The 122,389-nt window shown below is 41.4% G+C and overlaps 1 protein-coding gene, 1 long non-coding RNA gene and 1 pseudogene across 3 annotated transcripts; 1 reads left to right on the top strand and 2 right to left on the bottom strand.

Annotated features, from left to right (window-relative positions):
• The first annotated feature begins 11,932 nt into the window (after window positions 1-11,932).
• Window positions 11,933-79,261, top strand: USP48 (ubiquitin specific peptidase 48). Of its 2 annotated transcripts, none has more exons than XM_072609202.1 (27): window positions 11,933-14,113; window positions 28,037-28,157; window positions 32,532-32,688; window positions 33,795-33,922; window positions 35,195-35,319; window positions 36,567-36,675; window positions 37,799-37,932; window positions 38,910-38,992; window positions 40,001-40,180; window positions 43,545-43,670; window positions 44,686-44,835; window positions 48,979-49,176; window positions 52,262-52,376; window positions 54,512-54,642; window positions 56,973-57,044; window positions 61,140-61,264; window positions 61,381-61,503; window positions 61,855-61,916; window positions 62,454-62,564; window positions 65,050-65,180; window positions 65,692-65,798; window positions 66,782-66,886; window positions 69,809-69,964; window positions 73,374-73,499; window positions 75,559-75,607; window positions 76,119-76,145; window positions 77,047-79,261. In XM_072609202.1, exons 1-27 carry the CDS (start codon window positions 13,980-13,982, stop codon window positions 77,067-77,069), a joined length of 3,108 nt encoding a protein of 1,035 aa, XP_072465303.1. In that variant the 5' UTR covers window positions 11,933-13,979; the 3' UTR covers window positions 77,070-79,261. The 2 variants fall into 2 exon arrangements, with proteins under 2 accessions (XP_072465303.1, XP_072465301.1); XM_072609200.1 differs by having other exon boundaries at window positions 43,542-43,670.
• Window positions 72,641-73,035, bottom strand: LOC140504368 (small ribosomal subunit protein eS26 pseudogene; annotated as a pseudogene).
• A 29,094-nt stretch (window positions 79,262-108,355) lies between the features above and the next one.
• LOC140508587 (uncharacterized) lies at window positions 108,356-118,865 on the bottom strand. The gene is made up of 3 exons (XR_011968468.1): window positions 118,795-118,865; window positions 109,634-109,694; window positions 108,356-108,801 (listed from the first exon to the last, which is right to left on the bottom strand). It is a non-coding gene; the product is annotated as an uncharacterized lncRNA (long non-coding RNA).
• Between the last annotated feature and the right edge of the window lie 3,524 nt (window positions 118,866-122,389).

The following is a 122,389-nucleotide window of genomic DNA, read 5'->3' as shown; positions in this document are numbered from 1 at the left end:
CTGGAAATTAAGGAACAAGTTTTGAAACAAGTCTTAAGTAGCTTACATGCCTTTCTATACTTTTTTCTAGTTCCTGATTAAATAACAATCATAAAATCAAATTTACTATTATAACCATGAGTTATTGCTCTAATAGATTGACATCTGTTTCCCAAACTACTGTAATCCTTTCTAACCATGCTCAATCTAAAAGAATGAGTTACACATATGATAAGTTCAAACACTAACTTCAACTTATGTTCATGAAATGAATTCATATCAAAACAGAGACATTTAACTTTTCCATCAGTGTAAAACATTACCAGAGGTTACCTGCCTCTAAGAAACTTAGACTGATATTCTTTTCCTCAAACTAAAGATGCTTTGATTTAATCTCAGTAACTTGATTCAGTCAATTGTATTTACCCAATTGGCCTTTGTAACATGTAAAAACCTTATTCCAAGTTGGGACCTTGTCCATTACCCCAAAAGAATTTTAGTCCTATTTGTCTAAAAGGGCCCTGGAAAACTTCACCTTGTCCCACATGAACCGGCTCTTTAGAGGCCCATAAAATTTTCCCTATCACAACTGGCCACTCCCATCAAGACCATTCCTGGAACCCCCAAACCACCTGCATTCACAACAATTCCAAATAGTCCCAGAGAAGTTAGCAGTCAGAAGAGAGGAACCAGGCCTGTGAGTGTCTGGGCCACTGAAAAATCTATGGGTACGCTCCCATTCCCACAAGCAAGATTTCATCCTAACCTTTCTGATGCTAAAGATCCCAGATGAGCCCCTAAGAATTGTTAGGAGTGAGCCCATCTAACAAGCCCAATAGTGAGAAATATGTTCACCTTAAATAAAGAACAATACCTGTTGTGAATGGATGGGTAGCCTCCCCAGTAAGGTTACAGGATGACTACAACACTACAGAAAGGTGGGATTTCTTATACTGTTTTCCTAACTTTGGATCTCCTGAGATACCATTCCCTGGACATATGAATCTATGTTCTCTCTGATAGGCCCTTCTTCACAAAGCTCCTTGGGCCTGTGCATTAGTTTCTGACCTCTAACCTGTCCATGCTTGGTCACAACCCTCATCACCCAGGAATGCGGAAAACAGAACTTTGCCTCCTACAAAATCCAGAGAAAGAATTATGGAATTGGATTGCAGAATGAAGCAGACCATTTTCTTTTGTGTTACATTTTGTCCTGTTTGGTTTTGTTTTATGGTTTCTCCCATTCATTTTAATTCTATTCAGCATGACTACGGTGAAATTGTATTTAATAGGAATGGATGTGTAGAGCCTATATAAGATTGCAAGTCATCTTGGGGAGGGAGTGAGGAAAAAGGTGGAAGGAGGGAAAAAAATATAAGATATGGAAGTGATTATAGAACACTGAAAACAAATAAAATCATTATTTAAAAAAAGGAAAGAAAGAAATAATGAGCAGGCAAATTTCAGAAAAACCTGTAAAGATTTGCATGAACTGATGCTGAATGAAGTGAGCAGAACCAAGAGAACATTGTACATAGTAACAATACTGTGGTGTGATGACCAGCTGTAAGACAGATAAACACAGCACACCTGAGGGCTGCTTGTACAGGTTCACTCTTGATTTGGTCAAATAAGAAAGATACTAAGAAGGGGTTAATAATCTTACTTTGTTCTAGCCTAGTTTTCTCAAAAGAGTTTTGCTGATAATGTGAGCACAAACTCCTACAGCATTCCCTAATCACCCTTCTCCAACTACCCCTAAGTCTAGACGGGGTCAATCAAGACAGGCACAAATTGTGCTTGCCTTAAATCCCCTCAAGCCTCAATGGGAGCCAGTTGAGGTACACACAGATTGCCCCCAAGCCTCAATAGGGGCCAATAAAGGCACATACAGGATTTCAGGTTGTACACTCAACCCTAAGGTTCTCCTCCCACCAAGCCTCAATGGGGGCCAGCTGAGGCACACACAGGATTTGTCCATTCAACCCTAAAGGTTTCCCAATTACTGTCTAGTGATCACCTGTTTTATAGACCAACAGACAAAGAAGGCAGGTTACCAGCCTCACAAGTTGACGTCACTCCATCCCTGTATGTCACTGCCAGCCACAGTGAATGTCTATATTATTTGCCATTACATAACTCTGCACAAGTGTGGTGATGTTTTGAACCATAAATGTGGGAGCTTATATCTAGTACCTGGGAACTGGAGATTGTTATGACTATGGATCCTGGGAAACTGAACTCTGAGAAATAATAACAAAAATTCACTTTACACATGCTAAAATCCACCTTACTTATATGAAAATTCACCTTACATACACCAACTTTGATAGACTTAACCCTTCTCAGCAATACAAGGATCTAGTTGGTTGGTTGGTTGTTGTCCTTCATATTTGAAGAGGACCAAAATGACATCACCAGAATAAAGTGAAATTTCAGTGTGTCTCACTGTGCCTGACCAGACCAATACCAGCTCAGAATGCTCTACCATAGGTTGGGCACAGATAGTGCCTGTGAATATTTGGGGTGGATATCCCAAATTTGCACATCCTGGTTTACTCTGCTCTGTTTCAATTCTGCTTTGCTCAAAGAGCACAGGACCCTTTCTGATGTGGGCATGCCATACTGAGCGGTCCTGTACCAGTGTCTCCCATGTTGCATAGTCAAATCCAAAGTTCTTCAGATAGACCTTGAGAGTCCTTGTATCACTTTTTCTGGCCACCATGTGATCACCTGCCCCAAGCAAGTTCTCCATAAAATAAGTCTTTTTGGCAAATGTACATTTTGCATTCAAGCAATGTGGCCAGTCCATCAGAGTTGCACTCTCTGAAGCTTAGTTTGAATACTTGACAATTCAACTGGTGCAAGGACTTTAGTGTCTGGTACCTTATCCTGACAGGTGATCCTCAGAATCTTTCTAAGACAGTTCAAATGGAAGTGATTCAGTTTCCTGGCATGGTGCTGGTATACTTTCCATGTTTCACAAGCATATAACAATGAGGTCAGCACTGATGAGGTTGAGGGGTGATGGGGACCCCAAAACACCGACAGTCCGGGTCTGCTCGAATGAATTAGACTCAAGCCTTCTTAAAGCCAAAGAAAACAAAGTTTACTAAGGATTCACCTAATTGGGTTGCCTCTTAAGGAGCTTAGGCATTTGTAACGCTCACAAGCGGGCCAGATAGAATCTTACCTAGACAGAGTCTGAGCTGGATTGCATCTGAGCGCCTTCATGGAGGCAAGATGGAACTTAAATACAGAAAAGAGTATAGGAGGGGTGGGGGTGGGGGTGTGTCTGGTAGTCCAGGGTGATGGGAGGAGGGGTTTAGGAAGGGTCTTGAGAAGTCCAAGGAGGGTCTCCAAGGAGGGACAAAGGCTGGAAACAGCTAGAGGCTATCAGGAGATATCGGACAATGGAGGGTTTGGGTGGGAAGCAGGTGGGGCAATCGAGAGATAACAGACAATGGTCATAGATTTGAGTATGAAAAGCCAGGTTCTAAGGGGAGCTCAATTTGAGTATGAAAGGCCAGGTTAAGTGAGGAGATTTCAGGGGAGCTCAAGGAAGTTCCCAGAGTCTGAACCCCATCAAGCACAATGACTCTGTAGACCTTCAGTTTGGTAGTCAGTCTAATACCTCTTCTCTCCCAAACACTGAGCTAGCTCTGGCAATGTGTGCATCAACCTCATTGTCAATGTGTCCATCCCTGGAAAGAAGACTACCAAGGTTAGTGAACTTATCCATAGCCTTCAAAACTTCTCCATTTGTTGTATCTGATGGTTCCACATATGGATGGTGTGGTGGTGGCTGATGGAGCACCTGTGTTTTCTTGGTGTTAGTTATTAGACCAAAATTAGCACAGGCAGCAAAGAAGTGATCCATACTTTGTTGCATCTCAGTTTCAGAGGCCACACTGAGTGCACAATCATCTGCAAACAGAAAATCATGCACCAACACTCCCTTCACTTTGGTCCTGGCTTGTAACCTTTTCAAATTGAAGAACTTGCCATCATTGTGGTAGTTGACCTTGATGCCATGTTCATCCTCATTGAAAGTATTTGTCAACATGGCTGCTGAAAACATCATTCATGGGAGCAAGAACACACCCCTGTTTCACTCCATTGGTGACTGGGAAGGCACAAGAGCATTGTCCATTATCCAGAACCCGGGTAAACATGCTGTCATGAAATTGATGTACAATATTGATGAACTTCTCCAGGCAACCAAATTTTGACATAATTTCCCATAAGCCCTCACAACTAACAGTATCAAAGGCCTTGGTCAGATCTACAAACGTTCTGTTCTGCTTCTGGCATTTCTCCTGGAGTTGTTTGGCAGCAAACACCATACTGACTGTTCCTTGGCCCTTTCTGAAGTCACACTGGCTCTCAGGTATATGACCATCTTCCAGGTGAAGGATCAACTTATTAAGGAGGACTCTAGCAAGAATTTTGCAAGCAATTACTAAGAGAGAGATCCTCCTGTGATTGTTGCAGGACAATCTATTCCCTTTACCCTTATAGAGATGGACAGTGGAGGCATCCTTGAACTCTTGGGGGATAACCTTCTCTTGCCATATAACCTGGAAAATTTCAGTCAGCTTTTGTATAAGCAATGGTCCCTGCACCTTGTAAATCTCAGCTGGAATAGAATCAGAACTAGGTGTTTTGCTACATGAAAGGAGCCTAATGGCCCTCAAAACCTCTTCTTCAGTTGGAAGTTCAGCCAAGGAGGACCTGATTTCAACCTGAGGTAAACAGTCAATGGCCTCAGCATTGCTTGCTGATGGTCTGTTGAGAGCATTATGGAAGTATTCAGCCCATTTCTCTAAGATCGTGTCCTTATCACTAATCAATGTGGTTCCATCAGCACTGAGTGGTTGTGATGCACCATAGGTTTCTGGTCCATAAATAGCTTTCAGTGAATCATAAAAACGCTTTGGATTGTTACTATCAGCATAAAACTGAATTTCATCTGCCTTCTTACTGAGCCAGGAATCCTGCATCTCTCTAAGCTTTGCTTGTTCTTTGCTTTTGATGGAATTAAATGCTGCCTTCTTAGAGGTGGATGAACTATCCTGCTGGTAAATCCTGTGGAGTTCTCATTTTTCATTTAGCAGCTTCTGAATTTCTCCATCAGTTTCACCAAACCAGTCTTGGTGTTTGGGAGTGTTCTAACCCAGATGTGCAAATGCAGTGCTGTACATCTGAAAGCTGCCCACTCCTTTTCTGCTCCACTGTTGCCAACTGTGTGTTGGCTCAACTTTCCCTCCAAGTCAGCTGTTCGTGCTCAGAGAAGAGCTCTAATTTGTTGACATTAATTCTTTTGGTAGTCATTTTGCCTTGGAGGCGGCACTTTTGATGAATGTGAATATTTAACCTGGAAAGGATAAGTCTATGATCTCTCTGCACCACACATTGCCTTTGTCACTTTCACATCTTGTCTGTCTCTTCTCCTTACAATCACATAGTCTATTAGATGCCAACGTTTGCTGCGAGGGTGCATCCATGAAGTTTTATTGCATTTAGGTAAACAGAAGACAGCGTTGGGCATAAGAAGGTCTTGTGATGCACAAGTCTTCAGCAGCAAATGACCATTGCTGTTGCTGTTTCCAACTCCATTCCTCCCTAGGACTCCCTGCCAAGTCTGGTAGTCTGAGTCTACTCTAGCATTAAAGTCACCCAGAATTATAAGCTTGTCTTCTTTTGACACATTGACAATAAGGATCTCTAGGTCTTCATAAAATTTTTCTTTGACTTCATCAGGGTTTGTCATGTTGGGAGCATAGTCACTGATGATGGTGGCATGGTGTTTTCCTGTGAGTGGCAATTGCATTGTCATAAGCCTATCATTCACTCCTTTTGGCAGGCATACCAACTTGCTGATTAGATTAGTTTTGATTGCAAAACCCATGCCAGCTTCACAATGCTCCCCACGGTGCTCACCCACTCCAGAAAAAGGTATATCCAGCTCCAACTTCAGTAAGGTGGCTTTCACGCCAAGCTTATTTCTCAGGACTACTATTTGGATGTGATACCTGTTGAGTTCTCTTGCAACAAGAGCAGTTCTTCTTTCAGGTCTACTGGATTTTGTGTTGTCTATTAGTGTGCACACGTTCCATATGCTGATGGTGAGTGGAATCATCTTTGCAGATGTTTTTGTATATTTTATACATTTTTTTTGTGTTTTGACCGCATAGTGGGATTCCCCGCCTGCTGCAGTAATCAGGCCAGGGTTAGGTAATCAGACAATGTTTAGGGCACCTTTTCTAGCCCCCTTCCTGACACCAGGAGGTGAGCAGCGCAATCCTTAAAAGGCTGCTCAGACACCCAAGGGGCTGCGGAGTCCCACTGAGTTTCCAGTGAGAAACGACCCTATGGCCTGGGCCACCTGTGCACAGGGTTGTTACTACAGCTCCCAGTGTATCTGCACCTGCTGCTTCATCACTTGCTGGTGATAATATTTAATATAAATTTTGGACTTTAATAAGGGCCAAAGTTTGAATTAAGAAGAGCCTGGACCTAATAGTCTCCTTTGTTTAACTTAGACGATGCCTTTTGATGTCAAGTAAAGAAATGGGACTTCCTTACCAGACCCTTCTGGCATCTTAGTGATAAGGAAAAACACAGATATCTTGGGTTGCAACTTCAGCTTTGTCAACTCTGTTAGGATACCACAACTTCAAAGACCTGTTTAGAACAGGATATCTGTCATCAGAGTGGTGGGACTTTCTCCTTATCTTATATCACAGAGACATGCTACAGAAAAAAGATTCCCATAGCTTGGGATCATAAAACCCAACTGACACTACTTTGTTAATTGTCTTACCAAGTTTACAATGTGTTTATCTAAGAGAGCTCCTTTCTCATAGTAAAATGTACTTAAGACAGTCAATTTCTGTACTGAGTCAGTCAGATTTGATCCTGGCTCCATAGCACTATGTAACCGTTATCGTTATGGGGATTTGTTTAATTAATTAAATCATAAAATGTATGCATTTAGCCTGTGCCTTTTCTTTAACCAAATTTTCAGGTCAACACTTGTCACCACGGGACTTTGAGGCATAATAGTGAAATGGTATGGATGATCTCTTACGATTTGTGCGTAAGTTGGATTTAAGTGAGGCAGAGTTGCACGAAGTCATCAGCCTCACTCTCTCCTTCAGAGTCATCATAGTCCAGTGGCAGGACAGAGTCAAGACAGCTGGCGATGCTCAGGATGCAGTAGATGACCTTGGCATCTTCGGTGTCTAACCAAGTTCTAAGTGTTCCACATCACCTGTTTCATCTGCCTTCATGGCTGTTGGAACAAATTGTTCTCATCTGCCTATTCCACCAGATGAAGTCTTCACATGCTTGGGTTAGACACTGCCCTAACTCACCAATGGGTTTGAGAACCCTTGGTTACTCTCAACCTGATTTGGCCTGTCTCCCAAAAAGGTTTACCACAGTGTGGCTGCTGCCCATACTGCAGCTTCTTGAAGCCACAGGTGAGAGTTAGGTGGAACTGGTGGACACTAAAGGTGGAAAGAGCCCCAAAAATGGCTCAGCAGCCATCACATCAAAGGTACTGGTCCTCCCTGAATACACCCTACACCCCACAAGGATCTAAGACCATTCCAAAAGACTCATGATGGAAAATGCTATCTACACTCAGAGAAAGGACTATGGAGTCTCAATGTAAATCAAAGCATACTATTTTCTCTTTTTTTGTTTCTTCTTTCTCCTGGTTTTCCCCTTTGTTTCTAATTCTTCTTTACAACATGAGTAATGTGGAAATACATTTAAAATGACTGTACATGTGTAGCCTATATCATATTGCATACTGTCTTGGGGAGGGGAGAGTGGAGGGAATGGGAGAAAATTTAGAACTCAAAATCTTAGAGAAGTGAATGTTGAAAGCTAAAAACAAATCAAGAAATAAAATTTAAAAGAAAAGAATTCCATACAAACAGGCTTTGAGGCTTGAGTTACATATGCAAATTAACCCCTAGGGAAAAAGAGAAGAAAGACTGGAGTTCAAAAGCAAGGATCTTTGTAACTTTGTATACCAGGGCTTCATGAACTGTGGCCAATGAACTTGTTTTAAAAAATATTTTGATAACTGTATTTCAATATAATTGATTTCCTTTTTAATCCTATGTACTTTATATTATGCATTTAAAAATATCAATCTGAGAAGAGTTTTACTTGATTGCCAAAGGAGGCTGTGATAAAAAAAATTAGATTACAACTCCTGGCTGAAATGTTACATGTGGGTCCAACTGATAACTTTTAATCAGCACCTGACATCAAATACAATTGACACCTGGATCCTCTTTGGATTCTTCATCTGTAATTACCTTCCTATTAAACCTACCAATTTACTAGTAGCTACTATTACACCAGGAGATAGCCACCTCCTTTATTTCCCCTTTTATTCTTTACATGCAAATTCAGATAGAAATGCCCAGTTTTCTCAAAGGGTACCTATACATAACACCCAACTAAACCCTACATAGACAAAGAAGATGGGGGAATTTTGCAATGGGAAGGGCACCAACAGCTGGAAAACTGGGAAAGTCCTCTTCAAGTTGAAGGTGGTATGTGAGCTGAGCCTCGAAGGGAGCTAAGTATTCTGGGAGGGAGGGTTAAGAAGAGGAGAAATTCATACCTGGACAGCCTGTAAAATCGGAGGTGGGATGGAGTCTTTAGGTTACAGCAGTTAGACCACTTGAGCTGGAACCTGGAAATACAGAAGAATATTATCACTGCCTAGAACAGGAGGGAGCAGTCAGATAGTGAAAGACCTTAAAGGTCAAAAGAAGAGTTTGCATTTTATCCTAGAGGCAAGTGGGAACCCTGGGGGCCTAGGTCACACTGCCTTTTTAGGAATATCAATTTGAAAGGGGTGTGGAAGATGGAATGGAAAGGCAAGAAACTGGAGAATGGAAACCAGTTAAGAGACATTTATAGATTATAGTCCAAGTGAAATGTAAGGAGGGTTTCCATTCAGATAAAGGTAAGGGTGAGTACTGAGAAAGGTAGAAACAACTACAGTAATAGTAATGAGCATTTATATTGTAAAGGGCTTTAGTAATAAAGTCAAATTTAGTCAATAAAGATTTATCAGGCACCTACTTTGTGCCAGGCATTGTGCCAAAGTAATGGGGATACTCAGGAAGGGTAGCAGCAAGCAAAAAGGGATTTTTTTTGCTGTTTTCTTTTTGGAGTTCAGTTTCCCAGGCTCAGGCTAAATTGTGAGCATCTGAAGGCTCAATCTCCTTTGAACCCTTGATAGCTCACAGCTGTGCTAGGTTTCCTTTCCACTGACTGAGCCAATCAGGAGCCAAGTCTTTGTTACTGGGACACTGAGGTTTTGCTTTGAGGGGCTTCCTTATGAGACGGGACTCTGAGTTTATATGAGAACATATGAGAATATATGTTCAGAGCTCCTGGACTGCTCACATGTAAAGGCTCTCTTCATCCAGGGATGTATGTCAAGTGTAGAGCGATATTACTTTGATTCAGACAGTAGAGCCCTGCTTGTATTTTCTCTGTTGGTAAAAAATAATTTAAAAAGATCGTTGACCCCTTAAACAACTATCTTTCCTAGGAAAGCAGATCTATGAACCTGTACTAGCAGGGCATGCTGGGTATGCTAGGGTGCTTGCTCCTACAGAAAGGCAAAAGAAAATCCCTTCCATCAGGGAGCTCTCATTCTAACGGAGGAGACAACATGCAAAAGAAATCATTTACAAACTAAAGAGATAACAGGATAAATTGGAGAAAATTAAAATTAAAAATGAATGCACTTTCATTAAGGCATCATCAGGAAAGGCTTCTTGTAGAAGGTAGTATTTTAGATAAGATTTGATGGAAGCCAGGGAAACCAGGAAGCTGAGATGAAGAGAAGAGCACTCCAGGAAAGGAGGGCAGCCAGAGAGGATTTTGGAGTTGAGAGATGGAATACCTTGTTTCAGTAACAGCAAGAAGGGCATCACTTGATCAGGAGTAAAGTGTAAGTAGATTAGAAAGGAGTGGGGCATGGGGGGAGGGGCAAGGTTAAGAAGGACTTTGAACATCAAACAGAAGATTATATTTTTGATCCTGGAGGTGATGGAAACCACTGGAGTTTGAGGATTAGTGAAATGGTTAGACTTGCACTTTAGGAAGATGATTTTGACAAGTCAAATAAAAGATGAACTGGAATGGGGAAAACTTGTGGCCAGACCAGCCAATAGGCATGAGGTGATTTGGGATTGAAACAGGGTGGTAGCAGTATCAGAGGAGAGAAGGGGTCCTATGTGAGTATGACAAGTTGTGGTAACAGATATTAAGTAAGTATTCTTCTGATCCTCATGATGACATGACAACATAATGACAAACTGAGGCAGAAGTTGAGTGACTTGTTCAGGGTCACATAGCTAGTGTTTGAGATTGGATTTGTACTTGGGTCTTCCTGACTCCAAGTCTAACATTTAGGGTTCTGGGACTTGATACAGTCAGCACAATGCCATCTCCAAATACGAACACTTCAATAATCTCCCCCCATAGATAAGGAACCCCTTTTCCATTTACTCTTGACCAAGGACTTTGATCCATGATGATAGTAGTGAGCCATGTGTTCTATGTCTTACTTAGTACTGATGGTTGGAAATCAATGAGCAAAGTTCTTTTGTGATTATAGCAAACAATGATTTTGGGAGTGACCTGTGAGACATCTTGTTGGAGGAGTCTTAAACTTTAACAGCTTCAACCCAAATGCTGTAATGTAATTTAATTTCTACCAATAAATGGGAAACCCAGGAACCTGTTGTAGTCTCTATACATAGCGGTCAAATGTGTGCCTGTGAAAACGTAATCTGTGCGAAAGTCTCCTTATCTCTTTCACCCTGAGATCTGACTGTTGGGCCTAGAACTAAAGGGGATCAGATTCAGAAAAGTTCTATAGATGAAATATTTGGTGCAATACTTTCTGGGATAGCAAAAAACTGGTAACAAAATGAGATTTCCATTCCTTGGGGATGGACTGGCTGAATGCGGAATATGAATGTAATGGAATATTCTTGTGCTGTAAGTAACAACAAATAGGAGTATTTCAGAGAAGTATGAGATTTGTATGCACATATTCTGAGTTAAGAAAAACCTGAAAGACAATACACAATAACTGATGAATGAAGGAACATTTGGTGGGGATACAAAAACAAAAGGAAAGAAAGTCTGCCTTCTAGGAGATGACATTCCATTTAAAGGATAATAGAAGAATGGCAGACAGGGAAGGGTATTTTTGGTTTAGAAAATCACAGAGATGGTGAATGAAGACATAAGATTCACACACCCCTTCCCAGAAATAATAACAGTATTGATTTGACTAAATAGAACTGGAAAGGGAAGCTAGGGTGAGAAGATAACCATGAATTATAGTATATTTGGGCCCATCTGAAATAGGGGTCCCAATCAGACCAGTAAGGGGAAGGAGGGAAGGTAAGGGAGGCAGGTGCAGAGATTAAAGGGGTATATCCAAGGGGTATGTTTCCTGGTTCTGGCTGCTGGAAAGAAGATGAAGGTTTATGTTCAATGAGTACGATAATGTAAACAAACAAACCCCAAAATACCAAGATGAAATCCATTTTTGCCTCAGAACAAGAGATTTAAAAATGGCACTCTGAGAGTTGGGGAACTGGGGAACATGAGCACAGAATTTTGCATATACTGTTAGACATGGTTGCTGTACTATTTCTATCCTTAAGAGTTTTTCTATGACAAGATTCATTAGTGAGGTGTGTGTGGGGAACAGGATTAGATGAGGTGATATATACTGAGGTGACTGAAATATTTTTAAATTATCAATAAAACGTTTTTAAATAGCTTATTCCTATCTCATTTTCATCAAGTGTGCCAAGTGTGCAGGGATGGTGAGGAGAGAGACAGAGACAGAGAGATTATTCTCAAAAAGATTTTATACAAAGCCATTAATTAGCAAGCATGTGCCTGATTCTGTAGAAATACAAAGAGAAAAAGTAATGTTGGGTCTTCAAGCACCTTATATTCTATTCCAGGAGACAACACAAAAATAAAAACATCCAAGGTGACCTTAACGGTAGGCAGGCTACTAGGAATTGGAGGGGATGGACTGGGGCAGCAGGAACCGTTTCATATAGACGGGAGCTGAGTGCTGAAGGAAACCCAGGATTTCAGAGACTGAGACCTGAGAGGGAGTTCTGGAGTGAGGATGGCCAAGGACAAAGCCATGGAGATGAGAAATGAAAGGGTGAGCGCCAGGGTCAGCCTGCAGGTCCTGCAGTCCATGGACCCGACTGATTTATGTGTAATCCCTGGAAAGGGAGACCTGGGGTGAGGCGTGAACCCCTCAGGAGCTTGTACTCCATTCTAGTTATAACGGGGAGCCGCCGGACTTCATGGAGGAGGACAGCCCCTGTCATGTTGGGGAGATGACTTTGGCCAAGACGTACAAGATGGATTGGGGTGCGGGGGGAGTGGAGGCTGGAAGGAGACCACTCTGGGGGCTACGGCAAGTCAGGAAAGGACTCCTGTTTCCTCTAGCAGGGAGTGGGTGTGAGAAGGTTGTAAGTCTCTTACAAACGTGGGATTACAAAAGAGGAGAACCCGGTTAAATTCGAAAACCTTAGATACAAATCAATAAAGAAAAGGTGGGCGAATTAGCCCTAGAGTCCCGAGATAATCCATTTTTCTCACTAGATAGCCTCGGGTGAGAAGATCCTCCAGTCTGGGTGGACCCCTGGAGCCAGGGGTGGGGAGCCTGCGGCCGGAGGCTACCTGGGACCCTCTAGGTCCTCCACGGCGGTCAGGGGATAGAATCGGAACTTTATGGGTCGGCCCTCCAGCATCAGACCGGCTCTGCATTTCAATGTCCCAGTCCATCCCTTCCTGGGGCGGAGGAGCGCAGCCCGTGGGAGGGCCCGGCCCTGACGGTGGGGGAGTTCCGACCCTCTCTGAGCCTCAGTTTCCTCATCTGTAACCTAAGGGCGTGGCGATCAGATGCTCTCAGGCATCTCTCCAAACGGAGCATTAGATGGGATTGTAATGAATGGCCTTTCCCACTGACCTTTTTGGAAGGGCAGGGGGTAAAAGTCAGAATCGATTTAGAGCAAGGATAAGGGACTCAAGACTTCAAAGAGTAGTCTGGACGTGAGATGAGGGGCCACCCACATCGTCCCGGGGCAGATGCACTAGAAGGGAGATGGTCGATGGCATTCTGTCATTCTCTGTGACTCAGTCAGGAAGAGAAAGGACACGGGATGGGAAACGGGCCAGAAGAGACTACAGCTCCCAGAATGCACTAGGCCGTGGGGGAGACTGCTGGATCCTGCTGCAAAGAACCCTGGGAATTGTCCAGCCTGTAAGGCCGACAGACCATATTTGCCTCCAGGTGAGGTGGATCCTTTCAAAGGTGAGGTGAAGGAGGCCTTCTAATGCTAGACCGCTGAGTTGTGGCTCCAAGTTCATGACCCTCAGACCCTCCCTCCCCCAACCCCCTGCGGGTGTGCGCTGCGTGGACTTCTCCACGTTAAAGAAGTATGGGAGAGGGGGAAGGATTAAAACGAAACCACAGCCTCAAACAAACACCTGCTCCCGGAAGTAGAGAGAGAAAACCCTCTCCCCTCCAATCTCCTCTCCCCCAGGGAGGGGAAGAGACCCGATTTGGGCGGAGCAAGCCTCTGCCGTCCCGCCCTCAAGACTATTTAGTCCGTGGGGAGGCCGCTGGGCCCGGTGGTGTGTGTGCGCAGGCGCTCGAGGGACGCGGCGGACGCTCCGGGAGTGCGCACGCGCCGCGGCGGGGAGTAAACGTCCAACGTCCAGGCGCGGGGGGTGTCGGGTCGCGTCGCGTCGCGTCGCGGTGGGCGCAGGGCTGGGCCGGGCCCGGGCTGTGCAGGCGGCGGCGGCGGCAGTAGTGACTGAGGGGCCGGGCCGAGTGCGTGCAGGCTGAAGCAGCGGCCTATCCCTCCTCGCTAGCGGGCGGGCACGACCGCAGGGACACCATGGCCCCGCGGCTGCAGCTGGAGAAGGCCGCCTGGCGATGGGCGGAGACCGTGCGGCCCGAGGAGGTGTCGCAGGAGCACATCGAGGCGGCCTACCGCATCTGGCTGGAGCCCTGCATCCGGGGCGTGTGCAGGTGAGGCCCGCCCCCGGCCCCTGGGAGGGACAGCGCCCCTCCCACCCCCCAAACTGTGTCCCTGCCGCGGGCGCCGAGCCTGGCGCGCACCTTTCGAATTCCCCCAGGAGGAGCCCAGGCGGCCGGCTCTGGTTAAATGCCCGCCCCGAGGAGGCGGGAAGCGCGCCCCCAAAGCCCCCTCCCCTCCCAGGGAGTCAGGCGCTGTTTCCAGCAACACCCCTATTTCAGAGCTCGCCCGGGGCCCTCCTCTGAGCCCCCCTGAAGGCGCCCCATGGACCTTGTCTCGGCGGATTTAGTTAGGATCAGGTAGGGAAATGGAGGTCCGGGGACATTTAACTGGCTGGCTACTACGTATCCCAGGCTGGACTTGAATCCAGGTCCCTTGGCTCCCCAGCTGGTCTTCTCTGCGCTGTGCTCTTCAGTCGTGTCTGACTCCGTGACCCCACCTGGGGTTTTCCTGGCAGAGATTCCAGAGGGGCTTGCCATGCCCTCCTAGCTCATTTTATAGCCGAGGAAACTGAGGCACACAGCGGGGTTTAGCGACCCTGCCCCTGGAGGCACACAGCTACTAACTATGTACAGTCCCATCTAGCTGACCTCCCTGCCTTGTGCCCGGCCCTGTGTACAGTCCCTCTAGCTGACCTCCCTGCCTTGTGCCAGTCTGTTTATCTTGTATCTAGCTTGCTTGGTAGAGATTTGCTTGCGTGGTAAACTTCTTGAGGGCAGGGTCTGCCTTTTTTGGTTTTTGGGTTTTTTTATTTTGTCCCTATTGCTTAGCGCACTGCCAGAAGTTAACAAATGCTGATTGAATTGAATTAAAAACCGAGGCTGTGAGAGGATATGGGACTTGCCCAGGTATTTGAACCTGGAAGCTCTCAATTTCTGTAGTAGTTGAGGTTAAGGGATGGTGGACTTCTTGCTCTTCAGTAGTGGACCAGGACTCTTAAAAAAAAAAATTTAAGCTATTTTTGTCCTGGCATCCTTAGTTCCTCCCAAGGTGTTTTGCACTTGGTAGGAACTTAGTGAATGCTTGCTAGGTTGTATTAACCAGATTTAGAACTGGAAGATCCTTAGAGGTCCAAGTTTAACCTCCTTAGTTTTAACAGAGGAGGAAACTGAGGATCAGAATTGGAAAAGCGGAGGGAAGAAATGCTTGTTCAATGTAAGCACTTCACAAATATTATCTCTTTGAAATGACTTGACTGTGACTGGGATGAAAATTTAGGTCTACTGACATCTGGCTGTATTTGGAAAAGGAAGGAAAATAAAGCTTTCCCTTCCCTAAAATGTCAAGTCCTTGGGGGCAGAAATGTTTTGTTTCTCCAGGCCTAGCAAAATGCCTTGTACCTGATTAGTCTTCTTCTAAATGCTTGTTGGAGCTAGAATAGACAAGGGAAGAATGAGTTCTCAAGTTCTTGTGTGAGTTTTGGGAAGCTAGGATTGCAGGGAGTTAGGAGGGAGTTTAGAAGACAAGTTACTTCAACCCCATTTTACTTAGAGAAACCAGTTCAGAGGGAAAGTTGACTTGCCCAATGTCACACAGGTTTTTAACATTAAACTTGGTTTGTTTCTTTCTCATTGCTGTTCATCTGGATCAAGGTTTACCTTTTCCCAGGGATTTTATTTTATTTTTCCAATCAATTGTAAAGATAGTTTTCAACACTTATAAGATTGTGAGTTGCAGATTTTTCTCCCTCCCTTCTTCCTTCCCCCAAGATGGCACACAATTTGATAAAAGGTTTATATGTGTGCGATCATGGAAACGTTTCCACAGTAGTCATGTTATGAAAGAAGAAACGGAACAAAAGAGGAAAGCCACAAAAAAGGTGGAAGTGGTATTCAGTCTGCATTCAGACTCCTCCATAGTCTTTTTTCTGTATGTGGGTAGCGTTTTCTGTCAGGAGTCATTGTATTGCTGAGAAGCTCAATCATAGTTGGTCATAGCACTGTTGCTGACACTGTGTATGGTGTTTTCTTGGCTCTGTTCACTTCACTTCAGCATCAGTTCAAGTCATTCTTTTCCAGGCTTTTCTGAAATCCATCTGCTCATTCCTTATTTCCTTATATTCATGTACCATGACTTGTTCAGCCATTCCCCAGTTGATGGTTATTCCCTCAATTTCTAATTCTTGGCCATCACAAAAAGAGCTGCTATAATTCTTCCCCCTCCCCCGCCCCCAAACTTATTAGATTATTTCGTTTCAGTTTTCAACCTTCATTTCATAAGTTTTAAATTTTCTTCCCCTCCATTCTTCCTCCCCATGCATGCAATCTTATGGGCTCTACACATACATTCTATTAAACACATTTTTACATTAGTAATGTTGCATAGAATTAAAAAGTGGGAGAAACCATGAGAAACAAAAGGAAACATACCAGAAGAGAAAATAGTCTGCTTCATTCTGTGTTCTGACTCCATAGTCCTTTCTCTGGATGTGGATGGCATTTTGCATCATAAGTCCTTTGGAAATGTTTTAGGTCCTTACATTGCTGAGAATGGCTAAGTCTATCACACACAGTCGGATACTGTGTTACTGTGTATGATGTTCTCCTGGCTCTGCTCACTTCACTCAGCATCAGTTCATATAAGTCTTTCCAGGTTTTAAATTTGTTTTCTACCTTCTACAATCATAAGCTTAGATTTTTCTCCCTCTCCTTTCTTCCTCCCTCCCTCCCCAAGACGGCATGCAATCTTATATGGGTTCTACATGTACATTCATATTAAATACAGTTTCACATTAGTCATGTTGCATAGAAGAATGGGAGAAACTATGAGAAAAACCAAATCAAAACAAAACATAACCCAAGAGAAAAATAGTCTGCTTCATTCTGCTTTCCAGTTCCATAGTTTTTTCTGGATGTGGATGGCATTTTGCCTCAAGAGTCCTTTGGGAATGTTTTAGGTCCTTGCGTTGCTGTGAAGGGCTAAGTCTACCAGAAAAATGCGTTGCACAGTGTGGTTGTTACTGTACAATGATCTCCTGGTTCTGCTCCTTTCACTCAGCATCAGTTCATATAAGTCCTTCCAGGCCTCTCTGAAGTCTTCCTGTTCATCATTTCTTACAGCACAATATTTCATCACATTCATAATACCACAACTTGTTCAGCCATTCTCCAATTGATGGGCACCCTCGATCTCCAGTTCTTGGCTACCGCAAAAAACTGCTATATCCAATTTTTGGCTTCCACGAAAAAGCTTCTGTAAATAAATATTCTTGTATATGTGGGAACTTTTCCCATATTTTTGATCTTTTGGGGATACAGGCCTAGAAGTGGCATTGCTGGGTCAAAGAGTATGCACAATTTGATTGCCCTTTGGGCACAGTTCCTGGAATTTATTTTACAGATGCTATCAAATGTAAAATGAGAGCTTTGGCCGAGCTAGTTGAGCAATTTTTATAACCAAGATAGTCCTTCAAAGTACTCTTCAGAGTATTTATTATCTCCCTCGATGACTTGATGTACTTTTCTTGGTAAATTCAAACATAGATTATACACCTACATTGTACTGGGCTTTGCTAAAAACCATGAGATTATAAAGAGAAAAAGACAAAACATTCTCCTTAATCTGACCCAACTCTCAGGCTGATAATGTGTAAAAGTGTAGAGGCAGAGTGTTGGGTTTGGAGAGTATTGTAGCTGTGGGGAAGTTGGGGTGATTACTGTAATGGACACTGAAGTCAGTGGACTTGGATGGTGCATCTGTGTGACCTTGGCAAATCACTTTGCTTTTTTAGAACTCTTTTCTCTGTAAATTGAGGTTAGTTAATTCTTGAACTCTGCCTACCCTAGGCTACAAGATTTAGAGTTTAAAGGGACTTTAGAGATTTATCTGGTCCAACCTCAATTTCCAAATGAGGAAACTGGTAGGTTATTTGCCCTTGATCAGACAAGGGTGATTGTAGGGAACTCATTGCTCACCTGAAAGTTGTTTGTAATTGATGTAGGGGCAAATAATTCTCCAGGTGTAGGGAGTGAGTTAATCTCTTAGTCTGGAAAGAAGCATCATCACTCTAGGCAGTGTTTGGTTTTAGTGGAGCATCAGCAATGAACATTCTTAGTGATTCCCTCAGTACCTCTTTACATTTTGTAGGGGACAGTGCTTTTCAGATTAATCACTCTTGATCTCTATTCATATCTACCTATTTTCCCTTGGATGTAGTTACAGTAATTACATTCAGGTTGAGTTTGGTCAGTTCAGCATTGTTCACCAGGCATTTTGTTAAATGAATGCTGTAATGAGCATTGTATTCAGAATTTATTTTCAGCAAAGATATAGACCTTTTCCTTAGATTTTATATCCTGTAGTTGGGGTGACAACACAGCCCACACAACTAGAGGGAAAATGCAAAAGCAACACAGGATATCTGAGTAGGAGCCTCTTGTGGAGAACCCAGAGAGAAGTCGCTACTTTTTGAATCAACTCATTTTACTTTTGGTTAGGTCTGTCCAGGCATTAAGCACCTATTGTGTGCTAAGGTCCAGATGTACAAAGAAAAGCAAAATAGCCCCGGCCTGCCCTCAGGGAGCTGTCTTATAGGTGAAGATCATATGTGAACAACTGTGTACAAATAAGATACAGACTGGACAAATTGGAGGTTGTCTCAGGGAAGGTACTGCTGTTCAAGGGTCTGGGAAAGGGTTATTGCAAAAGGTGGGATTTTCACTGAGATGGATATTAGACTTGAAGGGCTGTATTTTATACATAAAAAAGGTAAAATTCAGAGGTCAGTTTCAGATTCCAAAACAGTTGTCTTTGCATCATACTGTGGAGGGCAGTGAGCAGAGGCACAGAGGGTCTTGAGTGATTCTGAATCTCCACTTCGGTAACTTGGACTTTATGAGAAGGAAGATTTTTTTTAAAGGACATGGAAGTGTGGGGGAAGAAGTGTAGGGTAATTCAAGAGATATGTTGTTTTGTCAGCATGGGTAAGCTATAGAAACGGCACAACCATTTCCCAAGTTGCTATGGCAAAAACCGTCCCTAGTGGCCACTCTTCTCTTAACAAACTCTTACAAATTGTTTTGTTCATAGTCCCTTGACAATACCCCCAAGTCCTTCACCAGGCCCATATTTAAAGCCTTTCTAATTTGGTAGGACATGACTGTTTTCTTAGCAGTCTTTAAAAGCCAAGGGTCACCTACCACCCCGACCTTGTGAGGTATTGGACAAGCATTCATTCACCTATAATGCTTGAGTTAGGTATGTTAACATCCTGAATTTGCCTTGCTTGAATAGTAATAGTTAACTATTGTACTTTGTTGACATTGTTTTGTATACAAGACCGACTACTTTGTATTCACATTTTTTCCCTCCAGTTTGATTTTTAAAAGCCTTAAGAACCTAACCCCAACCCACCTTTCCTTCCTTATTTACATTACTCTTTCCTTCACTTTAGAGCTTGGCCTAGCTGGTTTCCTTTATTTTAATTATTTTATTTAAAACAGCAATATAAGATTGTTTCCATATGCATAGTAAAACAAAAGGCTATATGAAACTGAATCTCCAGTTTGACACACTGCTTGAAAAAGTACATAATTCTAAACATTACTTTTTAAACTGTTTTCTAAACTAATGTCTTGTGAGTTTTAAAAATAAACTTATCCATTTATTATGGGTCTTCAATTAAGCTCTTACTTATTGCTCCAACTCTCAGTGAGCTTACAGTCTCATGGCAGACAAAAAACGTGTCACATATAAATAAAGAAACCTATTTAAATAGAATAAAAATGAAATAATCGACAGGGGAGGCACTAGAATTTGAGGGGTTGGGGAAGCCTTCCTGTAGAAGATGGGATTTTAGTTGGCAAATGGGAGAGCATTCCAAGCATGGGGAATAGCCATGAAAAATGGCTAGACCTGAGAAAGAACTGATGGAGTCTTGAATGTGTATCAAAACATACTATTTTTTAGGGGTTTTTTACCTTTTTTGGGGGGGGGAGACTTTTCTCTGATTACATGGCTAATATGTTTTACATGACTACATGTATAATCTATCAAATTGCTTGCCCCTTCAATGAAGGAGAGCATTTGGAACTCAAAATTTTTAAAATGTTAAAAATTGTTTTATATGTAATTGGAAAAAAACAAATTATCCAAGATTAAAAAAAAAAATACCTGGAGCTGGGATACTGAATATCTTGTTTGTGGAACAGCCAGGAGGCCATTGTCACTGGAATTTAAGATGTCTACTCTGGGATGTGTAAAAGGTAGTTGGAGATTCAGCTGAGAGTTTGAGGCAGATTAGGTAGATTCGAGAATCTCGATAGAGATGGTAATTAAATATTTGGGGGCTGATAAGATCACCAAATGATGCTGGTGAGATCTCTTAGTGAAGTAGGAAGAGGGCCCAGGACAAAGCCTTTGATAAGGATGTGATCTGGAGGAGCATCAGGTAGGAGAGCCATTGGGTGAAGGAGGAGATGGCGAGCAGAAGGCACTTGAGTAATTGGAGATGAGGAAGAGGAGAGAAAAGGAGCCCCTTTAGAATGACTTCAGTTTTTTTTCTATAAAATACTAAATAAGTACCTCAGCTGAGGGTGATAGGAGGAGGAGCTCTGGGAGACTTGAGGAGGGATTTTTTGGGAAGAGTCTCTACTTGTAGAGAGTAGAATAGTGATTTGATAACAGGACCAGTGAGGGTTAGTGGAGGTTTTTACCATATTCCAGGATCTCCTAGTTTTATCGTAGAAGTCTTGTAATCCCAACTAGGTCCTTTGATAACTTGAATTGCTTCTTTCTAGACACTTGCAGGTTTGGAGACATTGAAGCACTAAGGTTTGGCTGAAGTTCTGGGAATTTTTCCTTTCTTCCTTTTCCAGGAGGTCATTGGTTTTTGTTTGTTTGTTTGCTTTTGTGGTGTTGTTTTTTTTTCTATTTTCACTTAATTTCCTGGTACCTGAAGTTAGTTATTCATGATATCCTCAAATATAGTGTCCAGGCTTTTAATTAAATTTTTGGTTTTCAAGGAATCCAGTTTGTTAATCTCAACTTTTAAACCAGATGGCGTATGTTTTAAAAATCTTTGTTTTAATATTTCTTGTTATCTTGATCATTGATTTCTATCTGGTCTTTTCTTGTTTCCAGGGAATCTATTATTGGGTAAGGTTTAACAGTTTCTTTTCTATGATAATTTTTTCCTCAAGAACTTTATTCATTTTTAAACTTTTCATATTCTAGTTATTAACATAGCATTTGTGAAAAAGCACAAAGTGGAATTCATTATCTTTTCCGGAACCTGGGGCCTCCAGAGTTGGGGTTGTTTGTTGACAGTGGGTATGAAGGTATTGGAGGTAATGTTTTAAGGAGAATGGAACTGTAGATTACCCTGAACAGTTTTTACTGGTAGATCTCCTTTTCTACCGACCTCCAACTTCTGGCTGACCCTGTTGACCAGTTCTGAGGTGGAAGAAATCACGTAAGCATAGTTTCTTATTGAATTTCTTGATCATTATTTCTTCTGGTGAAAATATCAGGGCTTTCTGTCCTCTGTTCAAGTAGCTAGCCATCTTTCTGGAAGTCTTATTACATAGGAAGCTCAGGCCTCTATTTGATTTGGTTATTCCCCCATGCCTGGAGTATACTTCTTTACCTCTGCCTCCTAGAATCCTGTCCTTAAAAAAATAATCCAAGCCCCTTCAATTTTGTGTTCTTTCCCTTTGAAAAATTACCTTATATTTATAATGTATACACTCCTCTTTCCTTCAGTAGAATTTAGGTTCCTTGACAGCTGACTTAATTTTTATCTTTGTATCCCCTAGTGTCTGGTTTATAGGAGATGCCGAATTGACTAATGAAGTTTCGGTATAATTCTGTTACAACTGATCATTGTGTTCCAAATATTTTAATGTATACATAAATTTCTTGGGGGAGAATACTTAACTATGTAAAGTTAGGTAAAACATGTGTATCACCATAATGTTTCCAAAGCTCAGTTCTGGATAACTGGACTTTCATGAAATTTGATTGGGTCTGAGAAAATGCTTCCAATGTTAGTTGTTTCTTCTCTAAAATGTGAACTGTGATACCACGTTTTTCAGAAATTAATAGGCCAGTTTTCATCATAAAAGGCGTAATTTTTATTATCTCCTTGCAAAATTCTAATCCTCCTTTGTCCTGGGGATGCATCATTCTAAAGTCCCCTAATCCCACATTTAAGGGCTTCCTTCAATAGATTTCAAATCTGTTCAGAGGTAAGTGTGGAATAATGCTTTATTGTAAACACATACAATATTGTAATAACTCTGAGTTAGTCTTTAGTAAACCTTAGAATCGGTAAAAATGACCTCAGAAAAACAGCTCCTTGCTTTGCTGGAAGGGGCCTTGTAGTTCATTTAGTCCACTCAGCCTAGAAATGTGAGTGAACTACCTTGCAGAAATGGGAAGTGCCTTAACCGGGCATGGACCAGCACACCCGGCCCCTCACTGGTCTTGTAATTTACTTATTTGTACAACTTGAGACTTGGGAGCTTCTTGAAACTTAAAACAAAATGATCATCTGATTTCTCATGCTAAATTATAGGGTAACACCAGCTGAGTGCCAAGAAGGTAGATACAATACTATATGAACTCACTGAAAGCTTTATGGAGGAGATGGTTTTGGAATTGACTTTAAAGACAGAACGTTGCCTGCTGCAGTAATTGATAGGCATGATAATGCCCCTCGTCCCCAACGATAAATAGTAGCTTATGAATTTCAGCACTGTAAGATCCATGTCTTTGTTGGTAACAGTGTCTTAATAGCGTATCTTCATCTGTTCCTGAAAACATTCTTTACCATATAGCTAACTTTTGTTTGGGCCTTGAGTTTTATACTTAATGCTGCTCCTTGGATCTTATTCAAGACAATCAGGATTAAGTGATGTGCCCAAGGTCATACGGCTAATAGGTAACTGAGCAGATTTGAACCTGAGTACTCCTGACTCCAGGGCAATAGATCTTACCCATTTTCTTGGCACCTGTCAGAACTTGAGCTTTTGTGCTTTTCTGATATAGCCTACTAAGAATGCAGGTTTATTTCCATGCTACCACCACATTTATGCTAGGACTTTTATTCTTTAGTAATTAAAATATTAGAAAAAACCTCTATGGCCTAAGTAATTTCTCCACTCTTACCTCATTAGTGTAAATACATTTTTGCTCCTTGATTTGAGTCAGATCATTAATGACACAAATTTGAGGGATCTAGAGTTAGACACAACACACTTAATACCAAATATTAATGGGGGTTCTTATCTTGAGTACATAAAACTTTTAAAATATTTTGGTAACTCAATATAATTAGTTTTTGTAATTCTGTATATTTTATACTCTTAAGACAGTAGTTTGAAAAAGAGTCCTTTTGACCAGACTGCCAAAGTGAAGATGCTTCACACAAACCAAGTTTAAGAGACCTCTCTCTGATAAAACCTGTGAAGTAGCTTGTAGTTTATATAAACTGGAACACAGAAGGGGATAGATAACCTCTTGAATGTGATCATTGTTTTGCCTTGCTAGATAATGAACTAGTTGGAGTTCCTTGAAACAAACATAGTGGAAGTTGATCTTTTCTAGGATTTCTGATTAATAACTCAGTCATTGTGATAACTGAGAGTGGGATATCCATAAGTAGTTTTTGCATAGTGGATAAGAATGCTGGTTTTTGAGCTAGGAAGAACTGGTTTCCAGTCCTGTCTCTGGTACATACTCTGAACGATTCTAGACAAGTCAACTTGAATTGAATTCTCAGTGTCCTAGGCAAAATCATAAGTAGTGGGTTTACAGGGACAGAAGAGAAACATTCCTTGCCTTCACGGAGCTCGGTTCTCATGGAGTTGACAAAATGCATGGCTGTATTGCTGTGTACAGATCCAATACAAGGGATAACCTTATCACTTTGAGGCAGCAGGAAAAGGGCCTCATTGGGAAGGTGACCCTTGAACTTAAAGGAAACCAGTTATTGGGGGAACATTCCAGCTATGAAAAATATACAGGGGAGTGCCAAGACCCAGAAATGGGAGCTGGAGTATCCTGTGAGGTCTTTCAGTATAGCTGGACCAGAAAGAGTAAGGCGGGAAGACATCGATGGACTGGAAAGATGCCAAGTTATATCTTTCCTCTAGAAATAATTGGGAGCAGCTGGAGTTTATAAAATAGGATATTGCTATGCCTAGACTTTTGGTTTAGGAAAATCTCTTCAGCAGCTGCGTGAAAGATGTTTTGGAGTTGATGGGCACTGTGGTTTGTTTGTATGGGCAGGGGTGCTGCAGCATGTAGGAAAGTAAAGACATGAAAATGAGAAGTATTCTTAAGAGCTCAAACACACAGTCAGGGATCGCTACATGTAATACTTTATTGCTAAAAAATGCTAAGCTTTACCTCAGCCTTCAGTGAGTTGTATTGTTTTTGCTAGTGGAGGATCTCTTCTTGCTTCTGTCTTGATGGCTGTTGATTGATCAAGGTGGTGGTTGCTGAAAAGTTGGTGGCTGTGGCAGTTTCTTAATAAGGCAACAATGAAGTTTGCCGTGTGAATTAACTCTTCTTTCACTGGAGCACTTCCGAGATGTAGTAGGATTATAAACTGGCCTGATTTTTAGTACTGTATCTTCAGGGAATAGGGAAGCAAGCCCAGAGAGATGGAGAGACACAGGAAATTACTGGTCAGTGAGCCAGTCAGGACACAGAACAATTATCACTTAATTTCATCATCTACAAACTACAGTAAAAAGAGTTATGTTGGTTTGTCTTCCCGACTGTTGCAGTTCTTCATCCATTCTGCTGTCGTTTTCCAAAAATCCAAAAAAATTCTTCCAGTATTTATTATCTCTAAGATCAAATATAAAATCCTTCTTTTGGCTTCTAAAACTCTCCATAACCCCCTTTCTCGTCTTCCTAGACCTTACTCTTCTCCAAGTACACTGCAATCCAGTGATATTTAATTCCTTGCTATTCCTTGCACACCTTAGCAATTTATTTACCATTTTATCAAAATATCAGTTTATTTACCTTCAATAAAAAGTAGGCTTTCGTTTTGAGGTTGCCGTGAATAACCTGGATGAATGATACTAAGATTGTGTTTCTGATCATCTCAGGAGCCCTTTCTCTCTTAACTGGTTTCCAATCTAAGCAAAGGTACTAGAAGCAGCCATCTGTAGATTACACTTGCTTTGCCGAGTCAGCAGTCATTAAGGGGAAGTGTTGTAGCCAGCCATGTTAGGCAAAGCCTGTGTGTGATTGTAAGATCTTCATTGGAAGCATGTGTAAGAAAGCTGTCATTGCCTGTCGCAAAAAAAGATTCGCTGATAGGAAAGTAGAAAGGAATGGAGAGAAGTCAGTAATTCTGTTTTGAATGGACTTTGGGTAACTGGAGATTGCATTATTTTTTCAGTTTGTTTAATAGATTTCCAATTATATGACATGTATAAGGTACTATAACTTGATATAAATTTGCTGTTCGTAGGGCCAAGAGATGTAAATTGTAAATTGTACGACCCTTTGGGCAGTTACTAAAATAAGGAAGCTAAATATTACAATTACAATTTGAGGCCCTTTTTTGTGCTTCCTGAAAGAGAAGTGACCAGTATGGCTGGGCTTTGATCTTTTTTGTGTCTGCCTCTGAGATTCTCCTGCATATGTGTTTGTAAATGGTTGCTGAGCTCCTTGAGGTCAGGGGCGGTTTTTGCCTTTCTTTATCTCTCAAGTGTATATACCTCCTATAGTAGATACTTTTTGACTTCCCTTAACCTAATAAGACTTCATTTTCACTCATCCTGACATGTTAGCAATTGGAAAACACATCTTCTACCATGAATTCTTTTGTCTTCTAGCATGTTTTCATTTATTATTAAAGTCATTGTACATATTTGCAATTATTTGCATTGCTTGTATGCTAAATATGCTAAGTATCCTGAATAGGTGTTTTTTTTCTACATTCACAGAATAATATTGGAGCCCTGCAGAACCTTAGACATCTTGTCCAATTTTTTTTGTTTTATAAAAATGCTCTTCAGGTCCCGTGGCTAGTAAGTGGAATAGAGTAGGGATATTCACTATCCTAGGCCCCCTGAGTCCAAGCAAAATTTCCATACTATTAAGAGAAAAATTGTAGCACTATTTGAATCAGAATAAAATTGGGGAAAGCTGTAATAATCCCACTTAGGGAAAATTTCATGGTAGAGGTAGGATTTTAGGAGTTGGTGAAAGATGGAATAGAGGAGGCTTGATGGAGGTGTTCCAGGCATGGGGTTCAATTTGGGAAAGACATGGAAGTAGCAGCCTGACACTCACAAAGTGGGTACTTAGTAGCTTTCACTCCCACATCAACTGAAAGACAAAAAGAGGAAAATTCAGTTTCTCAAAAGATATGCATAGTCCAGCCAAACAAATATCTGAAATGACTTGCATCATCCTACTTTGAAAGCTTTGTCTCTTCTCTTTCTGAACGTTTTTCTGTTCTTGTGCAAAAACAAAACAAACTTCAGTGAGCTTATGAGAGGGGAAAGGTGAGGAAGCCCTGTGCACTCTCACCTCTGTCACTTAACAAATAAAAGTCTCTAAAAACTGTACCCTCTTGTCCATTGCCTCCGGGACAGAGAGTTTCACTATTGTTCCTTTCAGAGTTGTGGTTGGTCATTGGATTGGGGAGAATTTTTGAGGCTTTCAAAATCTTTTCAAAATTTTCTTTATAATGTTTTGCATATATTCATGCTCTTTTGCCTTCTAGCAATGTTGTCTTTTATAATTAAAGTCATTGTGTACATTTGTCTGTTTTTGCTTTATTCTCCGAATCACTTTGTATCCCATGGGCATCTGTCCAGCTCTAAGTCTATGATCCTTTGATTCTCACTATTCCTTATGGCATTATATTCTAATATTCATGTACTACAATTTGTTCAGTCATTCTCCCAATAGATTGGCACCTTATTTTGTTAGCATTTTTCCTAGGTAGTCAGATTTAACTGATGTTTTGAAGTAGACAAATGAAGAAATGAAAAGATGTAAGCACTAGGCTTTAAAAATACAAAAGCAAAGAATTCTGTCTGAGGAACTTTCATGGGACCCTGACATGGCGGGAGAGAGGAGTGCTTGGGGTCTTGAAGAATAGTTCAGAAGAAAAAAGTTCAGCAGGCAGTGGGAGGAGGGCCACAGCGTAGTTATTAGATTGGAGTAGTGGCATGGCTGGTCTTATGTTGGTTCATGGCCACAGTTGGAGCACATTAGGCAGGGAAGAAAGACAGGAAGTCTCCAACCAACATAGTGGGGAGGTAGATGGGCACTTTCTGGTGTAAATAGTGAGACAGAAGGAGAGGAGAGATTGGGCCTTGGCCACACATGGCTTTCTAGGTCCTTGGGTGGTTAGTGTGCTGGCTCTCTGCTTAACCTCCCTGAGTGGACCTCCTTTATCTTGTTTCTAAAAGGACTGATTTGTCAGGGTTCTCAAGAATTCTAATGGTATTTTCCTTTACTTAAGTCGCTGGGTAAACTGTTCTTTTGGTTGTGCTTATTTTGCTGTGAGTTCATACAAATGTTGAATTTCTCTGAATTTTTGATATTCATCATTTCCTATGGTACAGCATTATTCATTGAATTCAGGTGCATGTATTTCATATGAAAAATACCCACTTTGAGGCCATTTGTTTAGAACATAATCTGAAGATTTGGAATTGGTGGATAACACCTAGTCTCATTAAGATTTGGTTGGGTCTTTATCTTAAATTTTTCAAGGTTAGGGTTGGTCTTTTTCATTTTTTTTTGTTTGTTTGTTTTCCCAGTGAGCACAGTGCCATGTTTAATTGTTGAATTAGTTCATGGGGAAACCATTTGTCTTGTCATTCAACACTGGCAACAAAACACAAAAGTGATTCCATTCAGTGTGTTTTTCTCTGCAAAAACTGTGTAACTGTTGCTTTAAGTCTTAATGTTAATTTATTAACTTTGCTTTGTAGAAGAAACTGCAAAGGGAACCCGAATTGCTTGGTTGGAATTGGAGAACACGTCTGGCTAGGGGAAATCGATGAAAACAGCTTTCACAACATTGATGACCCCAACTCTGAAAGGAGGAAAAAGGTAAAGGCTGCACTTGTATGTTAACAGGGATGATGGTGCATCTCACATTCTGATTGTCTTTAGAATTGTCTGTAGTCTTAATTTGTGTGTTTTGTTCTGCTGTACCACAGAGAGGTTTCCAGGATGACAGGTGACCCTGCTGATAAAGTTTGTCCCCCCTGTACAGGACTGACATCTGTCTGTAACAATTTTATTTTTGTCACAACAGATTTGGTAGCTTTGCAGAAATACTTTGTGTTTCTTAAAAGGAATTCCAGTTCCAAAAATAGATAGGATTGTAGAGATCTTACGCTGGAGGACAAAAATGACCTTTTTTTGAAGAGACTAGCAGGTTTTTAGAGAAAAACAGGTCCCTAAACAGCCCAGGAGGGGCTGGAGTTGCCTAATGCTTTGGAACCTTGCTATCCTACATTGTGTTGCTGTTAGCAATCATCCCACTAGATGGCGCCATGATTGTACTTTTGATAGGAAACCTAGTGTACTAGGAAGAGCAGAATTGGACCACCTGACTTCAAGTTTTGATTACGATACTGTTTTTAGCTAGCTGTGTGACCCAGACAAATCACCTAACCTCCCTGAACTCATTAAAAAAAAAAATGAGAGTGTTCATCTGGAAGATAAAGTGGAGGTCCATCATGGACCCAGAATATACTGATTTCCATGCTGTGTACCATATGCTGTCTCCAGTCTTGAGTACCAGTGTGATGAATTTGCTACAAACGTCAGCCTCCCAAATATCTGGTGCCTTTGGGGCTTTCAGGGTTGCTATAATGATAGTTATTGCTGTGATCCAAAATCTCTTTACTATTTATTTATTTATTTTTTTTATTTTTAATGTTTAACAATCAATACAATTGAGATTTTATCCCCCCCACACCTACCCCCCACTACCCCCCTCCCTCCCCACGACTGCATACAATTCTGTATAGGTTCTACATATACTTTCCTATTGAGTACATTTTCACTATAGTCATGCTATGTAGTCAGACTAAAATAAATGAAAGAAATCATATAACAAATCAAAACATGATACACAAACACATACACATACACAAACATGATCTGCTACATTTTGCGAATGACTTCCATATTTCTTTCTCTGAGTGTGGAAGGCATTTTGCCTTGAGAACCACCATTGGGATTTTTTTTTTTTATAAGAAGTTCTTGCGTTATTACAAAATTCCAAGTCTACCAGAAAAAACTCTCACACACATCTCTTTACTATTTAAAGGAAACATTTAAAAATGCATAAGAAAGCATCTTGCCTCCCATCTTTTTTGGTTGTTGCCCTAAACCATTATGACTTTTCTTCCAAGTTTAGGTGGTTTTTCTTAAGACTTTTCCCTAAGGCATACATGGTATACTTGTGCATCAACTCCCAGCTTGGAATAGTAGGAAGAGCATAAGTGAATCCTGAAGACTGGAGTACAAGCTCACTTCTTTCTTACCTCTTGACCTCAGTTGCCTCACTTATTATAGGTGAATAATGAAGGGAATGGATTAGAGCAGTGGTTCTCAAACTTGAGTCCAGTCTAAAGAATTAATTGAGGATCCCCCAGAGAACTTTTGCTTATATGGATTATATTTATGGATATTTTATGTATTCAAAGTTAAAGTTTTAGAATATTGTGAAAATAATTTTGACTTTGAACTTGGTTGGGTCCTTGCCTTTGAGAGTCATTTGATTAATTATTTCTAAAGGATGTTTGAGTGGTTCTTTCCCCTTGTAAGATAATTACCCTTCTTTGGAAGGAGAAATTCTCTTGCTCCCTAGGGGCAAAGCATCTTAGACAGATAAACACCAATACTGTTACTTCTCAGCTGGCCTATGTCAAGTACTATGAACCAGGATGAAATCATGACTTTTTAGCTCTAGCATATACCACTGTTCTTATATACCTTTTAATAAGATGTCCATCTCCCTCTCACCTAAGGTTGCTCTGCCCAGAAGTGTGGCTGAAAGCTGTCTCGGGGTTTGCTGGCTAAATTTCTTTTCTCAAAAGACTAAGTCTTAAACCTAATTTACTCTGGAGCTCATAGATTGGACAGTAGGTCCCTGCCCTCATTAGTGTATATAAATAGTAACTGTTTCTCTTTTGGCCAGCAACCCTGAGGGTCTTCCCCTCCCAGTTTTTTTTTTTTTGGTTTTTTTTTTTCCGATTCAAGGGGCTATACCTTGACTGCTTAAAAAGGCATATTCACCCTTAACTCACAGTGAGAACCTAAAAAGTGCCAGGGTCTCCCATTGCCTCCTGGGCCATCTCCAGTCATCCTGATGAATATCTGGTTATTGGATCCAGATGTCTCAGGAGGAGAAAGTGAGGCTGGTGATTGCACAACCCTCCCCCACTCACATCAAAGTCAGCTTCAAGTCATGTCATCATTCCCTGATGTCATGGTGCTCTTTGAGAATGAAGGGATATTTCTAGTTTACATCATGAAGGTCATGACTATACAGAACATACCATACATTTCATTTGGGGCTGGAGTAGTCTTCCTCCCATCTGTATGGTCCATTCTATATTTGAAAGACATCCAAATTCATCTTGTAGAAGGCATCACACCTACACAAAGAATTCTATCTCTTGCTTTCCTCTGACTTGGTAATCTTTCCCTTCTAATCCCATATAACAAGACAAATGAAATTGGGAGGCATCAAAACTGAGTAATCTGTCTGGTATCCTGGTCAGAGAGCTCATCAGTGTTCCAGAATCTGTTCTGCCAGAACACACTCAAGCCATAGAAGCACATTTGTAGCAAACTCCTGAAAGAAGAAAAAGTTAGCTGGCCTAGTTGTGTAGTGCAATAAAAATGACAGAGTTGGGGATTACTAATATTGTCTGAAACAACATTTACGTCACAGTAGGATTTAGCCTGTGAGTAGTCTTTGAACGTTAGGAGACTTGTCTTTAAAACATTTTTAAATTATACTTTAAAAAATTAAATGTCCCGTTCATTTTAATTCTTCTATGCAACATGACTAAGGTGAAAATGTATTTAATAGGAATGTATGTGTAGAACCTATATAAAATTGTGTGACTTCTCAGAGGGAGTGGGGAAGGAGGGGGGAAAAGTCTAAGATATGGAAATGATTGTAGAACACTGAAAACAAAGTAATAATTAAAAAAAATTAAGTGTCGGTTATCTTATTTTCATATCATAGACAAGTTTTTTTTTAAAGGATAAGAGGAAAAATTCAGTAAAACCAATCAATGCATCAAAAAAATCTCACTATCTACCATGTTTCCTACCTGAGGCCCTATATGGCCAGTGTGATACCCATAATAGCTGCTATGAATATGCAGACTCATTTCAAGGGTTGAATGGCAAAATATAACAAACTCTTTCTCAAAGCTGAAACCAGGATGTTTATTCAGATACCAGAAAGCCATTTCCACCATGGTAACAAAGAAGTTTATACAGCTCAGGGAGCACCAACAAACTCCTGTAGGCAAAATTCCTCCCCCCTCCTCTCACTTTAAGCTAGGTGCTCTGCCTCAGTTCTGCCTCTGTCTCTCATACTTGTGATCTTCCGACCATGGGCTCCATCACAGCAGTTAGCTGGAATAAAGGTCAGAGCAGGTCACATAGGTCTATTAATGGGCAGGAAAGATCTACCCATTCCATTAACATTACAGGCAGACTTCTGTAAAGGAGTTCACAAGTGACTAAAAGTCCACTTGACCTAGAAATCCTTCAGGGCACACAACACACTCCTAGGCTGACAAAACAAAAGCTCCACCTGCCTTTAAATGTGCTGATAGCAGGCCTTTTTTTGTGTTAGCAAAAGCTGGGAACAAAACTAAATAAATAAGGTCATCTACATTGTTCCCTGTTCATTGCTACTACAGAAGAGGGCTGTTGTTGTTTTGCTTTGTATGGACCTTTCCTTATGGTACTGACCTCTTTGGGCTCTATATCTAATCAGCTGAATCTTGGTCTAAGTGTCTGGACAGTTAGTCTTCATGTTATCTCCTCATCTGAAATCACCACATTGACCACTACCAATAACAATATTTCACGATCTATATGCCGGGTGCATTCGTTAGGTGGTTAGTAGGTTTCATCATGGGTGAAATGGAATCTTGCTTTATAATTGGTATTCAGAGTTCTTAATAACTTTTCAAAGATATTTGTAAAACATTACTCATGATGAATTACGGAATATTATTTATGAGTAGACAAGAAATAGTACAAAGACTAATAGTTTTAAAAGATGTCTGCCATACATCTCAAAGTATCAGAGTGTTGAAAATAAGCCAATGGAATAATCTTTTTTTTGGAATAAATTTTTAAGATATAAGACTTAAGAATTCCTAGTTTTGAATCTGATCAAATCACCTTTGCAGTCATGTTTTTGTTTTTCAATTGTAGAACTCATTTGTGGGTCTGACAAACCTTGGAGCAACATGCTACGTGAATACTTTTCTTCAGGTTTGGTTTCTGAATCTGGAGCTTAGGCAGGCTCTATATTTATGTCCAAGTACCTGTGGTGACCACATGATGGGAGATGGCATACAGGAAGAGAAAGGTTGGTGAAAGGAGTACCTGTGATCGTATTTGTTTTCATATATGTCTATATCCAGGCCTACACACCCATACATGTTTCACCTGCAAGTGCAGTTTGAACAATTTCAATCTTTAAGAACATACAGAAAAAATTCTTAAGCTTTTCTTGCTTTTTCTAGGTTTTTTTTTCTGAAATACATTTTAATATTTGTAGGTTAAGGTGCAATCTGTTTTGAAAGGAATCTGGCTAGAAATGGGATAGTTTAGGTTTTATTATCTTTGAACTTGTGTTTGAACGGACATCATATAGCAAAGAAACCAACCTCCTGTTTTTTAATAGGTAACTTGTGCAAATCTTGATTTACAAGTGCTTGTTCTTCTATTTACAGACCATAAGATTTTATATCTCTCTACAATTGTTGCTTTAGATATGCACAGTTGTTAATAAAAGTCTTTAGGTCTCAGAATTGGAAGGGACTTCAGATTTTTTTATACAGGTTTATCTGTTTCTAAACAGAAATCTTCTGTAGCCATCCAAACATCTTGTAAAAATTCAGTGATGGCTACTTTTCTACCTCCCAACTCAGCCCATTTTGCTCATGTGCAACTTTGTTGGGAAATCTTTCCTCTTAAGGAGAAATTTGCCTCCTTTCTTTGCCTCATTCCCTGTAGCATCAATCTGGTCCCAGCAGGCTGATTCTAAAATAAAACTAATTCTCTTCACACTTAATAGAATGCTTAATAAGTATAAATGGTTTGTTTTGTGCCTGACATAGATGCTAGTTTTTCCATAATTCTTTTTGTAACAAATACATTAGTTTTAGTCAGATGTAAACAACATTAAATCTAGTATCCCGTTATTTTGAGATTAGAGATTTGAACACCCCAAACTGGAATACTGTAAACTCTGTAGTCACTGCAGCTTCTTCTCTGAAAGGGATGTTAAGACATGGCATAAGGAAGCAAAACAAGCTCATTTTAAATCATTTTTATAGCCTTTGAGTCCACAAATTTGTTCTCTTGAAAGCATTTCAGCACATTACAGGATATTATAAACAACTACAATCTTTAATATTTGGTTTAGAGTGGCAACGTAACGTTTTAATTTATAATGGAACTTTTCTATAGATTATGAACCTCAGACCATTTGTGAGCATCTCCAGTACCTGTTTGCTTTGCTGCAGAACAGTAATAGACGGTACATCGATCCATCAGGATTTGTTAAAGCCTTAGGCTTGGACACGGGACAACAGCAGGTAATGCTGGTCTTGGAAGAAAATTAGAAACGCTATTCATTGACATGAATTAAGACTTCATCAAATTACATAAAAATTCAATCATGCTAAACTTCTTTAAGCTGTAGAGGATATTTTAAAATTCTTAAATAGTTTCAAAGTAGACCAAGAAATCCTTGTAATTCTTGCAAGTAATTTATGATGAATTTCCTTCTTTACATCATTTAAATCTCCCAGTACCTCTCCCCCAGAAAGCCAACCTATATAACAACATTTTATTTTTTTCCAATTACAATATAAAAAGTTTTCAGCGTTCGTTTTTTGTAAGATTTTGAGTTTCAGAGTTTTCTCCTTCCTTCCCTTCCTCCTCAAGGCAGGCAACCTGATAGAGGTTGTGTGTGTGCACTCATGTTAAACATGTTTCTGTATTTGTTGTGACGAGTACTTTTAAAGGAGAAAAGAGGAAGAGAAGAAACAGCAAAGCCAATTAATGCATGAAAACGTCTGAAAACAAGCAGTGCTCCATACTTGTGTGCTCTCATTTCTTCATTGGGGCCACATTTTTCTTTGTACCATACGACATTCGCTTTGATTCTCTTGTGGTGATTCTGTACATGTAGATTGTTGACATTGTGTATGTTATACTTACCCTACTTTGCATCAGTTCATGCAATTCTTTTTTTTTTATTTTTAGTTTTCAACATTCATTTCTACAAAATTGAGTTCCAGATTTTCTCCTCATCTCTTCCCTTCCCCCACCCCAAGACACCATACATTCTGAGTACCTTTTCCCCCAATTCCTCCCTACTATCACAGCCCTTCCTCCCCTTATCCCCATCTTCTGTCTCCGCTTTACCTGTATTTCTTATTTCCCAGTTGCATGTAAAAACATTCTCAACATTCATTCCTAAAACTTTGAATTCCAACTTCTCTCTCTTCCTCCCTCCCCACCTATCCCACTGTGAAGGCAAGCAGTTCAATATAGGCTATACATGTATAGCTATGCAAAAATCTTAACGTAATGGTCATGTTGTGAAAGACTAACTTTAGTTCCCTGCATCCTATCCTATCCCCCATTTATTCTATTCTCTCTTGTTCTTGTCCCTCCCTAATTACTCCCTCGTCCCATTTGCCCTTCCTTCTGTCATCCCCCCGCAGAGCTATCTCATTCATGCACTAAATTTTTAATCTACAAGCCCTTACATTCAGTGGCTATGGAGTGATTTTATTTCTTGTAAATAAGTCAAGAGGGCAGGAATTGATTTTTATTTGTTTCTTTTAAATAATTTTTAGGATGCCCAAGAGTTTTCGAAGCTATTTATGTCTTTATTGGAGGATACTTTGTCTAAGCAGAAGAATCCAGATGTACGGAACATTGTCCAACAGCAATTTTGTGGGGAATATGCGTATGTCACCGTGTAAGTTTTGTGGGTCACTTTGAGCTTTTAGAAATGTGAAAGATTTTTCAGTAGATATGAATCTTTTGGGGAGTACTTTTGCTGTGGAGTAGAAAAATCCTTACCAGTTCTTTATTAGTGCCTCAAACTTTAGATTGTTAGCTGTCAATTTAAGAATTCTACATATAAGCTACAGTGATGGGCTACACATTAATAAAAAGTACTTTCAGAAACTAATCTGATTTGTGAAAGGCAGTCCCTGTATTTTCAACTCTTGGCTAATGAATGCTCCAGTTGTTATTTATGACTTAAAACAACCTGGTTTATCAGGAGATCCCAGTTAATACTAAGATAGCTGTGTGTCTCTGGCAATTCACTAAACCTTTCAGCCTTGGGCTAAGACAGGTTGATGGAGAGAGTTCTCTCACCTGTGAAATCATAGGATCTGTGCTATATTGAAATAGAATTTAATGTGCTAGATTATTCTGTTAACAGTTATCATGTATATGTGCTCAACAACTGATTTGCATAAAACCCAGAAGGACACCATCCTCTCAAATGGAAGATTGTCTTCATTGTTTTGGTTATTATAATGTATTACATGGCTATACTATACTAAAGAGGGTAAAGCTAGCTACTTGTGTATAGAATATTGAAGTTTTTACTGTTTGAGGACTGCTTTTTAAAAATTGATGTGTTTTGTTTTTGTATTACTATAATTTTTTTCATTTCCCAGTACATCTTTCCAAGGAATCAGTTTAGAAAGAGAAAAGAGAGTTTAGTAGAATTGAACCAACATAGTGACCAAGTATGACGTGTGTGTGTGTGTGTGTGTGTGTGTGTGTGTGTGTGTGTGTGTGTGTGTGTGTGTGTGTGTGTGTGTGTGTGTGTGTGTGTGTGTGTTCTAAACCTACGGGAGAAGATTGCATTTTCTCCTGTTTTCTCTGGCCCAGTTTTGTCAGAATTTCAACGTGCCATTTACTTAATCATGCAATGTATCGATGTGTGTATGCATATACACATATCTCTAGATACATAAAGTGCTAAGTCTCTCTTCCCTTGAACTTTTTCATTAATTTTAATTTTGAATTACAAATTATTCCAGCCCTTACCCCACTCATTGAGAGCAGTCTGATACTGTTGTCTGTATGAAGTAATGCAAAATGTATTTCCATTATTAGCCGTCATGTGATGTATTTTGACATTAAGAAATCTGTTCTGTGCTTTCGTGTAACTGATAAATATTATTTACGGTCTCTTTATTTTAGCTGTAACCAGTGTGGTCGTGAATCTAAGCTTTTATCAAAATTTTATGAACTGGAATTAAATATCCAAGGGCACAAGCAGTTAACAGATTGCATCACTGAATTTCTCAAGGTATTGAAAACCTGGCAAATCATGTAGTTCGCTGTTTTAAAAACCCAACCAATGCCATTTCTAGCATTTAAAAAATGACTTCTGAATAGATTTTATTTTTTTAGTTGAAAATAACTTTACTGAGTGATTAGGGATATAGGTTGATCTGGGAATATGAACTTTTACTTATCCACTTGAAGGTAATGAAGGAGATGCTTATGACAGTATGTTTGTATCTGCTGGTTAGTATTGTTGAGTGAAAAAAATAGTGGCAGAGAGACCATAGGATTAGTTTTGAGTCACATAGAGAACACTACCGAGAAAATCTTATAAAGGTGATTGAATTGCAAGCATGCTGTCTAATTTGCATCTTGATTGTCATTGAACAGTTTAGTTTTCTCTGTTTACTTATCTGCAAGACAAGAGAATTGGACTAGCTTTCCCTCAGTCCTCTTCCCCCTAGCTCTAATTTTGGTCCTATGTCACATTTGCAGTTTGGTGGGATCACACGGGAGATTTCATTGTGACAGACTGAGGACTGATGTGGTCACAAAAGGACACTGCCAGAGGAGACAGGATTATGCCTCTGGGGAAAATCTGCTTCGAAGTGGCTAAAAGAGGGCTAAAAATGTAAATGTAAGAGAAGCAGACTTGTTCTTGGAAAACATGAGGGCAGGGCCAGCCGTTGTTGTTCCGTTTTCTATTTTTGTACACCTCTTCTACCTGAGTGACAGGCTGCCCTTGCCTTCCTATTACTAGAAGATATGCTTGAAATCAAACAACTTGACAGAATGTATCTAGGATACATTTTTTGCATACTTGTTTAAAAGCATCATTAAACATTTTTCCACTCTTCCTGAGTTTTTACAAAGTACTACTACTACGAAGATGGAACAATTTTGAATCTCATTTCTTTCTTATAATTCAGAGCTTATTTTAGTCTTTAGTGCTTGTCTGTACATCCCAGTTTTTTCTCAGTTGCTCTGTCAGTTCAGTGTTTGGTAATAGTTTAAATGAAAGATGTTTAGAACAAATTCTATTAAGCATATCCAATACTGTGTTTGTGTTATTTGATGTTAACTTGGAATTATCCGGCATCCTCATTATTTTTGTTTGGTAATCTTCTCTTTTATTCTCTGGTCAGGAAGAAAAGTTAGAAGGAGACAATCGGTACTTTTGTGAAAACTGTCAGAGTAAACAGAATGCAACAAGGAAGATCCGACTACTCAGTCTTCCATGTACACTTAATTTGCAGCTAATGCGTTTTGTGTTTGACAGGTCAGTATCCACACATCTCTTGTATGAACTAAATTTTTAGGCAGACTTAAAATTGATGTCACTGGCATGTGAGGAAATGACTCATACAACTTAAATCCTTGAATGTGAAGTAAATTTTCAGACTGATACAACTTTTGGACAGTAGAACCTTGATAAATGATTTGACACCCCAGGATTATTCTGCTGAGTATGGAACATAATGTAGCCTTCTTTTCAAATAGTGAGATGATCCTTAAGCAAAGGAGAGAGGAGAGACATAATAGCAATGGGGAAAAGATACATTAATAAAGTAAAGTAATAGAAAGGAAAAATGGAAACTGAAAGCTAAAAAGCTAGCACCCCAATAGGTACTGGGTGCAGTGCCATTCATGCAATTGTAAGCCACTGTGCCCCCAATTCTAACCTAATTATACTCCACTTGTATGGCATGTGTTTTTTCTCTTTCCTCAAAATTTGGGGCAGAAGCATATGAAAGTTTGCACATCTTTCTTGGACTACATCTATTGTGTGATGCAGAGATGGTATATATTTTTGACCTTGTGACTAGAGCACATTTTGGAATATCTAAGTATCCTGAGGACAATATAGTACTTGGAGTAAGTGCTTTACTCCACACAATTTGACCTGAGCATTCATAATAGCCAGTTTTTATGAAATAGTATTTTGATGAAGTTGTTAGGAGCCACACCTGAAAATCTGAGCTGCCTAAAAGAGGGATAGAGAAGGAAAAGTTCCCCATCAATAGAAGTCTTCAGCTACGTAGTCTGGACTGCTACTCCTGCTGAGATTAGAGGGCAGATTACTCTTCAGACAGGGAATATGTTAGCTGACTCCAAGATCTGGCATGTTGAATGGTGCTTGTTCTTTAAGAGAGCTTTGACAAGGGAACCTGACTTAAGCCAGATAAATAATGAACGGCAGAGCACATTTTCCCACTTAGATTAAGTAAAAATATCATTGGTTTTGTTTTTGAGTAGGCAAACGGGACATAAGAAAAAGTTGAATACCTACATTGGCTTCTCAGAACTTTTGGATATGGAACCTTACATGGAGCATAAAGGTAATTTTTACAGTCTGTAGATTAGATGACCTTCGGACAGAGGTTCAGAATCAAAGCCGGGAGTTGGCTATTAGAGTCTGGATGACCTGGGTTTGAGTCCCTGCTTGAACACAGATTGGCTAATTAACAACCTCTCAATGGCCCTAGAAATTGTGGAACAAGAATCCGCATTTGTTGAGGGAAGTTCCTTCAGAAATCTGGATGAATCCCCTGGACTTTAATCACTTTTGTTATTTGAATACATATTTGTCACATTAAGTCTCCAAGGGTTTAGATCTCTTATTCCATCTATGTGATTCTGAATATCTCAAAGTCCCCAGGAAAGTCCTCCTTATTCAGACTTATTTCTCTTTGGGACAGGATACTGTACTAAACTCAGTATTCACCCAGTTGACCTCCCCTAGGCTATAAGGTGGAATATAGTAGATTGTTATTTATTTGTCCCCATCTATGCTAATATGTTACCCAGTCCCTTGAATTTGATTTGCTTACAGCTTTCTCTTTGCGTATAATATTCATGTTTATTATGTTTTTCTTGTTCTGCCATAAATTCACATCTGTTCGATTTATAGTTTACCTGGAAACGTTCCCTGAATGACCAGCTCCAATTATTTTCTTGTTTTTCTCAGTGTGTTCTAGCATCTTGTGTTCGATTTTACTATGTTACACCGAGTGTTTACTGAAGCCCACACACGTATCGCCACACTGAAGTACCGTTTGCTGTTATATATTCCGAAGTATTCTTTTTATAGGGCGTTTAATTTGTGAGCTTTTCTGAAGGTTTAATCTAAATAAAGCTTTAAACAGTTTTTAGAATTCTCTAATGTAAAAGTAAATACGTCTGTACAGATAACTGTAAGACACGCAGACACGCAGACACACACAGTAACAGACTCCTCCTCCCTCCTCCTCCCTCTGTATCTCTGTCTCTATCCTACTATCTCAAGGTTGAAGTTTGAAACGTAAGATACAAGTGAGACAACCCTAACTTCTTCTGTTTGTTTTTAGAAGGCATCTCTGTATATGAGCTCAGTGCCGTCCTCATACACCGCGGCGTGAGTGCCTATTCTGGCCACTACATTGCTCACGTGAAGGACCCTCAGACTGGAGAGTGGTATAAATTCAATGATGAAGACATAGAAAAGATGGAGGGGAAGAAGTTACAGCTAGGGATTGAGGAAGATCTAGGTAAAACCTTTAAGTTGTGAGTGCCCTTTTAAAATACACATTTTATTCCCCTGAAATGTTCATACTTAAACAACTGTAATTAATGAGCCCATTTGTATCCTTAGTAGAAGTTGGATGTGGTTCCTGTTATTCTTTTAGGTGGATAGTTTGCCTCCTTGATTTGCGTGTTTTCAGTACAAGTTCAGAAAAACTAATTTTTGAGTACTGTGGCTCATGGTAAGGCTGTGAATGTGGAGGAACGAAAATGAATGACAGTTCATGTTTAATTTGCTTGGGCCTGTGATTCTAGTGCCTTTTGGCTGAGATAGTTTCTCCAGAAACTGTGTTGCTCTATGTTTCAGTCCTCTCTCTGTATCTCTGTTACCAGACTCAGCATGGAAACCTTGGGGATTCAGTAGGGCTCCCTGTGCCGCTGCATTGGGCAGGGACCATTGCTTTGGCCATAGCATGGTGCACATTGGAAGCCAGGGGTGGGGTGGGAGGGGAAGCTGCTTCCCTGTCTTCATGCTGCTCCAGGGCAGGTTAGATAGCCCAAGCAAATGGATGACCCACTGGTACGTAGGAGGACCATGACAGTATTAGGCTTATCATTTAGAAAAGCTTAAGGAATTATTAACTTCTTCTCTTCAGGCTTCTGAGTACTTGTTGTTTTCCATTTTCCCACATTGTACAGTTATAGTTTACATCTCTTAAGTCAGTCAACAAGAATTACTATTTGCCAGACACTAAGTGCTGAGGATGAAAAGAAAGGCAAAACCATAGTCCCTACTACCCCTAATAGGTTGACAACATGCAAATAACAAATTTACGTATCACCTAAATTTCTCTCTGTACCTCTCCTCCCTCCTGCCAGAACACTGCCTTTTAAAAATATTATTTGTCATAAGACAAGAGAATAAAGAGGAAAAGCCAATGTGCAGTGTTCCACATCTGTGTCTTCCACCTCCGCAGTATTCACTTTGGTTTGTTTTGTGGTGAAAGTTCTTTGCATGAATGTTTTTGAAGTCACACAAAGACTGTTTGCCTGGCTCTGCTTACCTTACTTTGTATCAGCTCACGCCAGCCTTCTGTTGATATTCATTGTAGTTCAGTCATGTACTACAATTTATATAGATGTTCCCCACTTCATGGACATTTTAATTTCAGTTTTTGCTATCCCCAAAATTGCTTTTATAAATATTGATGTTTATAGGGTTCAGAGGGTTATTTCCAGCATAGTCTTGACCATGTTACTTTCCTTTTGAATTCATTCCTGTGGCTCCTTGCTTCAGTCTCTTGTTTGCTCTCTACTCCTCAGCTCTCCCTTGCTTGAGCCTCGTTGTAGTATTTCAGTGCTATGGATTCTGACCTTCAGTTCCTTCCCCAGTTGTCTGGTCTTGCCAAACTCCCAGTTCCAGGTTACTCCTGTCATCTATATGCTTTTCCTCCTACTCATGTCTCTAGGGTAAAAACATAAATGCTTTTTTGCCATTTTCACAACCTGGCTCACTTTACAGACTTGTACCTTTGTCCCAACATTTTAAAAAAATTACTGTCAGTCTATAGCAATTTATCTAAGTAATCACTCATGACATTTGGCTTCGGAATTCAACACTGGAAAAATAACCAGCGTAATCAACAAATAACTAGCAAAATCAAACCAGCATAATGTAAAATAATTTTTTGATAATGTTTGCATCTGTTCTAAAAACCCTATAAAGTATAAGTATAGATGCTTCTATTTAATAGCATAAAATATCTAGAAACAGAAGCAAGCGTCATGTGCAGTGAGGCTTTCCTAGTATATCTGCTGTTATTTTACATAGTTCTGGATGTGGTATCAGTATCAGTAAGAAAAGAAAACAAAGCCAAGAAGATTGATTCCCTTTGCCCGAGAGATTCCACATCATCCACTTTTGGCTTATGTGGGTGTTTTACATTGGTTAGATTTTCGTGTGTTTTCTTGGTTCTGCTTATTTTACTCTGTTATGTTCATGCTTATCTTTCTAGGTTTCTCTATTCACATTTGTTTTGTACAGCATAATTCATGTACTGCAGTTCTTAAAGACATTCTTGAATCCTTTGGCACCTACTTTATTTCCAGTTTTTTGCAGCCACAGAAATGTTGCCATAATTATTACAGTCTGCATACTTTCTTATGACCTCATTCAGGCATAAGTCTGTGTAGTTCTCTCTGAAGGGTATGAAAGTTCTAATCACTTGATTGACATGATTTCCAGTTGCTTTCTCAAATGGTTGTCCTGATCAGCAACTCTACCAGTAATTTACCAGTTTCTGACTTCCCAGCACTCCTTCAATATTGATAATTATTTTGTCATCTTTATCATTTTGCAGAATGTGAAATTTCTCTTTGTGATTTTGAGCATAGTTTCATATTGTTAATGTTTAAAGTTCCTTGGGAACTTTTTCATTTCTTTGAATATTTATCAGTTGAAGGGTTTTTGATTTTTGTAAAACTAGATTTTTATCTTTGCCTATTTTATATCTATACACATACATGAGTCTTAGCTGGCATACAAGATATAAATCTAAATTAGGCAGATTTTTAAAAAATATTCAGTCAACTCTCCTTATCTTATGTGCAGAAGATTTTTCTTTTTCATGTATTCAGTTACCTATTTTTTGTTGAGCATACGTCTGTCCATTAACTGTAAAAAAAAAAAAAATTTACTTTCTCCATGCATCTTTTTCTTTCATGCACTCTTGTTTCGTTGACTAGTCGTCTGCTAGTTCCTGAATTCTACATTTCATCTCCTCAGTATCTTTGCTAGGGCCGACGCCATGCTTTGAAAATGGAGTCTTTTTTCCACCGTCACCTCTTAGAATCTTTCATTTCAGGGCCCCCCACCTCTGGGCATCCTTTCCTGATCCATTGCTTCATACCCTCCAATTGTTAGTGCTCTCTCTCCTATTTCCATAGTTTTCTCCTGCAATAGAAAGGAAGCTTTTGAGAACAGGAATTTTTTTTTGGATCTTGGTATTCATAGTACCAAACACAGTACACATAGTAGATTCTAGTTGGTTAAATGAACTTATCCTTCCTGACTGAAAATTATAAAGTTCTAGAGTCTGAAAATTAAAAGAATTTGATGGGTATTTTGCATGTAAAGTTTTATTCAAGTTCTCTATTATCCTCCTTTTGGTTGATGGTTCAGTTTTACATCTGGAGAAAGGAAAACATTTTAAATTATATTTTAGAACAAGAAATCTATTGTCTACCTTGCATGCACTGTAATCATTCTGAATTCAAACCCACTGAGCCTGATGGTAGTGTTTACAAATTAGGTCCCCATTAGTACCCATCTTTCCCCAAGCATAGATGTTTCAGTTTAATCTTTTTGTTGTCGTTTATGTACCTTAGCAGAGCCTTCTAAATCACAGACTCGTAAACCTAAGTGTGGGAAAGGAACTCACTGTTCTAGAAATGCCTACATGTTGGTGTATAGATTACAGACCCAAGAGAAATCTTCTCTGACAGTTCAAGTACCAGGTAAGCAAATGATCAGACATTCAGAAGGGGAAACTTCAGGATATTCTCAGAGTCCTAGCAGCAGGCACAGGGTATTTGGGTGCATCATGTGGGGGAACTGCCTGGTCCCTCTGAGCTTCGCTTACCTTGTCCCAGCATGATTGTGGTCATTTTGACATGTATTTGATAAATCCTCCCACAGTGGGAATCAGGATTTTCATTTGAGTGCTCATTTAAAGCATACCCATCAGCTTGGAGATGAATTGAGTAGGAAAAGGTTTTGGACAAAGATCTCTTGTGAAAAGCTTATTCCCCTGAGTGGCAAAGATAAAAGAGATGAGCTGAACCAATGAAGGCAAATGTAGTGACTCTTATCCTCCTCAGTTATAAAAGGTACATGTTCGAGGGTGTGTTTTCCTTGGAACAAATTTAACATTTCATCAAAGTATAATTCCCTCTTAGATTGGCTTGTTGAACTTAATATGTATTTGTAGTGATGAAATTATTGACCGAGTATGAATTTATTTACCTTTAAGAAAAAAGAGAAAATAACTCTCATTCTAGATAATAGAAAGGTGTTTAATAAGGTGAGATGTTCTCACCTCTGAGTACATCAGCCATTTCAGGAGTCTTCGTGGCTTCTGGGTAAAGAGTTTGGTGGACAGTGGAGAATCCTATTCTTTTGCTTCTCTTACCCTTGGTTTGTGTGATTGGGGGTGAGAGGAGTTTTGTAAGAGGGGGCACATCAGGAGATAGTTGTAGATTCTGTTGTGTGCTGGTAATTCTAATGTTGACTTCATTTGCATGTGCATGTTCCATCTAGTATCTGTTCCTAGCTTCAGAGCTCTTGAGTAAAAGAAGACACATCACTGGAAAACTTGGCTAAGTGTAGCCCAGTTGGTACAAAGCAATAAAAGAGTGATCTGGGTGAACTCTTGTTGAAATGTTCGTAATGCTTTCTTAGTAAGCTTTTAGTTTTACAGGAAACAGTCGGTATGTGGTGGTAAATCATTATTTTGCCTTTTCTTTTGGCTAGCTTTTCTTCAAGAGCTGGTAGACCGTGATAACTCCAAGTTTGAGGAGTGGTGCGTGGAAATGGCCGAAATGCGTAAACAAAGTGTGGACAAAGGCAAGGCCAAACACGAAGAGGTGAAGGAGCTCTACCAAAGGTTACCTGCTGGAGCTGGTCTGTAAGATCTTCTGGTAGTGCCCTGTAGTCTTTCCTTGCTGAGTGTTAACTATGAGAACTACTCTCTGTAGATGTGCCCTTTATCTCACGGTCTGCTGTAGGACTAATGCTTGCCGTTTTGTTACAGTCGTTACCGGCCTGGAGTCAAATTTAGGCCAGCATGCTACTTAAACTTTAGTCCTGCAGATAAGTTGTTTTTCTTCTCCAACTAAATGCTATTAACCTTTCTCAAAAAGACACCCCCAGATCTCACTTGAGATCTGTAAAAATTTCCGATTTTAGATTCTGGGGGGAAAAGTTGTCTTCTGTACAGAGGCATCAGCATTTGGTTGGAATGTTTTTATACCATTAGAAAGAAACACTTTAAATGGTGTATACCGTTATTTGATTAGATTAAATCTACAGAGGTTTTTCAAAACACATAAATGCACATTTAAAATACTTAAGTGAAGCTTTCAGCTTCATTTCGGATCTTATTCCCAGGTGTATACAGTCATGATCCTAATGTCATGTAGCTTAGCTTCAGAGAAGTTTAGAAAAACAACTGATTTGTGTATAAAGTTGAACTGATAGTCTTTGTAATTTAACAGGCAACTTAGTGATTTGGGAATGACTGTCAAGACAGTGGGGCTCCCAGTTAATTGTCTTGGCATAAAATAGGTGATTTCTTTTACAGTAACCCCTTTCAAGAATGTGGTTTTTCTCCTTTCAGCAACTTCGATCCCAGCACTTAATATAATAGCTTATAGGAGTTTTTGAAGCTGAAGTTAGAAATTCCATAATATTCAGTCTTGCCAGTCTGGCCCCTTCCCATGCTCTGCTCCCATTCATATTGTTGGCAATATCTGCCAGAATTTGCTTAGTGTGCCTAGCATATTGCACACCTTCAGTTTTTATCTGTGTATCTTCTTACCATTCCTAGTGCTGTAATTCTTCATTTACAATGAATAGGGATTGTTGGCTGCCTCTGGAAGTGCAGTTGAAAAGACCACCCTGGGCCTGATATTCAGTTCTCATGATGCCTCTGTGTAGTATGGGAGCCAGGCCTCCTGGTAATCACATTAATTCCTATTTAGGGCTACATAGTGATTATCCTGAAAGCAACCCTGAGAGATAGAATCCATGTTTGTGTGATGTCCTAGATAGGGAAACTGAGGCTTAATGGTTATAGTACTTGCCTGTGATCTTCCCAGTATCAATTATGGGTTCACATCTAATCTTGTGACTGCCAAGTCCAAGGCTCTTTGGTACTGTGTTTTGTGCCCCCCCCCCCCCCCTTTTTTTTTGTATTTGGGGAATGCTAATGTTATTTGGAGTCAGGACGATTTGTGTTTGAATTCTGACTCTGCTTTTCTACTTCCTTGGAGACCCTGGGCAAAGTCATTTAATCCTTGTCTTTGTTTCCTCATTTGTAAAATGTACTCCAATGAAATGGAACTGATAAAAATATCTCTTAATCTCTGATCTGGTGATGGAACTGACCCCTTAATACCTGGAGTATGTGGAATGATTGGTTTCAGCCAATAAAAAGTGTTTTAACATGTACTTTATTAGGAAGAGTCAGAATGTCTCTCAAGCATTCCGTTGATGACTGATTTTAGATATAGGTGTTTAAGATCAAGAAATGAAATAACTATCAGTGAATCTATCAAAATTTTATAAAATGAACAATGTGCTTGTCTTGGTGAGTTTCATTTTCCTCAAGTTGCAGAAATGTGTCGCTATGGCATATCATTGATTCTTGGGTCCTCCTAGACTGGTTATTGAAAGATTAGTTTTGATTTTGAACTCTCGTGTGTTTTGTGTTAAATAGCATAAAGCAGAAATTACTTTGAACCAAAATTTGCCGGTTACTGTGTTTTGCAAAAAGTCTTTTGCCAAAAAAAAGTTTTGTTCATATAATATTGTAATATTAATATTGTTGCTGATTTATTTACTCTTACTACCTATTAATAATTGTTAATTAATAGATTATGCTCCTTTCTCTTCCCTGGTGGATTGGGGTGGGGAAGGAGAAGGTCACCAACTTGTAGAGATCCCTGAGAGCCACGAATAGAGTTTCTACAAATTGGATGGTTTCTACCCTTCTTTTGGCTATTGGCTAATCCTTAAGGATTCATACCTCCTAATACAAATAACACAAAGAATCTTTCTAATTTTGTTTAACCTAAACCAAAAAAGTGACCTATGCTATCAAATCGTCAGTACAAGGGAATAAGTTTGGGAGACATCTAAGTCAATGTACCTAATTGGACTTTTGCCTTTTTTTTTTTTTTCATTCTGGATCTTTGTTAACTGTAGGAACTTAAATTTTCCTAGTATTTTGCCCTAGTATTGGACGTAATTCACAGACTGTACTGTGCAGTTATCTATAGCCTTCTTTCAGATAGTCTATAACCTCAGGTTTCCTCATCAAATGTGTGAATGTTTTGATCTAAAGCAGTCTTTAGGCTTCTGTGTTTCTCCTTTATCCTTAGGAGAGTATGACCCTGTCTCAGCTTTCCTCCTGAAGCATGGGAATAGATGAGACCAACTTCTGTTGCCTTGACTAGACATCTTTTCTTTGAACCATAACACCTTTCAGCTGTCTAGTTCTGGACACTACCACTTTTAAAAATATTATTTTTTCACTTAATATTGATTTCTTGTCAATATTGATATCTTGTGGCCTCCTCACTCATTCACACCTTTTTCCACATACCCCTGTTTTAACTTTGCATGGCACGTTTCCTATAAGCTGGGTAATGAACAAAGTTTTTTGTACTTAAGTTCTTCAAACTGGCTGTTTTTTTTAAAAAGCCAACCACACTGATGATAACTGTTGCATCTTGGAGTCTCCTCTTTATATAATTTATGGAATGTATAAGTATTAACTTTTCTATATCTCTTTTCTTCCAAAAAGCTCAAAATGCTACCCATAGCTTATCTCTTATACTCAGCAGCATCCCTGTGAGGTAGGTAGTGGGCAGGTATTATAGCCTTCATTTTACACATAACCTGGAGCACCTTGAGTTTAGTGACTTGCTCATCGGGTCATGCCATGGCTTCGACCTCTTTGTAGAAACTCCCAGTGCAGTGCTCCTTCCTGCTGCCATAATGCCCACTACTCCCCAGGGACAGAACACTTTGTACTCATTCTATATTATTTGTATGTACCATTAGCAGTACATCTGGAAGTCCTAAATTTTGTTCTTTGGAAACAAAATTTGTGGATGTTACATATACTAAAATTTAAATGGGAAGGCCACTCAAATGAAGAGTAAATCAGGCAGAATGGCCCTGGGAGAACAAAGCTCAGCTCTCAGTTGTACCTTCTTATAATATTCAGTCTTAGTTTTCCTTTCACACATGTCATGCTAGAACTTACTGCAGTGCCCCTTATAAGTGTTTATAATTCACAGGATCAATCATTTAAATTTCATAAATTTTCATTTTATTTACATAGTTTAGTTACTTGAAATTTTTACGTGATTTTTAAAAATCTAGTGATAGAAACCCTTTGTCTTCATTCATGTCCTTGTTTGTGCTTTAAAATTTGACTTGCTTTAATGAAAAATAAATTAGCAAAGCCTCATTTGCTAGTTTGGGTGGCTACCTAAATTAAATGTAGGAAAAATGTACCCCTCAGTTTTGAATGGGGGGAAAACGTTATGTCAATGAAATAAAAGTGGGCAGAAGAGAGAACTGGCTGCCTAAATTCTCACTTAAATTGAAAAGCCACTTCCACTTCTTGGTTCCTGGCATCAGGTGTGGAGCAGGTATTGTATTCACATATCCTGACTGTGCAGTAGATGAGTTTTGGGCCTGGGCAAGTTAGCAGGGTTTTATGATGTGAGCACTCCACTGACAGAAAACTTGGCACTCTGAACCAAGTTCTGCTGTAGTGATAAGCAAGACACTTCTCTCTGACGGTGGGGTTAATAATACCAGCCTCTCTCCTCTGGTGCTGCGAGGATTTTGTTATAACATGCATTGAGCTTTCTTAATTAAAGCTTTGTAGATCAAATGTGGTTATGGAAGAACTGTTTTCTAGATTTGTCCCCTCTAATGGGGACTTGGGTCAGTTAAAAATTTTTCTGAAAGCAGTGTTTGTGGAAGCGGTAAAATACATAGGATGTTTCTTGTGTCCTTTTTCCTCAGAGCCATATGAGTTTGTTTCACTTGAATGGCTGCAGAAGTGGTTAGATGAATCCACCCCAACAAAGCCCATTGATAACCATGCCTGCCTGTGTGCCCATGACAAGCTGCATCCTGACAAAATATCAATCATGAAGAGAATCTCAGAGTATGCAGCTGACATTTTCTACAGTCGCTATGGAGGAGGACCCCGGCTTAATGGTAATCTGAAACTATGCAGTCTCCATCTGTGAGCCTTGCTAATTCAGCCTCTGCTCATTTTTTTCATTTATGATCCTTAGAATTGATGTGGGCCTGCCTGAAATTTTCCATTGCAGCATTTATGAGAAAAGAGCTTGCCAAGCAAATTACTGATAGAAGATTAGGGTGGAGAAGAGGAGAGAGGAGTTTTATCCATGCTTACGTGGATAAAACGGTTATTTTTAAGGGCTTGGAGCTCAGTAACTGTTGGTATTTATAAACTATTTTGTTCTTTTTTCATCTGCTTTCTACTCTCAGCCTGATTTTTGTTTCGTGGTACATTGTTGGTTACTGAAGATATAGCATTCTTTAAAGCAGAAAAGCTGAATTTCTTTGTCAGTATTCTGTAATTCAGATCAGGCCTTCATTCTCAATGATGATGGTGTTTCCTCTCAGTTTCTGAACTTTGGAGCTTTTATTATATTTCAGAGGGTTCTGGGTGTTCTCCTGGGTTTCATGTGCTTTGTACTGTGTTCTAATGATTTTACTTTGGGGTCTATTAAGAACTGCAGGTATCCTGGATAACTACTTGTTAGCATTATTCTCACTTGGCAGTTTAACTAATAGCTGATCTCAATTTTAACATTGCTATTTACATATGTATCTTACATAGCCAGTTACTGGGGTTACTTTCAGATCATTCTCTGTGTTTGTAATGAAAGAGATGTATGTCTCCTTTTGGGGAAATCCATGCGCTTTATTCATTTCAGGTTCTTGTGTTTTAAATTGTGTTCATTGATGCTGTTCTCAGTTCCTACCATGCTGTAGGATCCTACTAAAACCTAATCTCATTTTTCCTCCTAGCTGATTAATGATGAACTTATCCACCCGTAGGTAGGCCCAGCCCTCTATAAAAGTCTTGTTTGGTAGTTCTGCACTTGATGAACCTCCATGCGCACAGCACACAGAAAGTGATGACCTAGGGTTACCTCTGGCATGAAGCATCAGAAGTAGGTACACTTTCCAACACAAGATAAACCTTGTTCGATGTCACTTACGCATAAGATACACGACTCATGTATATTTCTTGCATATAATCTGGATCTTCATGCTTCTGAGTTTTCTTTATTCTTTTTTTTTTTTTTGAGGGATTAACAATCACTTTAATCAAACACATGTATCATCAATTAGTTCAGAGGAAAAAACTTCAGAGAAAGTACAGAGAAATCAAGTCAACAGACGTGCTTTCAAAATGTCTGACCATCAACACACATCTTTACCAGAGAGGGAACATCTGGGAAGTTCCTTATTGACTTTTCAGAGTCCTCTTCAGAGACAAACACTTCTAGTCAGTGAGCTCCAAAGTAAAACCTCACCCTCAAAGTATTTATAGACTTTTCAGAGCCAGAGGGCATAACCCTCTGACCCAGTGCCTCAGTAGAAAAAACAAAGTACTTGGGACCAGCCTACAAAACAACTCCCCTAATCAAACTTCTCTCTGAGGGCAGGCCCATCAATGGGTGGGAAAGATCCTCTTAATCTCATTCTTGGTATAAACAAAAACAGCAAAAGATAATAATTCCACCTTCCAGCCTCCATGGTTTGCAATGTAAATGACTGTGGGTCTTGGAAAAAATAGGTATTAACATTCTTAAGTAAATAGAACATTCACATTTGCAAAATACATAACCTAGCAACTTACCCGGGTGGTCAGATGGTTTTAAACAAACACAGAAGAATATGCATAACATCATTCTTTGAGGACAGAGCAACCAGCTCTGGCTACCTCAATCCCAAACAGAAATGTCCATGCAAAGTCCTCTTGGGAACATGTTCTCACCACCCTGCACTCTCAGGTGCATGCTCTAATGAGCCAAGTCCACCTTAAAAATTCTCCCGGGCACTGCTTCAAAGTCTTGAGGGGTGGCTGGGCAACAAAGTACCCTTGGGGTACTTGGGTTATTTCCCCACCACCACCACCACCACCACCACCGTAAGCAACTCCACCCACCCTCTGGGTCCCCAAACTCCCAGGACAATGTTGCCACAAACTATTGTGCCTTTCTGCAGTCCCAGTCTTGCCCTAGGGTGGAACTGAGTTCCTGGGTTCCTTCTTCCCCCCCAGGAGCCAGCTACTTCCAGCTCTTGCCTGGGTCAATGCAAAAAGCAGCTCAGCGCTGCCGTTCCTCTTACCTCACCAAGGTCAGCACATAGGCCATTCTTGGTGTCTACTGGGAGGTTTAGCATGCAGTTTTCTGCTTCTGTTGCAAGGCTCTGTACACACTACAATCTCAGGGGCATTCACTCGTCCAGCACAGTGGAGCTGGTAATCCACTCAAGCCTTGGCTCTGACCCCCTCAACCTCCTGGGGTGCTACAGAACCATAACCATCACAGCTGGGAAACAACTATCATCCCAGTCCCCAGTTCCCCCCCTCATCACCATAATGTGTCAGTAATCACCCCGACATACATGGGGAAGGGGGGTTGCTCACACAGGTTCTTTCATCTGCTTGGGTTTAACGATCACTTTAATCATGCACATGTATCATTCACTTCCCCCTGAACTCGGGGGGAAAGTTGGCACCCTGAACTGAAGAGAAAATACAGAGAAATCAAGTCAACAGACACGCTTCCAAAATATCTGACATGAACACGCATACATCTTTCCCAAAGAGGGAGCATCTGGGTTTTTCAAAGCTGGAGGGCTTCTCAGTAGCTTCCTAGAGTCCTCTTCTGGCCAAACAAATGCTTCTAGTCAGTAAGCCCCTGGTTTTGTTTATTCTTTACAGTCATAGCTTTGAAATGTTTCACAAGGTCATTCTTCTCTCCTCTTCCCTCTCCCCTACCCCCATTAAGCTGAAAAGCAGGGAGATGTTAAAAACTTTTTAAATGCATCAACTAAAATGTAGAATTTACAAAGGAAACCAATTACATTGAACTAAAATGCAATTTTTTCCCTAACAAGTTAACAAACTTCTTAACCTATCTTTAGCTTAGGAAGTGCTCCATTCTACCTTTTTAATGGTTATTTCACAGAATGTACAGATTAGCTATCAGGGAGCATTTGGTTTTGGCTTACTTTTTTTTTTTTTTTAAATTCATAGTTAAAGCCCTCTGCAAAGATTGTGTGGTAGAGCGCTGTCGGGTGTTGAGGTTGAAGAACCAATTAAATGAAGATTATAAGATTGTTACAAACTTGCTGAAAACTACAGTGAAGGGGTGCGTAATAGTTAATACTTCCCAAACCAATATGTTAAAAAGAGTTCTCTCTTCTAGCATGACTTAATTCATGGGTATCCCAAGGTATCTGTGCCAGGTTGTCTTAGGGAAAATGGGCTAAGATTTTTTATGCTAATTTTTTGTCGATTAATTATTTCTTTTACTATTGATAGTAAAGGAGGGGGTAGAAATAGTCCTATGTTAAAGTTCTGGACTTTGGAGGCAGCAAGCTCTTCTGGTCAAAAGTGCTTCCATTTCTAGCTGAGTGACCCTTGGCATCTCATCTCTTCACAGGCTTGGTAAAGGGCCTATCTATTACAGGGGTGTAAAGTTCAAATGAGGTCACTGTATATGTAAAAACACTTTGCGAAAATGTGATTTAATGTTATGAAGTGGTGACCTGTCTGGTCTCTGGTTTAAAGCTTTGTAAGTCCAAAAAGAAATCATAAAAACATTAGATAATATTTACCAAATGATTGGCCTATTATCCTTTTTGGAAGTTGTATTTATCCATTTGACCAATGGATACTAAGCACCTGTTGCATTTTGAATTACATGACAAAAATTATTCTAATTGGCAACTTGAATTATATGTAGGAGATACTGAATAGTAGTTGATGCAAAACCTCAGAATCTATGGTATAGAAGAGACCCCCAAGCCATCTAATTGCACTCTTCTGTGAACAGGAATCCTTTCTGTAATTTTTGGTAGGGCTCATTCAACTCCTCCTTCAGTATCTTACAGTGAAAGGAACTCGTAATGTTGAGAGAAAGCAAGCTAGTATTACCCTTCCTTTATATACATGAGCTAAGTGTACATTGTCAAACTATTGAGTACAAAGGAAAGATATTTTAGTATGTGACCAATATTTGAATCCTTTGTACTATTTTGGCATATTTTCCCCTTGTTCCTGGAGTTTGGAGGAAAATAGGGAAAAAGCTACTAATTGGAAAAGATAGTGTGACCCATTGGGTGGTCATGAGGTAGTAGGTGAAGCATCACCAGCCTAGTCTTTCCAAATGTTACAGCTTTAAAGGACTCACTGCTCTTTTGAGCAAGAGCCCTCTGAGAGGCTATCTCACAGGACCTGGCACTTGGGCTAGGCTTTGGATGAATAGTCTTGGCTGTGGAAATGGGGAAGAGGGCAGTGCCCTTTTTCCCCATCCCTACCGCCTACTCCCACCTCTCTCCCATGCCCATTTGTAGTCATGCAGCTTTGAGCTTAAGACAGTGGAGAAATAGTACATTCATTTTGGTTTATTCCTACCATTAGCTGCCTACCTTATGTAAGCTCTGTGATTGAGGATAGCTTGGTGGAACATGTGGTCCAGGGCAAAGAAAGCTTACTTCATCTTGGGGATTAGGGGGGATGCAACAGGAACAGAAGAAGCTAATTCACCTTGAAGCTGGGCAAGAGTGCAAAGGGTGGGTCCATGATGCTTGGAGAAAAAGTCAGGCTGATAAGATAAGAATAGTTGACCTTGGGAGGGGAAAGGGAAAGGAATATGCATTTATACATTACCTACTGTCTTCTAGGTACTTTGCTGAGCACTTAAGGAGATGGTGTTGTTAAAAACCATTTTACAGTTAATGAAACTGAGGCTAAGAAGTGACTTGCCCCAGGTCACACAGCTTAAGTGTACTGGCTCCAGGCTCAGTGCTCTAGCTTATACCACCAGCATTCTGGTGCTCCAAAACATCTCATTTGGACTTTAAAATTTGTGAGTCAGTCTCCATTTTGTGGTGGAGGAAAATGATTCGTAAACGTAAGAGATTTGCCTATAGCAGTACAGCTAGTAAGACTGCAACCTTGTCACTAGCCTCTTTCCTAGGACCAGTGGGGATCCCATTGTGGAAAGGGCATGTTATCATTCAGGAACAAGGAATAAAGGATGAACACAGGTGTCAGGAAGTAAAGGAAGTCATTGAGGGCCAGGTGGCCCACAAAAGGCAGTAGTGAGGATCCAGGTATAGCAGGTGCTAGTGAAAGAGGGAAACTGCACAGTGAGGAACCTTTGGCTGAGTGTGAACGGGCCGGGGAGGGGAGGGAGATGAGAAAAATGAGTAAGGCGGGAAGGAAGAAGAGGGCACGTGTTCTCTCATGACATTAACTTGTCACCCTTTTGTTTCACAGTAATGAAGCCTTCTGGGTAGGGAAATCTTCCTTACGAAGCTGGCGACAGCTAGCCCTAGAGCAGTTAGATGAGCAAGATATTGATACAGACCAAAGTAATGGGAAAATGAATGGTGACACCTTAAATAAAGGTAATGATATGCTCAGCCTGTACTTCTTATCCTTCAAATAATTTTGTGGTGTTACAAACAAAGATCAAATATTGTTTTTCAAACTTTTTATTAAAAACTGGAAACTGAACAGAAACGCCCTCCTAGGATTCGGAAATTTGTCACAGTGCCAATGTTGACTTACTTCCATATTGAACAGTTTTATTTATGTACGTTGTGGCCCCTTCTTTCAGCAGTTTCTGCAGTACTTTTTATGTTAAGAATAGGGCTATGAGATGAATTTCTCTGAAAGCTAGGAATAGATGACTTTGGATATCAGTATCCCTTCTCCCATGAGTGAACGGTTTGTAAGTGGCACTATAATGCTAAAGCAGCAGCTGCAGAATGTTCTTACAGGAATAAAGGTATGAAAGCTGGATCAGTCCTCCTGTCTTCCAAAGTTCTGTTATTGTTGAAGGTAACACATCCTCCTAGAAACCCAGACTTGCAGCCTGGGTGTCCTTCTTGATTCTTTACTCTTACTTTCCATGTCCAGTCTGTTGTCTCTGTCTTGTCATTTCTTCCTTTGCACCATCTCTTGAATATGCCCCCTCCTCTCATCACATGCTGCCATCGTTGGGCTGCTGGCTCTGTTCTCTTCCTATGCTAGTCCATTCTCCATCCGTTATCAAACTGATCTTCCTAATCATTTCATCCCCCTGTTCACCTCTATAAATACAGACAGTTCTTGCCAAGCTTGAAAGCCCTTCATAACCTGCCCTCTCTCTTTCCAGTCAGCTGACTTCCCCCATAAATAAATATAAAAAGAAACCTTTTCTAGCCTTTAAAGCCCTCAGTGACCTGGCCCCTTTCTTTCTCGACTTTATCTCAGTCTCCTCCAGATTTCTCCATTGAGTTGATGCTCCTTACCCCTATACTCCGTTAGCCAGACCCTGTGCATTATTGTTGGTGTCTCAGCTAAAGTCTCACCTTCTACTGGGAGCCTTTCCTGTTCCTCCTTAATGTTAGTGCCTTCCCGCAGTTTTTCAGTTTATTTTGTCATTGTCTTATTTGTTTGTACATATGATTGGTTGCACGTTATCACTCCCATTAGCCTGAGAGCCAATCCTTTTTGAGGTGTGTCCCCCCAGCCTTTAGCACAGTGCCTAGCATATAGTAGACATTTAATAAGGGCTTGTTGGCTTGCTTTTTTACTCAGTCTATGCACTTGAGAAACTGTAGAACAATTTTGTTGTTAATATTTCAACCATAATTCAAGGAAAATATAATTGTATTTTATTATGCAAGTTATTGAATTGTCTGAAGGTATGAACCAAAGATTTGCTAAGCTGAAATCATTAGACTGCATCAGATAATTGTCTTTAATTCAGTTGAGAACTCAGGGTCTTCAGCTTATTTGGATGAGCATTTGTTGCCTTTTTTAAAATGCTATTCTAAATCTTGTCTACTCAAATGGTTCTGGTTGTTTTGTGGAGATCAACAAACTCAACAGAATAGAATTCCTAATTTGCAGATGAAAAAAGTTTTACAATAGAGATCTGAAGGTCTCTCCATGTAGAGAGTATTCCTCATCACCTGCTGAATAATCCAAGTGTGAAAATCCAGTTTGGATTCTCCTGACATTAATGGTTAGGCTCGTTTTTTTTTGTTGGTTTTTTTTTTTTTTAAACAGTCTTTGTTACTTTCTCCTTCGTAATACCTACTCTGGGAACACTGACACATTCGAGTCACTGAAAGCTCTTAATTCAAAATGAAATTTTCCACCCCCTGATTCGTGCACTTGAGGGCCCTTTATCTTCCCTTACAAAACAATCTTGGCACATTTTTCTCCTGCCTGTCAACTAGATTGAGCTGTCTTCAGAACTGTTCTCTTACGTGTTCTCTTTTTAAGTCTGTGTCTTTAGCAATCAGTGTGAAACTTATGAACTACTTATTTGAATATTCACAGTTCAGTTCCTTTTGTGTAGTCATTTCCTTTATCAGTTGTCCTACATTCAATTTCAAGAATATTTTTTTGAATGTTGAATATCTGAGGTCCCTTGAACCAGAGTCATTACTGTTACCTGAGTCAAGCTTTGGACATTCTTCCACTCTGTGCCCCCTGCTTTGCTTTTATGCTTGTTTTGCCTTCAGCTCAGTTTTTCCTAGCTGTGTTGACAGGTTGACAGGAAAACCATTATTAGAGCCATTGCATTGGCTCTACTGGCCACTTTAGGAGGTGCTCATCATTTGGGAGAATTTTGTTTCAGGTTGTAGAGCTTGAATCGACTTTGATTCTCTCTCCTCCCCCCCCAAAAAAAGAAACCAGTAACTGTGATGTTTACTGTACTAACTGCTTGTCTTTTCATCAGATGATTCAAAGGATGACAAAAAAGATGAGGAAGAGGAGTTAAATTTTAATGAAGACATCCTGTGCCCCCATGGTGAGCTTGGCGTGTGCCATCTGTGTTAATTACTCTTCTCTTTCTTTGCTCAACCATTAATTTATTCCATTCTTGATTGTGGCAGTAGGGTGGGTAGTTTGTAAATCTTCCCTTATTCTGGAGATTAGATACAATCTTGGCCATATAGTAACCTGGCTGAGTAAAATGCCTCATGTTCCTGTCTATTTGACTTCCCCTTTATCCTGTTTTCTCTCTTGCCATCCCCTCTACACCTTCATTGCTTTTTGTTTTTGTTTTTTGTTTTTGTTTTCGTATTGAGTACGGAAAGGCGCCTTCAATTGTTTAGGTATTAAATTTTGTAGAAGTAAATTGCTTGGTTAATTCTTTTGGATTTTTTTGTTCTTGAGAACAGAATACCTTATTCTGCCTAAATATCTGTCAGCGTGAATTCTTCCAGAGTCAGAGCTAAATAGGTGTTTAGAAGTCCCCACCTTAAAATGAAACAACAATTGAGAAACCCTGACAGATTAAGTGATTTGGCTGTGATGGCCCAGTTACTAAGTAGCAGATTCAGTGCTCACCCCAGAGGCTTAGCAATGACACTCCCTGCACCACAGAGCCACTCTGGCAGGGACCAGAGTGACATCGCCACTGTCCTGCCTTCTCCATCACTCTAGTTTCTTATTTTTGTATCCTTTCTGCTTATCCCAATGGCTGAATTCTAATGTTAACAGCAATTACATTAGATGCCAGGGTTGGTGTTTGTAGGATGGTATGCTAAGTCCAAATGGTACATAGATCCTTCCACTGTTTGTGTACAGTTTTTCATCCATCGTAGCTAGTCCACTCAGAGCTAAGATGCAGCCATCATCTGCCAGTAGACAACCTCCAAGATCAACATCTCATCTCCCTCCCGCAGCATTCTGTGACATTTAGAGTTTTGGTTGGTCCAGGCATCAAAAGTGAGCTAACATTTCATTGACTTGCTGTGAAGTAACATTTGCTGCTTTCCCAGGGTTAAGGAAGAGAAATAACCAAATCAGGTTGTCTCTGAGAGAATATTTACAAGAAAATCAACATTAAAATAAAGGATTAAACTCAGCTTAAATACTAATTTGACTTAAATGAACCTGTCTGAAAAAAACATTGAGTTCAAATACATATGTTTTTTAAACACCTACCCTATTCTGTGGTGGCAGTGAATTAAAAAAAAAATCTGTCTTAAAGAGTAAAAAAAAAATTCCAAATTCTTCCCCTCCCTTATTTTCCTCTAGTGCCCTGGGTCCACATACTCTTTAATTTCTTCTCCCTTTTATCATTTTTCTTGTTACCCACTGTTGTCTGTAGCTAGTCGAATATACATAGGTTCCCTCAGGGAGAAATGAACAGTCTTGTGAGGTTTCATGTAGTGGTATTATAAGGCTTTATAAACTGCGTATGTGCCAGGCCCTGTAAGTACTGGTGAAGAAATCTATCAGGTGTCACAGGTGACTAGGAGAGAAGGTGTTAAATGGGACAAAAGAGGGTATTAGGAAGGTGGAAAAAAGTCACAGGGTAGAGAGGGTTGCAATTTACATTACTGATAGTTTTGTCTTAATAGTGACTCTTCTGTGTTTGTAGCTTTTATACTTAGGAGTGCTTTCATGCTTTTCCTGTTTGATTCTCCTACATCACTACATCATGTGCATTGATTTTGCTCTTAAAGTTTGCAAAGTAACATTCTGAAACTCAGTTGAGTCATGGGGAAGGATGCTGACTGCTGTCACGTCACAGTTTTCTAAGAGACAAAGACAAATCTCCCTGTAGCCTGACCCCACTCTCCAGTGAGCTTTCCATAGTGTCTTTTTTGGAATTTATTGTGCATAACTGTCCATATTTGTAATGGATGTGGTATCAGGGCTGGGGAACTTGCTGCAGCCTTTTATTAAGGGGATTTATTTTGTGAAGTTTAGATTCAGTGGGGGGGGGGGGGCAGGTGCACTTGACCTACCCACAGGTTCCCCACCCTGGATTTAGTTTTTCTTGAATTCACAGGGGATGGGAGAGGGGTAGAGTTGAGGGTTGAGAATTTGGAACTGAAAATAAAATTTTTAAAAAGTGAGGGGTAGAAGGCATGTGCCTTAGAACTTCTGTAGAAGTGGGGTGTGATGTTTTTCGCAGAGCCAGTCACTAGAAAGACATTGTTTGTGACCTACCTGGTGCCTGGACTTGAGGTTGTGCTGGTGCCATCTTCTTGTCAACACATTTCTGACAGTGTGTGTTGACCCTTGGGCTACCTTGTTTATTTGGGCATCTCTTGTCAGCATAATAGAGTAGAGAAATTCCATGGCAATTTTCAATTATGAAAATAGACCTTGCCTGTCAGACTTCATGCATGCCAGTGTCTTACTTTGAAAAATTGGACAGGTCATCCTTTGAATTGTTGATAATAAAGTTGGAGATAGAAAAAATTCTAGTTCTCTGGCTCTTAGTCTCTTTTTGGATCTTTTTGGTAGTCTGGTGAAATCTGTGAACCCTGTCCCAGAAGATTTGATTTTTTCTGTGCATAAAGTGCATAAAACAACGCATGAAAGTTTAAATGCATAGAATTGTGTTTTTAATGCATAATTGTTTTTTTAATGCATAGAAATTCAAAGGAAAACATTGACTTTAGACTGTGGGGTTAAGAAACCCTAGTACCCCTATGAAAATCTCTGGAATCTCTTGGAAGGAAGGGAAATCAAATATGTATCAAAATACTAGAATTACAGAAAGAAAATCCAAGTTCATATATTTCAACTTAAGAACCCCTCTTCTAAAGGCCTTATATTTTTTTGATTGCTCTTTGGCATTATTTACTCTTTCTCTCATTATTCATGAAAACTTGATTATTCCTCATTTCCAGAAAATGTATTAAAATAGTTTTTTGAATTGGATTATGGATTTTATGCTTTGCAGGAATAGTTTTGCTTTCTGAAGATGATGAATTTCAAAACATTAGTTTTAGGACCACATTAAAATATCATTGGTCATTGTGGCTTAAAGACCAGCAAAGCTGTAATTAGAAATATTCTAAGGAATAGAGCACAAAGGACTCAGGGGATTTGGTGTAATTTCTCATTTGATTTCTGTGTTTTGATGTTACTTAAAAGATACTTAAGACGATCATTACAGAGCAGTCCTAGCCGCAAAACATACAAACTATATAACTATATAACTTCAGATTCAAATATCTATATTGGGTTGAGATTGTACATCACTGTTCCTTGGTTAATTCCTATTCCAGTTAACCTTTTAAAGACAAGTAACAATATTAACTGAAGAGAATGATACCTGTTTTATTTGACACTAGGGAAATCTTAAGCAGTTAAGTTTTAGTAGAGAACCTGTTGCCTTTCATTGTCTTCTGTCTAATGTCAGGTAGAGAAGAGGTCCAAGAGTAGAAGTCTGTAATGATAGATAGGTAGAATGTATAAGCTGATGAACCTGGAGGGCAGCCAGTTAGGATTTTCCTGCTGCCTTCACCTGCTCTTCAGTTCCCACATATATTTATAACTATCCAAAAGATTCTGATTTCTAAAATTGGACTGGATCAAATGAGTAACCACTTCATTAAAGTTTAGGGTAACATGCACTCCTATGTAGAAATTTATCACTCCAGCAAAACTTGACCTGTTTGGCACTAATGTATAACTAACTACAACTAGGCTTTGAATGCAGAATATTTGCATTTATTTGCAAACCTGGCTCCTGACTAGGGAGCAAGGTCACTCATTAATTTAAAGGACCTTATTTATGTTTTCCATGTAGGGATAAGAAAACTGGAAAATTTTCACACTGAATAATCAGTAACCAGTGTTTTTCCTGCAGAAGTGCAAAGACTAGTGAACTAGGTATATGACAGCCTGTAAGGGAACCATGGATTTCAATGCAGCAGTTGGAAAGGCATGCTCAGAAAATCAGGTATAATAGGCACCCAGTTGGCAAAATCAAAAGTCAAATATCTTTAGGCAGTTAGGAAGTGAGAGTGAAGACTTTCAGCATACCACCAGGGAGCAAGGAGCGTTCATTTATGGTTATCTTCCCATTTGCATGAAGGGCTACTGTATTTTGTGCTTTTTCTTTTTCAAAACCAAGCAAGATGGTTTTTTACAGGTAATTTATGTATAACAGAAAATGAGAGACGGCTTGTTTCTAAAGAGGCTTGGGGGAAACTGCTGCAGTACTTTCCAAAAGCTCCAGAATTTCCAAGTTACAAAGAATGCTGTTCCCAGTGTAAGGTGTGTATGTCTTCTTTGAGACAGCTTGGACTAACTCAACCAGTATACTATCATATTACTTGTTTTAGAAGGAACATGTAAGGAAAGAATTGATGTGTTATTTTCTTCTCATGCAGATTCTGGAAAGAGAAGGAGAAGAAAATGAAGCCTTACATAAGATGATCGCAAATGAGCAAAAAACTTCTCTCCCGAACTTGTTCCAAGACAAAAGCAGACCCTGTCTTAGTAATTGGCCTCAGGTATGCAGAATTGAAGAGACCAACAGGATAACCTTTTTAAAAGGCTACTGCTATAGGGCTTAGATGAATTTTTCCTTTGACCTGTATTCCTTGGCATTGAGTTAAGGCATTGTTAATACTATTATGTAATTGTAAAATTTGCAATTTTAAGCAATATGAAATGAAAATCAATCTATAAAAATTGTTATAAAACACATGATGTGGTCATTTTGTTTGTGACTTAATGCTGTCTTAAGTGATTTTCCTAATTTCTTTTTAAATGTGAATTTAAAAATTTGTGGTGTACAATGCCTGTATCGTTTATGGGTATAAACTGGATTTTTCTTTTTCACATGAAATGCTTTTTTTCAGGAGACGGATGTGCTTTACATAGTATCCCAATTTTTTGTAGAAGAATGGAGGAAATTTGTGAGGTATTTCTAAAAAATTTACTTAATTTCATCCTTTGTCTCTGTTTCCCTCCACACCCTTAAACTTCCCCTTTCCTCTTCCAGTTCTTCCAGGGTGTATGTATGTATCTGACACCTTCCCTTCCCTTCTCTATCCTTTCTTTTAAATCAGAAAGTCAGAACATTTCTCTTTCCATTTGTTCTGATTTTTCTTAGTAGCACAGATTTTATAGTGCAAGGTTCACTGCCCTTGGCATGGTTGATAACTCTAAATTATTTTTTAGTTCACATAAACATAGATTTGTAAACAAAGATTTTATTGAAAGTACATTTTTGGTAGGAATATACACTGTTCCTTTTGCTTAATATGTGACTGAGCCCTCATGATAATGCTGCCAAATCTTTATGTATCACCTCCCTGTCCTGTTTAGCAAAATCCTTCCAAATAATGACAAGCTTATACCTGGCTTTATTTTAGAAGAATGTGCTTCATACATTGCCACTCAGTTTTGCAATCGTTCAAATCAGAATTGTGTTCATTTTTATTGTCCTTTGGAATAGGCGGCCTACCAGATGTAGTCCTGTATCATCAGTAGGAAACAGTGCTCTTCTCTGTCCTCATGGTGGACTTATGTTTACTTTTGCTTCCATGACCAAAGAAGATTCTAAACTGTGAGTTTTTTCTGTTCATGTGTTTTCTTTCTTGAAGTGATTTATAAAGTTTGTCGGATATTATCTTATCCTTTTTTAGAAATATCTTATAAGGCATCTTCCCTCTGATTAGAAATTAATTCTTTTTTCTTGGAGAATTAGCACTAGCACAGTAGGAAAAGCATTGGGTTTACTTGGAGAAAGTGCTTGTCTTCCTCTGGTTGCTGGTCTTTTCATTAGTCAAGATACCTGAGTAGATGTATGATAGCTTGTAGGGATCTATTAAGCAGTTGAATGATTATTCTTCCTACATATGTTGGTGCCCCCCCTGAAAAGTAGTAGTAGCAATTTTACTTTGAATAAGCTATACTCATCAATTCAAAGAAGGATATCTCACCCTGTGTATTTCCTCCTGTCTCTGGAAGTACTTAGCCCTGTACCCTTCTGGATTTGGACTTTTGTCAGATGGAAAGCTTGATGAGATTGTCCCAACAACCACAACAGTTGTATACTGTTTTTCCTTCCACATCACATGGCACTAACTCCTGTGCTCTTGAAAATTGGAGTAAGATTTTTTTGCCCTCCCTTTCTACCAGAGAAGAAATGTGCAATTTTTATGGGGTGTTTGCAGCACCTTATTGTAATATTTGGGTTAATATTATACATTTTTGAATTGCTAACCTTTTTCTTGTGTTGATTGCTGGCCTTGGTATGACTGTCTTCCACAAAACTCTCATTCCCATTTAAATTCTAATATCAACCCAGGATATATTGAAGCCACAATGGGGAAAGTCATGATGTGGAAGGGATAACTGTAAATCTATGTTCCATTAAGCCTTATGGATTATTTACCTTTTTAAGAAAATTTTCAGTATTTATTCATCACCCACTGTGTGTCAGGGACTGTGGTAATCATAAGGGATACAAAGACAAAAAGGGAGAGATAAAAAGTAGTTTAACAAAATTCTTACCAATCAGATCTGACAATGTATGTGCTGTTGTCAATCAACAAGCATTTCTTATGCATCAATGACCATGTAACTCACTGGGGATACCAAGAAATGCACAGAAGCCCCTGCTGTCCCAGAACTTGAAATCTAACGTGCAGACTATACAAGCACTAGACAAGCTACCCTGAACAGAGCAATGCACTAGCATTAAGCAGCACAAAAGAAGACTCATTACAGAATATGGACCTGAAGGGAGTCATGGGTCTGCAGAAGGCAGAGTTTTAGCTGGGACGTAGACCTTTCTGAAAAGGTGGAGTTTGCAAGGAAGCCCGTTCTTGACATGGGGAATGGCTGGCAATGTCAGTGATTCCCAGTGTATGTGAAGAAGAAAGGTATAAAAGCAGTGGAAGAATAGTGCAGGAAGGGGCCGGGTTAGAGGGGAGTCTTGAATGCCAGACGTTTGATATTTATGGTGGCCACTGGATTATACTGAATAGATTGGGTGACATGGGCAGACCTGTACTTTAGAAGGATGTATTTGTATAGAAAGCTGAGTGAATCAATTAGTGTGGAAGGAGACTTGAAGGGAGCAAGACAAACTACAAAGGTATGTATTTTCAGTTGTCCAGATGAAAGATAAAGAAGGCCTATACCAGGGTGGTAGTGGCATCAGAGGAGAAAGGAAATGTATTGGAGAGACATTAGAAAGCAACAGATAGAAATGGGGGAAAGAGGAGTAAAAAAATGACACCTGATTTAGAGTCTGGATCCCAGGGGAGAGGGTGATCCCCTCCATAGGGAAGTTTGAGAGCAGACAGTATGGGAGGGGGCTCCAGTTCTAACCAGTTGCATAGATACTTATAAAGAAATGTTTGATTCAGAAGTCTAGCAGTATGGCCAGGGAATAATTTTTGTGTCCTCTGAATCACTCAGTCCACTGTTCTCATAGTTGAGACTGGGAAGCCAGATCATCATGCTGGCTCCAGGCTGTCACATAGTGAGTTCAGTCCACCTGAGAAGGATCAAAACTTATTTATTTTATTTTGTTATTTATTTCTTTTTATTTTTCCATCTGTAATTTTGGTGGAAATAACAATAACATCAACATTAAACTACTTAAAATCACTGACAATATTTGGATATTCGTTTCAGGCATATTATTAGGAAGTATTACTAGGACTACAGATAACTTAAAAGAAAAACATTTAGGCTTGATGTTACCAACACTTGTAACAAACAAAACTACTCAAGCTGAATTAGGAGGTGTTGGATTTAAATGAATCGTGGTCACTCATCAGATCCAAAGGGAATGAACCCACTTGCAGTTCGAGTGTTGAATTCTAGCCTCTTAGAGCTGCCTCAACTTTGAAGTTCTCTCATGTTGAGTAGTTGATTAAATTAGGAGTGCTGTACTAGATACTGTACAACGTTTTCATTTTAAGCTTTTCTAGGTGTGATATTCTTCCTGTTTAATAAACACTGGAGCTTCTACTATTAGCGTTTGGCTTAGCTAAAACATTGGTGTATGACTTCATGAATGGTGTTTCTTTGCACAGTATAGCTCTCATATGGCCCAGTGAGTGGGAGATGATACAAAAGTTATTTGTCGTGGATCATGTAATTAAAATTATCAAAGCCGAAACAGACGATGCAAACCCTTCCCACATGCTGTACACGTCAGAGCCCAGTAAGTAGTTGTTTCCATATTTGTTTTAGGTGGGCATGGGGTCTGGAGAATCCATAGCAGACCTCAAATTGGGGTAATTAAATTTAATAATGTAGCCACACTCAACAGGAAGCAAGCATTTGTGAAATACTTATCTTATACTAGCATGCCATATGCTTTCCACATGGCTAATCAGTTGTGCTGACTTTTCCTAGATAGTGACCATGTATCTTAACCCCAAGTAATGACAACATGAGTAATACTTTTTATGTGTGTGCCTCAGACTCCACCTCTAACCTAAGCAGTTGGGCTTTTCTTCTACCTGAAACTCAGCATGGCTGGGCCCCCCCACTGTCCTTTCAGTCTTTCTAACAATCTGAGATCATTTTTAGTTGCAATTTTCCTTCAACAGTATTATGTAAGGAGAGCCCAATGTAACTTATAAATCACTGGGAACATGTGAGTTGCTCTGTTTCTCCTCTGTCACTATGGTGCCACTAAAGTGCCTTTGCTTTTTTAAAAACCATTTTAGGTCTCTGTCCAGAATGCAGGGAAGGATTATTGTGTCAACAGCAGCGGGATCTTCGGGAATACACTCAAGCTACTATATATGTCCATAAAGTTGTGGATAATAAAAAGGTACTGATTCTTTTTCTGGATATGACCAACTGTTACTCATTTTCTTTGTGGAGTTGTTAATCCTCCGATCATGTGAGGGAAAGTGTGAGGGCAAGAAGTAGAGGGGTTATTCATGTAAAAAAGTATAAAACCTATAAGATCTGTTATTTCCACCTACACCTTAATCTAAGATTCAATTGCAAATTCATTTAGTTTCCTTGAAGAACCTTTCCTCCCCAACTCCTTCTGAAGCAATTAGGGCTCTTTATTGTTAATGTACTTGTCTATCTATAACTTGCTGGGTAATTAATGTGTATGTGCACTATTTGGAATTTCCTCACCCTTAACCCTAGGATCCTTTTTATAACCAGTACATGCTGTGTATATATGTTCGTCTTGTATTTGAAGCCTTTCCAACTTGCTTTATCTTATTACATTCCCTATGAGTAGGAGGCAGCATCAAACAGTTCAATGGCTTTGGTGTCAAACCTAGATTCAAGCCTGCCTTTGTCAGTAAATGCTTGTGTGACCATGATTAAAGACATTTACTTACCTGAGTGTTAGTTTCGTTATCTATATATCTGTCCCTTCTTGCTCCTAGCTCTTTGATACTATGATACACTTCCCACCCCCCAGTTTGATTCCAAGTCATGATATAAGATGTTAGATTTGGACTTTAGTGAACAACCGAAATTTCATTAACATTGGTTATCTCCTCCCCCCCCCCCCCCCCCCCATTACAATTCCAAAATTGGTCCTACAGTACCAGCATTCTGTATAACATAGGTAAAATATCCAGTTCGATGCTTTCTATGATCATTTTTTATAGGATCAGATTCTTTTCTGTCTTTGGTTTTAATAAGGCTTCTCAGCTTTCCAAGCCACTTAGATTTCTCCAAACTCTTAATCGTTTGTCTTTTTAAAAAGATGTATTGATGCCTTGTTGCTCAGTGGTGCAAGCCTTTCCCAGCTGTTGATCCTGGTTTTCTTACTGTGCTCCTCAGGTAATGAAGGATGCAGCTCCAGAATTGAATGTTAGTAGCTCAGAAACTGAAGAGGACAGGGAGGAAACCAGGCCTGAAGGGGAAAAAGACCCGGATTTTAATCAGGTATCAGAAGGCATTTTTCATTCCTAATTGTATTTTGTCTATCTTGTATTTTAGAGAGTTCCCCAGCACACATCCTGATAAAAAATGAAATTATGTTTAACTGTAGCTTACAAATTGTGTGGTGGGGGAAATAACCCAAGTTTATAAGCACTTACAGGTTTGCACACCTTCTGTGAGAAGTTTCATTATGGGAGATGCATAAAGATAAGACAAGTAGGCTTTTTGTTCTGGAGCTTCTTGCACCCTGCCATTGAATACATAAACCCAAACACTGCACTCCCCCCCACCCCCTCCCCTAGCCATACCACTGAAGAAAATCTCTGAGCTTGGACCCTGAGAAAGGAACCTTGTCAACTCTGGCTGTGATCCTGAGTTAACTAATTAATCCCTTTACCTCCTGCATTGCCTCTTGTGGAAAAGGATTATAAGATGACTTGTTTTGAGGAAAGCACTTGGCGAAACTTAAATTTGAACAAGAAAAGGATGTGAGAGTATAAGAAAACTAGAAAGGGCTGTGCAAGGTCTATGATGTTCATCCAGGGCACTTGGAGGATGCTTTATCTAACTGGTGACAGCTGAGCTGTTTTGAGTTTTCCCTCAAGAGACCAGACAGGTGATGTTAAATTGGAAGGGCCTTGTTTGCCAGACTAATGAATTTGAACGTTATTGGGAATAGGAAATATGTCAAGGGTTTTGAGGAGAGGAATAACATGTTTCTGCTATGTTAAACACAATTTATATATTCACAGCTTCAGGTATAACAAACATAAAATGGAAAAAAGGTGTCAAATGCTGAAATAAACTGTCAGTAAAAATACTAAGATGGGAAAAATCCTTAAGTCTTGATTGCTGACTTTGTTGAGTATCAAGGTCTGGAAGCTCAGAAATGTTGATTGTCTTAGAAGTGTTCACCCTGTTAAAACAGGATGAATAGTTTCAGTTACAATAGTATCAGAGCACCTTAAGGCTCTGAGTAGGATAGTAATGAAACACTAGAATTTATTGGACATTTTAATCTTGATCAATTCTCATTTTTTAGTTGACTTTAAAATGTTTTCTGTTTTCATTACTTGATGTTTAAGTTCAGATCCTTTCCATGTTTTTAATGAATAAGAGATGCTTTCTTACAGGATTGAAGCTTTACATTTTTGCTTTATATGGGCATTACTACACCAATAGTGAAAAGTCATATAACATTAGGAAATATTGTGACCCTCCAGGCATGAGGGATAGTGATGGGCAGGCTTGATGGCCAACAGTTTTACACGGATTGTCACAGGTCCCAAAGAAGCTGCAGTACTCTGGGTGGTTCTTTGATGGTTTTACAGAGCACTGCAGCCAGGAAACCCAGAATTAGAGGACCCATTGAAAAAGGAATATTTATGGATAGTTAATTTAACTTTAGCATTAACTAATAGATGAATAGCCGTTCCCTTTTAATAGTATGGTTCCCTTTTAATAGTATGGTTTACAGTTCGGTTATAATTAAGCCACTCCTAAAGGGGGCAAAAAATCATTAATGTGAATAGCTGTTGCATTTGTTGGTGTATAAGGATATAATGTGTATTTTTACCTGCCAGTCCACTAGACTTTGCCATGCTGTAGTTTTAATTGCAAAAGATATCTGAAGATCTTCCTTAATTTCACTGTTCTTGTTCCCCAGCTCATGTGGCAGGATGTTCTGAAAGTCTTGTCGTGATCTCATACATTTGTTATAATCACCACAGCTCAATATCTTCCTTCTCCCCCTCCCATGTCTCTGTTTTCTCTCACCCTCCACACCCCTCACTGTCTGGCTAACATCTAAGAAGTGTTTTTTGAGAGATTACATGCAGTGTCTGTAACATTCCAACAATAACTTCCTTCTGTACTGACAGTTTTGCTTTAGCTGCAGTGCTAAGATCCCTCTGTATATTAAGTTTTTGCAAAGGTAAATTCAAGTAGTCATTTTCTGGATTGGGACTTTGTTCTGGGACCAGCTTCTACCTTTGCAATCCTTTGGGGGTGAGCTGACCCTTTGTTCTTTTCTCTCTGTACTGGTGTAGTTCTAAATAGTGTGTCTGGAACTCTGAACCTTACCTTGCCCTTCCCCTCCTGTGTTTTCCATGCAGAATTCCCAAGTGGAGACTGGTTCTGTCCTTTCCTGCCTTATAGCAGGAGAAGTCCACCTGGACTACAGCATTTTCATTGTCCCTGCAGTTGTTCATGTACCTATGATTAGAATGCTTCCCCAGCATCCTCACGCTTACCTCACAACAGTTTGTGTTTCTGTATTGCTCCATGTGCTTAGATGTCCCGTAACCCCTGATTTAAACAGCAGGCTTCACAATATCCCTGTGTTTTACACTGAAATACGTATTGAACTGAACACCCTTCGAGGGATGTGGTTTTAGAAGGTGCTTTGTCCAAGGTCCCTAGCTTGTAATTGGCAGAATTGGGTAGTGGGCTCCTCCAGGGTCAAATTATGGTGCAGTTTTCCTTTTTTCCACATTAAAACCCTCCAAAACAGCTAGAATTCAGCTTTCCAGGTAAAATTGAGGGCAGGGTGAGTGGCAAGAAAAATGTTTTGAAGGTTCCCTGCTTGTTAGTAGGGGGGGTTTGAGGTTTTGTTTTGTTTTGTTTTTTTTTTTTGAAGGGTGATGTGGCAAACTCCTCCAGGACCAACTTTTCCCTTTTATCTCACTTCTGCATTGTCTTGTGTTCCTACTAAGCTGGCCTTCTACCCATTCCTACCAATTCTGCTGTTCTTTCCTTTTACCCTCTATGTTACTTCAGTACTCCAAATGGTTCATAAATAAAGCTGCTATAGGAGTTGGACTCTTGCTGACTGCCAGTCTGCCTTTAGAATACTTGTCCTAATGACTTAAAGTTAAAAATGTGTTGATCTCTGTAATTTAGCTTCTTTTGGATGCTTTTTCCTAGACTAATGGTGGAGCAAAGAGGCAAAAAATATCCCATCAGAATTATATTGTTTATCAGAAGCAGGTCATTCGACGGAGCATGCGTCACCGGAAGGTTCGTGGAGAAAAGGCCCTTCTTGTTTCAGCTAATCAGACATTAAAAGAACTAAAAATCCAGGTGAGAAAAAGTAGTGGACAAAAATCTTCCCTAGATTTTAACTTACAAGTTATGCAAGGAAGGAGGCATTCAGGTTTATGTTTTCTAATGAGTCCATATGAACACGCTGTGTTGACTTCTAAAATGGGCAGCACTTCCTTCTTAGAACCCCCTTGCCATACCAGCCTGTGAAGTACCACATTTGTGACCAATTAGTTTCCTTAGTCACAAAGAAATGCCAAAATTTTTCTCAAGTTTCATTGAGAATTAGTGTCAGTTTGGGGAGCTCTGAATCTAATATTTTTTTAGGAACTGTTTTGTAGCATAGAAATAGGAATTCCTGAGTAATTTAGAGTACTTAATTCTTTGTGAACCCTGTTTACTATGAAATAGGCAGTGATAGTTTCCTTCCTTGGAGTTGTGAAGAAAACACTTCGCAAATCTTAAAAACTTGTGCTGATTTGATGCTACTGTCAAATGTGTTAACTATTGAGAACACCTTAATTTATCAGTTGTAAAAGGGTACAAGTTGATCTAAGGCAAAAAAGAAATTTTCACTTTTTCCTGTGATTGAACAACCTTTGTCAAAATTAGACATTACTTTTGTATATTTTCCTTTTATATGTTGAGTAGACATTTGAGTGTCTCATTCCTAGCACACAGAAAGGCAGCATGGTGAAATTGATTTGGACCTCACAGCATCTGAGTTTGTCGAACTTTGGAGACCCACTTACCATTGGCAAATTACTTGTTTCTCAAAATTTCAGCTTCCCCATCTCTCAGCATTACTTGGCTTTTCAAGTTTTTTGTACCAAATGATTTTTTAATGGTTGACAGTGTCTTTATGGAGAATATTACTGTTTTTAATATATTAAGTTCTCTTATTTCTTAAAAACAGTTCTGCTTATATTTTGTATCAGAGATAGAATTCTGATGCTGTTGATTCACACTACCTTAGAGGGCCTGTGAAGGTCCAGTTGTTCCTTTTTGTCTGTTGGGGTACTATCTCTACAGTAGGATTTTTAGGTGTCCCTCATAAGCAGTGTAGTGGTGATCATTATCCTCTCAGGACTTGAATTTGTTCCTGTGTAAAATAGACACAAGGTAAAAAACTCCCTTCTGCACAAAATACAGGAGTTTCCCAAGTGAATCCATTTAAGAATGGTGATGGCATTATCTTTTAGTGTTGTATTCTATTCCACTTTAAGGTTTGTATAAGAAACTGCTGATTTTCAAAATCCCACTACCTGTGGTTGAACGAGAGGTTTTTTCATTCTGATTCTGTCCCTTGCCTAACACTTTTTGAACCTCACTTTCTTTTGAGAATGATGTCAGTGCTGCCCTCTGTGTAGTCAGTCCATTGTGACAGAGAACTTAGAATTGTGTATGGAAGTTCACACATCTGTTACAATGAAGTATCCTGACTGAAGCCCCCCAAAAATACCTGGAATTTCCTTTAGGTTCTTTTCCTATGTTTTCTTTAATGTATGGTGTCCAGTTTTTTCCATTTGTCATTTTTCATTAACAAGTACAGTCTCTTAAAAGCATACAATACCGATGAGTAATACTGTAATACTACCCCAGACTGGCACATCCACGTACTGTTCCCAACAGTGGCTGGCCCTCTTCCTTCATCAGCTCAGCAACTCTGTAAGTGGTAAGCACTCTACAGTGCAAACCTTGAAGCAACATAAATCTGCCCCTGTGGATGAAGAGTTCTTTATTCCTTTTTCTTTGTGAACTATGAACCTTCAAGCAGCCCTAAGAAACCTCCTTCTGTTACTGTCAGCCATTTGGAGTAGCTGCTGAAAGGTAGCAGGCAGCAGCTGTTGGGATGAGATCCCCTGACAGTTTCTTCTCACTTCCCATTATCCTTACCAGGATCCTAGGGAGCCCAACACCAGCCAAATAAAGTATAGTGAACATGTTTTGTAGCCTTACTGCTTCCATTAGCATTGGATGTAAGAATTGGTACTTGTGTTCTTCTTGGGATCTCATTATTGTTGTGATGGTGAAGCCATGAGATTTGGAAATCTACTTTCTTTAGAAAAAGTATTCTATTGCAGTAGATAATTGGGATCAAAATCCATTTCTTACATTGCCAATGTGAGCGGAAATTTAGTGATTTCTCAAACTTGCTCTAGCACCCCTGTACAATCTAGACTCCAACTAATCTCACCATGAGGAGTTTAGATAGATGAGTAGTACTAGAAGTCCTAATTAGTCCCTAAAGGGAATACCTTTTGACCCGCTTAATGATTAAATCCTTTCAACCAAAGTTTCAAAGTGTATTTATTTTTTTTTTTCTGTTCCTTTTCTGATAGTTTCTTCCAATGACTTGGAAAACAGATTATAGTGTTGTGATAAGAGTACTGAACTCTATCTGACTAGGAGGACACAGTAGTGTCCTCACTGTTCCACAGGAAGTCTGTGGACTGGAATTGTTGGCAAATCCTTGGCAAATCGATAAAAACTGTGGGTCTTCATTTGGGCATTTGAATAGATAGCATTTCGATGGGCAGAAAGGTGGGAAGACATTTTGAGGACTGGCTTGAGAGACTTTTCCTGCAGCCTCACTCACTAGCCAGCTCCTACACTTCTCCCTGTGCGTTTTCCTTCCTCCCTCCCATATCAGCCTCCTTGGGAGCTCTACCTTTGGTTTTTTTGGGTTTTTTTGTTTTTAAGATAGACCAACCATTTTATTTTCCTCTGACTGGTTCAGGAATGTTGATGGGGCAGATAGTTCTTTACATGGGCTTTGGAGGGGGTCTGGGGGCAGCACCTGCAGGTCTGAATTGGGGTAGGGGTGTCCGATCCTTTTGTGTCTCTCGGGAGCGATTCCTCACTACCTTGCTGTGGATCGCGCAGCTCACACAGTAATGTAGCTTCACATACAGTTTGGGCAGCACGTAGGAGTCGAAGACGCTGGCCTTGGAGATGTCCCTGACAGCCGCAGCTTCCATGATGTTGCGGATGACGAACTTCTTGATGGCCTTGCCCTTGGGCATGCAGTGGGCACAGTTGGTACAGCGGATGGGCTGCACGTGGCTGCAGCCCTTCTTGGCGCGTCCGTTCCTTCTCTTCTTGGTCATCTTAGAAGCCAAGAACCGAAAAAGGGGAGCTCTACCTTAGTTTTGGGGGTAGAGGGTGGGAAACAGAAGAAACCATGAACTTGTAGAAAAATAGACTGTTTTAACAATAGTTATTTAATTCTTTCATCTCCTGCCTAGCCAGTGTCCTGAGTATGCTCCCAGATATGTAGGATCTGAATCGCAATAGAAATTCCACAAGTGGGCTGGCTTTGAACACTTGCAGGCTTTTGTACTCTGGAGCTGCTTGTTCTCTTTATGCCTTCATTGCATCATGTTGAGAGGAGAATGCTTTTTTTCCCCTTGTACAAACCACCCCATTCTGTTTTGTATTGGGACAGATCATGCACGCTTTCTCAGTGGCTCCTTTTGACCAGAATCTCTCAATTGATGGGAAAGTCCTAAATGATGACACTGCTACCCTGGGTACCCTTGGCGTCATTCCTGAATCCGTTATTTTGTTGAAGGTAATAATGAATGACTACTGGAATGAAAGATGCATTCACATGGCAGGTGAAGTCTTCTACAAGATTAATGAAAACTCCCCATATGTAAAATGTCTTTTACCTTTTATTACATGTGAGATTGTTTTATATAATTTTCAGAATGGGGTGGAGATAAGAAGGGTATAATGTCAGTAGTGTTCGATAGAACTTACCAAAGGTTTGTTCTTTGTAATTTTGATCTTGTAAGGTTATAGGGTGCTGTCCTGTGGACCCTCTGGACCCTTGTATTTCTGTAATGCTATCTCTGCATTGTCTTTTGACAAGTCATTTAGCCTCCATTTCTTTCTCTGTAATTGAGGGGTTTGGAAGGCAGCTTTTCATCTAAATCTTTTGATCATGTGGGACACTGGAGCCCAGAACATAAAGTTAGGGTGTCTTGGCTCCTTGTTTGTCCTTTTTCTTCCCCTTTTCATTATTTCCCAGAACATACAACCCTAAATTTCTTTATTGGGGTACATACTTCATTTCCCTTAGATTTTAAAATTACGTGGATAGTGGAGATAGTTTGTCCCTGCCAAACCAGCTTTCTTCAATTCTGTTCTGAGGCAAGCAGAGAGACAACTCCCATTTACTATTTCTGCCAAAACTGTATGTTGGGACCTGCCAGTTTTCTGCTCTTCTGGAGTATCTGTCATATATATGCATATATATATATTTTATATATATATTTTGTCTAAATGGAAAACCTTGCTCATTCTGAATTATGCAGTTCTTTTTAAAATCTGGGGTTCTTAACTTTTTGTTAAAAGTTTACGGATTCTTCTAAGAATAAGGATTTTAAGTGCATAAAATGAAATGCCTAGGATTATAAATCTATGAACTCTTTGAAGAACTGTGTCCACCAGATTAAGAATCCCTTTTTAAATACACCTAGGTCATTCAAAGTAGGCTCAAGTCTAGAGGATAAAATAGATGTCTTGAGTATTTGGAGAGGTTTCACATAGAAAAGCAATAATTCTACTTGTTCACACAAAGCAGGACTAGGAGCAGTTGGCTTGGCTTAAGAAAAAGCTTCTTTAAAAACACTACTGTCCCCCAGTAGAGTGGAGATTGGGCCTAGAAGGGGTATTGGACATCCTACCCAGCCCCCTTCCTGTACATATTTGTGACCATGAGGTGTGCGAAATCCAGTGCCACTTAAGATAGCCTGTCATGCTTTTTGGAGAATATTTGTTATTCAGGCAAGTTTGCCTCAAATTCTGCCCTTTAAGTGTCACTGGAAGGTTCTTCTTATTCTTTAAGATGACTATCATAGAAGGTAGCATGTTGTGCAGGAAGACCCCAGGTCTGTCCCTCTGGTGCTGCTCTGTCACCTTTGTGACCTTGGGCAATTTTAACATGATCTAGACGGCTGTGAGGCCAAGTGAACTCTTGACATCCTTTCTAAGCTTCTAACTATGTAGGCTATTGTGTCAAAGAAGCGCTTCCACGCCCTTATCCTGTTGTGAGCCTGCTCAGGGTTTTATTGAAACCTCTTTCAGTGTTTCAGGTACAGTTTTGAGGAGAGTTCTTTTTGAGAAATTGCCTGGTTCATTTCATCCAAGATTTAGCCCAGTTCTCCCATAAAATGCATTTGTGAGTTGCCACAGAGACAATACTTCACTTATCCATGAGATCAGAAGAGTAAGTAGGAGCTCATACCAACTTCAGCCTGAAGGATGATTTCTTGACCATGTTGGTGTTTCTAGGGGCAAGAGTTAAAATCACTGCCCCACCTCCTCTGCAGTCCCCCAAAGCAACCGGAATGTTAACGGAACAGATCAGTGAACGAATCTGTAATCGTCCTAAGCACAGGCTTTCTTAAGTCAGGAACTTCTTTCAAGGGAACAGCAGTGGATACAACTATAATTCCAGGTCTTTGAGGTTTCCACTTCAGATTTGGAAAATGTTCCCTTTGGCCTTTCTTTCCATAACTGGCTTGAGTATACATTCCAGAAGTCCTTCCTCTTGAAATAGGAACTTTAAAAAAAAATTTTTTTTTTTGTCTGAGTTGTTTTTGATTTGTTTTTTTTTTCCCTAGGCAGATGAGCCAATAGCAGATTATGCAGCAATGGATGATGTTATGCAAGGTCAGGAGACATTTTTTCCCTTTTGGACTTTTGGGCTTCATTGTTTATTGCAATGCTTTTATAATTTTTTAAAATGAATTTTGAGAAGATAAAAAGGAAACATCAGCATGACTAATCAGTGCATCTTAAAAAGTCTGAAAAGGTTGATTGTGTGGGGTGTGTGGGTTGGGGTGTACACACCTTGTTGGGTTTTTGTTTTTGGTTTTCTTTGTTTTTTTTCTGCTTTGGCATCATTTCTTGTAGATCTGTTCATGCTTCAGAATTAATGAAGTGGTTAACATTAAAAAAAACTTTTCAAAGTTAACTAGAGTTCATAGAAATGTAATCATCACATGAAATATCTGTTCCTGTGCCTTCAGAGCCCCAGGAGGGAAATGAGTTGTTAGTCATTATCAAGGAAACAATTTTAGGTGATCAGGTTCACCAAAGACAAAAGTTTAAACCCTCTATAGTTACTGAACATCATTTGCTTCCTTGACAAGTTTTTCAATTTGACATTCTTCTTTTTCAGTATGTATGCCTGAAGAGGGATTTAAAGGTAAGATTCATTTGTCATATTTTGTTCATGAATGTCAGGAACTTGGTGTCATTTTCCGTGAAAGGTGAAATTTGATTTTAAAATTTCTGTTGCCAGAAGTCAGCAGAGCTGCCTTTCTCATTTGGCTGGGGCAAGGAAGAAGGATAGAGAAGCTGAACGGGGCTCCTTTTTCCTCTTGTATTTCCTGAGTCACAATTAGCCTCTTTCCAGGTTCTCCTATTCGTCCTAGGTTTAAAGCAAAGTTGCTTATTTGTAGTTGACCAGAAGTAGCTTTACAGAGGAGTTGACATTACTCCGCTTGGTTTGTGTTCCCTCTGTTTTCAAACACTAATCTTTCCTATGAAACCAAAAGTTTCTTTTGCTTTTCTCTCTCCTGTTCTCCCGTATTCCAGCCTCTGCTGTCAGTCCTCGACAAGGCCTGTCCTTCAACTTACACCCTTGGCCCTTGCCCCTTCCCTCTTCCTGTCTTTTCCACCACACTGCCACTATATAGAATTAATCCCTTTTATTCTCCCTGTTTTCAACTTCCTCCAAATATGCCCAAATGTCCTCAAACCTTAAAAACCCTTCCTATGTTCTTGTGTTCCCTCAACTATCATCCACTACCACATATTATATGTGTTGGGTCCTACAAGGAGAGGGACTAGAAGAGTTACGACCTAGTTTTATAGCGTACTTTTCTAGTCTGTGATGGAGACCCTTATTTAGCCTCATCTTAGAGATACACCTGTTATCAGTAGCTTGCACTAGTTTCCTCCAGTCAGTCAAAGCTCGTGCCAGGTGTTGTGCTGTTAAGAGGTCACAGTCCTTGGGGCTTGTATTTGCTTGTTTTCATAGGAATCTTTGTTGTTGCTGTCATCTTTTAATAAATTAACTCTTAAATTTTTCTCCCCTTTCCCAGGGACTGGTCTCCTTGGACATTAATAATATGAAAAATTGCTGACTGCTTAAAGTGACCATAAGGGAAGGAGGAGTTTGACATTTTTAGGGCATTATTGCGAAAGTGAATTTATGAATAAATGGTTGCTTGACTCTTCAAGAAGGCAGGAATCCATTCAAAAGTGACTGTCCCAAATGCCTTATGTCAAATAAAGCAGATTGCACTGAAGGACATCAGACTTCAAGGAAATGTTTCCCATTTTATATTTAAGGGGGGGAGGGGAGTTTGGGGTCAAGGGTGGGGCTTGAATTAAGGCTGAACAAGTTTAGTAGCAGTTACAATATATCATGTTTACATACAAAAATTTATAGAGGGAAGGAAAAGAAATCCAGTTGTATTTCCTTGCTCAAATTTCATACCAGAGGCTTTTGTCCATAAAGGATTTGTATTGCAGTAGATGAACAAAGTTCTGTCTTCAGAATTAATTCTTTATAGACCTGCTTACAAATACCTGTCTTCAATCCACTGTTATACTTTCAATAAAGCATGAAAGTAAACCAGTTGTTAATTGTGGGAGAAAAATGTCTAGCTTTTTCAGAGGTAATCTGTACCAACCTATTGTTTGCAGCCTACCCACCAAAACTATCCAGTGATTGGTCTCCAGGGTTAGTAAAATCGACCATTTTGGAGTATTGATTTTAAATGGGAATCTTCAGCCTCAGGGGTCCTTTGCTTTGAGTGCATTTTAGGAATGATGGGAAATTGTAACCACTTTAATTGGGTAGCAACTTAAGGATGCCACTGCCTAGAGAGAGAGAGCCATACCCAGCACATCCTGCCTACTTGCCAGATTGGGAGCACCAGCTTGACCTTATCTAAAATGATGTTCGTACCAGGAAGATTGGTGGACCTGAAAGTGAATTGGGACCGAATGTGGCTCTTCCCCCTCCCTCTCCACACTCCAGTCCCTTTTGATCCATTGTTTCCATGAATTCATTTGTTTTCTGGAATGCCCAGGAAGTACTTTGTCTTTTTACAACTAATTAAAATGTTGTTGTTTTTCTCTGTGGAAATTATATATGGCTACAATGATATTTTATACAGCTTGCTACTAACCAGATTGTCAGGAGCCATCAGAAACCAGCAGGTTGTCTTGAGGATCCTGAAGAATAACTTGGTGTAACTTCAGACTTTCCTGCCCCTCTTTCACAAATGCTGTTTCCTGTTTCTAAGTTCACTTATGGCAGGGGTGCTGAGGAGGGCTGGGATGCTGGCACTAAGTTTTTGTGGTAGTTCTGTCTTAAGGCTTGTGTTTGTGTTTTGTTTTTTATGAAACATTGCTAAGAATTAAACTCAGAAAATAGATTTAACAAAGAAAAGCATACCTTCATGTCTGGATGGGGGCCACTAATCTTGATGGCGTCCCTTTGCAACTCATTTGTTTATCGAAATGATTATGGCTGTACTGTAAAATTATCACTCCTTGTTTGTTTTTGGGTTTTTTTTGTCTGTAATATATTCAATCTGTGCTCCCCAAGGAGGTGGGGGAATATTTAATTAGCATGTGTGGGGTAGTGAGTAGCACGAAGAATTGACAAAAACCATCCTATGAAAAACAGCTGGAGAGCGCTTGATGGTGGCTTTGAAATGAGCACAGGAAAGGGACTGAAACCAGGCTACGGCAAGCTCATCTTGATGTTGGCTTCCAGCCTCTTACTTTGTGCCAGGAAAAGGGGGCTGGGTCTTCTCTGGAATGATCCCCCCAGCATCTTCTTCTTTCCCAAGGTAAAGACTTCAGCAAGCATTAGCTCTGCTCCTGTTTAGTGCTTAATGAAATGGCTGCCTTCCTTCTCCTGCAGACGGTTCTGGGGCTGCAGCAAGAGCCTTGGTCTCAGGATCAACACCCTCACTCCTGTACATAACTCCCAGAAAGTTGATCTATTTTTCTCAATTTGCTGTTGATAGCATTTTTTTTAACTAGGGTCTTTTTTCCTCACAAACACAGCCTCTGAATTATGTAGGCCAAGTACTGTAAACTGGGATGTATAAGCAGATAACATTTGCAAAAAAAAATGGTTGTATTCAATCAATGCTCTTGATCTTGTGTATAGGGAAAACAGGTACAAGATGGGATTTTGAAGGTCCGTTGACTGTTCTGTCTGTATTTGCAAATATGTTGAACTAAATTGTTATCTGAATTGTGGATACCTTATTAAAGTATGCAGCATTGTCTTAATTTTTCCCTCTTTTTTCATATGTATTGTATGTGTGTAGGTTTTTATATCAGATTGTAGAAAAGCACCTGTCGATTTTCCAACCAGGTTTCTTCCTTCGTTTCATTAGTTCATTCTGCAACTAATGTGTAAATACTCAAGAAAATCTAAAAATATAACATTGGCAGGGTCTGTGCAGCTTGACTTGTGTTTTTCCTGGGGACAAGATAATATTAGTGAGTTTGCTTCTGTGTAGAATAATTACTGTTCCACTGAGTTCAGCCTGTTTAACATGAGAAGAGGTACCATATGAGTGACCTAATGGTTAGTGATGTTCTGTAAGTTAGATGAACACAGCACCCAGGATGGCTGCTAGCACAGGTTCACCCTTTATTTGGTCAGATAGGAAAGACACTGAGAAGGGGTTAATCTTTCTTTGTTCCAGTCTAGTTTTCTCAGAAGAGGTTGCTGATAATGACATCACACACTGCTACACCATTCCCTAATTACCCTTCTTGCAGGGGGGCAACTACCCCTACTTCTCCATGGGGTCAGTTAAGATGGGCACAATTTGTGCTTCCCCTAAATTCCCCTCAAGTCTCAACAGAGGCCAGTTGAGGCACACACAGCATTTGTGTGTGTATTCAACCCTGAGTTCCCCATCCCTTCACCAGTGACCATCTGCTTTATAGGCTAACAGCAATATTGCCAGCAATAGCCTCACAAGTTTTCATCACCTCCATCCCTGTATCTCATTGCACAGTCTCAGTGGATGTTTATCGTTACATGACACTACGCAAGTGTGGTGGAGTTTTAGTACCTGGGAACAGGAGATTCTTCTTGTATCCTGGGAAATAGAACTCTAAGAAATAACATTCACTTTACACGTAGTAAAATTCGCCTTAGATACGTTCCCCCAGAGTCCCCATCTGCCTGTCTGGGCCAGGCTGAGGCAGCTGGAACCTTTGGAAGCCTAGGACACTCCTGAAGGCTCTTAGTTGCAGAGTCCTTCACGATGTGTGAAGGATGTTCCTCACTGGAGCCTCTCTGAAGGTGAAATCACTTCCCATTACAAAAAGTAGATACCTAGCAGTACATCTGGACCTGTGACAGGCAAATTGTTGGTGAGGAAACACCAGTTGGTGTTGGTGGTTAGAGCTGAGAATAATAGCTAAGATTTATGAAGTCCTTAACGTTGCAAAAATGCTTTCTTTCCTTGCAACAACACTGAGTTAACATTGGTGCTATTACTATCCCCAATTTGTAGATTAGGGGCGTGAGGCTGAGGGAAGGTGAAGAATTTTTGCTGAATGTGAAGACAGGAGGTGAGCTTGAACCCCATTCCTGATTCTGAATTTCCCCATGTTTGCTGAGCCAAAGTGACCTAGTAGTATTTAGGTACTAATTCTGGTTTTGTGCTTCATCAGATCCTGATTAATATTTTCTGCAGCTTCAATTAAGAAAGGCCTATTTTAAAGAAAAATTTTGTCAAACAGTTTCTTGGATGTCCATTATCTCAGTGTAAGGTTTTAAATGAATAAAATGGAATACATGTTACAGGAGCTGAATAGTGTGGTTGAGAGAACTAGGTCCTGCGCTGCTCCTTAATGCCTATGGTTGTGCAGACAGCATAGCCCACTGGATTGAGGCAGTTCAAATGTGCCTTTAGGTAACTAGAACCCTTGGCAAGACTTAGGTCTGCCTCAGTTTCTTCACCCCCCAAATGGGTGTATTAATAGCACCTACCCCCCAGGTTGGTTGTGAGGATCAAATGAAATATTTGTAAAAACCATGTAGCCAGTGCTATGTTAACAATTATTCCTTCCTTTTACCCTTCATTAAACCCTCCCTAGATGTGGGCTTTAGGGTACTCCCCTGCAAACAGTGGTACTCCACTCCTGCCTTTCAGATGACTTTTCTTTCACTTTGTTCTAACCAGTAACATTTGGAGGCGGGAAGCTGTTGAACAGTTGTGGATCATTTTCACTGACTTCAGATTTGGAGCTATTGGCCTTCATTTGACTAGAGCTACCCTTCCCCATTACCCTAGCGGTCCAGCAGGATATTTTGAGGAATGGAGGAAAACAAGCCCCATCCATTTTTTTTTATAGTTAAGTGGGTAAGTCTTTAGGATCAGATAATCTAGAGCCTGACTGAGCACTTCCTACACGAAATTTAAGTAAGATAAAGCAAGGATTGCTCTGCTTCGCAACTTGGGGCACCAAAGACTTCTAAGTAAGGGTGCTGGCACTTGCCTAAGCCTAGCAACAGGTTCTTTAGGTTTCCCAAGTACTTTCCTTCAAGTGGGACAAGTACAAAGTTGGCTCACCACCTAAGGAGCAGAAAGAGTGAATTGCCTTTTCTTATGTTTGTTCCAAGTGAGAATTTATTCCATAGGTGTGACAGCAGGTGTCTTATAACTTCTGTTCAGACTCCACTTAGGTATCTCTGAAACAGATCTCTCAATTGATCACTTAGGACATCTTGTCATTCAGTGTTTTCTTTTACGTTATCGCAGTTCTATTAATTCACTTTCTATCATTAACTCTTTGTCCACATTTTGATAATCATCCTGACCTTGCCATTCTTTTTGTCCCAGCTAGCGTGAAAGGTGGGAAGATGCATGAATCCAGTTTTAATTTCTTCCCTACCTAATTTCCCCATTCATAGAGGAATATGAAGTCTTTAAATCCAGAGGTTGCTTACACAAGTTTCTTAAAGTGATTTAAGTGTTTCCCAGCTACTTGTGCCAAAGAATGCCTCTAAATTGCATCTGCATCACTTGGCCATGGTGCAGTGAATAGAACCCTGGGATTTGGAGTTAAAAACCCAGCCCACAATCCTGGCTCTATTAGGTATATATTCCTGGGTAGTGAAGTCACAACAAATACCAATCAATGCCAGGTATTTCCATGTTTGCCAGATTTTTATACCTTGACTAGTTGAACTGAAAATTGGAGACCATGGACAGAGGAGCGAATTTGAAACGAGAACCCAACATTAAAAATTCTCAAGATATATGGTCTCAGGAGGGCCAGGTTTCATTGCTGCGGATATAGACGCCTGATTCAGAGCAGAAGTCCCCAGAACTCTTCCAATGCTCTAGTCTAGGTTTTGGTGGCCCAGCATGGGAATCTGCATTTCCACCCTCCCATGAACCTGCACCTTTAATACAGCCCATTCGTTGATATTTTTCCCTCCCTTTTAAGATTTGACTTCACCTCAAGGGTCCCAGTGCCCTCTGAGGACCTTTGTAAATTAAGGGAGTTATTGTCAGCTAGATTTTCAAAGATTCTTTCCTGCTCAAAATTCTGTCATTCTTTGAACACACCTTGCTGTAATGTTTCACTCCTTTTAGGCTTGTGACAGTTCTGACTCCTCCCCCTTCATTACCTGTAAGTAATGGCCCCAATTCCTTATCCCCTGCCTGGTTCTGGCACAATTCTGCTTGGTTCTGTGTCCTTGAAACAGTCTGGAGGCATTGATTCCCTTAAATGAAATCTGCCCAGTGTTATCTTTTAGGCATGGATTTTGCTCATTTAAAAGGACTTTTTTCATGAAGGATTTTTTTTTAATTGTATAAGAACCATGGTCACCAAATGAACATCATCATAAGTTTCAGTTTTTTTCTGTCAAGAGTGGATGATGTTTATTCATCAACAATGGTAATTTTTAAAACAGCATGGGCTAGGCTCAAGTATAGGAAACCTGGGTCCCAAGTATAGCTCCAAATTTGGAAACTTTGTAATGTTGATCCAGTCACTCCATTTTTTTTTTTTTTAGCCTTTCATCACTAACCATCAGAATTTCTATCTTTATCTTTCTGAGTCCTAGGGAAAGTATGTTTTCTTGACATAGAAATATCAGTTGCTCATCATGAGATGCTTAGGACCCTAGTGGAAAGAATGTTTGTCTCTGTCCACATCAATTCAGGGCTGGTGGCGTTTTTCTCCTTGTACTGTCAATTTGACAATCGAAAAAGTCTTTCCCATTCCACTTTATGTATATTAGGGGAAGGTGGGGATCTGAATTCCAAAACTACACAATGCTCTCCAGGTGCCCTCAATCCGATTGTCCCTTTTCCCAGCTTGGCGTTGTACGATTGGAATTTTCAAAGGGCTAGCCATTCATTCAGTGCGGCTTTTCATATCTCTTGTCCAGCTGAGTCAGAACAAAGACTTGGCAACATAGGAAAAATGTGTTACCACCCTAAAAGGCTGCATCTTCTGAGATGCCTTACCCACCTCAAACTGCACCTCCCCACACACTGCTAACAAAGGAAGTCTCCTTTTTTCTGCCCACTTGTTCCTAGAAATGAGCGCTAAGTGCTTGTCCAGCATAATTATGGTATTGATCTCAAATAGAGAGTAAGGTCTAATTTCCCCAGGAGGGGAAAAAAAGCCCCCACCTTTCGATTCATTCAAGGAATGCTGTGCCAATGCATTTGAAAATGAAACTGCTCCCTGGTGAAAGAATGAGCCAGGCTTAAAGCAGAGCAGCCGGTTGAGTTCCCTGGATCAGAATTTGAGCAAATACTGCCATTTGAACCCATGAATCCTTGAGAGAGGAGGAAAGGAAATTTGTACTAAAGACTGGACAGCCTTCTGACTAGATATGAGCCCAGGGGACACTGCCTGTCCTAGTAAGTTCTCTTTCTTTCCTGCCCTATCTACTGCCTTCTCTGCAGGCATGGCAAAGCCTAATGGGAAGGGTGCCTGCCAACGTTGGAGTCAGAGGACCTGGCTTTTGTACTTGGCTTTGATCCTCCCTGTGACCCTCAGCCTCTCAGAGGCTGTAAAATGGAGTTGTATTATTAGATGGCCTCTGGCGTCCTTTTCATCTTTAGATAGATGCCTGATCCTATGGTCTTAGGAAAGTTACTTTACATCTATTCCCTTATTCATAAAATGAGTTTGGGCTTGATAACCTCTAAAGCCACTTGCAGCTCTGAATCAATGATGTGACCTTCTAAGAATGCTGAGTTTATAATTGAGAAAAATAAAACAACACAAGATGATCTGAAACCCTTGGTTTTCTTGGCACTGTCAAGTGTATGTGAGTTCCCATCGACATTTCCTCTTTATTGCTCTCTGATTCTTGGCTCCGTAATCAAATCAGTCCTGCCATTGCTACTACAATGTACTTCTCTTCCTGCTCTCCTCCCCCACTCCTCCCCTCCCTGCTCCAATCCTTCCAAGCTAAAATACTCCTCCATGGCCACCAACTCCTCCATGTGTTTCCTCCTTATTAGAGTATTGGTTCCTTGAAGGCAGGGATTATTTTCCCTTGTATTTTTGTCCCCAGCTTTTGGACCATAGTAATTGCTTGATAAATGCCTTTTAATTGTTTCATTTACAATAATGCTTTCCATTTGGTGGGCTGCTTTATAGTTTATGGGTTGCATTCAAATTTAGCTCAACATCTTCAGTCTCATAAGAGTGGTTTTTTCAGATGAACTATTCCCTAGTCATACCTTCTCCATCTTGTTTTTATGATTTTTCTGGTAGCCAGTTATCTTGGGTGGGGAAGGGAAAGATGAATTGAGATTCAAGTCAATCTCAGGATTTGAGAGCAGGAAGAGATCTTAGGGGCTAGCTAGTCCAACCTGTCCTTGAATGTGAAACTCCTTTATAATCCTTCAGCTGGGTGGTACAGTGCATTAAAATGAGGAAGACCTAAAATCAAATCTAGGTTCAAATGCTTACCTGTATGAGCCTGGGCAAGTCACTTAAACTATGCATACATCAGTTTTCTCATCTGTAAAATAAGAGCAATTCTATTGTTTTTATGAGAACCAAAGTATTTGTAAAAGGTTTTGCAAACCTTAAAGCACTATATTAATTCTGTGGCTATTATTTTATATCCAACAAATGATTAAAGAACCCCATTATTTCATTATAAGCTTATCTATTCCGCATATGGGGAGCAGGTAGCTTACTGGCTAGGAAGGAGGATACTAGCAGTTGAGGGGATCAGGAAAGGCTCTATGGCAATACATGAGCTGTATGTATCTTGAAAAAATAGGATTGTAGAAGATGAGAAGAGAGTGTATTCCTGGTACGGCCAATGTCAAGAGATGGAGATGAGAACTGGAGCATCATGTGAGTAACAGAAGGTAGTTTGGATTGCAGAGTATAGGAGATGGAGCCATGCCCAGCGAAAGCAAAAATAGAAGTTGGTGCCAAGGTTGTAAAAGGGCTCAGAAGCTTGGAGATTTATAATAGGTTCTAGAGTCAATAAGGAGCCACTGGAGTTTATTGAACAGAGGATTAGCATGGCCGGATCACTCTGGGATTGGGATAATCACTCTGGTAGCTGTGTGGAGGATGGACTAGAAAGGCAGGGACTCCAATTAGGTGAAATGATCTAAGCAAGAATTGATGAGCCTTGAACTTAAACCTGTGACTGTGAACAGAGGGAAGCATTTGGACGCTGATATATGGCAAGTTGATGTTTTCCCTCGGATATAGTTCATTTAGACCCCAGTCATTTGAATTTATCAAGGGCCTCTCTGGTGCTCTCATCTCCTTAGCAGAAGTGACAAGGATGTAGAATGTCAGGATGATGTTGATGTCGAGATCACAAACATGGGAAACAATAAGGTTGGTAATGCCTTCGTTAGAAACAGAAGGGTTTGGGGGAAGATAAGAATTCAGTTTTGGACGAGTTTAGTTTGAGATTTCTCTAGATCCTCCAATTTGAAATGTCCATCAGGCAGTTGGTGGTGTGGGACTGAAACTCTAAGATTGTCTACCTAGATGTAGGAGTCATTTGCATAGGTAAGCTGATTAACCCCAAGAGAACTGATGAAGTTACCAAAAGAATGAAGAGAAGAGGGCGTAGGGTCAAACCTTGGTGAACTCCCATGTTTAAGAGGTATGATATGGATGATAAGCCTGCCAAGGAGATGGAGAAGGAGCAGTCAGATGGGAGTAATGTCCAGGAGAACCCTAGAAGGGAGGAGAGGGTGATCACCATATCAAATGCAGTGGTCAAGGAGAATGAGGTCTGATTTGGCCTCTTAGAGACTATTGATCATATTGGAAAGAGTTGTTTCAGTGGAGTAGTGAGAACAGAAGCTCCTTTTTGAAGGAGAAGACCTTCTGGCAGTGAGGAGAGAGCTTTTTCTAGGAGTTTGACTAAGAAAGAGGAGAGATGTAGACAAAAGCTTGAAGTGATGGTAGGATCTGGGAGGGGAGGAGGGAACCTGTAGCCTGGAGGTCACATGTGGCTCTCTATGTCCTCAAGTGCAGCCCTTGACTGAATGCAAACTTCACGAACACATGAAGACCATATGTGGCCTTGAGATCAAAGGTTCCCTACCTCTTGGACTCTAGGGTTTTTTTTTTTTTTAAGGATATGAGGATCAGAATGAGCCTGGAAACCTAAGTTGGGGCTAGGTTGTGGAGGCCATGTTTGGAGCCAGTAGGGAAGGAACCAGTAGATAGGGAGAGCCTGCAAATTCCCTTCTTTTTTTGTGGAAAATTAGGACATTTGCTCTTCTACCATTCTCCCTGACCTTTCAAAGATCACTGATCTAATTGCTTAGTAACATCTGTCAGTTTAGCTCATCCCCCCCAACCCTGCCATGCCCTAGGATGTGATTCATCTGGGCCCAGTGGTTGATCTCATCAGGAACCACTAGTTGTTGTTCTCTTAGGAAGCATCATCCTGTTAACCACTTTTACTCTGTCTTTTGTAATCCAAAAATCATCATCTCTTTGACAGAGAAAAGGGAAACAAAATAAGGACAGATTTGGTTTCCATCTACCTGAAGCAGCTGACCTATTCCTTTTATACTCATTTTCCCCAGTATAGCTTTAAAACACACACACACACACACACACATACACACACACACACTTTTTGCTGTCCTTAGCTTTCCTTGCCAGCCTCAGCTCTTTCTGAGATTGATCATGTCTGACACTGTTCTTACAAGACAGTGCCCTGCTTTTGTATTCATCTCCTCGTCTGCCTTTGCTTTCATCTTCTGTACATGTCTTTTAAAAAACTGTTTACTGGTGAATTCCCTGTGAATCCACGTTGCTCTCTTTCAGTTCATTTCCATTTTCCTCCTCTTTGTATCTTCAGAATTTTATTTCTGAGAGCATCCCATTCCCCCTGAACTGAATTCTTTAGAATTTTATAGGAAACATTTACCTTTCTTTTCTATGAACCCTTTGGAATCTTTTCTCCTTAAAGTCTAGGCTGCGTGGCAGATTATTCCCAGATTTCCTCTCTTCTATCAAAATTCTGAGATAGTAGGGGTCTCTTCCTCCCTAAATTTCCATTGTTTCCACTCTCTTAACCAGTTCTTTCTTCTTTTTAAAAATCAGATCCAGAGCAGAATTTCCCTTTGTTGATTGGCAAATTAAATTATGAGGTGCCATGCTTTTGGATAGGAAGAACTCCATCACACATTTAGGGTTCTGTTAGGGTTATTCCCTCAACAGGACGATACCATTCCTCTGCCCCATCTACGAAGTTTTCCAAATTTCTATTTTCCTCTTTGTCTCCAGGGTCATTAGAATAGACTATAGATCAGGATTGCTTCTTTCTCTCATTCTGTTGGTCTTTACCCAAATGCTTTCTTTCTGCCATCATATTCCTAGAGTTTCTCACAGGAGTACCTCTAGTTAACACAGGCAATGTCAATCTACCCCCCTTCTCGCCCTAAAGATTTCCTTTTCTTCTTGAGAATAAGGGAGACCTTTCCTGAGATGTATGATAGTTCTGGGTGTCATCCAACCTTGTTTTATTGCTACCTGGAGGGTCTTGTCCATCCCCTTCTGCAAACTTTCACCCTGCACCTTTTGAAAGAACTAATTTCCCGAAGTCATTTAAGGATGAGATCATCCAGTACAAACTTCTTTCCTCTCCTGGACTTCTGCAGATAAGGAAACTGAGGCCCAGGTGGGGAAGTGACCTGCCTGAGGTCATAAAGCAGGGCAATGGCAAACCAAGGTCTAGAAGGCAGACCTCTTGACTTGCTCTCCAGGGCTCTGCCTCCTGCCAACTGCTTCTAGTCAATGTGCCCTTTACAGACAATGGTTCCATTGCAAACCCCAGCAGGTCTTTTTGGGTTGGGTGTGTTCACTTGTTCTGAGGACCTTGAAGGACTTGTTTTCCTCTCTCCCTTGTAGTTCTCATTCTCCTTCACCCCCAGATTTCTAAGACCTTTTTTTCCCCATTCTCATATGCCTTAGTGTTCTCTGTTCTGGAGAAGCTTGGCCTTGGACATCATGCTGGAACCCTCTACCTACTCAGCAAAGAGAACAATTTTCAGACTGAATGAGAATTGTTTAATGGCAGTCATAATCCAAGATAAGTAAGGAGGGACTAAGAAGGTTATCTAGCTGCCCTCAGGGAGTTCAAGCTACCAAGCCCAGATGGAATAAATGATTAAATGCCTCCTGTGTGCCAAGCACTGTGCAAAGCAGTAGGGATACAAAAAAGAGACACTTCTTTCCAGTGCCCCCATGCTGCAGATACTTTGATTTTCTTTCTTTTATACCCCCTAATTAATTAAATTATTAAATAATTTGGGATATAGCATATCATATAATAAAATGATTACTTAAGAGAATGGACATCATAGTTCACTGAACTTGACTTTGACCTATGGCAAAATTATCAAAACCATTATGAGAGACCATTGTGAGCATTTAGAAAGTGAGGTGTGATTCCATAGAGCTGATGATGCAGCTGCATTTAAGAGAGGTCAGGCCAAAGTCATCTCATTTCCTTCTTTGACAGTCTTCCCAGGCTGGCACGTCAGGCAAATTCTGGAGAGATTCCAAGCATGCCTGGATTCCAGTAAAGTCCTGGGCAAAATCTCTTAATGGACGAGAGGGAGAAAGGCAGGGTGGGAGCATGGTACACCTGGGGAGGTTGGGGGCTAAGTAGTCATTCTTTGTGCCAGACTCAGTGCTAAGTTCTGGAGGTACAAAATAAGTTCAAAGACCATCCCTGCTCTTTCTACTTTGCATGCTTCCTTTTGTGGGGGCTCTATCCAAAAAAAAACCACATCCTTCCAGTGACCTGAAATTATCCTATATTATTCTATCCTTTAAAGAAAATACCAAGGCCCCTAGGACGGAAGGGGAAGAGAACAAGCATTTACTAAACACCTACTGTATGCCAGAAATTATTCTACATGCTTTACAAATATCTCATTTGATCTGCACAACCCTGTGAAAATTAACAGTTTTACAGCTGAGAAAACTGAGACAGACATAGGTAAAGTGACTTGCTCAGGATCACCCAGCTAGAAAGTGTCTGAGGCTGGATTAAAATTCTTCTGTCTCCAGGCCCAGCGCTCTATCCACTGTGCCAAACGAACATCTTAGTATAAATTAGTTGATTAGCAACTTAAGTGACACAACATGGCTAATATGAAAATAGGTTTGATATGATCACACATAGATAATCTATATCAAATTGCTTACTGTTTTAGGGAGGAAGGAGGGGAGAGAGGGAGAAAATTTGCAACTCAAAATTTTATTTAAAAAGAATGTTTAAAATTGTCTTTACACAAAATTGGAACAAATGAAATATCATTTACAAGAAAAACAAAAGAAACTTGGATGACAGACAGGGAACATGGTATAGGAGAGCATGCTGAGCCCCTAGGCAGAGGGAAAGGAGCATAGGAAATGGGGTGCAAAACTTAGCCCCCCAAATTGGCCTGAGGTTTTGATTTTATTCTTTTCACTCCTTGTCATTCAAATACTTGTTCTCTGGGTCTCTGCCTCCTCATGCATAATAGGGCAGACTGGATCCTCACTAAAGGTCCTTCTAGCTCTAAATCTGTCATCCTATGACTCCTTAATCCATAGACACCATTCTGGGGGATATAAAGACAAAAGTCCCTGGTCTCAGGGAGCCATACAGAGGACGCTGATGTATTCAGTGTCTCAAAAGTCCTAGTGCAGTATAAACTTGTTGAAACATATATATATGTATGTATGTACACATACATATGTGTGTATGTATGTGTGTGTATATATGTGTGTATGTATACACATATAAATATGTGTTGTGTGTGTGTGTATAAACACAATTTGGAAAGGGAGGTCAGGAGGGAGAGGAAGGGCCAGTAGCTAGAGAGATCAGGAAAGAGTTCATGTGGAATGTTTTGCTTGAGCTGAGTTTTCAAGGAAGCCTGAGGTTTTACAAGGCATACAGGAGAGAGGGAAGCATTCAGGCATGGGGAAATGGCCAGTGCAAAGGCAGGAAGATGGAATGTTTTCTATGAAGTACAGAAATTCAGTTTGGATATTCTGTAGAATGTATGAAAAGGAGCTTCAAGTAATAAAGTTGTTTAAAAAATGAATTTTAAAAATTGTTTTTGCATCTCATGGGGGCAAAAATGAAATGAATTTTTTTTAAAGTATCATGGTTGGAAGGCAATATGGGTCAGGTTGGGAAAAGCTTTGACTACTTCCTGGAGGTAGTAGGGAGTCACTGGAGTTTATTGAGTGGGAGTGGGAGGAGAATCATACTTTCAGGACATCCCTTGACAACTGAGTTGGAGGTGAGTTGGAGTAGGGAGGGATTTGAGGCAGAAACCAATGAGAAGGCTATTGAAGTAGTCCAGGACAGAGTTGATGGATGACAGCCTGAACTAGGGAGGTGTCTGTGTGATATCTCACATGGAGATCATGTGAGAGATGTTATGGAGTTAGAAATGACAAGATTGGACAACTGATGGGGAAGTGTGAGGTGAGGGAGAGGGAGGAGTCAAGGATGATATCAAGGTTGTGAGCCTAGGATGCTGGAAAGATGGTTTTTGCCCTTGACAGAAATAGTGTGTGGAAGAGGGCAAAGATAATGAATTCTGTTTTAGATGTGTTGAGTTTAAGATGCTTATGGGCTATGCAGTTCAAAATGCCAACTAGAAATGGTGCAGGACCAGACCTTAGTAGGGAAACTGGGTATTAGACTACAGATGAAAGAATCATTTGCACAAAGATTGAGCTCACAGAAGCCTATAAGGTCACAGAGAGAGGATATATGGAGAAAAGATAGGATGGGTGGCAATGAACCAGCACTGAAGGTAAAAGTGTCAAGAGAAGAATCAAAATCACAAAGACCCAGAGAAGAGAGCGTGTCCAAGCACAGAAGGCAGTCAGCCAATGACGTAAGATGCTACAGAGAGAGGCCAAGAAGGAAGAGAATGGGGGCAAGACTTAAATTTGCGATGAAGAGATCATTCGTAACTTTTGAGACTAGTTTAGTTTAGTGATGACCTGAGACTGTATGCAAAGGGTTGAGAAGTGAATGAGAGAAGAGGGTGTGGACAGGTTTTTTTTTTTGGGGGGGGGGGTTCCCCTAGGAGTTTGTCTGACAAAAGGAGAGAAGTAGATAATAGTATGAGGGCATGATACTGGCTGAAAATTTCTAAGAATGGTGGGGACTTTTATGTATTGATAGGTAGTAAGGAAGAAACCAATAAGTAAGAAAAACGTGGAGATTGGAGATAAGGGAATGAATGTGGGGGCAATCAGCTGTAGGGAATTCAATCAAGGATACATGCTAGTCTTGCCAAGAATGACCACCTCTGATTAGATTATTAGAGAAGGGATTGATATTAATGGGCTTGAAATGTTGAGTTAGGGAGAAAACTCATGGAACAGAAACCTAATTTTTCTAGTAAAGTATAAACTCAGAAGAGGAGAGGTTGCTGAGTGGTTTTAGCAGAAAATAGCAATATGGAGATCAAGGAGGATTCTGACTCTCCTTCCTGGACCAGTGAGTGGGAAGAGAGCAGTCTGAGGGAAGGTACAAGCATTACTGGATAGGCTGGCCAGGGCTGGAGGAGCAAGGTCTCTGCAAGTGCTAGAAGGTGGGGGGAGGAAGAACAGGAGAGGTCTAAAATAAGAGAAGTTTGTTCAACACAGAACATTCCAGAGAGCACAGTGGGACAGGCGAAGAGAACTGACATTGGAGGGGAAGGGTTGAGGGGGAAGGGATGAGAGAAAAGGAAAGAAAGGATTGGGCAAGGAGGTTGGTTTACATTCAAGCAGCTGGGATTCACTATGGTTGAACTCGGGGAGTGAGGGGATAGGAATTCACTAACCATTGGAGATGAGTTCAGGCAGATGGAGTTCAAGTAGCTGAGGACTCAGGGAGCCTTCTCTCAACACCTTTGATTCCCATTTTTCTTTGTTCTGGCTAGGGACCCAAGACTTGGCTAACTCACTCCCAACCTGGATATGCCCTGGCAAGTTTTTTTTTCTGGCTCCTATGCCAGCCTTCTGATTTACAGGAGGGGGTCCATGGCCCACTCCTTAAGAATCCTTTGGTCTCAATGGCGGTTCATGGACCAACCGTTAAGAACTACTGCCTTGAGGAGTATCTGGTTCAAGAAGTCCCTTTCACTGTAGCCTTCCAATGTTTGACCTACCTTTACAAGGGAGTTTATTATTATTTTTAATAATAAATGACTGAATAAACAAAGGGATGAACAAATAAATAAATAGGTGATACATGTGGTACAGGGAATAGAGAGTTAGCTCAGAGTTAGGATAATCTGAGTTCAAGTCCTACCTTAGATATATATTATCTGTTTGACACTGGGCATATCATTTAGCAAGCATTTATTAAGCACTAGGTGCCAGGTGATGTGCTGGGTTCTGGGAGACACAAAGCAAAGAATGAAAGTCTTGCCCTCAAGTAGATTTCATCTCCTTTGAACAAGAACTCATGCTAGCAATAACTTAGATTTTTATCACAATTTAAGGTTTATAAAGCACTTTCCTTACAAAGATTCCATGGTGAAGGTAATGCATTTCACAAACTTTAAAGTAGTACCATAAATACTAGCTGTTATTAGGGTAACAATCCCCATCTTCAGAGGAGGGAGCAGATTCAGGGAATTAAAGTCAACCAGTTGGTAAACTGCAGTGAGATTAGCTGGCCAGTTAGCTTGCCCAACAATACTTTTTCCCACCATGCCATAACATACTCCTCTCCCTTCCTCTCTGATAGGACTGAAAATGACCAAAGTGGTGGTGTCCAAGGTACTAATTCCTCATCCAGTAGAATTTTATTGCATCCCTTCCCCCACCCTCCCTAAAAATAAATCAGGATTATGAGATTTGGAGCTGGAAGAGATTTTTTAAAATAATTTTTTCCTCAATTGCATATAAAAACAATTTTTCCCCTGAAAACAGAAGTACATTGGAAATTTTAAATTCCTTCTATCAACAATTGAAAGGAAAAGTCAAAAAAGGAAGCAACACAAGGAGACAAAGCAGCACAAAACCAGTAACAATAACATTACTGATGAGAAACTCAATTGAATGTTAACACTTTACTCTTAAGGTTTGAAGCAGAAAATCAGAGGGAAGAAACAGCTCCTCCACCCACCCAAAGAAAGAAGATATGGAACAATTTTAGTCCTCTCAACAGAGGAAATGTAACAAAAAATCAAGTTGTGCCCAATGAAAAATAGAAAGTCTTTGCAATGTTAATAAAATGAACGATAATATAGTTAACCAAGAAAGATGACAAACTCTAGTATCTCTGTAATATAGAAAGTTGGTTATCTGGATAAGATCTTTGATTCTGACTCAAACAGTTCCTATTGGTGCATAAATGATTATCAAGTCACTTTACCAGCTTCCTCGGAGATGTGAGCCTACTCACATCCTTCCTTTTTATTTTCTTGTAAAAACAATTTTTAGCGGTGGTGTAGAAGGATTTTAGAAACCATCTAGTCTGCCTCCTCTTATTATTTATAGGTAAGAAAATTGAAATCTAGATGGGGCAAAGGACTTGCTCAAAGCCACATTATAAATAGCAAACCTGGAATTTGGGATACTAGAACCATGGGTTTAGAGCTAACCATGGTAGCTATTTCTGGCCTCTCTTTTGACAGATTAGGAAACTGAGTCTCAGACAGGTGAACTGACTTGCCCTGGGCCACACAGCTAGTAAAGTGGCAGAGCAGGAATTTGAATCTGGGTCCTTTACTCTTGCTGGTCCATCGTGGAGCTCATGGGAGTCTTTTCTTAGCTGCCGTGGTGCCCATCTGCTCTCCTCACTTTCTACATCCCTGCAGTGTTGGGGCATCATCAGTATGAGTTAGTCATTCTCCTTGAGATACACTAATTTTATGAAGCTGGTTTGGACTTTCCAGGGGTTCTGAGCAGCAGCCACAATGAATTAAATATTTTTGAGAAGGAAGGAGAAGGAAAGGCATTTCTTTTTCCAGAGACAGCTGAACTTGAGTAGTCAGTTACTAAGTGGTTTGGATGGAAATAGGGCAGGGTAAGCAAGGCCTCAGGGACCTTTGTCCTCGTCTTCCCATTAGCAGCTAGCACTGAGCCAGTGGCCATGACAGTGCCTGACTGGGACGGTCTTGTCCTTGAGGGCTGTGCCATTCTACACACACAGCCTCCTGTGTTGGACCAAGGGAATTTTCCTTCAAGGGAGAGAGAGAGGAATGAGTGGAAAACGTCTTTGAACAGATCATTTTGTCCCAGCCCCAAGAGGAGACAATGACAGCAGGTGCCACCAGAGGTCCCAGTCTTTGTCTAGGCCATGATGTCTTGTGGAAGGACAATTCATGGTCAGGATCTTGTGAGTTCTTATGAGCACTCTGACATGGGTGCTCTTGGCTGCCTTCTGGGAGGGTCTAGATTCATAGAATGTCAGAACTTATAATAGAATATCAGAGTTGGGAGAGACCTTAGAACAGAGAATGTCAGCTGGGAGGGCTCTTAGAACACAGAATGTCAGAGCTGGGAGGGCTCTTAAAATGAATTATGAATGAATATCTCGAGCCCTTATTAGGTGTTACTATGTGCTAAGCACTGGGATTACAGACACCTCTGCTCTTAAGGGGAGTACATTCTAATGGGTAAGACAATATGTATGGAGGGTTTTACTTCTAAGTTAGATGGGAAAGTCTAATGGTCTTTAGGATTCAGTGGCAAAGCAGATGGTAATTCCTCTAAAGTTATTTCCACAGATAAAATGATATCAGTTTCTGGTGATGACACCAAGGACTTTGGTGACAAGAACTTTCTTTTCTGGGTCTTCAGTCACTGTAGCTGCAGCACCTGTAGGAGCAGCTCTCCAGCTACATTTCCATTGGTGTTGTTTCCCAGGATAATGGCTGAAGACTTTGGGCTGGAAGCACTGATGTTCCCAAGGCTCTTGGGTTCAAGATCCTGGACTGTCTCCATCAGGGCTTAAAGAGAGATAATGGTCATGGTGATGATGATTTGGCCTGTCTGGGGCATGCTGCCTCCCTTCCCTTTGCTCAGGGTGCCTTTCTGCTTCAGCTAGGTTGATTTACCTGCCCCCCTGTGAGTGGCAGATGGTGGAAATGAATGGCTCCTTCTCTACTTCCCTAGATGATGCTGTAAGGACTAGGCTAGAAACAGGTGCTGCCATTCCCAGGGCTCTTGTTGCTAGTGGTCATTAGGAAGACGGGCCCTTCTCCACAAAGATTTCTTTCTTAATGATGACTTCAGGGCCTGGACTGGAAGCACGCCTGGTGGTTTGGGGGACATTGCTATCCCAAGGCTCTTGGGTTCAGGGTCCTAGGGTATCTTTATTAGCATCTGACAGCAGATGGTGGCCAATGGTGATTTGACTTGCCTGGCACATGCACCTCCTGTCTCCCTCTCAGAGCATCTTGAACATAGACTGTCCAAAATGGAAGGGACCTTAGAACCCAGAATGTCAGTATTAGAGGTGACCTTGGCAACAACATGTATATACTTAATCATCTGCCCATTCATTTATCCACCCATCTATTCAACAAACTGAGAGAAATGATTATTAATCACCAATATCTTGGGGAGATTCAGAGATCTCCCCTTTTTCTAAATTCCTCATTTTAAAAAGTTCTGTTTTCTTGAAGGATGTTACTGATAAGGAGATGTAGCAACTCTATTGATCTTGGTCAGACCCTGCCAGGAATTTAATCTAGGGTAGGAAAGCCCATCTGTTCTACTTTAGCTTGGGTAGAGACATATCTAGATAGCCCAAGGCTGCAGGTGGTCTGAGTAGAGATAATTTCCCAGTCCAAGGGTGACATGATGTCAGTAGCAGCCCCTCTTAGCTTCAAAAGGTATATAAACCGTGAGCCTGCTGCCGGGATTGTTCTTGGTCTAAGAGAGATGGCCATGTGACCATCCTTGTAGTAATAACCTGCTGATCTTATTAAGGAAATAATTAAATTAGCCAGAAACTGTGTCTCTGGAACCCTCTTAAATGTCACAAAACATTTATTTATCATCTATTATATGTAAGAAACTAGGGATATAAAAATGAAAAAATAACTGGCAGGATTGTCAATGAGCAAATAGCTATAAAGGTAGAGTTCCTCAAAATCGTAGGATTTAAAACCGAGACAGATCTTAGATATCATCTATTCCAACCCTTTCACTTTTAGGATAATAAATAGGTGCTAAATGAATGCTGATTGGATTGGATGAGAAAAATGAGGCCCATATGGAGGAAGGGACTTGCTGGAGGTTTCAGAGGGTAACGGATCAGGTGTTGGACCCATGTCCCAAAGTTTCTTTTTTTTATAGTCCTAGAGAAATCGTTTATTAACCTGCCTTCTCTGCCTATATGAACATTTTACTTGATCCTTAAATTTATTTTTAGTTGTATTTGATATCTTTTGTTTATACATTGCCTACATTTCCCCTTGTATCCCTCTCTTTTCCCTTTCACACTCCCAGAAAGTCATCCCTTATAAAAAAGAAAAGAAAAATCAGAAATCACCAAAACCAATCAATTTATGGAAAAGAATCTTTAAATCAATGTAAAGTTCCACTCTTGTGTACCCTTCCCCCCACCCTGCTGAGCAGTAGGGGAGGCCCTCACCTTTTCAGATCACTTGTTTTTTGTATTTTTGTAACATTCATTTCTGACTGTTTTTTGTTGATCCTTCCCATTTATATTGCTGTAATCATTGTATTTGTTGTTTTCTTGGCTCTGTGATTTCACTTTGCAGCAGTTCACGTAAGCCTTTCCATGAGTCTCGTTCATCACATTCCCCATTTCTTATAGCACAGTAACCTTCCATTCTATTCAGGCAACACCATGTGGTTAACCGTTACCCAATCCATACATCTCTGTGTTTCCAGTTCCCATTGGCTTACATGATGTCATAATGCTTCTCTCTCCCCCAATCCTTGGTTGATTTTTATAGTCATCAGATTCTTTTTCCTTTGGCTGGAAACAGCTTTGTGGAGCTAGGTAGGACCAGCTGATGGTGTGGACAACTACTCAGGATCAGAGGGCTTGGAAATCTCCTGGAAAATAAAGAATAGGTTTTGGAGGGATAAGGCAGAGGAAGAGATGGAAAGGTGGGAGGTTGTGATGAAATTTCAGAGGTCATTTATGAGTGATGGGCTCTTGGAAGCCTGACTCAGAAAAAAAAAATTGAAAAGAAGCATCCCCTCCCTCCCTGCAGACCTTACACTAGCCACTAATGCATTTCCTCCTTGCTAATGGCCACCTCTTGCCCCCATACTACTATTGCCTTCTCCTTAACAAGCCGGATGCAGTGGGTAGACGTGGGGCCTCTGCTGAGAGACACCAGACACTTAAGGACTGGCTGTGCATTTCTCTGTCTCTGTGGTTCGTTTCCACCTCTGGAAACCTGCCTGAAAGTGGGCAGGAGAGTCCCAGTCCCTGGCAGCTTCCAGAGTGGATTGGCATTTACCCAGAAGCTGAGTAGGTAGTGCCTTGGAGGAACGAGCCTAATGATTTTTCAAACCCTTACTTCTGAGACTTGAAAGACCATTCAGGGTTCATACCTTTCTGCTGAACATTGGTAGTCCTTGCCAACCCACCACCTCCCTTCTTGGAAAAAGTAAAACCACCAAAGAAGGTGACTTCTAAAATCTCTAACAATTTCCCAGATCTCTTGGAGAAAGTGGTAGACTTGAGAGAACAGAGTGGGGAAACAGACATTATAAAGATGGGGAAGGAGTCAAGAAAGAGAGGAAGAAGGCCCTGGAAGAAAAACCAATAGGTTCATAGATTTTAGAACACAGAATATCAAAACTGGCCTTCTAATACAAACAAGTTAGGAGTAGGAAGAACCTTAGAGCATAGAATGTTGGAACTGGAATGGACCTTAAATGCAGAAGGCCAGCTGGAGGAAACCCCTGAGTGTAGAATATTAGAATGAAGGAGGACCTTTGAGGACAAAGAATTTCAGAGAAAGAAAGGCCCTTAGAACACAGAATGTTAGAGATGGGGAGAACTTAGAACACAGAATGTTAGAGGTGAAAAGGCCCTTAGAACACAATATCAGAGCTGGGAGGGCCTTTAGAACACAGTGTCAGAGCTGGGAGTCCTTAGAACATAGGAGGAGCTCAGAGGAGCTTTAGGACATAGAATGTTGGAACTGGAAGGGACCCAAGAAGCAGAATGGCATGTAGAGGAGGTCCTGAACTGTAAAATATTAGAGCGAGATGAGGTCTTAGAGGACAAAGTGCAGGAAGAGGTCTTAGAGCACAGGATATTAAGATATAGAGCATAGAATTAGAATCCAAGGGACTAAAAAGTGGACAGTGTTAGGACATTAGAAGGGTAGAGTAGGAAGACATTTCTGAACTGCATTTTGCAGATAAAGATGAGACCCAGAAAGAGTGCTTGACTTTCCTAAGACTGCAGAGCTAGGATGCTAACCCAAGTCCTTGGATTCCAGACATCTTTCTACTACAGTCCATTTCCTTCAACATGACACTTGACTAAGGAACTCATAACCTGGGTTACTTGGGTCCTCAACTCAATTCATGCCCAACCTTCTCATCTGAGAGATGAGCAAGGCAGACATAGGTATATAATGTCATGGAAAAAATATTGGACCTGGGGTCAAGAGCAGTTTTGCATTCCAATCTTTTTTTCTCCTGCCACTTAACTGACTTTTAAGCCATGATAACTTACTTAACCTCTCTGAGCCTCAGTTTTTTCATCTGTAAAATGAAGATAATAATTAGCACATTTCCTTATGAAGCAGTTGAGAGAATCAACAGGTGTGTAGTAAACCTTAATGCAGTATACAAATGTTATGATGATCATGATTTATAAGGAACTTGCTTGTTTGGAACTTTGTCCAAAAGGCTATCAAAATGTGCGCATATTTAGATCCAGCAACACCACTACTACGTCTGTATCCCATAGGAAAAAAAAAGAGGAAAAGGACCTATCTGTACAAAAATATTTATACCAGTTCATTTTATGGTGGCTAAGAACTAGAAATTGAGGAGGCACACTTCTATTGGGAAATGACTGAACAAGCTGTGGTATATGAATGTAATGGAATATTGTGCTGTAAGAAATAGCAAGCAGGATTATCTCAGAAAAACCTGGAAAAACTTACATGAACTGATGCAAATTGAAGTGAGCAGAACCAGGAGAACATTATGCACCATAACGGCAATATTGTACAATGAACAATTACAGTTATTCTTAGCAATACAGTGAACCAAGACAATTCCAAAGAACTGATGAAAAATGCTAACTGCTTCAAAAGAAAGTGCTAATGATATTTGAATATAGATGGAAACATACTATTTTTTCTCTCTCCCTCTCTTTCCTTCCTTCCTTCCATTTTTCTTTCATAAAATGACTAATATGGGAATGTTTTACATGACTGCACATAGGATAATATATATACATATGTATATACATACATACATAGACACACACATATATAAAACCTATACCATATTGCTTACTGTTTCAGGAATGGGTAAGAGAGAGAAGGAGGGAAAGAATTTGGGACTCAAAATTTAAAAGAAAAGAATGTTAAAAATTGTTATTACATGTAATTGGGGAAAAAACAAAATATATTTTTTTTAAAGTGACTTGCTCAAGGTCATTCAGTGAACCACTGTCAGAACCAGGACCAGAACAGACAGCTCCTTCCTCCTATAGTCATATTTTGAACTGGGAATGACCTTGGTGGTCATTTTACAAGTTTGGAAACTGAGGCTTAGAGAAAAGAAGAGATTTCCCCAAGGTCCTAGAGTGAAGGGTAGAACCAGGACTTGACCTCTAGGTCTTTTGAGTCCAAAACCAATGCGCTTTCTACAACACCATGCTGGGCTGGCATTTTATTTTTCTGTTATGCTGCACTGCCTCCTGGCTGATTGGTCTACTTCAACATCTGGGCATTGTTAGGAGGGCAGGAAAGAAGGCTATTTAAAACAAGTTTCTTTCAACGTAGCAGCTAGGTGGCATAGTGGATAGGACACTGGTTCTGGAGTCAAGGGGACCTGGGTTCAAATCCAACCTCATTTGGAAAATCCTTCCTAGCTATGTGACCCTGGGCAAGTCACTTAACCTTGTTTGCCTCAGTTTCCTCTTCTGTAAAATAAGCTGGAGAGAAGGAAATGGTAAACCACTCCAATATCTCTGCCAAGAAAACCCCAAATGGGGTCATAGAGAGTCTCATATGACTGAACAACAAACTCAACTAAGAGTCCAGAAGACTCATGACCTTTTATTGATCACAAAACACTATTGCCTTGACTTTGAGCATTGTGCTAGGAGTCAGGAAACTTGGGGTCAAGCTCCAACTTCCCCATGTCCTGGTCATGAGAGACCCTTTCTCCAAACTTCAGAAATACAAGTCTCCTGACTCCCAGTACGATATTCAAAATCAAGACAATTATGTGTTGTAACTGATGAAAGGTGTAGATACTGCAGTAAGGGGTTACCTGGGAGTGGTGGCAGGGACAAACTACTGGACTTGGTTGGAGATGAGTCTTTATCTTTGCTTTCTTTTGGTCATCTCTCAGCTCTTTTCCCCTGCTGACATCCTGTACTTTAAGGCCTCCCCTAACTTTGACATTCTAATATTCGGTGTTCTAAAGGTGCTTCCCACGAGTAACTGATGTTTTTGTGCTTACTTAGATCTGACTTTATTTGAGCAAAAAGTGTTTTGTAATTGTGTTATATATAATCCCTGGGTTTGTATACATGGAATTGGAATGGAGAATGAAGCAGAATATTTTCTCTTGTGTTATGTTTTGCGTTGTTTGGGTTTTTCTCATGGTTTCTCCCATTCATTTCAATTCTTCTATGCAACATGACTAATGTGAAAATGTGTTTTATAAGAATGTATGTGTAGAGCCAACATAAAATTGCATGCCATCTTGGGAAGGGAGGGAGGAGGGGGGGAGAGAAAATCTAAGACTTATGGAAGTGAGCATAGAAAATTGAAAACAAATAAATTAATAATTAAAAAAATAAAGGTACTTCCAACTCAGGGGTGGTTGGTGGCACAGTGGAATAAGCCTGGAATCAGGAAGACCTGATTCCAAATCCATCTTCAAACCTGTACTAGCTGAGTGGTCCTGCACCTGTCATTTAATTTCTGTTTGCCTCAGTTTCCTCAACTGTAAAATGGAGATAATGGTAATACATACCTCACAGGGTTGTTGTGAGAATCAAATGAGATTGTATTTGTTAAAAAAAAAAAAAAGTACTTAATACCATGCCTGGTACATAGTAGGGCATTATATAGATGCTTGTCCCCTTTCCTTCTGTAACATTCTATGTTCTAAAGTTCCTTCCAGCTTGGACATTCTAATTTGTTTAATTTAAATCAAGATTTATCAAGAATCTACTAGTTGGGGGCAACAGTGTGGCAGAGTGGAGAGAGCACAGGTCCTGGAGTCAGGAGGACCCAAACTCAAATCCTGCCCCACATACTTTCTAGCTGTGTGACCCTGGGCAAGTCACTTAACCCCGCCAAAATAAAAAAACCTGTTATGGTACGTGCAAGGTGGTGTATGTGTGTGTGTGTGTATGTGTGTGTAAATGAACGGCAAGTTAGATGAGTATAATGGACCTAGCACTAGACTCAGAGTCAGAGGATCTGGGTTTGAATCCTGCCATTTTCTTCTGCCACCTGTGTGACCTTAGGTAAGTCACTTCCTTTCCCTCTGTAAAACAAAGGGGTTGAATTAAAGCATTTGTAAGGTCCCTTCCAACTTTAAGACCCTGTGTCTGGGGGGTCTACTCCTGGCTCTTGCACTTACCAATTTTGTGACCTAGGCCAAGTCACTCCCCACTCCCCACCCCCAGCCTGATAGAGGGAGTTAATCCTTCCACTGTGGACATTACAGGTTTATTGTTGAGTCATGCCCCCTGAGATAAAAATGAGCTCCTATTGTAACTGCAATCCAAATTAAAATGTGATAAGCACCATTGGAGAGGCACAAAGAAAGTGTTATGAGAATTTAGGACAGGGAAAGAGTGAGTTAAAATTAATCTTAGGAGAATTTCCTGAATCTCCTTAAGTCACTGGAGACTTCCAGGGAGGTCTTTGTTCAAGAAGCAAAGAGACATGGAGGTGGGGGAGGGAGAAGGAAGATCAAGGTAAATAACACCAGAGAAGCCCAGGGAGAGGGGACCCAGGGGAGTGTTTCTTCTCTCCTCCACCCCTCCTTCTACGACTGCGTGCCTCAATGCTCCCCTGGGAGATCAGAGTGGAGGCAAACCTGCTGTCCTTCCCCTATCTGGCCCTCAACTGTTTTCACACTTTTTGGGGCTTGTATCAGAGAACTCCCTCAGATTAGCAGGTTTTCCAGGGCTCTGCTGAGGACTAACTGGAAAGACAGGAGGTAAGGGTTGGAATCCTCTCCTATTTGTGAGACCTAGAGATGAGACCTTCGGACCTCAGTTTCCCCATCTGTAAAATAAGGGATTCGGATGAGGTGCTTAGCCCCCTCCTCCCTGTTCACATCACAGCCATTCTAGGTCAGATCTTCATCACATCTCAGCTGGACTATTGCCAGAAACATCTCTCAGCTGGAATATTGCAACAGCTTCCTAATTGATCCCCTACCTCCATTCTCACATTTCCCTAACCTATCCACCCCACGGTTGCCGAATTGATGTGGCTAAAACACAGACCTGAACAAGTCATCCCTAACCTCACTCAAAAAATTTTCAGTGGCTCTTTACTGCCTCTAGGGAAAAATCCGAAGCCTTCAGCCTGGATTTACCCCCCACACACACACACCTTTCTTTACGGATTTATTTTTCATTCTTCCACTTTTTCTTCACTTTCTATTCTAGTCCAAGAGACCTTGGACCATAGGTTCCCAGAGTGGGTGATATCGCCCCCTGGGTGGTGCTGGAATGATCCAGGGGGGTGACTGTAGCATCAGTGCAAATGTGGAGCATTGAATAAAAAATAAAGGGGCTCTGGATGCATAAGGAAAAAAAGAGAAGATAACAAAATTTTGACAAACCATTGTACATGTTGCATCTGTCTGTATAACAGAGTTAAAGTAATGTTTACATTATTTTCCAAATAAACACACAAAGTGCAAGTTATAACTGATCAGTGGTCAAGTCTGCTGCCAGGTTTTAACAAGCAAGTGTTGGCAAGCAAGCATGTCTCCAATTATTGGGAAGTCCAGCACACGTTGGTAGGAATATTCAAGTATAATGACTTGTTTACAATACAATACTGTATGGTTACATGATGCAATATTATGTCATTAAAATTTCAATACAGGAAAAACCCCACAAATTTACAATAAATTATTAAATGTAGGATGTGCCATTTAAAAATATATATGTATATATATATAATTTTTTGAAATGATGCAAATTTTAAAAAAACCATTAAAGGGGTAAAGAAAGTGGACTTTCAGCGGGCACTGAGTAATTTTTATTTTAAAAAGGGGACAGTAGGCCATAAGTTTGGGAACCATTGCCTTAGGCAATCGCCTTAGACAACATGCCCTCTCCTGTTTTGCCCAATTGGTGCCTGATGCCTGGAATTGGCTCGCTCCCTCTTCATATCTGCCTCCCGGAATCCCTTCAATGCACAGCTCAGACACCACCACCAACACTTCCCTCTAGTTCTCTACGCTTGCCCTCTTGATATTATTGGAATGTATTTATTTGTGTTTTCTCCATCCCCCTAGAACACAAACTCCTTGAGTGCAAATGATTTTTTTCGTCTTTGTATTCCAGCACATTAGTTTATACATAGCAGGAACTTTATAAATACTTGTTGAACCAAATTAAGGTCTCCATTTTGAATCCTATCACCAGATGAACATTGTTGGTGAGTCTGCTCAGCAAATCGGAGAGAAGCCTTAGTTGATCTAGTTCAATCCTATCAGTTGTTAACCTTAGGTATGAGATGAGGACAGAGGAATAGGGTAGCTTGCTCTGACCATTGAACTGTAGGGTCTCCTTCCTTAAAAATCCAGGCTCAGCCCCAATTCCACCTATTTCCTTGGTTAGTTTGATGGGAATTAAGAGTTCATAAGGGCAGTGAGGTGGTTCAGTGAATAGAGTGCTGGGTCTGAAGTTAGGAAGATTCATCTTCCTGAGTTCAATTCTGGCCTCAAACACTTACTAGCTATGTGACCCTGGGCAAGTCACTTCACTCTGTTTGTCTCAGTTTCCTCATCTGTAAAATGAGCGGGAGAAGGAAATGACAAACCACTCCAGTATCTTTGCCAAGAAAACCCCAAATGAGGTCATGAAGAGTTAGACGCAACTGAACAACAATGAGTCCATGAGGGAAGTGATGGAGAGAGGTGGGATGGGAATGGGGTGGGAGGGAAAACAGGTCCCATCATTCAATATCTGGAGGAGGAGGCATCAGAGGACTAGTGGCAAGGCTGGGTCTTCCTGATTCCAATTTCCAGCTTTTGACCTAGGCCTTTCTTCTCAGCCCTAGAACCTTCATGGAATGTTAGAAGTAGAAGGGACCTTTGGGTCTACAGACCTTGAAGGAGCCTTAGAACAGAAAACACTAGAGCTGGGAGGGATCTCAAAGATCATTTAATTCAACTCCCTTCTTTTACAGATGAATCAGCTCGGGGCTAGAAAAGGTTGTAACTCCAGTTTTTCCTCATCTCTGTTTTCAGAATCTTTACAACTCTTCAACAACTTCACAACTCACAACAACAAGGTGCCAGTAAATAGGTGGCAGAGACTTTAGGTTAGAACCTGGGTCTTCTGATTCTCAATTCTGTTTTAGAATCATAGATTTTCCTCATTTATCAAATGAGCAGATAATCTCCACAATTACTTCCGGTTTACGTTTTAAATCCACAATTCTGTAAGGACCATCTCAGTTAGGAGAGAACTCAAAGGGCATCTTGTCCCACTTGCAGTTCACAAGGAGTTCTCACTGTAGCTTTCCCATTCCTTGTCCATCCTCTGCTCAAAGACTTCCTGTGATGAAGCCCTGTCATTTCCAAAGCCTCCTGTTCTACTTTGGAGAGGCCCTGGGTTGCCTTCTATTTCCACCCCTTGTTCCAAGGTCTTCTCTCTGGGACAAAGCAGGACAAATATCATTTTTCTTCCACACCCCAACACAAAGTGCCCACACATGCACACACCACTATTAGCTCCCATTTCTCTACAATCTCCCACATCTCTCTTAAAATATTGGGTGCCCAATTAGGTAGATAAAACATGTATTAGGCATTTATTCATTGGATGCAATGTTCTACATAGGCCTCACACTTTCCAGCAAAGGCTGAAAAGGACCCTATTGTGGGACTTGATGCCCAGGAGAGTAAGGTCTACACTTCCCTTCCAAATGTCATTTGGAAAGTGGTGGCTACCCAGGTCATACACTCTTAAAAACCTTTCTAAAGACCTCAGTATATGGACAAATTGCTGGAGGGGATGGAAGAGGTCACCCCCCAGCCCTCCTAGGTGTCTGTCACATTTCTAACTGGTGAATCAGTATCAATTTGATCCTGTTTTCCTAACATCCTAATAGCAAGGGTCTAGGAGAGTCCTGCAGGGACCTATCACTTCATTGTTCCAGAATTACATCCCCATCTCGGATTCTGACCATTCCTTGGACCTCAGAAGTTCTTTTTCCTCTAAGTCCCACTCAGATGTGCCAGCTTCTCTTCTTTCTAGAAAGGCTATGGGTAAGACCAATCTACTAGACTATAAAACCTACAAGGGTGAAGAATTTCTTCCATATCTCTTGTAGAAGGTTCTTTATCCAAATTGAGTATTTGGTCTGGTCAAGTTTCTACATATAGTAAGTTCTAGAACTTTGCACAATGCCTGTCATATAGTAGGCTCTTAATAAATGTGTATTGACTTAACGTTTACTGAATGAATGAATCAGAATGTACAGAGGAGGCTCTACAGGGAGAGGGGAGAGAAGGCTGAATTCTAGAGTTAGGAGGACCCAGAATTCAAACCCTGTTCTGCTACTCACTAGCCCTAGGACCAAGCCCAGGCCAAGCGCTGATCCTGTTTCTCCTCTGTACCTAGCCCACAGGACTGTAATGAGAAAATATGCATAAGGGATTTGGCAAGCCATGGAGCACTAGACAGTCAGCTCTTATTATCATAGGCTGATTGGCTGTCAGGTCTCTGGTTTCATGACCCCCCAAATCCTTCCACTGAAGTTTGGTGTGACAGGACTGGGTTTTCCCCCAGGCGCCACGGGGTACAGACTTGTTTCATAGGATTAAACTCCCAAGTTCAGCCCTTTCCGGGGGTCCAAAAGGAGCCTTGGGCATCTGAATGACCTTGGGTGTCTCCTAGGATCATGGGACCTCAGCGATTATCCTGTCCAAGTCCTTCTTTTCCCAAGAGGGAACCAAGGCCCAGAGGGGAGGAGATGAGCTGGTAATAGCAGAGGCTGGCTGCCTCTTTCTCCTCCACCGCACCACACTGTCTCATATCGGGACCTAAAGTCCGATGTGACGACCCTCCCCAGGTACAGGCCGGTCCTTCCCCTGCTCGAAGACCTCAATCTCTCATCGGTAAAATGGGGAGAGTTCTGAGAACTGGGGGGAGCCCCAAAGGATGACTGATCAGAATTCTGCAGGCGGGAGTCCGTAGGATTTGGGAGCTGGGGGCGGGAAGTCAGGGTGCTGTCCGCCGGGCTCCGCTGCCCCGGCCGACGCCGTGGGAAACGTGGTGTGGGGCGGGGGGGCAGAAGAGGCTCAGCGCTCGGGCTCCGCAGTGAGGGGAGGGGGGCGGCGCAGCCAGAGGAGCGCTCTGCGGCCACGTGACAGCGCTCCCCCCTCCTCCCCTTCCCCCCCAAACTGCAGCGGCGGCGGCGGCGGCGGCGAGAGCGGAGCTGCGTCCACTGGGCTGCTGCGGCCAGCGCGGGAGGCGGCCCTGCGGGTGAGTGGGCACCCCCTGCCGGGCCCGAGCCCGGGGCGGGGGTGCGAGGGCGCGGAGAGGGCGATGCCCGCGCCCCCAGCCCCGGCGGGCACCTGCCCGACTCTCCCCTCCCCCTCGGCGCCTGCCCGAGGCTGAGGAGGGCCGCGCACAGGTGACCCCCGGCGGCGAAGCACAGGCGGGGTGCCCTCGGGAAGAGGGCCCGGGGAGGCTGCAGGGGCGGCGGGCGACCCTGGTGCCCCCTGCAGAGGGCTGGGCTCCGGAGCCCTGTTAGGAGGGCGGGGGTCACTCTCCTTCTGCTCCCACCCCACCCCCACTCCCCGGGACTCAGGGCGGGGGCTCCTGTTCTCAGGCCCCTTTTGGGAAGTGGGGGGCTCCCCTCACCCCTGCCGAGGCTGCCCCTTCAGAGATCAGCTCGGTGTCTTCTCCCGCTTCTGTCCCCAGGGGGGACCAGCGGGACTCTAAGGAGTCGCTGGGAATTTACAACGTGCTTTGTGTCAGGCACCAGGTAACATGTCCCCTCCGAGTCCCCTGGGGGCTGACATACCCTCAGTTCCCCCTCACCCCTCCCCTGCATTTCCCCAGCTCCCTGGGCTCAGAGCCTGCGTTAGGTGGCCTGCCAGACAGTGGGGAGTGTCTGAGGGGATCTGTCCAGGGCTCGCCTGTTGGCATCGTCACGCACCATCGAGTCCGAGTGACCCCAGAGTCCTTGTTACAAGTCATGTAATGGGGCCTTCACAGGCAGGAGGAGAGAGCGCCCCAACAGTGCCCTTGGAGACTGTCCCAGACTGACTGTCCCTTGCCCTCTGAGGCCAAAAGGAGCTGGACTGGGTGATAGAAAGCTGGTATGAGGTGGGAGAACAGTTCTTACGGATGTTGATGGACCACCCCCCACCCCCACCCCCTCCTTGAGGCCAAGGCAGCTCTGAGACAGGGATAAGGAAGCCTTGACTTAGAGAGAGGCAGTGGGTTTTGGAGGATGGGGAAGGGCCGCTCCCATCCCAAGAAATAGTGGAAAGATGGAATGTGTATGGATAAGGACGATCTGAGTTCAAGTGTGTACCTTGCTACTATGGGAACTTTGAGCCCAGGTTTTTTTTCACCTGAGTTTATTGGACTGGGTGATTTCTAAGGTTCCTCTCAGCTCTTGTCTTTTGCTTCCTTGCACAAGGTATAGAGAGCTCCTATTCCCTCTTCAGGGCAGCCCTCTCCCTAAATCCCACCATCTTCCCAGGATCTTTGTGAGCTTTAAGAGGAATGATGTCTCAGCTTCTTGGACAGGTGGTCCCCCAGAAGGCTGTGGGGACAGGAAACTGAGGAGAAAGCTTCCATGGTCAGGACATGTCTGTCAGGGTATATCTGGTTCACCAAATGCAGGAGGTGATGGTGGGCTACAAGAAGGGGGCCTCGATGGGGAAGTCAGCAGAGCTCTCTGGGAGAGAAGAGTGGGTAAAGAACAGATCAGATCTCAGAGCCTGTAACCCTGGAGATACTGTCCTAGGGATCTCGTTGCCAATGTAAAATTGCGGAGGGGGGGGGGGGGGGTTGGACTAGGTAACCTTTGAGGTCACAGGATGAGGAGCTGGAAGAGACTTAGGAGGTCACACTCCAATCTCCTCGGTTTACTAATGGGACCACTAAAGATCAGAGAGGGGTGGTAATGATTTACCTAGTCACACAGCTAGTAAATAGATTTGGAATTCAAACCCAGTTCCCCAGTCTACAAATGCAGCGTCCCTTACATTCCTTCAGGCTCTGGTCTTCTGTGTATCTAGGAATTATAACACCTCACACTTTTGCTAGCATCGTAAATTTATAAATTACTTTCCTCACTACCATCCTGTGAAGTAGATGGCTCAGGAAGTACTATCTTCATTTCATAGATGAGGAAACTGAGGCCCTGAGAGATTAAGTGATTTAGGCCAATATATGTGGAGGATTCACAGACTTGACCTGGGGTATCTCCAGGTCATCTAGATACATCTAGGATATGATGTATCCTAGGATAGACCTCTGACCTGGAAAGAAGTAAAATAACGATAGGGTCTCCACTTTTCTGATTCCCCCAGTCCCCAACCACATCCACTTTCCTGGCTCTCAATTCATCAGAAATAAGGAGTTTCCCCCCCACCTCATATGTGAGTCCCTTGGGAGCCTAGGAGCGCTATAGATGAAGGGAATTAACCTCCACATGGGGCACCCTGTCTGAGCTCTATCGGGGGCTCCTCATCCCTTCTGGCCTAGGGAAGTTTGGATGAACTTACAGTAATATTGGTCACCAGCTAGCTTCCCTTTTCCATGCTGAGCCGGGCTTGTCAGTTTGAGCTGGGGAGGGGAAGGGGAGACAGAGCAATTTAGCTATGGAGGGGGGGGGGGGAGGAGAATCAGGGCTTAAGTCTAGGGCTTTGCCAACTGAGTGGATGCTCAAAGTTCAGACCTTAAAGTAGAGGACCTAGTTACTGTCTTAGTGGTCTGACTATAACCCTTTTTTCCTCCCTTCTCCTCCTCCCTTCTCTCTTGGGAAGATTCTGGGCCCTGAAGGCTCTTTCCCTGTTTCTGAATCCATATATGCCTGAGGTCTTCATCTCTTTGGTCCTCATCATCCAACTGAGGCAGCCTTAGGGGAGATAGGGAGGGGTTACAATTGGCTTACTTCCATCCCTACTCAGGATTTGTGGCATTGGCCAAGCCAGTTAACCTGAGCCCCAGTTTCCTCATCTGAAGAAAGAGGTAATAATACTTCCCCTACTTATCCCCACAGGGTCATGGTGAGGAAAGAGCTTTGTAAACCATAAGGCACTACAGATATGGGGACTGTCATTAGTTTACCACTATTCTTACAGTCTTTTTCTTATGCTTGCTGGGATAGATGGTCTTCTTGGTCTGTGCTCTCAGAACAATGCTACAATTTACAACCTCTCTGTTCCTTCCTGTAGTACTGTCCTGTTTCCCCTGTCCTTCACCATTGCAGTATTATAGTCTCTTGAGGGCAGGGACTATCTCATTTTTTGCTTAATGTAAGGTGTTTAATACAAGCCTGTAAAACTGAATTAAGCTCAATTGCCTGTCCCTCTGGACAGCCCCTGAAATGGACTTGCAGCTCTTGGGGTGGAGGGGTCTGGTCTCCATGACTCCACTGCCCTCCCTAGCCTGACCTGATTTGCAAATTTTTGGAGATGATGGGAACCAGTAATAAGTTTGAGGACTCTCAGGGTGGAATAGAGTCACAGTCTGGCTGCAGCAGTACATCAGCTCTGCTGTCTGACACAGACATACATGCACATGTGCCCACATGTGCACATGCAAGCATTCCCAGATGTAAGAGCAGATGTACATATAAAGGCAGCTGCAGACAAACACCTGAGTGTGCAGGGATCTAGTGATGCTGAGCCACAAGTACAACAGCACACACATGCATACATGTGTCTGGAGATGGGCAGAAAGGATATTTCTCTCTTTCTGTCTCTCTTTCTGTTTCTTTCTCTTTCTGTGTGAATGTACATCTGTACACATAGAAAGGAAACATAAATATGTATGCACATACCAGTCTGCTTACACACACACACACACACACACACACACACACACACACACCACCTCAGTGCACAGGTATATTACATTTACCCAGAACCTAGTCAAGGCCTAGCACAAAGAAGATTTGTAATCAATGCTTGCTGATTGACTGATCGACTGATCGATTGATTTACACATTCAGTTGCATTCCATTCAGCAAACAAAGCTGTGATAGGTCAGACTCTCTGCTTGGAGCTGGTAAAACACACACACACACACACCCTACCCTGCTCATCACAAAAGCAGGCACACAGATAGATGTGTACAAACACACCTGCCCAAAGAACCCAGGTGTGTGCACACGCACACACATACATCTTTGTGATCACAGATGTGCTGACTCAGAAATGCGCAGGGGTCAGCTTCCCCTCACCCGTGCTGTAGGAGGCCCTCTGGTTCTAGCAAAAGCCTCTTCCACGCTGCTTCCAGCTCTGGATTGACCTGCAGCTAGCTGACTTTTTCCACTTCAGGTGGAACCTCCCTCTTCTCTTTCAGATTACCTCCTCCCTGCATTGACTTGGGAGCTGGGGCTGTGCCCCAGGGCCAGAACAGCTACCTTAAGTATCTATCTGTTTGTCTCTTCTCTCCTCTCCTTCTCTCTCTGTCTCTCTCATCTCTTTCTCTCCCTCTTCCCTCTCTCTCTGTGTCTCTTTTCTCTGTCTCCTCTCTCTCCTCTTCTCTTTCTCTCTCCTCTCTCTCCCTCTCCCTCTGTCCCCACTCTTTCCTTTCTTTCTCTCCTTCTCTCATCTCTCTCCCTCCCCCCTTTCTTTCTCTCTGTCTCTCTCTCTCCTCTTCTCTTCTCTCTCTCCCTCTCTCTCCTTCCCCTTCTCCCTTTCCTTTCTCTCTTTTTCTCTCCCCCTCTCCTTTTCTCTCTCTCCCTCCCTCCCTCTGTCTTCTCTTTCTTTTCTCTGTCTCTGTCTCTTCCCCCCTCTCTTTCCTCTCTTTCTCTTTTCTCTCTTTTCTCTAAGTCTCTTCCCCCTTCCCTCTCTCTTTCTTCTCTATCCCTCTCCCTTCTCTCTTTCCTCTCTGTGTCTATCTCTGTCTGTCTGTGTGTCTCTCTCCTCCCCACCCCCAGGCATGGGGAGACAGGGTGGCCAGCTGGAAAGAACCTGGCATTTGGAGCCAGATGACCTAGTTTTGAATTCTGGCTGTGCTCCTTACTAGCTATTGAAAGTCTCTTCACCTGTTGGGCCCAAGCTTTTCATCTGTAAAATGGGACTGGGGGTTGGACTAAATTATCTTTCCAGGCCCTTCCAACTCTAAACTCTATGTATGATCCAGACTTGTTGTATGACTTGGAACAAGTAGCTGTTCTTCTCTGGGACTGTCTGATGATAATGATGAGTGTGATGATGGTATGCATTTCCTAAGCACCTTAAGATTCATAGTCCTTTCCTCAGAACAGTTCTCTGGAGTATATAGAAAGGAATTACGATGATTGTTTTATAGAGGAGGAAAGAGAGGTCCAGAGAGGTTAGGAGGTGATTTGTCCAATATCCCACAGTCTGGAAAGTGGCCCGAACCCAGTCTCAAATCCATGGGGAGCGATTTCCTCAGCCTGCCTTTTGGAGGGGAGTGGCGAAGGGTTTTGATTTTGACAAAGAAGAACATCCTGGCTGAACGATAATAGCTGTATAGGTGGCTCAGTGGTTACAGCTTTGGGCCTAGAGTCAGGAAGATGTGAGTTCAAATCCAGCCTCAGACACTTGCAGGTCATGTGACCTCTTTTGTTTACTTTAATACACTGGAGAAGGAAATGGCAAACCACTCCATTATCTTTGCCAAGAAAACCCCATGGACAGGATGGTCCATGGGGCCATGAGGTGTTGGACATGACCAAACAGCAACACAAAGAACAGGGAGACTCAGGTCTAACCAAGGCTGGAGGCAGAATTGTTAGGAGGGGACTGCCTAGGGTATCTTCTCGCCGTTGGGAAGACTGGCTGCATCTCTGCTTCCAGATGGGGATTGTTGGTCTTCTCCCCTCTTCTCTGTCTTCAGGTCTTCCCCCACTAGACACAGAGAGCAGCCACTTGTACCAAGGAGAAGGGGCCATCGTAATCCCTAAACTCCACCTCTATCATCTTCTCTGAGGGTCCCAAACAGGAAGGGGGATTTCCAGCCCAGGGCAAGGGGCTGAAAGATTTTGTGTTTACATCACTTTGAGTATTTTTATCCCCAAGTGTGCACTATTTTTAGGATGGTGACTCAAGCAGAGAGAAGGAAAAGCAGAAAAGCAAGGAGTCCTGGGTGGGGAGTTTATAGGTTCAGAGGATTTCCAGCTGGAAAGGATCTTTGAGATAATATTGTACATCCAGAGAAGCTGAGCAAGTCACTCAACCCTGTTTACCTCAGTTTTCCTGATCTGTAAAATGAGCTGGAGAAGGAAATGGCAAACCACTTCAGTATCTTTGCCAAGAAAACCCCAAATGGGGTCACAAAGAGTCAGACTTGACTGAAATGACTGAATAACCACACGAGAAGGGAGGTGAGTTGGCTAAAGTGGCATAGTTAAGTGGCAGAAGCAGAATATGTTTTAGGAAATGTCATTGCTGGAGCTTGCAGGGCTCAGGCCCAGATCAGTCAGACCTAGAGGTGTGTGTGACCAGATGGGGTTCAAGGCTTTATTCTCAGTGAGTTCTAGCCTTTCTTCTTCTTCACTCACACTCCCAAAGTCTCCCTGATGGGAATGTGGCCTGGCTTGGCTTAGCACCTGTTGGCCCTATGGACTGCATTTAATACAGAATGCAAGAGATTCAGCAATTTGGAAGTTGAACCAGTGGAAATAGCATATCTTCTTTGTATGACATTTCATAGCCTGCAAAGTCGTCAGTCAGTCAGTCAGCATGCATTGATTAACTAGGCAACTAGGTGGTGCAGTATATAGACTGCTGGATCTGGAGTCAGGAAAACCTGAATTCAAATCTGGCCTGTGATTCTAGACAAGTCACCCTGTTTGTCTCAGTCTCCTTGTCTGTAAAATGAGGATAATAATAGCACTTCCCTCCCTATTTGTGATGATAAAATGAGATAATGTTTTAAAGCACTTTACAAACATTAAAGTGATATATAATTGCTAGCCATGATGATGATGATGATGATGGTAATGATGATGAGGATGATGCAACTACTGTGTGCCAGGTGCTGTGCTTTCCCCTTGAGGGACCTAGAGAAGTCAGAAAAATAAAGCTTAGAGAGGGAAAGTAAAATGCCCACTATCAAACAGCTAGTAAGTTTTGAGGTTAAGGACTGAAACTTGGGTCTTTTGGGTTTGGGTCAGAGCTCTTCTACATCACAACACGCCAAGGGCATTGGGATGAGGGTTTTCTCGTTATACTTCTCCCATTGCCACTACTGCTCAAAGGTAGTTCCAGTTGGACCTGTTCCAGTCCAACAGCCAAGAAGTAGAAGGGAGAGTCTAGAATCCACATTTTGACTCATTCCACTCCATTCCATGTCACAGCATCATTTTGGTAACCTGATAACTCCAATTGTCCTAGAGACTCCTTTCCACCTCAGAGGTCTCTTCCTGCCACATGAAATACTATCTGGGATGAAGGGAGTGCTGATGAAGTTGGTTCATCAACTTTTTGTTAAACTTGTCCAGTTGGAAGGCTCTGGACATGCCTTATCTCTCCTTTGCCAGTCATCCCACCATCCCCTCTTGGAAAAGAGCCCTAGGAAGGTGAGTGAGATGGCCAGGAAGTGTGGTTTGGAAGGAAGGAGGGATGGAGATTCCTCAGGCACTGGGAGAAAAAGTGTCGCTGAAAGTCCAAGATTTATGCTTTGATGTCTTCAATCAACAAGTCCTACCCAGCTCTGACATTCTATATTCTTTTGGACTTTATTTTTTAAAATATATATTTATTTCATTGGGCAGCTAGGTAGCACAGTGGATAGATGAGTGATACTCATCTTCTGAGTTCAAATCTGGCCTCAGATACTTACTAGTTTTGTGACCCTGGGCAAATCACTAAACTCTGCCTTAGTTCCTTATTTGTAAAATGAACTGGAGAAGGAAATGGCAAACCACTCCAGGATCTTTGCCAAGAAAAACTCAAATGGCGTCACAGAGTCAGATATGACTAAAACTACTGAACAATAACATTTATTTCATTAAATCTTTCCCAATTACATGTAAATTTTTAAAAACAGTCATTAGAAAAATTCTGAGTTCCAAATTCTCTCTCTCCCTTTCACTCCTCCCCACTCCTTGAGAAAGAAAGCAAGTTAATATTGATTATACATGTGAAGTCATGCAAAACATGTTTCCATATTAACCATGACATTCGATATTCTAAGATCTCTTCAAGTATTTTATATGCTAAGGTCCCTCCATCCTCTGACAGTTTGTGTTCTAAAACTCTTTCTAGCTCTAACACTCTATGTTCTAATGTCCTTGATAGCTCTGATATTCAGGCTACTTTTATCTCTGACATTATGTTTCAAGGTCCTGTCTAGCTCTGAAATCCTCTTTTAAGAGCATTTCTAGTTGCCTAGATTACAGGGAGCTTGCTGGAGAGACTCTAGATTTGGGATCTATAAGCTCCATGATGTCAGTGAGCCTTTGGAAGATTATCTTCTATCAGAAGATGGCAGGATGCTAGAAGGAGTGGATTTTCATGAGAGGAGAGATTGATAGGGAAGGGTGTTGTTACAGCTTGTCTGGGATTATGACAGGTCAGGTTAGGCTAAAGAACATCCTCTCACTCTATTGCACTTTATTGTTTACAGTACTCGCACACATACACACTTAAATATCATGTATGGTGCATCTGGGCCACTGAGAAAGTTTACATAAGGGGAGGGAAGTGGAAAGGATCTATGAAAAGATGGTAGAGAATGAGAACAGTAAGGACTCCTGTTTCTTCTCCGCACTCTGGTCAGCTGGGATAAACCAGGGAGCCAGTAGTTGTCCTGAGGCCCAGGGACCAAGCACCAACATTTCAATTGTCATTCAGTATAATTCTATGAGACAGTTGGATCTCTAATGTCCTTTCCTGATCTGATATGTTCCCACATTCTATATTCTTAGGTTCCTTATAGCTCTTAAATTCTCTCTCTCTCTCTCTCTCTCTCCCCTCCCTACCTCTCTTTCTCTCCCTTTTCCTCCCTCCCCCTCCCGTGTGTGTATGTGTGTGTGTGTCAAATTCATATAGGTGTTGTTGGGGGAGGGGGGGAGGAGATTGCTCCTGTTTATTAAGGAGCAAGGGCAGGTGCTTTGAGTAGGTGCTTGCATTGTGTTTCGGGTACAGGTGTTTCATTGTTGCTGCCACATTACTTTGAAGTATTTGATGGGCAGGAGTCTGATCCCTGCATTTAATGAAGATGGTTTGACCCTGGTTGATGTTCAAAGCAGATAAGGCACTCTTCGATTGGGAGAGTGCTGTAACTATAATGAGATATGAAACAGACACTTGCAAATACAAACTCCATGTGCATTGCCATAGTGCTTTGTGTGTATTGGGATGGAAATGTTAGGATTAGATTATTCTGCTTGAGCAGAACTTCCTCCCTTCAGATGTGCTGTCCAAGGTCCTGAAACCCTGGCTGCCCATTTACTGTGTAGTTCCTATCCTGGCCAGCAGAGGGCTACCCCAGACCATTGTCCAGTATTTGGCACAGGTGGGAAGGGGAAAGGGGAAGGCACTCCTAAAAACTGGGTTTAGATTTTGGTATGTAGAGAGTAATGTCCCTGAAGTAGCTATTAAGAAGTTGGGGGTAGGGATTGGGGAACAAGTCCACCAAACATGGGGGATACTTAATGATTTTTAAAGTCACTGAATATTAGACAACCCTTAGAATGTAGACTATCAACTGTAAAGAACTTTGGAACATAGACTATAAGAGTAATCTTAAAATATAGAATATGAGCGTTAGGAAATATCTAGGCCAACTCCACTTTACAGAGGAGGGAAATGTAGTACCACTTGAGACTTTGACTCTTGGGGAATCAGACCAATTCTGCTCTTAGGCACCCTAGCTTAGCTCAGCTGTCCCCAGAGGGTGGGCAGGGGTGGGCATGGCACAGATGGGGCCCAGGATTCTCTGAAGTTCTGCAGTCCAACCTTGTGTCCTTGTCAGTACTTGCAGCATTTTGTAGCAGGGTCAGCCCTTGCTGGCTTGATGGCATGTTTCCAACCCTAGTGCTATGTGGGAAATATCTGTGATTCTCTCCTTTGCCCTTCCTGTGGCTGCAGCAATTGTAACCCACAAACTACCCTCACCAGCCCCAGAGGAACCCATGTTGTTCTCTCTTTCCTTTGTTCCTTCCTGCTTGTTGACTGGGTTTCGTGTGTGTGTGTGTGTGTGTGTATTTGTGTTTAGTGTGCGTGGGCTTGATGTGTGTATGTACTTCTGTGTTTACATGGTGGGGGTGCATAAAGACCCAGAGTTGTTTTTCTGCTTAGGTAATCTCAGGGGTCCTATTTCTTTAGAAAGGGTGGGAAGTGCTTAGGGACAGGGGAGGAGCATGGAAGGTGTTCATTTTGAACCATTTTGGCCCCCGAAGATGGATGCCTTTCTGTTGCCAGGGATACTTGACTAGGCTTGATTGATTGCCTGGTCTTTTCAGGGGACTGGCAGGCCTCTGATGGATGCCAAGAGTGACAGGATATGGGGAACAGAGCAGATGGGTCAAGAAGAATGATTATTTCTGTGCCACTGGTCTGAGTGGGGATCAGTTCTGGGGCAGAAGAAGGGAAGGGCCCTGGGGAGGGAACCAAGACTGGCCTCACTGATAGAAGAGTTGCCCCTCCCCTTCCCAATGTCTGTTTGAAAGGATCTCTAAGATATCATCACAGCATATAGAACTGAAAAGGACCTTTGAAATCATCTGCCCCCCCCATTTTGTATTGTTATTATTATTTCTTATGGATGAGTTAAGTGAAACCAAGATAAAAGAAAACTATTTGCCAAAGTAACACAAATAATAAATAGCCAAATAGGGGTTTGAACCCAGGTTCTCTGACTCCCAATCCAGGGCTCTTCTCATCATGTTATGGTCCTTGCAGGAGCAGAGAGCAGGGTAAGGAGGGAGGGGCTAGGTGAAACATCTGTTGCCATCATCACTGGTAATAATGACAAAGCCAACACACGTGTCTTCAGCACCAGCTGTGTGTAAAAACCAGTGCAAAATGCTAGGGATCCAAAGGTGAAAATCCCAGTTTAAAAGCAATGTGACATCCTCGTAGGGGCCACGGGATGTGCACACAGATTACGAGTACTAAGCAACTTGAAATGGGATGGGGGCCAAGGAGTGAGGCAGATGTTGGGAGACAAGAAAGGTCACTTTCATCTGGGGGAGGTGGTGAGGAGGCCTGAGCTAGGCCTTGGAGAAAGAGAAAGATTTCAAGAGAAGGGAATGGATTGCTAAGAGAAAGGACAGCTTGATGGCCAAGGGCATGACAAAATCTCCAAACAGCTGAGTCCATTTTGGTCGGAAAAGGAACTAAGAGGAGCGGGAGATGAGTGCAAAGGAAGGTTGAAGCCAGATAGTAGGATAAGCTATGGATTTTTATGAGTAATAATAAATTAATCTGTGATTAGAACTATCATGTATTTGTGGAGAGCTTTAAACTTTTTTCAGAACATTTTTGCATACACTTATCTAATTTTAGTCTTACAACACCCCTGTGATATCGGTAAGATAGAGGTTGCCATCCTCACTTGACGAAAGAAAAATTAGTCCCAGAAAAAAGAATATACTTTCCCAAGGTCAGATGAGCAGATGTTCAGGAATTAGAACCCAGACCTGCTGATTCTCAGGCCAGTGCTTTTTCTACCTTATTCAGCTCTGAGGCAGAAGAGCCAGCATCGTGGGGTTGGGATTGTCCTTCAGCAGAGTCCTTACCTGTTGTCCAAGGAAAGCCCTCTGCCTGGTTCCTGGGGATGTGTGTTGCCTTGGATTTGGGGATGTGGGTGGACCAGTCCTACCTCCCTTGCGTGAGCTCAGAGCCATTATTCCTTCACAAGTGTCTGTCAATGATGTCTCAGGAACATACAATGCAGGCAGGCAGCCTGGCTCAGCCTTGACATTTCTCTGAAAGTGGGCTGGGAAGGTGGGGTGTGGGACAGGGCTCCTGGGAGAGGTGGGTGGGAGCACTCAGAGTTCATCTCAAGAATGAATCTTTAAAGTGGAAACTTCAAGTTTGGGAGCCCTTGTGCCCCTGTCAGGTCCTCCTCTGACTTGCCAAATACACCCATTGGAGAGGTGCCTGGGGAGGGCTAGAAGTCACCAGATTAGAGCCAGTAGAGATTTCAAAGAACTTCCAGCCCATCATCTCACAGGGAAGAAAATGAAGGCCTAGTTCAGGACTCCTTCCAACTCAGCTCTTACTTGGCAGCTTTGGCCTTCCCTGACTTGCTGAGGACCCCAGCTCTGAACCTGCAGCATTGTGACCACCTAATGAAGTATTGTCTATTAGAAAGCACACCAGACTGGGAGTTCTAACTCTGACTCTACCCCTCACTTGCTGCTGTCTGTCTTTAGATAAGTCATTTCCCCTTCCACCTCCCCCCCCACCCCCCGCACTTCCCCGCCACCTTGTGGGGCCCATAATCTATAAAGGGAGACACTTGGGCAAGTGGAGAACTTCTGATGTCCCTTTCAATTCCTAAGATTCCATCTTTTAAGGTTCCAGCTCTGACATTTTATATCCTAAAGTCCTTCCTAGCTCTGGCATTCTGTGCTCCAAGGTCTTGTTTAACTGACATTTTCTATCATAAGGTACTTCCCATCTCTGACAGGCTCTGGTCTAAGGACCCTCCCAGCTCTGACAGGCTCTGTTCTGTGGTCCTTCATAGTTCTGACATTTTATGCCTATTTCAGTGGTATCCAGCATCATCTGATGTTTGACCCCAAAGCTCACCAAGTGTGTGGGCATGCAGAAGGCAGCTCAGGGATGCCCCTGTCAGAGCATGATCCCTGCTGCATTAAGCTGTCTGAGTGACTGGAAGCAGGAAGTAATTCTTCCCCTCCTCTGAGCATCATCTGGCTTGGCTTTTCAGCCAGCTGGGTAATCCTCCTGAGTAACCTCTTCCTTGCTCATGATGTTTCGAGTGCCCTTCTCTCCCTGACCCTCCCCCCTTCCTGGGCTCCAGCTCCTGGAGCTGGCAGCTGTGCCAGGGGAAGGAATGACCCAGCCATGACTGTGGTCTATTGTCCTGCCATGGGAACTCCCCTGCCCCCCAGAGTGTCTTCTCAAAGCTGCAGTGTCACAGGACCTGTGAGACATCTTCCCACAGTCCTTGGGGTGGGAGGGAGTGCCAGGGAATGGGGGGGGAGAGGAAAGGGTACTGTGAAACTTGACCTAAAGGCTGCATGGTACTTAGGAAGGAACCCTGAACTGGGAATCAGGAGATCTGGTCAAACTCTAGTGCTGACTCTGACACTCTCTGACTTTGACCTTGGTCAGGGTCACTTTCTGGTACTCAATTTCACCATCTAGAAAATGGATATGATAATCCTATTATTACTGCACCCCAAAGACAGCCCTAATCTCAGTATACCCAGCATAGGGGACAAACCCAGGGATTACTGATTCCTATTTTGCCAAGGGAAAATCTAGGCAAGGGAGGAAAACTCTCACCAGGCCAAGAGTCCCCACTAGATCTAACTGGTCAGAGTTGGGCTTCCAGGAGGGCTTTATGCAGGGCACCCCTCTGTGTCCCTCTTGACCTTCGGAGGTTTGGACCCAGAAGAGTAGAATAAGTCAGGGAAGGAAGATCAAGAGGACTGGTTTATCAGGGAAATCCAGTGTGGTGGAAAGAACACTGGGTATTAGCAGGCTTAAGTTCAAATCCTGGTTTGTCAGTGCATTGTCTGTATGACCTCAAGCAAAACACTCAACATCTCTGAGCCTATAAAATAAAGATTTCTGAATGAGGTCCCTTTGAGTTCTACATCCTGTTCTCTGAGGGGTTTGGAGAGTCTCCTGCCCACTGTGGCTAGCCCTGCCTTCCTGGGAGAAGCCTCAGGTGGAGGGAGGTTTTTTTGTGCCAGGAACTAAATGAGGACCTAGAAAGAGGAGTCTGGACAGAATGAATGTGGGGAACCCTTCAGCCTCTGGTGACCCATCCCTGCCGGATGCAACAACCCTTTTCTTTAGCATCTTCTGTTAGGCTGTGTAATATAGCAGATAAACCACTGACCTTGGACTCAGGAAGATCTGAGTTGGAATCTGACCTCAGATACTTCCTAGCAGGCTATGCTGTGTGATTTTGGCAAATCACTGAACCTTTCTGAACCTGTTCCTCAAAGATAAAATAACAGGTGGAACGACCCAGGATGGGCAGGCATGGGCAGCATCATGGGAGGGAGCTTCTGAATCACTTCCATCCCAGACCCATTTGAGCAGATGGGGTCATTGTAAAGCTCAAATTCGACAATGCCTGCACAGGGCTTTGGGACCTTCCAAGCAATATCAAAATGCAGCCGGTGGTGGTCGTTATCCCCAGCCCGGCCACCTGGTCTCTAATGAGAGGAGGAGCATTTCCTGTGGGAGTCCTGGGGATGTTACAGAGAGGCTTGGGGGTGGGTGGGGATGTAGTCCAACCTCCCTTATTTTATAGATAAGGCAACTCAGTTCCAGAGAAGAATGAAAGGAAGGGAGCAGCCATCTATTAAGCCCCAGCTGTGTGCCAGGCACTGCACTTAGGGGCAGCTAGGTGGTGCAGTGGATAGAGCACCAGTGCATGAGTCAGGAGCACCTGAGTTCAAATTTCACCTCAGATACTTGACACCCACTAGCTGTGTGACCTTGGGCAAGTCACTTAACCCCAACTGCCTCATCCTGGGTCATCTCCAGTCATCCTGATGAATATCTGGTCTCTGGACTCAGGTGGCTCTGGAGAAGTGAGGCTGGTGACCTGCACAGCCCTCCCTCACTCAAAACAGAGTCAAGTGCAAGTCATGTCATTATTTCTCTGACAGCATGGTCTTCTTCGGCAATGAAGGATGAACACACTTAGCCCTTCACAAGTATTCTCTCATGTGATTTGTGCAACAACCCTGCAAGGTAGGCAACATTATTATCTCTATTTATAGTTGAGGAAACTGAGGCAACAGAGGTTAAGTGACTTGCCCAGGATCATAGGGTCAGTACATGTCTGAGGCTGGATTTGTACCCAGGTCTTCCTGACTTCAGGCCCTAGCTTTCTAGATGGTCAGGGTCTGGGCAGCACAACTGAAAAAAAAATCTATAAAATCTAAAAAAGTATAAAAATTTCTATAATTAGGATTTTTCTCCCTTGGGCAAATATTACCAAGTATAACCAAGATGAAGGTAGAAAGTAGGGGTGGAAGAAAGGGGTGATACAGGCACCCTGGGGCAGGTGGTCAGTCTGTTCCTGGGGAGGCTGATACATGAAGGTGGGAGGGAGGTGGAAGAAGGAAGGTGGGGGAAGGAGGGAGATATGGTAGATAGAACATCAGAGTGCCTTTGGAA

Source organism: Notamacropus eugenii, chromosome 5, assembly GCF_028372415.1.
Source record: "Notamacropus eugenii isolate mMacEug1 chromosome 5, mMacEug1.pri_v2, whole genome shotgun sequence".
In the NCBI taxonomy this organism is placed as follows: Eukaryota; Metazoa; Chordata; class Mammalia; order Diprotodontia; family Macropodidae; genus Notamacropus; species Notamacropus eugenii.
The sequence above is the reverse complement of the archived record's forward strand: the minus strand, read 5'-3'. Positions and strand labels throughout refer to the sequence as shown.

What these genes read in the sequence shown, in the direction of transcription:
- USP48 (XM_072609200.1), top strand. Translation starts at nt 13,980, where the DNA reads ATGGCCCCGCGGCTGCAGCTGGAGAAGGCCGCCTGGCGATGGGCGGAG. An exon ending in TCTGACAGTTCAAGTACCAG is followed by an intron (nt 43,671 to 44,685) that starts GTAAGCAAATGA and finishes TCTTTTGGCTAG; the next exon opens with CTTTTCTTCAAGAGCTGGTA. An exon ending in CTGAAAACTACAGTGAAGGG is followed by an intron (nt 52,377 to 54,511) that starts GTGCGTAATAGT and finishes TTTGTTTCACAG; the next exon opens with TAATGAAGCCTTCTGGGTAG.